We start from the raw sequence: 144,179 nt of genomic DNA, 5'->3' as shown, positions 1-144,179 counted from the left end.
CTTTTGGCGGCAAGACCGGAGGAAATAATGAGAAAAACAAGGAGGAGTCACTGGCCAGTCAGGACAGCCCCTAAGGTGTCCTGAGCTGAAGTGACTCTAACTTTTAGAAATCCTCCATCTTGCAGATGGAGGATTCCCCCAATAGGGATAGGATTGTGACCCCCTCCCCTTGGGAGAAGGCACAAAGAGGGTGTACCCACCCTCAGGGCTAGTAGCCATTGGCTACTAACCCCCCAGACCTAAACACGCCCTTAAATTTAGTATTTAAGGGCTTCCCCGAACCTAAAGATTTAGATTCCTGAAACTACAAGAAGAAGAGGACTGCTGAGCTGAAAGAACCCTGCAGAAGAAGAAAAGAAGACACCAACTGCTTTGGCCCCAGTCCTACCGGCCTGTCTCCTGCCTTCTAAAGAAACCTGCTCCAGCGACGCTTTCCCAAGGACCAGCGACCTCTGAATCCTCAGAGGACTGCCCTGCTTCAAGAAAGACAAGAAACTCCCGAGGACAGCGGCCCTGCTCCAAAAAAGCTGCAACTTTGTTACAGAGGAGCAGATTTAAAGACCCCTGCAATCCCCGCAAGAAGCGTGAGACTTGCAACATTGCACCCGGCGACCCCGACTCGACTGGTGGAGAAACAACGCTACAGGGAGGACCCTCTGGCGACTCCAAGACTGTGAGTAACCAAACTTGTCCCCCCTGAGCCCCTACAGCGACGCCTGCAGAGGGAATCCCGAGGCTCCCCCTGACCGCGACTGCCTGACTCTAAAATCCCGACGGCTGGAAAAGACCCTGCACCCGCAGCCCCCAGCACCTGAAGGAACGGAACTTCAGTGCAGGAGTGACCCCCAGGAGGCCCTCTCCCTTGCCTAGGTGGTGGCTACCCCGAGGAGCCCCCCCCTTGCCTGCCTGCACCGCTGAAGAGACCCCTTGGTCTCCCATTGAAACCTACAGAGAACCCGACGCTTGTTTGCACACTGCACCCGGCCGCCCCCGCGCTGCTGAGGGTGTACTTTCTGTGTGGACTTGTGTCCCCCCCGGTGCCCTACAAAACCCCCCTGGTCTGCCCTCCGAAGACGCGGGTACTTACCTGCTGGCAGACTGGAACCGGGGCACCCCCTTCTCTCCATTGAAGCCTATGTGTTTTGGGCACCTCTTTGACCTCTGCACCTGACCGGCCCTGAGCTGCTGGTGTGGTAACTTTGGGGTTGCTCTGAACCCCCAACGGTGGGCTACCTTGGACCCAAAACTGAACCCTGTAGGTAATTTACTTACCTGCTAAAACTAACAATACTTTACCTCCCCCAGGAACTGTGAAAATTGCACTGTGTCCACTTTTAAAACAGATATTTGTGTTTTATGTGAAAAGTATATATGCTACTGTAATTATTCAAAGTTCCTAAAGTACTTACCTGCAATACCTTTCAAATGAGATATTACATGTAGAATTTGAACCTGTGGTTCTTAAAATAAACTAAGAAAATATATTTTTCTATAACAAAACCTATTGGCTGGATTTGTCTCTGAGTGTGTGTTCCTCATTTATTGCCTGTGTGTATGTACAACAAATGCTTAACACTACTCCTTTGATAAGCCTACTGCTCGACCACACTACCACAAAATAGAGCATTAGTATTATCTCTTTTTGCCACTATCTTACCTCTAAGGGGAACCCTTGGACTCTGTGCATGCTATTCCTTACTTTGAAATAGCACATACAGAGCCAACTTCCTACAATGCTTAAATGTGATTTGCTGTCATGTTGATACTTTTGCTTGCATCATGTTGACTTTGCATTTTTGATTGCCGTCTTTGGTAAATATTACTATGTAAGACCCCTAAATTTGGGGGTGAGCCGGACTCTTTTCTGAGCCCCTGGAGACACTGCTTGTTTCTCTGCCAATTTGTTGAACATTCTGTACTTAGACTGTTTTTCAGATCCTGCTTATTGCTGCACCTATTTATATTCTGAAGATCTTCATGGCAATTGATTTCTGACTTATGTGTGATGTATTAAGACTGCTATATGTTTACCTTTCTTCATTGTACTTTAATGTTTTAATAAACAGAGCCACCTGATGGAGATCTTGCCAACTAGGTTCCAAGCAATTTTTGCGAACATGTTTCTTTGCCAGTCACAAGGTTGCAGTAGGTGGCCCTGGCTTCTTCTGGTGATGGTGTTGCCTTGTCCACCTGATGAAAGACAGATTTCCACATCAGCCAGACCTTTGCAGTAATTCTATACAATGTCATAAAGTATTGATCCAAGTGCTGCCCAAGAAATACACAGGATTCTCATTGCGATAAACTGGGATATTGGTGGAGAGGATGAAACCCTGCTCGAGTAACAACTACAATCCTTGTCAGGGTGAACCACAAAAGTCACCAAATTAACCTCTTCTTAGCCTTCTGGTAGCTTGACACCAGAGCAATCAGTCTTAACTTAGAGGCAATATGTGAAATATTTTTGAAACACTCAATTTGTAACAAAGTGAAAAATCCCACCCAAACTTAGAAACATAAAGTAATTTTTAATAAATAAAATTCTACCAGAACAATAAAAATCCAATCAAAAGAACTGGAGATATGAAACTTCAAAGTTAAATGTAAAAGTAGCACCAAAAAGTGCAACGAGCCAAATTAGGTTATTTGGTCATGCCGGACTGGGACAAAGTGACAAGTTCAAGCTGACCACGGTGGAGTGCAGGTGGTTACACGACCAAGTTTAGCCCACTGGGCCTTGTACCTGGTTGTACTTGGACTAAGATGTGGGGTCCTGCAAAATTTTGTCGATTTGGGTCGGTTCTGATGGGGCTGATGATCAAGGGCTGTGAGGTGCTGCATCAAATTGTGTCTTTCTGTGTTCGCTCTGTAGAGGCTGCTGATCAGGAGCTGCAATGTGCTGGAAAGCGAGGTCCTGTGTCGCACTGCATCAAGTTGCGTCGGTTCTGTGGGAACCCACAGCAGTACCACGAGAAGTACGCTCTGGGAGGCAGCTCGTTGTAATTAGGACTCACTCCAGCACAGGCTAGCAGCAGGGCACAGGCAGGTCTAGTTGATCCTGGGCAGCTAGGCAGATGCCAGGCAGTTCTCTGGAGCTTGCTATGTCCCTATAGTGCAGAGCAGGAGGCCAGCCAGACAGCCGTTGGAGGCACTCTGGAGGTTCTGGGTTCAAGGAACTGGTTAAGTCATCCTTCCTGGGGCAGCAGGGCAGTCCTTCTCATAGCAGGGCAGCATGACACTCCTTCCAGTTGCAGAACAGTCTCCTTTCTGAGTCTTCCACAGGCCCAGAAGTGATCTGAAGAGTTGGCCTGAGGGCCAATATGTATATCTTGCACTAGCCCCCACATCTGGTTCTGGAATGTCCTTCCTTCCCCTGCCCTGACTTCAAGGGGCCTGGGGTGACAATAGTGTGAAATCTTTTGTGAGTGTGCTGAGGCAGCCATTAGAGTGCAACTGTTGTAGGTGACAGCTTTGCACTTCGCATCAGGTCAAGATGGCCCATCCTTCCAACACCAGGTCCCCCTAAACGATGCTGTTTGGGAAGATTACACAAAGGTTACCAGCTACATCTAGTCATGTGACCCAGGACACAGGATGCAGGCACCAAATGTTTTGCACACGAAAATGTCACGTTTCTCAGAATTGTGACTTGAAATCTGACTTTACTATTAGATAGGGTTTTAAATTACAATTAATTTAAGCTCAAACTTGAAATTTCTACCTGCTCCCAATTAAAAGTTGTCACATATTAAATGTAATAGGGTAACTCAATGTTATCCCATGGGAGAGGTAGGCCTGCAGTAGTGGAAAGGAATTCAAGACTTTTTCACTATCAGAATGTGTAAAACTTAAATGTACATATCCATTTTTTTTAAATACACTGTACCCTGCCCTGGGGCTGTTTATGGACTATGCAGGGGTGACTTATTTGTGTAAAAAACAAAGGCTGTGGCCTGGCAAAAGGGCTAGTTTGCCAAGTCCAAATGACAGTGTCAAACTGCCCACAGGCTGCAATGGCAGGCCTGAGACATGGCTAAGAAACTACTTATGTGTATGTCACAATGAGTGTTGCCGACCTCTTAGTACCATTTGATTTAGAGGTCCTGGGTGCATATGGTACCACTTTAATTGGGACTTACAAGCAAATTAAATGTGCCAATCAGGTGTAAGCCAATCAAACCATGTTTAGGGCGAGAGCATAAACACTTTAACATTAGGTAGCAATGGTAAAGTGCACAGAGTTCTAAAGCCAACAAAACAAATTCATCACAACTTGCAGTGTGAAGGCAAAAAGTGAGAGGGGCTACCACCCAAGGGTGTTTCGAGTCTAACACTTATCGTCCTCTCCAACAAAACTTTGTGTTGGGAGAAAACTGTCTCTTTATTTCTGGTGCTTCTAATGCTCATCAACACAGGTTGAAGTGTAACTTTCCACTTTAAAATTGTTGAGGCACATATCTTGGCTAGCTTGAATGTTATTGTCCCATTCATCTTTTCCACCGCTCCTGATGCTTCTGGATTGTAACTGCAGTGGATTTGCAAAGTAGTACATAATATCGTTAGGATCTCATGTTTAAAATGGGTACCTCTGTCTTAATGGAAATTGACATGCCAAATCATGATACAACCGATCATTTAGATTTCTAAATAAGGTCCTTAGTCCCACTGCTAGAGAGATCCCTTTTCTTTTAGTTTCAAGGATCCGTTGCTATCAAATACCAGGCTGAGGTATTTGTACTCACTAGTTTCATTGACCTTGATAGAGTCAAGAAACCAACTAGACTTTCCATTGGTTCTTATGCAGCAGTTAATGATTTTTCTCTTCTTGGCATTTATTGTCAGGCCCTTCATGGTGGAGTATTATTCAGTGGCATTCAGAAGGTGTTGCAGACTGACATTCCTCTGACTGATCAACATCAGATCATCCGCATAGAGAAGATTGAGAGGAGTATGGTGCTGGACTTCGGGCATGGGAGTTGATAGAGGTCAAATCGGGTGGTAGATCAGCCAGGAACAGATTGAAAATTGTAGGGACCAAGACACACTCCTGTTTAAGTCTGCAAGTCATTGGAATGGCCCTGAATAGGTAGGCACCGCTTCCCAGCTTGATTCTGACCCAGGTGTTAGAATACAGATTTTCAATTGCTCTTAGAAGTTTGGTGGGTTTGAGGAGTGAAACAATAGTGACAAGGCCATGTTGTTTGTAGAGGTCCCAGGTTTTTTTGTGAACCCTGTCTGATTGATCAGGATAACTGAGTTGTAGCGGCCCAGTCAAGAAGGCCCATGTGGCCTATGTGGGAGTAGAATGCCCACATAGTATTTTGCCTCATTATCTATGAGGGCAATGAGCCTGTAGTTTTCTGCTTCTGATTTATCAAATCCTTTGAAGATGGGCAATATGAAGAAGCCTTTCCAAGATGCTGGTATCATGGCTCTAGTTAGAGCATGGTTGAACAGTGGGGCCATCTGCTGAGCCCATTTTGTTGGGTTAGTCTTGTAGGTGGCCTGTGGGACTTTGCTTGGACCTGGAGCTTCCTTGGTTCTACCCTTAGTTATCTGTTGGTGTATGGAGCTTTCGTCAATGATGGGTGTTTGAAAATGGCCCTCTCTGAAGGGTCACCCCAAACATTTTGCCTTCTTCTTCCTCTTTTTCTGACCTCATTTTTGTTGGCTTTAGGACACTAGGCACATTAGTACTGCTAACCAGTGCTAAAGTGCATGTGCTCTCTCCCTAACACAGGGTAACATTGGCTCATACCGAACTGGCATATTTAATTTACCTATAATTTCCTAGTAAAGTTCACTATATGTGCCCAGGGCTTATAAATTAAATGTTACTAGTAGTCCTGCAGCACTGATTGTGCCACCCCCATAAGTAGCCCCTTAACTATGACTTGGGCCAGCTACTGCAGGGTCTGTGTGTGCAATTTCACTGCCACTTAGACCTGGCATTTAACACTACACGCCAAGCCTTAAACTACCTTTTTATTACATATAATTCACCCCTAAGGTAGACCCTAGGTATCCCACATGGCAGGGTGCTATATAGGTAAAAGGCAGGGCATGTAATTGTAAGTTTTACATGTCCTGATAGTGAAAAACACCCAAAGTCATTTTTCACAAGTGTGAAGCCTGCTCACCTCATAGGCCAGAATTAGAAATTCCCTAATATACTTTTATTTGGTAATTTCTGATCTGAAAGGAGTGACATTTTCATGTGTGGTATGGTTGGAATGGTAGTGAGAAATCCTGCTTACCTTGTGAAGTTGCATTTAACAGCCATTTTGATTGCCAAATTTGGAGTGACCCCTGAGAAGCATCACCTAAGATTCAGGGACAGTCACAAACTCCACAACCAGGTAGGTTTCATTGATTACTCCAGTAAGGCACTGAATGGCTGGATGTGGGGCAGCAAAGTTAATGATTATGTTGGGCTGTACAATTTAATCATGAGAGAGAGCACCTTCTCAGTATCAGTTTTACAGAGTTGCACCAGGACCTAGTTGACTGTAAGCTGACTGATCCCGGGAAGCTTTCTGAGGAGGTGGACAACTGGGCTATCACCAGAATGTCCAAAAAGGTACCTGGGAGTGACCCCAAAAAGAGTGGTTCAGGTTCCACCCAAGAGAGTGAGGGGGAGGTTACAGGTGACCCAGACAAGTCCCATACAAAGGAGGGAGGGAAGGGTTCCCATGCCCAATCTGAGAAACCGGGTGGTGGTTCTGGTGGGTGATGGACCAGGGCACCCCCATTGCCAAACCTGTTGTTCTGAGTGCTCCCAACTAGGACAGACGCAGGGGGATTCTGTCAGTCCAAAGAAACCACCCACTGGTGGGACCTCTACAGGAGTGGCCAATTTGGCCTTAGGGAGAAGCAGTCCCCAGAGGCAGGTCATAGACCATGCCATAATCTCCCATAGTTGGGAGATGGACTCAGAGGGTGAGCTGGTGATCCCTGAGGGTAGGAGTTGTCACTTCCACCAGGTGGGAGTGAATGGGGTCCCAGTCACTGCTCTGAGCGACATCAGGGCTAGTCATACCATGCTGGTGGAGAGACTAGTTTCCCCAGAGCAGTACGCCAGGTGTGTTGGGTGACTCCAGCCCATGGGGAGGATTTTTTCCACCCTATAGCCCTGTTATACCTGGAGTGGGGTGGGATGGGGAGGTGACCCAGAGGAGGGTCATAGTTAGTACCCAGATGCCCATTGACTGTAATCTGAGGAATATGTTACCCTCGGTGGCAGGAGAGGTGACGCCTAAGGGCACCCTTACAGTTCAGTTGTCTGGAAGTACCACTCCCCAGAGGAGGATCCGGGAGCCCAGATGTAGGGGCAGAGTGAGGGAGGAGACACACCTGCTCCCTGCTCAGTACAGTACAGAACCTTGGTTGGAAGACCAATTGCAGGATACCATCCCCTGAACTGGTGGAAGGTAGAGTGGGAAAAGGGTGCAACGCACCTGTGGCTACTGCCCCCCACCCTGAGAAACTTCAGAGGTCAGTGTCTTGTGTTGGTTGTTGCCCTTATGAAGAGAGTTTTTCCTGGGGTAGGGACAAAAGTCAGACCCAAGGGGTGGACTGAGCCACAATATGTTGTTGGCCATGGCCGAACTATCTGCCTACTGGGAAGAATCTATGAGGGTTAGGTGCTTCACAGATGGGGTTCAGAGATGAGAAGAAGGGTTCCCCATGATTTAGTTCTGTGGCCCCAGAGAGTATAGAAAGTATGAAGTCCATCAATGTATTATTAGTCTACCCTGGCTTTAGGCTGGAGGGGGTTGTATTGAAAAATGGTCATTCCAAACTTTTTTCCTTCTTCCTCCTTTTTTCTGACCTCCTTTTTGTTGGCTTTAGGACTCTGGGCACTTTACCACTGCTAACCAGTGGTAAAGTGCATGTGTTCTCTCCCTAAAAGATGGTAGCATTGCTTCATACTCAATTGTCATATTTAATTACTTATAGGTCCTTAGTAAAGTGAACTATATATGTCCAGGGCATGTAAATTAAATGCTACTAGTGGACCAGCAGTGCTGATTGAGCCACCCACATAAGTTGCCCCTTAGCCATGTCTCAGGCCTACCACTGCAAGGCCTGTGTGTGCAGTTTCACTGCCACATTGACTTGGCATTTAAAACTACATGCAAAGCCTTAAACTCCACTTTTATTACATATTAGTAACCCCTAAGGTATGCCATCGGTAGCCCATAGGGCAGGGTGCTATGTAAGTAAAAGGCAGGACATGTAATTGTAAGTTTTACATGTCCTAGTAGAGAAAAACACACAAAGTCATTTTTCACTATTGTGAAGTCTGCTCCCCTCATAGTCCAGCATTGGACATTCCCTTATATTCTTTTAATTGGTAATTTCTGATCTGAAAGGAGTGACATTTTCATGTTTCGTATGGTTGGAATGGTAGTGAGAAATCCTGCTTGCTGGTGGATTTAACATTACTCTTTTAGAAATGCCACTTTTAGAAAGTAGGCATTTATCTGCACTTCCTCCTTTCTGTGCCTTGCAGCCTGTCTCCAATCCACATCTGGTCTGCGCTGGTTGACAGCTCCCCTTGTGCATTCTACCTAGACAGCCATAAACATAGGACACTCAGCTGCATCTGCATTCATCTGCATACTGATGGGTTTTTCTGGGGAGGAAGGGTACAGGGATTCTCACTTCAAAGGCTAGTGGCCCGACCTCACACAAAGGACTGATAATCCCCCACAGATCTCCTGGCAGACAGGGCTGGGTTGAAAGGGGAACTGATGCACTTCAAAACCACTCTTTTAAGTTTCCTCCACTTGAAAGGCACTTTTGGGTATATATACTAGGTCTGTGACCCACTAAAATTGGGCACTTCTGGACCTTCAACTGGACTCTGTCGGAAGGACTGTTGTGCTGCCGAAAGGACTCATCTGGATTGCTTTTCTGGAAGGACTGCAGGAAGCCTGCTGTTCCCCGACTCTCCTGTAAGGGCTTGGTCTTCCCCAACAAGTGATCTCCAAGTGCTTGGACTGAGCTTGCCTGCTGTTAAGAAGTCTCAGGGTCAACAAAGACTTCACAAGAGAGAGAAAATCCACTGCACCAGAAAACCGATGCAACAACCGCATAATTCGACGCACCGCCCGTCTTGCGGCCGGAAAATCACTGCATTGCCTACCAGATTAATGCAGCATCTGTTTAATCCTCACAGCATGTTTTGGATTTTCAATGCATCATCTCTGGGTGTTAAAATATCCCCGCACCACTATAAGGAGCGAACGCACCCAGAAATCGATGCATCATCTTGCCATGAGGAAAGAATCAATGCATCACCTCCGCCACACCGCAAAAATCAACTCAATTAAGATAGGCCAACACATGCAAAAATCACTTCCTCAGGGCACCAAATGATCTATAAAACAAAAGTAACAGTTAGATTTTTATTAAGTGGAGCTTCTGTATACCTTTATGTTTAAGTGTGATTTTTTCCAATCTTTGGAGTTTTTGTTCAGTCAACCCTTTGAAATTATACTTAATATCAACAATTATTGATTATATATTAAGTGTTTATTAATGCTATGTGTAACTTACTTTTTTGAAATGTAGATATTCACCTATGTGGTTTGATGAATATTTGAGTAATTAACAAGTACTGCTTTTTTACAATAAGAGATTGTTGTTTTCCATCCATTATGTCTTGGTCTTTGTAATTTATAGATGCTTATATTATTGTATATATGAGCTTGGTCACTTGCACTTTTTTTTAAAGATAATTTGGATATATGTTACAGGACCTGATAATTTTTTTTTTATTGTAAAACACATGTTGGTTTATCTTAATGGTGTTACCTTATTACATTTAGTAAGCTGTATCTTCTAAATGGGAACAGGTACCAATTCAAGTGTGGTGTCTTTGAAACTGTAATAAAACATCCTTTCGTATGGTAAAGTCGAATTATAAATTACAATCTTGAAAATTGCATATCTCTGGTTCTTGAAAATACCACTTTTAGAAAGTTTGCATTTTCCTGCCTTAGCAAGTTAGTACCTGCAGCCTGTCTCTGGGTCACATGACTGGGTATAGCAGACAGTTGGGCTTTGTGTATTCCTTCTAGACAGCCACACAGACTAGGGAACCTTGGGGGGCCTGGATAGACATTACTGGCAAGATGAAAGGGCAGAGCAGGGGATGGCCCTTCTTACACTTGAATAGCCTGTGGCCTGCCTCCACACATGGGGCTGCATACTCTCTGTAGTTAGTGTGAACCAGGGCAGGGGAGCCAGGAACCATGTGCCCGTCAAAGGGGAACCTCTGGAAGCTTGTTCCACCTCAAAAGAGACACCTGGTTTAAATATTGAACCTTAGACCCCAACTCTTCAGTATACTTCTTGACCTGTGAAGACTCTGCCAGTAAGAAGGACTGTGATGCTGCTGAAAGGATTGCCACTTTCCTGGACTGTTGTTCTGCTGTACTACTGCCTTGTTGGACTGCTGCCTTGCTGGATTACTGCCCTGCTGCCCTCATGCCTGAATCAGAGGGATTGGACCTGCACCTGAACTCAGGACTCCCAGAATGACTCCAAGAGCTGGTCTTCTGGCTTCCTGTTCAGAGCCAAAGGGACATAACAGGCTTTTAACCACATGAATCAGCACACCGTTCCAGCTAGAGCAAGCTCCTGACCCCAAAGCGGTGCCCCTCACGTCCTGGACCCTTGTGTGGGCTCTGTGGAATTCAATTGAAGCTCTAGGTCTCTTTGTGGCCATGAATGGGCCCACTGGTGCCAAAACCTTGTCACTCGTACCATCCTCCATTGTGACATTCCATCAACTCGACCCTCCGCGCTACAGCATTGACTTCTCATGGAGTGTGCCACTATGAAGCGCCGCCCCAAACATTCACGATGACAATAGGATGCTCGTGCTATAGTGATGCTCATCTGTGATGCCAGACCTGCTCTTCGGGCTATAATGATGACCGTCCAAGATGCTTCCCTGCTCCTTGTGACCCCCTCCACCACAAACATAACTATTTGCACCAGATGGAGAAGGTAACCTTTCAGAAGGACTAATTTTGTCCCTGGATCTGACCCACCCACCATCATGGTCGGGCTGAACTCAAAACGTTCACCCAGTCTAGCACGACCAGATTGCAGTGAGTAGAGCTTTGGGCTTTTTTGAGCTATTTTTCACTTAAATCTTTAAAACTGCATATCTCTGTTTCTACTGATGGCAGGTTTGTAGTTTTGGTCTTGATTTATTTACTAAGTGTTGCTCTGTTTTTCTAAGTTGGTGTGGGATTTTTTTGTGTTGTGTTTTCACTTTAATATCATTTGAAGTCCTGCATAAATACTTTATACATTTCTTCTATGTTACCAGAGGGATGAGCACAGGTTAATTTGGGATTTGCTTGTGCCTCACCCTGACAAGGATTGTTGTTTCTGTTTGAGTAAGGGTTTCACCTTCCCCCCCCACCACCCCAAAAAGTAGCCGAATTTCTCACAAATTATAATCGATTTGCAAATCGTTAGATGGAAAGTTAAATGTTATGCCAACAGCAGGGCTATCCCTGAGGTTAGACAGATTGCCTGCAATTCTAGATGGAAGCAGCCGCTGTGGAGCAGCATAATTTAAAGTTTCACCCCTTTTTATAGGGAACCCATAAAATAGACATGTGTGATTATATTATTCTGTGTACATTATATTAATCAATTGTAGTGAGCTGTTGTTTACCAATGTAGATGAGAGTCACCCGCATGTTTAGTGGAATTAAAATAAATGTATTCATATAAAGGGAATGCATCTTTTCTGAAATGTATTTAGTATATTCAACTATGATAATTGTGCTTGTTTAGCGTCTATTCTGAATCTAATGTTGGCCTAAATCGCAATTAGGTGCACATGTCACATTTCCAAAAATTACATGCTGCAAGTGCCTAGCTTTGCTCTTTCTTGCAGGTGTCTTATCACGTGCCTCTTTAGATTATAATAGGTTATTTTTGCGTTGTATTAAATTATGTGCATTGTTAAATTAGAATAGGGTATATGTGCATTAGGTTAGCAGACTACTGAACTGTTTGATTAGGAATTGGCCTCGGATATGAATATTGAGATGGTGGGAGAGACCTCCAATACCAGGCAGACTAGACTGATGTTACATCTAATTTCGTTGATTGAGAGCTGGGAAACGAGAAGCCTGTTTCCATAGAACACTGTCTTCAGATTGGCTTGTTTGGTGAAACCTGGTAAGAAGAGGCCTTTTAGAATGTTCTTTTAAGCTTTATATGTGTAATATTTAGAACTGCAGGAGAGACCCTGTCCTGACTTCATGAGAGAAGACTTCTTCTCATCTCTGCTGATTTCCCCTGCCCAGTGTCTTGAGTATCATGCTTGACCCCTTATACTTCCCTTTTGAACCTTAAACTTGATTCATCTGATGCTGACACCTTCCTCTTAGAATTTCCCTTGCCACTTTTGATACCACTTGATACCACTTTTGATGCCACTTTTATTTAGAATATGGAAGTTCCTATATGGAACCTGCTTGGTTAATATTTTGCTTGCTTCGTGTTATTCTATTTTTCATTTTCGTCTGACTACATACAAATTCAGATTGCAAGCTAATTTTAACATGCATGCTCTTACCATATGTTTCTTTTAATTTTTCTGACTGATTTAATTTGTAACCTGAACTAAATCGTATTAATAAAACCCTTAAGAATGAACTCCTTCCTCTCTGTAGCTTTTGTGGAGGCACATTGGTTTCACATTATTTGAAATATATTGCCAATGTTAGCTCCTTTCTTACACTTCGAGTCGACAGTCATAGGTTCATATGAATATTGGGGAATTCTCTTTGATGATATTGCCAAAGGATTGAGATTTAAGAAACTCTGCTCCATTTAATGGTAGAGACGAGGATGGTTTGTCACTAAAGTGTATGGAGCTAGAACACTCCAGAAAAAATCTAAAGCATGTTCATGTCCAGTCCATGTCCCAATTCAGAAGATCAGCAGTATTTTGGCAGTTCTGAAGGCAGTTGATGTGACTTAGGAGTATAAGTAGGGTTTTGCGTCACTACTTGTCTATGTCAAGCTTGCAGTGTTGTGTTGATATTGTGTGTTTTGCATTGTAATGATGTATTTGATTTGATTGTCTGATTGCATATGCGCGTAATGATGAGTAGCTCAAGTTGTTATCAGGCTCGTCACAGTCCAATATCCCAAGTCAGATAAGAAGTATATTGTTGTTTAACTTGTCAGCTAAGTTTTGTAGTGTTGGTCTGTGAGGTACATTTGGCTGCATGGGATTTGTAACTGATTGTTGTGAGTGTAATAATAGTGATTGGTATTGGTAGATTCTGTTGCACAGAGAGAAATTGCATGAGTCAAGGTGCCATGCTGCTGGCCGAGATTTCACCTGTGTGTGTGCTGAAGTTGGACAGTGTTATTTCCTGTCATTCCCGGGAATGAGTGGTTACTTTGAAATTCTTTAGTGGAGTAGACAAGAGTTATTTATTATGCTTGCTTTGGTGCTAATATGCTTGTGCGAAGAAATTGTGAAGAAGGGAGAGTACCTTTGAGGTGCTGTAGCCAACATCATCGGGTGCCACACTGGCATTTTGTCTGTTGCTAATATTGGTTGTTGCATCATCAGGTGTTAGCTATGATAGGTTTGTGTAGACTGTGCCACACTGAGAGTAGATACTAGTACTGCTACGTATTACATTGTGATTTGGTAGGAATCGCCGTCTGTTTGACTTCACTGTTTCTGAAGTGTTCGAAGATTATTGCAAAAATGAAATGTTTTAAGGCATAAGGAGATTTGGTGAGAGTTGACATGAGAGTTCCTGTCCAAGTGGGCAAGGAAGCTGCACTGGAAGGTATACAAGGTCATTATATGGCCATAAATGTCAGTCTTCACACATGTATTTGGCTTAAACAATGGAACAAGATTACTGAGGAAACTCCAACCCAGACCAGTGCAATATGAAGTCTTGAATGTTTGAGAGCATGCCACCAATGCAAAGGGTAAGGAAAAAAAACACGAAAGGGTGAAAAAGGCAGTATGCAGTTGGGTTGATGCTAAATGGGATATGGAACAGCAAGTGTGGAGAAGGGATATGATTGAGGGAGCTAAGCTGTATCTGCTAATGACCAATAAAAAACCTGAGAAGAAGAGAGCTCAGGGAGAGAAAGATGAGGAGGTACAGAATATGTCTGATACTTGGAGAACCAGCTGTCTTCTTGACTACCACCTTATAAAATAGTTTAACCTGCTAGAAACGGCGGTGCTGCTGATAGTGGAAATTCTGGTACTGCTCCCATTGACCCAGAAGTAACTCAGACAAGAGGACCTGCCTCGACAGCCCCAGTTGTGACTATTCCAGCACCAACATCTATTATTATGACTGTCTCAGCTACTACTGTTCCAGTTTGACCCATTCCTGGAGTATTGACTCCTGATATAATGAGCAAGACACTGACTGCTCCTACTGTAACTGTCCCGCTAACTGTGGCTTCAATGATTATAGTTTCTTGAGCAGTGGTTGGCCTACCTGCTACTGTTATTACACCCTCACCACAGAATCCATACATAGCAATTTGGAGTCCTAACCAATTTGCAAAGCCTTTAAGACAAGGTAGGGCCCTAGTGTTCACAACCCCAGTTGACCAAGGTGCCATATGGTTCTTGGACTTTAGAGAGATACCTTCATTCTTTGGTAAATTCCCCAGACAGTGGAGAGACTGAGGCTCTCATTACGAGTTTGGCGGTCAGTGGACTGCTGCGGTGAAGATGGCAGTCACACCGCTGTGGGCCTCGCGGTGCAAACTGCCATATTACGAGTACTGGGAAGGCACCTGCAGAACATAGTCAAGTTTCTGTCCGGACCGCCATTGTGGATGGACCTCTGTTGCCGGTGGAAGGCCCCATTGGGCCAGAGGTCACACAGTCTCCACCCACTGTATTACGAGGTTGCACACTGCCAGGACTTCTGGGGAGGTATAACCGCTGTGAAAACTATGGCGCAAACGAACAACATTAAAGGAAGCACCCATCTAGAACACAGGCATATCCATAGGTGCCATGGCACGCATATTGCAAGTCTTTCCACTGCCCCTGCTGGCCATTGACATCCAGGACCAGTGACACCGACATAGACACCAGCTATACATACCCCAGCCTAGCACACACTGGAGGGAAGGATTTAGCGCACACACATACATGCGCAAGGAAAGCCAGGACAAGCTATGTAGCATCCGCACCAACAGTGCTGTTGTAGATAAATATGTTTATAAATATAAAAACTGTAAAGAAAACAACTGTTCATATAATGCCATAAGGGCCAATACATAAGTGTCCAAATGTCCCAGGCACACTGGATATTTGAGGAGTGCCCAACTTGACTCCTGACTGCTTTGTGCAGACCTCCACAGTGCAGGGGCATCAATGAGGCATGCAGGCATCTCAGGGATGGGGGTTGGGGGCTGTATGATAAGGGTTTGGATGGGGGTCCCTCCTCTTGTTTCCAGGCCTCTCCTCCTTGCTGTCCTGCTTTCTGGGGGATGCCTTAGCCTTGCCCCTCTTTCCTGCCTTCTTTGGTGGGACAGCGGTGGAGGCCACAACAGCAGGGGACACAGATGGAGTATTACCAGGCCTGGAGGTGTGAAGGGCAGGGCTGCTTGTCGTAGCAGCACTGCAGACTGCTGTCTGCGCGGCATGGCTTCACCCACAGAAGGACAGGGAGGTGGAAGGCAGGGGTCTGGGAAGGGCAGCAGGGCATTTGGAGGGGACAGGGACTGGACCAGGGGACAGGAACAGGGAAAACTCATGGAGGAATCTTTTTTTCGGGGCAGTGGGTAGGTCATAGTTAAGGCATTTGGGAGTGGAGGGAGAGGGGATGGTTGACATGTGTGGATGTGGTTTGGTTGCTGGTGCATGGGTGTATGACATGTGACATGTGTGTGCTGGGTGTGTGTTGGGTGGATGTGTGTGGGCGTATAGGTGTACTGGGAGGAGGAGTGGAGGAGACACAGGGAAATGGAAGGGGGCTGTGTGAGTGAATGTTGGGGTGGTGTGTGCAGGTAGGGTGGATGTGCGGCACGTGGTAGTGTTGACTGTTGTGCGTGCGGATGTGGTGTATGTGGTGGATGTATGAGGGTCTGCTGTTGTGGTGAGGGTGGCAGTGACGGCACATATGGCTGAACCTGGGTCTGATGAAGTGGTGTCTGCATGTGTGAGTAGCGATGTGACTGTGAAGGTGGTAAGCGGGGGAGCCAGTGTGGGGAGTGGATGTTGTGTGTGCATCTGAATGGTGGGTGTGTGCATGCTGGTGGTGGTGTTTGTGGTGCATGTGATTGTAATTGCACTCTTGGTCTGTTGGAGGGATGCATACTGGTATGAAAGTGTGCTTTGGATGGGAAATGGGAGAGGGATGTGGGAGTGGGAACAAGTAGTTGGATGGGGACGGAAGAAGAAGGAACACTGGCTGCCGTCAAACATGTAGGCAGCTATATCAGGTTCCCCCAACGGGACGATCTGCCTAGTGTGATTGTAGCCTTCATGTGCCACATGTGACCAGGGCTATTGAAGGGACCCACATTGCCCTGGTGCCACCCAGGAGGAGTGAACAGGTGTTCAGGAACCGTAAAAACCTTTACTCAACCAATGTGTAGGTGGTTTGTATCGCAGACCTCCACATCACACAAGTGACTGCCTGGTTCCCAGGTTCAGTGTGTGATGCCTACATTCTGTGGAAAAGCAACATCCCACACCTGATGGCACCACTGCAAAGGGATCGTGCCTGGCTCATTGGTATGTATCATGTCATATGTGTGCCTCTGTATACTGAACACTCCACACCACCTGGCCGGTTTACCATCATTTTTCAATATGCCTATTACCTCTGTGCACACAGGTGACTACAGCAGCTGAAAAACGTTTCAATGAGGCCCATGGAAGGACTCGACGGGTCATTGAATGCAACTTTGGAGTGCTGAAAGCCAGAGCCCAGGGAAGGACTCGACGGGTCATTGAATGCAACTTTGTAGTGCTGAAAGCCAGATTCCAGTGCCTGCACCTTACTGGAGGGGCCCTTCTGTACAGACCTGCAAAAGCGTGCCAGATCATTCTAGTTCTCATATGTGACATCCCATTACTGTATGCTGAGGAGGGTTTAGTTGTGCCAGTGGCTGATGAAGGGGACATGGGGAGTGATGAGGAGGAGGATGACGAGGATGCAGCTGATTCCAGAGCAGAGCTGATACAACAATACTTCCACTGACATACAGGTATGTGTAAAAGCCATGCTATGCAACCAGTAGCATTGTCTGCCGTGTGGACGGCTCCCACCAGGGGTATGTTTCAATGTGGGTTTTGGGTGAACCCATAATTTTAGCTGTGGTGTTGGTATCTGTATTTTGGAACTTGCAAATAATTGCTCCCCCTTCTGGCACTGTCACATACATTGATAGGTCAATGGTCTGCCTGTTACACCTCATTGCTGTCTATTTTGTAATCATGGTAGATAAAGACGTAGGCAGTAAATGTGCTCAAAGGTGTTTATTCTTATTAGACAAGAGCAAGAGCTGATAGGTGTGGTCATGGCGAGTGGGATCATCAGAGAATTTGGCACACCTGTGGGGAGTGGAAGTCCAGTATGATGGCCATGTGAAAACGGAGTTATGACAGAGGACATTCACCAGGGTGTCGCTGTGACACACAAGGGGGTATGGTCTGAAGTGGCTCACTTCCTGGCTGTGGTCTTGGTCTTGGCATCAGTGGAGGCTGGATGTCTGGTTGGACATCCTCACTTGTGTGGGGGCTCCTCAGCTACAGGGGAAGGGGTGCTAGTGTCCTGCGTGTCCTATGGCAGGGCCTCTATTCCACTGGCTGAGGCTGACGTGAAGGGCTCAGATGTGATCTGGCTAATGCTAGTGCCCTGCTGGTGGAAGGTGGGCTGATGCAGTATGATGGTAAATTCCATCTGCACCCCTGCTATGGAGGCAATGGTGGCATTGTTGGTCTGCCACTGCTGCATAGCCTCCTTATGGTTCTCCCTCTGAAGCCTCTGGGTCTCCTTCAGGGTAGTGAGGATCAGAGCCATGGTGTTCTGGGTTTGGTGACATGTACCCAGAACTTGGGTGAGGGGCTCCTGGCCAGTCTGATGTTGTTGCTGCCCCCTCCCTTGGACCAGAGATCACCTCCCACTACCACTGGACCACTGTGCCTGTGCCCCTGACACAGTGTGCCCACTCCCAGTAGCACCACGACCTTCATTGTCTTGGGTAGGTGTCCTTGACTCAGGCCCCTGTAGTGTGGGGCACATCTCTAATTGAATGGTCCCTGAGGCACAGGTTTAGGGTGGAGCAGCTAGCTGAGGTGTTGTAGCCACATGGGAGGGTGAGACGGGGTATCACAGGTTGTGGCTGCAGTGGGTGGACTGGCCAGTCGCCCCAGATGGCCCAGGCAATTCGTTGTCCTCCAGACTTCCACTGGCACCTTCATCCTGGGGAGGGATGTCTGACCCTGCCATCCTCTGCTGGGTGCCAGTAGCAGGGTAAGCTGTGGATGGAAAGGGTGAGAGTTAGTATGCGGATATATCGTTGTAGTGTTATGGTGTGCTGCTTGCAGTGGAAGGATTTGTTACCCAGGGATGGTAATGACATTTTCAGCAATGCAGACACTGCATGGAATATGGGCTTTGGGCCATGCTTTTCATATCATATGTAGTCGTGGGTTTGCTGTTTGACATTGCTGTAATTGCCATAGGTAGTGAGGCAGTGTTGGCTAGCAGATGGGGTGGGCTGTGGGATGATTGTCAATGCAGGTGCTCCACTGTGAGGTGTGACTGTTACTTGGATCTGCGTGAGTAGTGATGGATTGTGGGAGTGGTAGTTGAGATTGTGAAGGTTTAGCTGTATTGTGCGGGGTGGGTGTGTGGATGGTGGGAGAGGGGTGGTGTGGCATGCAGGAAGGTGGGGTGATAGTGTGGGGTACAGTCTTGTGGTTTGTGATAGTGTGGGGAGTGGTGGGTGCTTGGGAGGCATGCAGGACTGGAATGGTTAGTCTCAGGGGTGGTGTTGCCTCCTTACCAGAGTCAATCCCTACAATGATTCCAGTCCGGCCCTCAGGATGCATGATGTCCAAGACCTTCTCCTCCCAGGACGTCAAGTCAAGGGGAGGAGGTGGGGTTCCACTGCCAGTCTTGTTGAGGGCGATGTTGTGCCTGGATGCCATGGAAGAGACCTTTCCCTTGAGGTCGTTCCACCTCTTTCTAATGTCCTCCCTTGTGCGTGGGTAGCTGCCAATTGTGTTCACCCTGTCGACGATCCTCTGCCATAGCTTGGTTTTCGTGACCATAGATGTTTGCTGGACTTGTGCTCCCATCAGTTGTGGGTCTTTATCTGACGATCTTGTCCACCATGACCTGCAACTCATTGTCAATGAAACATGGGTGCTTCTAGTGTGACATGTTGTGGGGGTGCGTGCACCGTGTAAAATAATGCTCAATGTGCAGTGGTTCGTGGGTCATCTATCTATGGGTCGTGGTAGTATTCGTAAGGGTTTGAGAGGGTGAGGGGGCGCGTCTTATGGAGCAGTGAACAGGTGTGTGTAGTGTGTGTATGTGTTTCAGGTGTGGGGTATTCGACCGGTCCAATCTGGTGTTGCCTTCTATTGGCAGTGATTTTCTATACCGCTGCTGTGCGCACCACCAATAGTTTCCTGCCATGCATGTTCCCCTGTGCTGAAATGTGACTCATAATATGGCAGCCGGAATGGTGTCACATGGCGGCCCCGGTGGGCGGACAGTCGCTCTTTCACCATCAGTGGCACTGGCGGTGTTGGATTTCTGGCTGTGTTTCGTTGGCTTGGTGATTGTGACTCGTAATCCGGCGGCCACTGTACCGCCAACACAGGCGGGATGGTGGTGGCATTTTCCATGGTGGTCTTGCCCGAAGACTGCCAAACTCGTAATGAGGGCCTGAGTTTGTCAAAAATGAACCATAGGTCTGGGCCAGTTTGAGACCTTCAGATTTTTCCAGACTGACAGTAGGGTTAGAGGAGCTCATTTGGGGAAGTCTTGACATTAGTCATGTGGACCAGTATCCGGAGAAGAAAACCTTATCTTTTTGAGTGAAGGTGTTCAACCACATTAGACAGTTCCAGATACACACACCTGATACACATACACACACCACTCCCACAAACCCAATACAATATAAAACTCACACCCATATCACCCACAAACCCTTACGACCAGAATTTCTAAAGAAGGCCAGAGTGAAACACCACCATCAACAACCTAGCATCCACAGGCACACAACACCATCACTCACACAACATCCAAGCACCTCACACAACACCCACAAACACATCCCCTCACACATCACAACACACACCACCTCACACATCACCCACACCACCCCATGGGACCGCAAAGACACCCCAGGTTCTCTGAGGAGGAGCTCAGGGTCATGGTGGAGGAAATCATCCGGGTAGAGCCACAGCTATTAGGATCACAGGTGCAGCACACCTCCATAGCTAGGAAGATGGAGCTATGGCACAGAATCGTAGACAGGGTCAACGCAGTGGGACAGCATCCAAGAACACGGGATGACATCAGGAAGAGGTGGAACGACCTACGGGGGAAAGTGCATTCCGTGGTCTCAAGACACCAGATTGCAGTTCAGAGGACTGGTGGCGGACCCCCACCTCCTGCCCCACAACTAACAACATGGGAGGGGCAGGTCTTGGCTATACTGCATCCTAAGGGCCTCGCAGGAGTAGCAGGAGGAATGGACTCTGGTAAGTCAACTCTTTACTACCATATCCCCCACCCTACCTGCATGCTATCACATACCCCCACCCTCACCCTTGAATCACAAAACAATATGGAGTCAGTCTGTGCTTACAAAAATATGTATTCGCTATAACTGAGGAAAATAGAAATGTCCATTGTATTGTCAACATACCTATGTCACACAGCTCTAGTCCATGAGGTAACATAGCAGAGGTCACACAGTGGGACCCACATCTGTGAAGTGGAAAGGCAAAGTGACAGGTCAGGGTCCATACACTGGGTGAAAGTGACAGACATATGATAGGTCTAGCAATTGTATGAGATGTAGGAGGCAGTGATGTCTTCTTACTTGTGTCTCACTGGAAGTATTGCTTGATCACGTTGTTTCTGTTGTCGATATCCTCTTCTTCTGACTCCTCTTCTTCACTGTCCTCAGGCTCCACAGCTGCCATAAGACCTCCTTCTGGACCATCCTCCTGCAGAAAAGGCACCTGTCGTCGCAAAGCCAAATTGTGCAGCATACAGCAGGCCATGATGATCTGGCACACCTTCTTTGGTGAGTAGTACAGAGAACCACCTGTCATATGGAAGCACCAGAACCTGGCCTTCAGGAGGCCAAATGTTCTTTCTATAATCCTCCTAGTTCACCCATGTGCCTCATTGTAGCGTTCCTCTGCCCTTGTCCTGGGATTTCTCACTGGGGCCAATAGCCATGACAGGTTGGGGTACCCAGAGTCACCTGCAAATGTCGAGGGACAACTGTTAGACACACACTAACCCTTAGGGACAACCCCAGACAACTATTCACAGGGTATAGGGTCATTGTCCTCACCTATTAGCCACACACGGTGCCTCTGGAGTTGCCCCATCACATAAGGGATGCTGCTATTCCTCAGAATGTAAGCGTCATGCACTGAGACAGGAAACTTGCCATTCATATGGGAGATGTACTGGTCGGCCAAACAAATCATCTGCACATTCATTGAATGATAGCTCTTCCGGTTTCTGTACACCTGTTCACTCGTGCAGGGGGGTACCAGGCCACATGTGTCCCATCAATGGCACCTATGATGTTGGGGATATGTCCCAGGGCATAGAAGTCACATTTCACTGTAGGCAAATCCTCCACCTGAGGGAAAACTATGTAGCTGCGCATGTGTTTAAGCAGGGCAGACAACACACTGGACAACATGTTTGAGAACATAGGCTGGGACATCCCTGAAGCTATGGCCACTGTAGTCTGAAAAGACCCACTTGCCAGGAAATGGAGTACTGACAGGACCTGCACTAGAGGGGGGATTCCTGTGGGATGGCGGATAGCTCAAATCAGGTCTGGCTCCAACTGGGCACACAGTTCATGGATTGTTGCACAATCAAGTCTGTAGGTGACTATTACATGTCTCTCTTCCATTGTCAATAGGCCCACCAGCGGTCTGTACACCGGAGGATGTCGCCATCTCCTCACCTGCCCCAGCGGACGTGCCCTATGGACGAGAACAGCGAGCACAGAGTCAGCCAACACTGAGGTAGTAAAAAAAGAATATATTGCACACATTTGTCAATCCGCTATGTGCCTGTCTCTGTGTGTATGCAAGGCCTAAATATGTGTGACACATTAAAAAATAATGCCATATGGCCCCCTGAAATGGGGGCTTCCTGACCAGTAATGTGGGACAAGGGGATATGAGGGAACTGCGCTGGCGTTGTACACTGTTGCAGTAGGCGGTCGAAGACCGCGGCGCAATCCTGCATTGGTTAACATTCGGCCCTATGGGTCCCAGGAGCCAATGATGATGTACGCCGGCAGTGACGGTACGCACCGCCGTGGACGTGACTGCCATTTTCACTCTGTTCACTCACTTGATACCTGACCTTCGACAGGAGAGGACCTACACTGCAAGTGCTGCTGTGACCTCAGTCTGGAAGCGACAATGGCTCCTGTGTCTGGGGAAAGGGCCCCTGCCTTCACTTCGGAGGAGTTGGACAAGTTAATGGATGGGGTCCTCCCCCAGTACACGCTACTCTACGGTCCTCCAGACAAACAGGTGAGTACACTGTGAGCATGCTGTACGGGCAATGCCTGTTTGGAGTGGTGTGGATGGAAGATACGGGGGGACTGAGGCCTGCATGAGCGGACGGTGAGTGTATGTGCGTCAGGGCAAGGGTGGGAACGTGGGCCAATGACTGCGACGGTCCGGACGGTTAAAGTTTTTCCTTTTCCACTGTACTATTCCTGTAGGTCAGCGCCCACCAGAAGAAGGCTATTTGGCGTGCCATCGCCAAGGACGCCCGGACCCTGGGGGTCCACCACAGATGGAGCACCCACTGCCGGAAAAGATGGAAGGACATTTGCCGCTGGAGCAAGAAGACGGCGGAGGCCCAGACAGGGATGGCCTCCCAATGTGGGAGGGGTGCCCGTCGCACCATGACCCCCCTGATGTTCCGGATCCTGGCGGTGGCGTATCCGGAGTTGGATGGACGCTTGAGGGCATTACAGCAGCCACAAGGGGGTGAGTACACTCTCATTCAGCTGAATCTACACGCATTAGGAGGTGTCTGGTTGGGGGAGGTGGGCAGTGGGTTCCCCTAGGCCAGGACGAGCTTTGTAGGCAAGGTCCCTTGAGAGGCAGGTCCAGTGGAACCCCAACCCCACTAGTGGTTAGTGCCATCTACACCTAGTCAGGCTCCTGTGACTTCCATGTGTGCAGCAATCGGGCTTAGGCCTTGTACCCCATGGGCATGTGAATAATCTAGGAACAATAAGTGCATGGCGTACTACAGAGGGCTGCTGTGTCTGTAGTGTCCGCCAACGGTAGTGGTGTTGCATGCACTGAAAATTTCTTTCTTCTATCTTTCCCACCCCCTTTTTGTGGTCTCCCTGTTGTTGTGTGTAATAGGCATCCACTACCTCTGTCCTTGGCAGGATGAAGCACTCTGGGCACAAAGCCCCCTCCAGAACCAGTGGAGTATAACATCCACTATCTCAGTCCTTGGCAGGATGAAGCACTCTGGGCACAAAACCCCCTCCAGAACCAGTGGAGACTGTTATCCACTTAAGAGACTGTGGCTTTGCACTCCCCATGATGAAGCAGTGGGCAACCCACTCACTGAAAAGACTGTTGAGACTGTGGCTTTGCACTCCCCAGGATGAAGCAGTGGGCAACCCACCCACTGAAAAGACTTGTGAGACTGTGGCTTTGCACTCCCCAGGATGAAGCAGTGGGCAACCCACCCACTGAAAAGACTTGTCAGACTGTGGCTTTGCACTCCCCAAAATACATCAATGGGTATGGAGCTCCCTCGTGGAGCAGTGGTGTTGTGCGTTCATCAGGCTGAGGTACCCCTCCTCCCGCTCCCCCTGAGGTGTCTGTTTCATTTCGATCTGATGCCCTTGCAGTGCTCTCTCCGTTTCCAGTCAGGTATCTAGTGTGGGCCTCGCCCATGCATTTTGGGCCCAGTGGTCCACGGACAATGATTCGTGCACTATCCGGACTTGTGTAGTCAGTGTACATAATTGTATATGCTGGATTTGGAGTTTTGACTACTGGATTTTCATTGATTACAATCGTTCAAATCATTTCCTTTTGTCCTTGCGTTATTCAATGGGGGGGGTGAAGAGGCGTAAATGTAATGTTGCAGCATGTATTTGTGTGTGGTGTTGTGGGTGAGGGTGGGGGTGTTGCTTGTTGCATGTGTGTGTCACTCTCTTTTCCCTCCCCCTCCCCTGTGTTGTAGTTGCAGTACTCACCGTGGTTGTCGCCGCTGTCGTTAGAGCTCCTGATAGAGGAGCAGGAAGACCATTGCCGGCAGGATCTGCAGTTCTGGCTCCATGGTGTCCTGGTTGCTCCAGGGGTGTGGAAAGATGAGTGATTTTCCCTTCTGTGTACTGTTTCCGCTGTGTTTTTATTCGCGTTGGTTCCGCCCTGGAAAAGGTGGCGCATTGCCGGGTTGTGATAGGGTGGGCGGTACATTGTCTTCCGCCTGTCTGTTGGCGGTTACCACTGCGCTGTTTGTTTGTATCGCAGTGGCAGTCGGAGTGTTAAAGTGGCTGTCTATGTTGGCGGTTTCCGCCGTGGTCGTGATTCAATTTTATTACCGCCGCTTTAACACCGACCGCCTGGGTTGTAATGAGGGCCTATGTTGGTCCAAACTAAGATGGCACAAAAGGGATTTCAGAACGAACCATATGTGGGAAATGTTGGTGAGAGGCAGGTTGTTGGATACGAAGGTGGAGTACAAATGATGCAAGGTGGAAGTGTTGTTCCATAAGGCAGAGATTGTGGTGTTCCAATCTGTGAAAAATGGGGTTGTTGGTTGACTGGAGTATGAGCCCTGGTGAAGCAGCAACTACAATCCCCATCAGGGTGAGCCACACACCAACCATAAATTAGCCTGTGCTCAACCCTCTGGTAGATTGGCACAGAGCAGTCAGGCTTAACTTAGAGATGTGTAAAGAGATGTGCAAAGTATTTTTGCAACAATTCAAACAGTAATAAATTGGAAACATCACACAAAAAGAATTCCAATTTTAAAGATTTTAGTAAAAATAGTGGCAAAAAGCACAAAGCTTCAACTGTGGATTGTGTCAGATTGGGACTAAGGCCCTCATTATGACATTGGCGGTAAATCCCACTTACTGCCACGCTGACTGCCTCCAACTTACTGCCACCGAGGTGGATATCCGTTCACCGTATTATAACACACATACACCAATCTGTCAGTATTCAGCCACATACACAAATCCACCAGCCCAAAGGTCAAGGATAAACTGGAGGTATCAAAACCCACACTGTTACGCCAACAGAACAACGCCCATCACATTATGACCCACGAATCACCACTGTGGACATTGAACGGCGTAAACCATTGGCGGTACATACCACCACGCTCAAAATGGACACCCACAAAGAAAACAACACCACATTAGACAATTCAAACAACACACACCTGACACCCATACACACACCACACCCACACATCAACACCACTATAAAACACACACCCACTTTACCCACAACCCTTTACGACTACAAACCATTGCCACCAGACATCAAAACAACAGACACAACCAGAGCCACACACTATACACACCTATACACCACTCATGCACCCCACATTACACACCCCAACACATTACCCAATACACCCTCACCTACACACCTCACACAACACCCATGGCACCACAAAGACAGCCCTGCTTCACAGAGGAGGAGCTAAGGGTCATGGTGGAAGAAATTGTCAGGGTAGAGCCGCAGCTATTTGGAGCACAGGTGCAGCAGATATCTATAGCAAGGAAGATGGAGCTATAGCAGAGAATCGTGGACAGGGTAAATGCCGTGGGACAGCACCCAAGAACTAGGGATGACATCAGGAAGAAGTAGAAAGATGTACGGGGAAGGTAAGTTCCATTGCAGCAAGACACCAGCTCGCTGTACAGAGGACTGGCGGTGGACCCCCACCTCCTCCCCCACAACTAACAGCATGGGAGGAGCAAGTCTTGGCAAATCTGCATCCTGAGGGCCTGGCCGGAGTAGGAGGAGGACTGGATTCTGGTAAGTCAACTCTCTACTAGTACTACCCCCCATCTGCATCCCATCACATACCCCCACCCTCACTCCCATCACTCCACTCCATCCTGCACATCCAACCATCACATCTCACTCATCCCAGTGCCAAGCCCTGCATGCTTTAACAATGCATGGACACCACTCACAGCCCTGCATGGACACTCATCACTAAAGCATGCACACTATAGAAAACTAACAATCACACCATACACCAACATACTCCAGTGAAATCTGGCAGGGCAAATACAACCAAAGATGGCAAGCCACGGATGCACAATATATCAGACACAGAAACCATAACACATCATTTACATCCCTACAGGTACCCCAGGCAATGTCAGCGGAGAGGAGGTGCAAGCAATATCCAGTCCCCCAACTGAAGAGGCCCACAGTGATGACAGCAACTCTGGTCTTTAGGATCTGGATGACCAACCTGGCCCATCAGGGACCTTTGGACAGCCGGTTACCCAGGCCCAGTCACAGACCACCACAGAGCCTCACTCATCAGGAAACACAACCACAGCAGCCACCCAGAGTACCCATACCTCTGTCCCCAGGACACATCAATCAGTAGTGTGTCCACCTCTACAGGGACCCCAAGCCACACCTCGCCCCCAAGACAATCAGGGACCGGGGGTCAGTGGCAGTGGGCACACAGTTCAGGGTACAGAGGCACAGGCCACCAGAGACACTAGGAGGACTGCTGTGCGCTAGGGGGAGGACAGTCTCAGAGAACCGACTCTGCAGGAGGCACTTGTAGAGATCCTGGGAGCATACCAACATTCCCAGGACAGGATGGGCTAGATCCTGGACAATGTATAGGAGAACAGGTGGCTGCATGAGGGACAGTACCAGGGGATCAGGGAGGACTTGCAGGCCATCAACAACACCCTGATCTCAATAGCAGGGGTGTTGGCAGACATGGTCAATATTATGAGGGAGGCAGTCACAGAACAGCGGGCCCCTGCCACTAGCCAGACATCTGAACAGCCTTCCACCTCCTCTGCCGCTAGTGGCCAGGAGACCCTGCCACAGGACTCATAGGCCACGAGCACCCCTCCCCCTGCAGAAGAAGAACCACCCCTTAAACACTCCCTGCGATCCAGACAGAAGCCAGAGACACTTGCCAAGACCCCCGTCAGGAAATGAGACTCTCCTGATTGTCACCCTTGTGTCCCACTCTGTCAGCCTGTCCACCTTGAACTGCCATTGCTCCCCTTCCTATGTCCCATTAGACAATGCACCTGTGCTACAAACAGACTGGAACAATACCCTTGACTTTCCTCCATCATCACCCCATCCCCTAGCACTTGCCCCTCAATATTTTAGCACTTCAGTAAACACCCTTGCAAAACAAAATGTTTGGAGTATGTCAAATTTTTCAAGCATGTATTCATTTAAACGGGTACAAACATTGCAATTAAACTGTACAGAAAATGAGCATAGATTCCCTGTAGCTGGCTGGAGTTATCACACCAGGAGTATAAATGCGGTCACCAACATCTACAAAATGAATTGCCAGAGGGTACAGTAAGTGGGCACAGATGTGGGAAATAACAGCATGCCAGTGCCACAGAAATTCAAACAAATGTCAGTGAAATGTGAAGTAATACTGTCTTATCTGTGTGTCATTGGAAGTATTGTCTGATCACTGATGTTGTCCTCATCCTCTGCCTCCTCGTCCTCACTGTCCACAGGGTCCACTGCAGCCACACGGGCATTTCCAGCTTCCTCCTCCTGCAGAAAAGGCATATGGCGTCTCAGGGCAAGGTTGTGCAACATGCAGCATACCACTACTATCTGGCAGAGCTTCTTGGGTGAGTAGCACAGGGATCCACCTGTTAGATAGAAGCATCGGAACCTGGCCTTCAGGAGGCCAAAGGTCCTTTCTATTATTCTTCTGGTTCGCCCATGGGCCTCATTATAACGTTCTTATGCCCTTGTCCTGGCATTCCTCACAGGGTTCAGCAGCCATGATAGGTTGGGGTAACCAGAGTCACCTGCAAATATTGAGGTACAACATTTAGCCACACACTATCCCATATGGCCCACACCATACACCAACATATACTGGGTGGGAACCAGAGCTCACCTATTAGCCACACCCTGTGCCTCTGTAGTTGGGCCATCACATTTGGGATGCTGCTATTCCTCAGGACAAAGGCATCATGCACTGACCCAGGATACTTAGCATTGACATGTGAGATGTACTGGTCTGCCAAACAAACCATTTGCACATTCATTGAGTGAAAACTTTTTTGATTTCTGAAGACCTGTTCATTTTACCGGGAGGGGACAAATGTTATATGTGTTCCATCAATCGCCCCAATGATGTTGGGGATATGACCCACTGCATAGAAGTCAGTCTTCACCGTGGGCAAATCCTCCACGTGGGGGAAAACAAGGTAGCTGCACATGTGTTTAATCAGGGCAGCCAAGCATTGACGTGGGAGATGTACTGGTCCGCCAAACACACCATCTGCACATTCATTGAGTGATAACTTTTATGGTTTCTAAAGACCTGTTCATTTTGCCAGGGCGGGTGACAAATGCAATATGTGTTCCATCAATCGCCCCAATGATGTTGGGGATATGTCCCATTGCATAGAACTCGGCCTTCACTGTGGCCAAATCTTCAACGTGGGGAAATACAATGTAGCTGCACGTGTTTAATCAGGGCAGACAATACTCTTGTCAGCACTATTGAGAACATTGTCTGTGACATTCCTGCTGCCAAGCCCACTGTCAATTGGAAAGAACCAGTTGCCAGGAAACGGAACACTGATAGAACTTGCACAAGAGGGGGGATCCCAGTGTGGTGACGGATAGCAGATATCAGGTTAGGCTCCAATTGGGCACACAGCTCTGTGATTGTGGCCCTGTCCAGTCTATAGGTGAGGATAATGTTCCTGTCCTCCATTATTGCCAAGTCCACCAGGGGTCTGTACACGGGGCCTGTCTCCATCTACTATTAATCTGCAGCGGTAGCAATCTATGGGGCAAAAGAGTGAGGAGCCGGTCACAAACTGAACAATGGAGATACAACTGAACTTTGCATGATGGGTGGGGGTCATTTACCTGTGGTTACTGGCATTCAAAACTGATCATTCGGGGAGGGGGCACAAAGTGGTGATGCAGGGTGATGACCCCCCGTCGGATCTGGTGTATTGCTGGTCTTCTTTTTCCAGGATTTTACCAAACATCTCCAGGTTTGTTTTTGTTTGTTAAGATGGTTCACAGTTGCAGTCACACCAGTTACTGTCAGTTTTAAAGATGGCAAATAAGAAATTGCTTTTGTCACTGCAATTCTATGGTACATATTCATTTCGGATTGGGGCTGCTACAGAAGGTAGGCAACTGGGACAATCAGACCGGGCAATAATGGATTTGGGGCATTTGAGGTCTCAGTGCTATAAGTGTTATGTTAGACCTAGTCCTTCAGGTTTATGTTAATTGTACATGCAGTCATTTGTTTTGGGTAATTTTGTGTTTCTTACCTTTTCAGGTTGTGCGGCTAGCCCGGACAGAGCAGTTTGTTCGGTTTGGATAGTGGGGCATTCCTTCGTGCATTGGTCCGAGACGTATTCAGCAGCAAGACATTTTGGTCTGCAATTGGGGTTGGACGGGGCAAGAATAAAGGCTTACTGGGTAGGAAAAAGTGGTATGAGGTGGAGGAAATTGTTATATCTTCTTTCCAAGAAATTAGCCAAGTGGTTTCATCCAGATTTACTAGTGATAAATTTGGGAGAAAATGAGTGGCTTTGTCAGGTGCTGGGCTTTTGAAGGCCATGAAGATGGATCTTTTGAGGATTAAACAGGAGTGGACTGGGACACACATTCTTTGGACTGACCTGGTGCCTAGGCGAGTTTGGGGGGGGGGGGCAAGATCTTTCATTGGGATTGAGAAGCAGCTTAAAAATGTGAACTGGGAAATGAGAGATTTTTGTTACTTGCAAGGCATTTCGGTAGTGCAACACAAGGAGATTGGTTCCAAGGAGGTACAGCTTTTTAGACAGGATGGTGTTTACTAATCCTTTTTAGGTAATTAGCATTATTTGTTGGACCTTAGGATGCGGATTGTAGACCTTTTGGGGGAAAATTTGTGGGACTGAGATTGAGAGTAATTTTTGGTGGGGTAGGAAGCCACCTGGCAGGTTTTCCTTTGTGGTGGGTTTTTTACAGACATGCCTGGGGGGGGGAAGGGCACAGATGCACAAATATGACAGGTCAGGGATTTTGGAGAAGGAACAAATGGAGGAAAAGGCAATGGTAACTACAAAAGGTGGACAGCAGGACAGATGGGTACTGGATTGGTCAGGCCAAGGTGGGATGATAAGGGGGTATTGATGAGGGGGAGGTTCATTAGAGGGTGGGGGTAGGGTTTAGGAAGTTACATGTATTTGTTAGGAGGTTTAGTTTTGTAAGGCTTAATGCCAAGGTTATTGTTTCCAGACCTGTTCTATTAAAGCAGCCTTTTACCCCTAATTGGTGAGTTGTGGTTTGTACACCATTTCGTCTGACTGGGAGTCCTGCACCATCAGTCATTATATACATCGAAGTCATATATTTAGGTGTAGTTTGGAAGTAATGGGATAGTTCTTCCCCTGTTGGCTTGTGAGTTGGGGAAACGTATGAAACATTAGACAGGGATCCCAACAAAATGAATGAAGGATAAATCAATTTAGGAGAGTAGTACAGACTACTGAAGTCTGTGGAGGTGCAGGTGTATTGCTTAATAGGAGGCTACAACCTCCAAACGTGGCCATATTGGGGAAAAGTAGAGAAACCCCAAAGGAATGTTTGAGGGTATTATAAATAAACTTGCAACGTAAAAGAATATATTTCTCAACTGGTCCGTTTACTGTGAGAAGGTATTGTAAATAGTTGTTTGCAGTCCTCGTGTTGTCCTGTTCAAAATATATCAGATTCCAGCTTGTCATTGTTATATGCAAATACAGGATTGCAGACTTTTTGGGTTGAGTTTGTCAAGGGTGACAGATTCTGGAATTCCAAAGGCTTTATGGTGATTAGATATTTTTGTTAGGACAAAGTCTTCTTTTATGGTAAGAGTTTAATCTGCAATACAGGACACAATGCATGCATTTTTTTTCAGCTACATGCAAATATTTTGATTTATAATTGATAATATTCAGCTGGGGGCAGAAGCAGCCTGTTGGAAAATGGGTTATTGATAAGGGCTGGTAAGAACCTACACTTAGCAATAGGCTACTAACCTCCACTTGGGTCCAGTTAGGTCTCAATAAATTAAACCCAGCTCAACCCTTGGTAGCTTGGCAAAGAGCGACAAGGCTTAACTTAGAAGACAATTGTGTAAAGCATTTAAAAATCACAAAACAGTAAATAAGTAAAACACAAAACACCTTAAATATCTAATACCAATTTATTGAAAAAGATTATATGTTTATCTTTAAAATGACACCAAAACGATTAAAATCGGATAAGGGGAACTGGAGATATGAATGTTTAAAGAATTAATGCTTTCTAGTGCATAGAAGCAGCAAACGCTCAAAGGGTTAAAAAAAAAAGGTCACACTGGAAAGGAACAAAGTCCAGAGTTCAGGCCTCTCATGAGGTAACACTGTCACACTTACTTTCAGAAGTGTTTCTTGATTCAGGAAAGTGGTCCACATCACCAGCCAAGGGTTCAGAGCCTCTTGGGGTCTGGGACTACAACTCCCACAATGCACCTCTTCAACTTATGGAGTTGCTCCAAACGTCCCCAAACTTCTGGATCTTCTTCCAGAGGTATTTTTTGGGTCCTTGAAGTGTCCACAACTTGATCCAAGGTTCCAGACGTTCTGAGTTGCTCCTTGGGAGTTGGGACTACAATTCCCAGAATGCACCTGGTCAGAATCCTCAAATGGTCACAGGACGCTGGCATGCTGGGCACTGCTTGCAGGACCTGATGCAGGGGACTCTGGGCAGCTCTTCTGTACCTGTAGCAAACAGGGAGTCCCTCCTTGAACCAGCTGAAGCCAGACAAAGTCCTTCTTGTGGTGAAGCCTAAGTGTGCAGCTGGTGCAGTCCTTCAGAGTGAAGTCCAGATGCAGGTCAGGGGACCAGCAGGCCAGTCCTTCTTCTCCTGTAGTTCTTCCTGGTAGGGATCTGAGGTGTGGGTGCAACTCTGCCATATTTATCCTTGCTCCTGGGTGAAAAACAAGGGGGTCCTGGTTCTCCAATCAGATGCAGAGTCTTTTCCCCTGTGATGACTCCTTCCTGGTAAGTGTGGCAAAAATCAAGCCCAGGGAGCAACGTTCTTCAGAAATCCATCATGGCTGAAACTGATTTTTGGAGGTTACATCTGGCTGAGCCCACCCAGTGGTGTGGCTAAAAATCTTAAACACACCCTTCTCCTGCCCACTCCTAATCTAATCAAGAGGGCACCTAATTGTCTGGGGCTGCAGGGTGTGAGGGAGGTGCTGGGTTGCTAAATCCAACAATTATAAATTGTAGGATTTATTATAACAATTAATTTGATACCAAACGTGAGTAATCTGATACTTAAGGGGACTTTATAAATTAACATAAAGTTTCCCTGTTCAGGCCTATGGAGGCCATTCTCTACAATGAGGGAAAAACTAATTTGGCTGTTTTACCCTACCAGGGCTTATAAAACTATTTTATAAGGTCCCTGTTTGTAGTTACATAGCACCCAGCCCTAGGGGCACATAGAGAACAACTTAAGGATGACTTATATGTACAACTAAGGTAGTTTAACTCTTTGGAAGTACTTTTAATTCCAAAATCGAATTTGCATGTAACTTTAATTTAAAAGCAGCCAGCAAGGCAGGCCTGCCTTTAAACTGACACTGGGCACTTCAGCAGTGCACCTGTGGGTGCACTACCTATGCTAGGGTCCCTACACCTATATGCCCTACCATATACTAGAGACTTATAGGTAGATTGACATAGCCAATTGTAATTAGCCTAATTTGCATACTTATTTCATACAGACACAGGCCCTGGGACTGGTTAACAGTACCCAGGACACCATCAGTCAGGAAAACACCAGCAAAAAGTGAAAAACAGAGGCAAAAAGTTAGGGGATCTCTGCAATCAGGCCTGTTTTCTTACACAGCCCCTAGTCAAAATCAAACCTATGGGCATTGGGAATTGGTATGAGGTGTTGCACAAGCACTCATACCAGGATTTAATTACTGAATTTCTTGATAAACTATACGCAAAATATCATTGTAGGATCTCAGAAGGTGAATGGCACCTTACTTTCGAGAGATAGGCTATAAATCCTTGAGGGCAACGGATTACAAGAGAAAGTCCTGTTTGTCTAGATGGCTTGCATTTTACACTCCTCAAGATCTACATAGGATTTTTTGGTGAGATTCGAATCAATGTTTTTGGTGTAAGCAGCACAGAACGGGCGATTGGGTTCATATTTTTTATGTTTGCCCCAAACTCTTGCGGTTTTGGCAGGGCTTATTCTCAGCCATTAACAAGGATAGTCAGTCCAGGACTATACTGGAGTCCAGCCTAGTGTTATTTGGGGTCTCAGTTGAAAACAGCTAGATATGTAAGCATGGGCAATATTTTATTTCTATGGCATTGGTGGTAGCACAATTGCTTATTTTTCAATATTGGAGAACGCAGTAGGTTCCAACATTCTAGGCCTGGCCTCAAAAATGCTGAGAAACTAATCTTTTGAAGAAACCTATGCGCAATGGGCTGGGAGTGTATTGAGGTCTTTTGTTATTTGGGAGGTATTAGATCCCACTTAAAAACTAACTTAACTAAGGGTCAGTGGGGAGGCTTCTCAAAAATTGATGTTCAGATTGAGAAGTGTGTCTCCAATGTCACTAATGAGACTGATTCTGTAATTTCTGCATTCTATACATGCACCTTCTTTACTGTGGGTCTATGTCCAGCTTTGTACGCTATGTTCTTAGGCTGCTCAGGGTATGCTCAATATTATTTTAATCTCTATAACGTTATCTCTTGGATATAGTCTTTAATGATGCACTTTGACAATTTCAGGTGACTTGTGAAAGAACTGGCTTCTATTCAATTTAAGTTTGTGTATTTTTTTCAAAATGCGCTTTGTCACTTTAAGATTATTACCTTCGGACTATCTGGAATATTTTGATGTGATATTATATTTCACGTTTTTCATAATTTTAATATCCAAAAATACACTTTCTCACTTTAAAACTGCTATCTATTGATTGAGCGAGTCTTTAATGTTATATATTGGTGCTTTATTGTTATATTTGCACAAGTTGAATAGTCGTTGGCTTTAAGTACTCAACACTTTTTTCTATTTGGATATGGGCTGTTGCAATATGAAAGAAAATGTATCTTTGCACAATGCACTGTCACTTTAAGATTATTACTTTTGGACTATCAAGGATTTTTTTGATATTATGTCCTACTGAAATATTTTTCAGTCTGAATAGCTGACAATGCACGGTTACTTAAAAACTGCTATCTCCTGATTAGTGTGAATCCTTGACGTCATGCACTTATGCTTTATTGCAATTTTTGCACAATCTGAATAATAGTGGCCTCTAAGTATGCACATTTTTTCTATTTAGATGTGGGCAGGGGAAAAAATGCTTATTCATATTATTGTGCTAACTAAGATGGTCTGCTTCTGACATCTTTTGTTCTATTTGCCACTGGTAGTCCGCCTAGTCCTTAGTAAGTAAACTTACAAGGGGACGTGTATAGGCCAATATCAATAGCAGTGTTCAGCAATCAGTTTGTCAATCATTTGTCACTGTCAACGTCACCCAAAGGATCCTTAGCTAACCCAGATTAGCATTAGAATGTGGGACTTCATGTGAAAACAATTTAGAACCAAAAATTTTGAAAACGTCTAGCTAGAAGAAAAACTAATAAACAGCGCAGTTGGTACCTAGAAGAAAAGGCACAAAAGTTAATCAGTCACATTGTCATGGCTACCTATCCATGGAATGGATCAGCAACAAAGTCAGAGTTTGTCTTCAGGTAATCAATCGATCAGCAACGCATCATGCTCTCAAGAGCATGAGCCTAATGACAGAATCTCAAACTGCGTCTCTTGACATCATTAATTCTCCCCTCGCATCTAAAGTTTTAGCCCCTTGTCATGACTTTTTATTAGAGTTTTCCAGTCCATCACCCTAATTCCTAATTGGTCAATTAATCACTATATGTGACGCTACCCAATACATTCAATTCTACAAATCTGTTAATTCTAGTATTTCGCCGTTCTCAGTTCATTGATTGGTACACTGTACGATGTCCTCATCATCCGGCTCATCAGGTATCGAAAATGTTGCATCTTTCTCTTCAGTCAGTGTCTCTATTGTTTCAGTCCTGGGAATGTACATCTCGTCTGCTCTACACATAATTGTATAAATTTGATTCCATCATCTCCTGTCTGTCGGAACATTGCAGAAAATTCTAGCTAAGCAGACTTTAACATTGGGTGGTTCAAGGGTAATTTATCATGGTCGCTTTCCTCCAGCATGCTCTAATAATTCAGCTTCTGCATGAGGCCTGGCAAAAACTAGACCACAACTTCGGCTAAGTTAATTCTACAATATAATGCAAAACATAGGTTATACATCTCATTATGGCACATTACTACATTATTATTACACATTTTCATTATTTCACACATTTTTTATCATTTTAGTGCAAATTCGTATAAGTGGCTATCATTCTTCGTGGGCACATTTTCAAACGTGCACATTATTTTCTCTACGATTTATTTCTCTATGAATTTTTTTTGTTAATCAAAAAACATAAACATTCATTAATAATTTCTAATTAGTACATCTGCTTCAATACCGCCCATTTTATACTTGTGTATAACTGCTCAAAAAGAGGCATTGCACATAGCTTATACAGTCCTCTAACCCGCTACTGTGCGGCCAGAGCTGCTTACTTTGGAACTGGGGCACCAGGTGTGAGTAGAGGCGCTCCGATACCTTCTGGTCGACCTATTTAAAACTGTTGAAAAAAAAGCAATGCGGGAGACAAAGAGTTTGGAACGGAGTATGTTTCAAGCAAAAAAGCTAAAATAACAGTATTTTATATTTTGAAAATGTGGAGTCCCCAGATTAATTTAAGAGTTGGCATGCGCCGCACACCTTGCGTTTAGTCGCGCATTGAAGGGAAACAAAACTTGAGACGGTGACTAAGTCGCAGACAGAGTGACGTCATCTTCCAGCGCGCCCAAGACACGCTTCCGCTTTCCTTTTCCCTTCTGCAGGCTGTCAGCTATCAGGCGGCTGCATCCTATCCCGGCACCATGTACTACAAGTTCAGCGGCTTCACACAGTCCCTTATCGGGACCTCAGCGCCTGGAGCCTACAATCCCCAGGTAACGGGAATGGGAGGGAGGCAGGGAACTGGAAATTTACCCCGATTGGAACACCGGCGGATTAGTATTGCCTCTTGACCCTGAAACATACTGCACGAGAGCTGCACAGTTCGACCTTGAGTGAATCTCACGCAGATGTGGAAACTCTCTCTCTGCTCTTCGCTGTGATAGGCTTTCCCTTAAATTGTCTGACTATCAAGCGAATAATTTGACGAATGCACAGCTCTGACCTTACCACGAGGGTTCCGATGAAGGCTGTGGTGAAGGCACACTTCTAACCTTCATAGCGAGGGCTGAGGAGAGCGGCCACCTTTTGCGGTCCTAACGATGACTGGGGAGAGTACACACCTCTGACCTTCATTCTGAGTATTGGTTGTTCACCGGGACTTAAACAAAGCGATTGTATGCCTAGACCTTTCGTCTGGAAGTGCGTTTGTGTCCCTTCTTTATCCTTAAAAATATACGATTTGAGAGTAATTGTTTTTTAAACAAAACCGGTTAATGTTCTGTCGAAATTAATAGATTGCAGGAATATTTTGGAAGCTTACAGAAGGATGTGGCTATTGATTTTTTTTTTTCGGTCATTGGGCGTAAATTGAGGTTTCACTTTTGAAGTGAGGGTTACTTGTGAGTCTCCATCAAATACCTGCAACGACCATTCTCTAGCAGTGGTCTGGAAAATATATACTTCTCTTATAAATTTCGCACTTTACTTTAAAATTAAGTTTTCAGAATCGCGTGTTTGGTTATTTACATTTATATTTTTATTTTAAGGCACTTTAAAATCAAGTACGTTTGTGAATCATGTATTTGACTGTTTAAATTGTATTTTATTTCAGGACCATAAAGTAAAACAAAAAGTTATGCGTGAAAAGCTATGACTAAATAAAATAGAACTGTTTTCAGATCTGATGAAGCAAATATCCTGCATGTAGGACAGACATTTTTAGGCCCTTGGCTGGTTCATTTCCTTCATTGTATAATGCAGTTAAAACTAATTTATAACCCTGCCTCATTTTTTGAGAACTGTTGATAAGAAACTTTACAACCTTTCCTTTTATGTGGGAGTCCTCTGAGTGTGCTGAGGCAGAGTCTTTGTGATGCGTATGTATGGTCGGTGACAACTCCTCCCACTGGCAAAGGTGGCTCAGCCTCACAACACCTAGCCCCTTTGTCTTACTGTCCAGGAGAAATACACAGAGACCAACTGCCAGCTGCTCCTACTCACGTGACTCAGAAAACCAGCTGCAAGCACCAAATGGATAGAACAGTAAAATGCCAACTTTCTAAAGGTGGCTTCAAAATTGTGACATAAAATCCAACTTTACCATTAAAGAGGCATTTAAATTACGTACCTTTGGAGACCAAAACCAACCTTCCTACCTGCTAGCAGCTGGAATTTATTGTTCATTAAATTTAACAAGGTAACCCAATGTTATCCTATGAGAGAGGTAGACCTTGCAGTAGTGAAAAAGGAATTGAAGGGTTTTTCACCACCAGGACTTCTAAAACTTAATGGTACATGCTTCACTTTGAATGTGTGGAACCCTGCCCTCTGGGCTGTGTGGTGCTTACCTTAGTGGTGACTTGATGTAGTAAAGGGAAAGGTTTGGGCCTAGCAAAATAATTATTTTGCCAGGTCGAAAAGAGAGTTTAAAAACTATACACAAGGGACAATAGCAGGGCACATTTGAAAGGCTTCTTAGGTGGGTAGCACAACAAGTACTGCAGGCCTACTAGTAGCATTTCACTTACAGGGCCTGGGTACAGGCAGCACCACTTTATTAGGGACTTACAAGTAAATTGAAATTTGCCAACTGGGTGCAAGCCATTGTTACCATGTTTTAGGAAGAGAGCACACATACTTTTCCACAGGTTAGCAGTGGTAAAGTGAGCAGAGTCTTAAAGCCAGCTAAAACAGGAGGATTGAAAGCAAAGTGTTGGGGAAACCAAGCCAAAGATGTCAGGGCCAACAAAACTTTAAATAAGAAAGTGATCTCAGTGCCAAGGGCGGTGGCCCACTTACTTATCTGGACAGAGGACAAATCTGTAACCTGCACATGCATGTAAGTTATTTCAATTTGATATCTAAAAATAAATAATAAAAAAATAACAATTTCTGTCCTTCCCATCCCTCCTCCTTCTCACTCATTCCAGTCTTTTCCTACTACCACGGATTCCCAAACATCCATCTCAGTTTCACCCCTAATTTTTTAGCTTTGCCACCTGACTCACAAGCACTCCTTAAAAAAACATATTAACTTCCCCTTTCAAATCCATTCCTATCATTCTATCCCTACCCAAACTCACATAAAATCAAGAGCACAAACGTAACACAACTAATGCACAAGGAAAAAAAATAATTCATACTGACCTACGAACTATTAATCTTGGGTTCTGGAGTCGCATGCTACTCGCTGAATAAACGCGTCAGTGCCTTATCAGGGGTAATACACGATATATAAGTACATTCACAGTTTACACCATGGGTTGAGATGCCAGCATATCCCTGATCCAAGGATTGTGGGTTGAAGTGAGTCCACATTTGAGGACTTTGCACCCAGACATGAAGTGAGAGCCCCAACTCTGGCTGAGGTCATTCAATTTCTATGTACTTTGCTTGTAAGCTTATACTCCAACCTTCACATTTTGAGGGTTGATGTGGAGACTGCATACCACATACCTGCAAACTGAAAGCACATAATGAACCATTTTACTAAGGTATGAGGCTTGTGTGGACAACACACTTTAATACTGAGTGTTAACAGGGGCGTGGGATCTTATACAATATCTACTTGTTTAAAGGACAAGTTGCTTCACAGACATATTTGTCCTGTTAAAAAATCCATCTGCCCCTTGTGGTGCTGTTCATTAAGGGGACACATGGCAGAAATTTCATTATATCCATGGTCTGTTAATAGTCTCTCTGGTCATGCCAGGGCTTATAATATATCAAGGCATGAATTCTAGCAAAGTTTTGGTTTTTCCCACTGTTCTGCCAATCTATATAAAGGGGCTGAAAGTAGTGTGTAAGCAGTAGTTCCAGGGTTGGACTGACAAGTTAGCTTGTGCACACCCACATACCTAAATACATGAAGAGTATTTAACAACACCTCTTTAGTCTCCATCCACTCATTAAAAGGTTGGAAATTTATTCTTGACAAGGGCAGGAGTAAAACCTATTACAGAGTGAAAAAAGAGGGTGCAGGGAAAGTGAAGCTACAGCCTCTTGCAGATTTAATGCTTGTATTTTTGCTCTTACCAAAACGGAATTTACAAGCATTTGCTAACAATATGATTTCCAGGCCTACTTTTGTGAAATCTTGAGCATTTGTGAAATTCATAAATCTGCTCCAGTGCAAGGAAATATGCATATTGGTTCACGTTTTGCGACTTTTCCAAATAAATTTATTTTCAGATTGCCCACAATAATTTTACAGATTCTCCATTATTAATCTTTTTTTCTAATATTTTCATGCATCACTACAAATAATGCTTTAGAGAAATGCTGTTTAAAGTTTCCCAGTAGTTTAGCAAAAAGTTTTTTTTTTTTTCTCAAGCTGCAGATTTTTTGTGTACGTTTTAGTTTGAAAGCAACCAATCGCCAATCTTGCATTTGCGCTGCATAAACACTTTTTAGTCTCAAGTTGTCAATTTTTGCAGAAATGTACAAAAGTGTATATTGCAGCCATTCTCAGTAGTACTGCTGAGCTCCTAACTAAGAACTTCCTTAGCTCCCATGCCTGTTAGTAAGGGCTTTGTATTAATTAATCGTATATACAAGCTTGAACAAAAACTATACAACAGGAACAATCTTGTTTCGCTGACCCTAGCAATGGTAACTTTGTGTTCTTGGCCTCAAATTATATGTCCTGGGCTTCGGATGATAGGAAGTCCACACCGTACAATTAAACTAATAAGTGGTCTGAAGTGTCTCACTGCGTGGATATATGGATATCACAGATTTTTTTAAAAAACAAATTTGGGAGCATCTCACCATTTGGCATGGCCTCTGCCCCACGCCCTCCCCCCACCACTTTTATGGCTGGTGTAAATTATGTGCATATCACATATCATGAACTTTAAAGTGGGGTTGATGTTTGTCCCATTAACCAGCATTTTTTCACTTGCACTGTTGATTCACATTGGTACCTATTACTAACAGTAAAGAGCACGTGCAGGCCAGAGTGGTGTTATCTAGCCAACTTTAATAGCAGTTTCTTGGAACAGACATTTATTGCTACTCTGTGCAGTGGTTCATCAACCCTGCGAGGATGAAAGTCTGAGTGGACTTTCCAGGATCAGAATCTGTGTTCAGGCAGTTGAACACAGGTCCCTCTAGTTACTACATTGGTTCTCCGACATACCACAACCCTCAATTGGATTGAACCCCACAGTGTATTAAATAGCCCTAAACTTAGTTCTGCCCTACTCACAGGGCCTAATGTTAACCCAAGGCCCAAGCTTAACCTGCAGCTTGGTCCGTGTAATGGTGGGAAATAACTATACAAATAAAAGTAAAAAAACGTACAGCCTTAGCACCAAGCCAAACCTTTGATCCTGCTTGAGCCATTGTCCAAAGTTAACTCTAAAAGTATATGGAACTTGATCCTCTGGCCCAAAAATTAGTAATCAGAAGCCCCAAACCAAATGCCAAGCTTCATTTTACATTTGTCATTCTGGTTAGAGATGGACGTATTAACCTCAAGTTTTGCCATATCTACTGTGACACCCCGTTGTTGTCAAGTAAATGGGTTATTGTGAATTTCTTTTGACTCTCTTCAAAGTCCAGTTCTACTGTTTGGATTTTTGTCGTTTTGGTGTGATTTTATTTATTAAAATATTCTCTATTTTTTCCAAATTGGTTTGGGATTTTTCTTGATTTGTTTTGTCACTTTAGTGCTGTTTGTATGCTGCATAAATACTTTAAACTTTCCTTCTAAGTTGAGACTGACTGTTTCTATGCCAGACTACAAGATGGTTAATATCTGGTTACTTTAGTGACATTTTGTGGTTCACCCTGACAGCATTGTGATTGTTGCTTGTGTGTGGGGCTTCCGACCTCATCTATCAATAACCTGCTTTATAATAATTACTTTAAAAAAATCATATGGTGATGGGACCAGTAATAAACTCCCAGCAGTCCAGGTAATATTTGGATCCCCCACACATTCTGCTGTTTACAGTCTGAGATGACCCCTGTATTGGTTACCTGTTCGGCAATGATGAGTCATAATTAGAGAAAAAATGGCTAATATGAACTGCTTCCTGGTAAATCCAAAGCATTGTGCTGCCAAACTCAGCAGCGGCTCAGCATCTCATGACAATCTCCAGTAGAGAATACATACCTGAACCTCCAAACCTCTATACTGGCCTTCAGTGGCCCCCTGATTCCCAGTTTATTAATTTTATAAACAATATTAATGATAAAGCTTCACAATATCTAAACAAAATTTACAATTCTACTAACCTGTCAGAAGTTAAGGTCTTCTGGGAAAACAAAAGTCCCCTAGGAAACACCAGAAGAAGCATATCATGCTTCTTATGGAACTTTTCCAGGAAATTTGAGTAATACTGACCAAATGTGCTGTTTCGGAAAGCCCTAAAAATGTACCTGCATTAAGCAGAAATTGCTCTTTTCAACAGTACTTCTAGTTGCCTTTTCTTGTATTTACTGCTTTATAAATCATTTATGATTGATTGCTTGTGGAAGGGACTCCAAGATAAGAATGAGGGAATCGTGCAACCTTACACCAAACCCTTGTGTGTGAGAAATGTTTTTCAACTAAGATGTTGGTTTTGTTGGTGTGCGTGTTTGTGTAGTCAGAGTGGTTGGTGCACCAAAGTGAAAAAGAAGGGGTGTGGGGAGAGGGGGATATTACTACCATCCACTGTACCCATATTGAGGTTACAATGGAAGGTCAATGCTTGATGCTGGGAGGTCGTGATTGTCTATTATTGTGTGTGTGCCAGATGGTCTCAGTGTTGTGACTGTTCATGGTGGAATCCTCGTTCTGGTCCATGTGAACTCATGTTCCCTGGCTTTGAAGAAATTGATTTAGTGATCACGGTAGGGGTTTGTGGGATCTGAGAAAGTGAATGGCAGCAGGGTGAGTAAGGCAACCATGATGTTGGGAAGAGAGGAAGTTGGTTATTTGTCAGGCTATAAGAGATTGGGGAATGCACAGTGTGGGTGTGATGAGCACGATGATCAGGAATTTTAGGCAGTAGGGATTACCACAGCTGATGGTAGACGAGAGACTGGCAAATAGAATGGTTGGGTTGATGAGAAACAATGTGCTGAAAGGATGGTAAGAGTGAAGAGAGCGGTATGATAGGTGAGGATGCAGTGGAAAGCGGTGTTTAGAGTGAATGAAGTTGGTAGACGGCTTAGAAAGATGGGTAAGTGTAGGAAGTTGGCTCTGTATGTACTATTTCAAAGTAAGGAATAGCATGCACAGAGTCCAAGGGTTACGCTTAGAGGTAAGATAGTGGCAAAAAGAGATAATACTAATGCTCTATTTTGTGGTAGTGTGGTCGAGCAGTAGGCTTATCAAAGGAGTAGTGTTAAGCATTTGTTGTACATACACACAGGCAATAAATGAGGAACACCCACTCAGAAACAATTCCAGGCCAGTAGGTTTTTGTATAGAAAAATATATTTTCTTAGTTTATTTTAAGAACCACAGGTTCAAATTCTACATGTAATATCTCATTTGAAAGGTATTGCAGGTAAGTACTTTAGGAACTTTGAATAATCACAATAGCATATATACCTTTTACATAAAACACATTTAGCTGTTTTAAAAGTGGACACAGTGCAATTTTCACAGGTCCTGGGGGAGGTAAAGTAATGTTAGTTCTTGCAGGTAAGTAAACCACCTACGGGGTTCAAATTGGGGTCCAAGGTAGCCCACCGTTGGGGGTTCAGAGCAACCCCAAAGTTACCACACCAGCAGCTCAGGGCCGGTCAGGTGTAGAGGTCAAAGAGGTGCCCAAAACACATAGGCTTCAATGGAGAAGGGGGTGCCCCGGTTCCAGTCTGCCAGCAGGTAAGTACCCGCGTCTTTGGAGGGCAGACCAGGGGGGGGTTTTGTAGGGCACCGGGGGGGACACAAGTCAGCACAAAAAGTACACCCTCAGCAGCGCGGGGGCGGCCGGGTGCAGTGTGCAAACACACGTCGGGTTTCCAATAGCTTTCAGTGGGAGGCCAAGGGGTCTCTTCAGCGGTGCAGGCAGGCAAGGGGGGGGCTCTTCGGGGTAGCCACCACCTGGGAAGGGAGAGGGCCTCCTGGGGGTCACTCCTGCACTGGAGTTCCGATCCTTCAGGTCCTGGGGGCTGCGGGTGCAGGGTCTTTTCCAGGCGTCGGGATTTCAGAGTCAGGCAGTCGCGGTCAGGGGGAGCCTCGGGATTCCCTCTGCAGGCGTCGCTGTGGGGGCTCAGGGGGGACAACTTTGGTTACTCACAGTCTTGGAGTCGCCGGGGGGTCCTCCCTGTAGCGTTGTTTCTTCACCAGTCGAGTCGGAGTCGCCGGGTGCAGGGTTGCAAGTCTCACGCTTCTTGCGGGGATTGCAGGGGTCTTTAAATCTGCTCCTCTGGAAACAAAGTTGCAGTCTTTGTTGAACAGGGCCGCTGTTCTCGGGAGTTTTTTGGTCTTTTGGAAGCAGGGTAGTCCTCTGAGGATTCAGAGGTCGCTGGTCCTGGGGAAAGCATCGCTGGAGCAGTTTTCTTCTGAAGGAGGGAGACAGGCCGGTAGGGCTGGGGCCAAAGCAGTTGGTGTCTTCGTCTTCTCTGCAGGGTTTTTCAGCTCAGCAGTCTTCTTCTTTAAGTTGCAGGAATCAAAATTCTTAGGTTCAGGGGAGCCCTTAAATACTAAATTTAAGGGCGTGTTTAGGTCTGGGGGGTTAGTAGCCAATGGCTACTAGCCTGAGGGTGGGTACACCCTCTTTGTACCTCCTCCCAAGGGGAGGGGGTCACATTCCTATCCCTATTGGGGGAATCCTCCATCTGCAAGATGGAGGATTTCTAAAAGTTAGTCACTTCAGCTCAGGACACCTTAGGGGCTGTCCTGACTGGCCAGTGACTCCTCCTTGTTATTCTCATTATTTCCTCCGGCCTTGCCGCCAAAAGTGGGGCCGTGGCCGGAGGGGGCGGGCAACTCCACTAGCTGGAGTTCCCTGTGGTGCTGGAACAAAGGGGGTGAGCCTTTGAGGCTCACCGCCAGGTGTTACAGCTCCTGCCTGCGGGAGGTGTTAGCATCTCCCCCCAGTGCAGGCTTTGTTACTGGCCACAGAATGACAAAGGCACTCTCCCTATGTGGCCAGCAACATCTCTCGAGTGTGGCAGGCTGCTAAAACCAGTCAGCCTACACAGATAGTTGGTTAAGTTTCAGGGGGCACCTCTAAGGTGCCCTCTGGGGTGTATTTCACAATAAAATGTACACTGGCATCAGTGTGCATTTATTGTGCTGAGAAGTTTGATCCCAAACTTCCCAGTTTTCAGTGTAGCCATTATGGTGCCGTGGAGTTCGTGTTTGACAGACTCCCAGACCATATACTCGTATGGCTACCCTGCACTTACAATGTCTAAGGTTTTGCTTAGACACTCTAGGGGCACAGTGCTCATGCACTGGTGCCCTCACCTATGGTATAGTGCACCCTGCCTTAGGGCTGTAAGGCCTGCTAGAGGGGTGACTTATCTATACTGCATAGGCAGTGTGAGGTTGGCATGGCACCCTGAGGGTAGTGCCATGTCGACTTACTCGTTTTGTCCTCACCAGCACACACAAGCTGGCAAGCAGTGTGTCTGTGCTGAGTGAGGGGTCCCCAGGGTGGCATAAGATATGCTGCAGCCCTTAGAGACCTTCCCTGGCATCAGGGCCGTTGGTACCAGTTACAAGGGACTTACCTGGATGCCAGGGTGTGCCAATTGTGTAAAACAAAAGTACAGGTTAGGGAAAGAACACTGGTGCTGGGGCCTGGTTAGCAGGCCTCAGCACACTTTCAATTCAAAACATAGCATCAGCAAAGGCAAAAAGTCAGGGGGTAACCATGCCAAGGAGGCATTTCCTTACACAACCCCCCCCCCCCCCCCAAACTAAAGAGGATGAGACTAACCTTTCCCAAGAGAGTCTTCATTGTCTAAGTGGAAGAACCTGGAAAGGTCATCTGCATTGGCATGGGCAGTCCCAGGTCTGTGTTCCACTATAAAGTCCATTCCCTGTAGGGAGATGGACCACCTCAACAGTTTTGGATTTTCACCTTTCATTTGCATCAGCCATCTGAGAGGTCTGTGGTCAGTTTGAACTACAAAGTGAGTACCAAAGAGGTATGGTCTCAGCTTCTTCAGGGACCAAACCACAGCAAAGGCCTCCCCCTCAATGGCACTCCAACGCTGCTCCCTGGGGAGTAACCTCCTGCTAATGAAAGCAACAGGCTGGTCAAGGCCATCATCATTTGTTTGGGACAAAACTGCCCCTATCCCATGTTCAGAGGCATCTGTCTGCACAATGAACTGCTTGGTGTAATCTGGAGCTTTTAGAACTGGTGCTGTGCACATAGCTTGTTTCAGGGTGTCAAAGGCCTGTTGGCATTCTACAGTCCAGTTTACCTTCTTGGGCATTTTCTTGGAGGTGAGCTCTGTGAGGGCTGTCACAATGGATCCATATCCCTTCACAAACCTCCTATAGTACCCAGTCAATCCAAAGAATGCTCTGACTTGAGTCTGGGTTTTTGGAGCTGCCCAGTCCAGAATAGTCTGGATCTTAGGCTGGAGTAGCTGAACCTGGCCTCCACCTACAAGGTGTCCCAAGTAAACCACAGTTCCCTGCCCTATCTGGCATTTGGGTGCCTTGATAGAGAGGCCTGCTGATTGCAGAGCCTTCAAAACCTTCTTCAGGTGGACCAGGTGATCCTGCCAGTTGGAGCTAAAGACAGCAATATCATCAAGATAAGCTGCACTTGCTGGCTTGGAGTCCTTTAGGACTTGATTCACCAACCTTTGGAAGGTGGCAGGGGCATTCTTTAAACCAAAGGGCATAACAGTGAACTGATAATGCCCATCAGGTGTGGAGAATGCTGTCTTTTCTTTTGCTCCAGGTGCCATTTTGATTTGCCAGTACCCTGCTGTTAAGTCAAAGGTACTTAAGAATTTGGCAGCACCTAATTTGTCTATCAGTTCATCAGCTCTAGGAATGGGATGGGCATCTGTCTTGGTGACAAAATTAAGTCCTCTGTAGTCCAAACAAAACCTCATCTCTCTCTTTCCATCTCTGGTGTGAGGTTTGGGGACTAAGACCACTGGGCTAGCCCAGGGGCTGTCAGAGTGCTCAATTACTCCCAATTCCAGCATCTTGTGGACTTCCACCTTGATGCTTTCCTTAACTTGGTCAGACTGTCTGAATATTTTGTTTTTGACAGGCATGCTGTCTCCTGTGTCCACATCATGGGTACACAGGTGTGTCTGACCAGGGGTAGGGAAAAGAGCTCCGCAAACTGCTGCAGGACCTTCCTACAGTCAGATTGCTGTTGGCTAGAGAGGGTGTCTGAATAGATCACTCCATCTACTGAGCCATCTTTAGGGTTTGATGAGAGGAGATCAGGGAGAGGTTCCCTCTCCGCTTCCTGGTCCTCATCTGTTACCATCAACAGATTCACATCAGCCCTGTCATGGAAGCGCTTTAGGCGGTTCACATGGATCACCCTCTTGGGGCTCCTGCTAGTGTCTAGGTCCACCAGGTAGGTGACCTGACTCTTTTTCTCTAGCACTGGGTAAGGGCCACTCCATCTGTCCTGAAGTGCTCTGGGAGCCACAGGCTCCAAAACCCAGACTTTCTGCCCTGGTTGAAACTCAACCATTGCAGCCTTTTGGACATACCAAAACGTCTGGAGCTGTTGGCTGGCCTCAAGGTTTTTGCTTGCCTTTTCCATGTACTCTGCTATTCTTGAGCGAAGGCCAAGTACATAGTCCACTATGTCTTGTTTAGGCTCATGAAGAGGTCGCTCCCAGCCTTCTTTAACAAGAGCAAATGGTCCCCTTACAGAGTGGCCAAACAGAAGTTCAAAGGGTGAGAACCCTACTCCCTTCTGAGGCACCTCTCTGTAAGCGAAAAGCAGACATGGCAAGAGGACATCCCATCTCCTTTTGAGTTTTTCTGGGAGCCCCATGATCATGCCCTTTAATGTCTTGTTGAATCTCTCAACAAGGCCATTAGTTTGTGGATGATAGGGTGTAGTGAATGTATAAGTCACGCCACACTCATTCCACATATGTTTCAGGTATGCTGACATGAAGTTGGTACCTCTGTCAGACACCACCTCCTTAGGGAAGCCCACTCTGGTAAAGATACCAATGAGGGCCTTGGCTACTGCAGGGGCAGTAGTCGACCTAAGGGGAATAGCTTCAGGATACCTAGTAGCATGATCCACTACTACTAGGATGTACATATTTCCTGAGGCTGTGGGAGGTTCAAGTGGACCCACTATGTCCACACCCACTCTTTCAAAGGGGACCCCCACCACTGGAAGTGGAATGAGGGGGGGCTTTGGATGTCCACCTGTCTTACCACTGGCTTGACAGGTGGTACAGGAGACACAAAACTCCTTAACTTTCTGGGACATGTTCGGCCAATAGAAGTGGTTGACTAGTCTCTCCCACGTCTTGGTTTGTCCCAAATGCCCAGCAAGGGGAATATCATGGGCTTAGGTCAGAATAAACTCTCTGAACTCCTGAGGCACTACCACTCTCCTAGTGGCACCAGGTTTGGGATCTCTTGCCTCAGTGTACAGGAGTCCATCTTCCCAATAGACCCTATGTGTTCCAGTTTTCTTGCCATTGGACACTTCAGCAGCTTGCTGCCTAAGGCCTTCAAGAGAGGGTCAGGTTTCTTGCCCCTTACACAACTGCTCCCTTGAGGGTCCCCCTGGGCCTAAGAGCTCAACCTGATAAGGTTCCAACTCCATAGGCTCAGTTCCCTCAGAGGGCAGAACTTCTTCCTGAGAAGGGAGGTTCTCTTTTTGTTGTTGTGTTGCAGCCGGTTTCCCAGCTGGCTTCCCTTTCCTCTTGGTAGGCTGGGCCCTTTTTCCAGACTCCAGCTCTACTTTTTCACCCTGAGCCTTGCACTGTGCCCTTGTCTTGACACACACCAGTTCAGGGATACCCAGCATGGCTGCATGGGTTTTCAGTTCTACCTCAGCCCATGCTGAGGACTCCAAGTCATTTCCAAGCAAACAGTCTACTGGGATATTTGAGGAGACCACCACCTGTTTCAGGCCATTGACCCCTCCCCACTCTAAAGTTACCATAGCCATGGGATGTACTTTAGTTTGATTGTCAGCATTGCTAACTTGATAAGTTTGTCCAGTCAGGTATTGACCAGGGGAAACCAGTCTTTCTGTCACCATTGTGACACTGGCACCTGTATCCCTCAGGCCTTCTACACTTGTCCCATTAATTAAGAGCTGCTGCCTGTATTTCTGCATGTTAGGAGGCCAGGCAGCCAGTGTGGCTAAATCCACCCCACCCTCAGACACTAATGTAGCTTCAGTGTGGCACCTGATTTGCTCTGGGCACACTGTTGATCCCACTTGGAGACTAGCCATTCCAGTGTTAGCTGGAGTGGAGTTAGAAGTGGGTGTTTTCTTGGGACAGGCCTTGTCTCCAGTTTGGTGTCCAGGCTGATTACAGCTATGACACCAGGCCTTTTTGGGATCAAAGGTTTTACCCTTGTACCCAAAATTGGTTTGTGAAGAGGCTCTGGGCCCACCCTCCTGTGCAGGTTTTTGGGGGCCTGTAGAAGACTCTTTACTATTTTTGTTTTTGGATGTCTCAACACCTTTCCCCTGGGGAGGCTTTGTGATCCCTTTCTTTTGGTCACCCCCTGTGGAAGTCTTGGTCACCCTAGTCTTGACCCAATGGTCCGCCTTCTTTCCCAATTCTTGGGGAGAAATTGCTCCTAGGTCTACCAGATGCTGATGCAGTTTGTCATTGAAACAATTACTTAACAGATGTTCTTTCACAAATAAAATTGTACAGCCCATCATAATCATTTACACCACTGCCTTGAATCCAAACATTTAGTGTTTTTACTGAGTAGTCTACAAAATCAACCCAGGTCTGGCTCGAGGATTTTTGAACCCCCCTGAATCTAATCCTATACTCCTCAGTGGAGAATCCAAAGCCCTCAATCAGGGTTCCCTTCATGAGGTCATAAGATTCTGCATCTTTTCCAGAGAGTGTGAGGAGTCTATCCCTACACTTTCCAGTGAACATTTCCCAAAGGAGAGCACCCCAGTGAGATCTGTTCACTTTTCTGGTTACACAAGCCCTCTCAAAAGCTGTGAACCATTTGGTGATGTCATCACCATCTTCATATTTAGTCACAATCCCTTTAGGGATTTTTAACATGTCAGGAGAATCTCTGACCCTAGTTATGTTGCTGCCACCATTGATGGGTCCTAGGCCCATCTCTTGTCTTTCCCTTTCTATGGCTAGGATCTGTCTTTCCAAAGCCAATCATTTGGCCATCCTGGCTAACTGGATGTCCTCTTCACTGGGATTATCCTCAGTGATTTCAGAGAGGTTGGTCCCTCCTGTGAGGGAAACAGCATCTCTGACTATTATATTTGGAGGCAGGGCTTGAGAGGCCCTGTTCTCCCTAGTTAGGGCTGGAAGGTGGGAATTTTCCTCCAAGTCACTATCTTCATCCTCTGTGTTGCCATCCTCAGAGGGGTTGGCCTTTTCAAACTCTGCCAAAAGCTCCTGGAGCTGTAGTTTGGAAGGTCTGGGGCCCATTGCTATTTTCTTTATTTTACAGAGTGACCTTAGCTCCCTCATCTTAAGATGGAGGTAAGGGATGATGTAGAGTTCCATCACATTCACATCTGTACTAGACATTATGCTTCTAAAAGTTGGAATACTTTTTAAGAATCTAAAACTAGTTCTAGGTTCTAATTCAAACTTTCACAAAACTTTTAAACTCTAAAAGAAATGCTAACAGGGACTAACACAAGGCCCTAGCAGGACTTTAAAAAAATTAGAAAAATAGTTCAAATTGCAAAAATCAATTTCTAATGACAATTTTTGGAATTTGTCGTGTGATCAGATATTGGCTGAGTAGTCCAGCAAATGCTTAGTCTTGTATCCCACCGCTGCCACCAATGTAGGAAGTTGGCTCTGTATGTGCTATTTCAAAGTAAGGAATAGCATGCACAGAGTCCAAGGGTTCCCCTTAGAGGTAAGATAGTGGCAAAAAGAGATAATACTAATGCTCTATTTTGTGGTAGTGTGGTCGAGCAGTAGGCTTATCAAAGGAGTAGTGTTAAGCATTTGTTGTACATACACACAGGCAATAAATGAGGAACACCCACTCAGAAACAATTCCAGGCCAATAGGTTTTTGTATAGAAAAATATATTTTCTTAGTTTATTTTAAGAACCACAGGTTCAAATTCTACATGTAATATCTCATTTGAAAGGTATTGCAGGTAAGTACTTTAGGAACTTTGAATAATCACAATAGCATATATACCTTTTACATAAAACACATTTAGCTGTTTTAAAAGTGGACACTTGGTGCAATTTTCACAGTTCCTGGGGGAGGTAAAGTAATGTTAGTTCTTGCAGGTAAGAAAACCACCTACGGGGTTCAAATTGGGGTCCAAGGTAGCCCACCGTTGGGGGTTCAGAGCAACCCCAAAGTTACCACACCAGCAGCTCAGGGCCGGTCAGGTGTAGAGGTCAAAGAGGTGCCCAAAACACATAGCCTTCAATGGAGAAGGGGGTGCCCCGGTTCCAGTCTGCCAGCAGGTAAATACCCGCGTCTTCGGAGGGCAGACCAGGGGGGGTTTTGTAGGGCACCGGGGGGGACACAAGTCAGCACAAAAAGTACACCCTCAGCAGCGCGGGGGCGGCCGGGTGCAGTGTGCAAACACGCGTCGGGTTTCCAATAGATTTCAATGGGAGACCAAGGGGTCTCTTCAGCGGTGCAGGCAGGCAAGGGGGGGGGCTCCTCGGGGTAGCCACCACCTGGGAAGGGAGAGGGCCTCCAGGGGGTCACTCCTGCACTGGAGTTCCGATCCTTCAGGTCCTGGGGGCTGCGGGTGCAGGGTCTTTTCCAGGCGTCGGGATTTCAGAGTCAGGCAGTCGCGGTCAGGGGGAGCCTCGGGATTCCCTCTGCAGGCGTCGCTGTGGGGGCTCAGGGGGGACAACTTTGGTTACTCACAGTCTTGGAGTCGCCGGGGGGTCCTCCCTGTAGCGTTGTTTCTTCACCAGTCGAGTCGGCGTCGCCGGGTGCAGGGTTGCAAGTCTCACGCTTCTTGCGGGGATTGCAGGGGTCTTTAAATCTGCTCCTCTGGAAACAAAGTTGCAGTCTTTGTTGAACAGGGCCGCTGTTCTCTGGAGTTTCTTGGTCTTTTGGAAGCAGGGCAGTCCTCTGAGGATTCAGAGGTCTCTGGTCCTGGGGAAAGCGTCGCTGGAGCAGTTTTCTTCTGAAGGAGGGAGACAGGCCGGTAGGGCTGGGGCCAAAGCAGTTGGTGTCTTCGTCTTCTCTGCAGGGTTTTTCAGCTCAGCAGTCCTCTTCTTCTTTAAGTTGCAGGAATCTAAATTCTTAGGTTCAGGGGAGCCCTTAAATACTAAATTTAAGGGCGTGTTTAGGTCTGGGGGGTTAGTAGCCAATGGCTACTAGCCCTGAGGGTGGGTACACCCTCTTTGTGCCTCCTCCCAAGGGGAGGGGGTCACATTCCTATCCCTATTGGGGGAATCCTCCATCTGCAAGATGGAGGATTTCTAAAAGTTAGTCACTTCAGCTCAGGACACCTTAGGGGCTGTCCTGACTGGCCAGTGACTCCTCCTTGTTATTCTCATTATTTCCTCCGGCCTTGCCGCCAAAAGTGGGGCCGTGGCCGGAGGGGGCGGGCAACTCCACTAGCTGGAGTGCCCTGTGGTGCTGGAACAAAGGTGGTGAGCCTTTGAGGCTCACCGCCAGGTGTTACAGCTCCTGCCTGCGGGAGGTGTTAGCATCTCCACCCAGTGCAGGCTTTGTTACTGGCCACAGAATGACAAAGGCACTCTCCCCATGTGGCCAGCAACATGTCTCGAGTGTGGCAGGCTGCTAAAACCAGTCAGCATACACAGATAGTTGGTTAAGTTTCAGGGGGCACCTCTAAGGTGCCCTCTGGGGTGTATTTCACAATAAAATGTACACTGGCATCAGTGTGCATTTATTGTGCTGAGAAGGTTGATACCAAACTTCCCAGTTTTCAGTGTAGCCGTTATGGTGCTGTGGAGTTCGTGTTTGACAGACTCCCAGACCATATACTCTTATGGCTACCCTGCACTTACAATGTCTAAGGTTTTGCTTAGACACTGTAGGGGCACAGTGCTCATGCACTGGTTCCGTCACCTATGGTATAGTGCACCCTGCCTTAGGGCTGTAAGGCCTGCTAGAGGGGTGACTTATCTATACTGCATAGGCAGTGTGAGGTTGGCATTGCACCCTGAGGGGAGTGCCATGTCGACTTACTTGTTTTGTCCTCACCAGCACACACAAGCTGGCAAGCAGTGGGTCTGTGCTGAGTGAGGGGTCCCCAGGGTGGCATAAGATATGCTGCAGCCGTTAGAGACCTTCCCTGGCATCAGGGCCCTTGGTACCAGGGGTACCAGTTACAAGGGACTTACCTGGATGCCAGGGTGTGCCAATTGTGTAAAACAAAAGTACAGGTTAGGGAAAGAACACTGGTGCTGGGGCCTGGTTAGCAGGCCTCAGCACACTTTCAATTCAAAACATAGCATCAGCAAAGGCAAAAAGTCAGGGGTAACCATGCCAAGGAAGCATTTCCTTACAGTAAGCATGCTTGTGGCAGTGTTGTGGGGATGGATCTGTGGTTGAGCTCAGCCAATAGGCAGATGGTGTAGGAGGGGGTGTAGTGGGGGTTAGTTTAGTGCCCGGTGGATCGGGAAGGAGTCCTCCTAGGTAAGACACCCAGAAACCAGGGCTCATACTATAGTAGGGCTTGAATACTAGCAAGTTCCTAATTTTGGCACCTTTCAGCAGATCTACATTCTGAGACTGGAGATCGGGGTAAGCAATAGTTTTAGGGTTGAAATGCCCTTTTGAGTCTGTACAAACCTACTAACTTGTATGTTTTAGGGGTTTTCACCAGCTCTTCTCTAATCTTTTTCCATATTGGAAAAGGTTGGAAATTTAATCCTAACAAGGGCAGAAGTAAAACTTCTTCCAGGATTGGGAATAGAGAGGTTGATAGGAAGGTGAGCTTATAAACACTCAACATATTTTCCCATGAGCAAATCTACACATGCAGATTTGCTCCTGCTAAAATACAGTTCACAAATATTCTTGTGATTTCATAAAATATGTAAATCTGCACTAATTTAATTTATTTCACATGAAGTGTATCGGCACACAAAGTAGTTTTGTTCAGTGCCAGAAATTACTGAGGCAATGTGTGCTTTTTTTAGACCAAAAATATTTTTGCTTTTTACCAGTGTTCGTTACGATGGTGAGGGCTCAGCAGCTCCCATAACTATAACGTTTTACAAAGCCCATGCCAAAATGAGACACACATCGAACAAAACCAAAAGACTGACCACCAGTGTCGGACGTACTGACTTTGCCAATGCTTGTTTATTTTCATGTTTCCCATAATCTTGTTAAGTGGTTTGATGAGACAATTTTCCATTATGAATATTTTTTAGAAATACTAGAATAAATCAAAACATTTTACTGAATGATGCGTCAAAGAAATGGTGCCTAAAATTTCACTGCTTTAGCTAAACATCTTTTTAACCAGTTGCATTATTTGTGAACATTTCACTTTGAAAGCAAATAATCATCAACCTTGCTTTCAATCTTCTGCAGATATTTGCATCCAATCAGAAAGCATTCTCGGAGCATTACTTGTAGCCTCATTGTTAAAATTTGCAAACATGTGTACACATTTATTTTACCTCAACCACTGTCAGTACTGCAGTCCGAGCTTACAACATGTATTTAGAGCACTCACCCTAATAATAAAGGCTTTGCATCAATGAACCATAAGTATTAGCATATGGACACAAATATTACCTCAACTGCAGACATTTCCCTTCCCTGGTCCATAATGTGGTTCAGTAAACTGACAGTCAAAGGGTTTGTGCTGAAGGAAGTTGCTCCTGCTTGTCCCAAGGACAAAATATGCATGAAAACATGTTGTCCTTGACCCGTAACAATATGTCCTGGGTGTCGTGCTACAGGGATTCCACACCCCTGCCCCCTTAAAATTTATTCCTTACACAGCCTAATGTTAAGTTTACATTCAGGTTGTACAAAAACTGGCACTGAGGTCAGAAAAGGTTCTATTGCTGTTATATAGTCTCCTATAATACAAATGACAACGTGACTTTCATAAGGTGCGGAGGACACAGTGCTTAGGTGTGTGCTAAACTTTAAAATATTAAAAAAAGACACCAGCAATCGTTCATGGTTCTTACAGTAAGATGTTCAAATAAACGTGCATAAAACCTAACGGTGTTGCTTTGTCAATTTTCAAAAAACCAAAGGAGATAAATGTAGATGTTTCAAACCCTAGTTAATGAAAGGGTCTCCTCAGGACAAAGTTCTCTAGCCTCAAATCTGCATATGTCAGACTGAAACGAGTTCAGTCATCAGTATGCAAACGATACACACGTGTCTGTATAGTGTGTAATGTATGTTTCCACCACTGACTCACCAATTCATTATGAGATTGTCAGATAGCACTCCCACTGAATATGGCCCATATCCACTGAATTAATCTGCACAATAGATACCTAGAAAAGTGCTTGCAAATTCCATGTGCCATGTGTAGGAAAGTAACATCTTTCCTGGCATGTTACCCACATGTTTCACTGTATATATGTTGTTTTAGTCTAGGTGTCACTGCGACCCTGCCAGGCAGGGTCCCAGTGCTCATAAATATGTGCCCTGTATGTGTTCCCTGTGTGATGCCTAACTGTCTCACTGAGGCTCTGCTAACCAGAACCTCAGTGGTTATGCTCTCTCTGCTTTCCAAATTTGTCACTAACAGGCTAGTGAGTAAAATTTACCAATTCACATTGGCATACTGGTACACCCATATAATTCCCTAGTATATGGTACTGAGGTACCCAGGGTATTGGGGTTCCAGCAGATCCTTATGGGCTGCAGCATTTCTTTTGCCACCCATAAGGAGCTCTGACAATTCTTACACAGGCCTGCCAGTGCAGCCTGAGTGAAATAACATCCATGTTATTTCACAGCCATTTACCACTGCACTTAAGTAACTTATAAGTCACCTATATGTCTAACCTTCACCTGGTGAAGGTTGGGTGCAAAGTTACTTAGTGTGTGGGCACCCTGGCACTAGCCAAGGTGCCCCCACATCGTTCAGGGCAAATTCCCCAGACTTTGTGAGTGCGGGGACACCATTACACATGTGCACTGTACATAGGTCACTACCAATGTACAGCGTCACAATGGTAACTCCGAACATGGCCATGTAACATGTCTAAGATCATGGAATTGTCCCCCCAATGCCATTCTAGCATTAGGGGGACAATTCCATGATCCCCCGGGTCTCTAGCACAGAACCCGGGTACTGGCAAACTGCCTTCCCGGGGTCTCCACTGCAGCTGCTGCCAACCCCTCAGACAGGTTTCTGCCCTCCTGGGGCCCAGGCAGCCCTGGCCCAGGATGGCAGAACAAATGATTTCCTCTGAGAGAGGGTGTAAGACCCTCTCCCTTTCGAAATAGGTGTGAAGGCTGGGGAGGAGTAGCCTCCCCAGCCTCTGGAAATGCTTTGATGGGCACAGATGGTGCCCATCTCTGCATAAGCCAGTCTACACCGGATTCCCCAGCTCTGCTCTGGCGCGAAACATGAACAAAGGAAAGGGGAGTGACCACTCCCCTGACCTGCACCTCCCAGGGGAGGTGCCCAGAGCTCCTCCCGTGTGTCCCAGACCTCTGCCATCTTGGAAACAGAGGTGTCTGTGGCACACTGGACTGCTCTGAGTGGCCAGAGCCAGCAGGTGACGTCAGAGGCTCCTTTGATAGGCTCTTACCTCTCTTGGTAGCCAAACCTCCTTTTCTGGCTATTTAGGGTCTCTGCTTTGGGGAATTCTTCAGATAACGAATGCACGAGCTCACCAGAGTTCCTCTGCATCTCCCTCTTCACCTTCTGCCAAAGGATGGACCACTGACTGCTCAGGACGCCTGCAAAACCGCGACAAAGTAGCAAGACGACTACTAGCAACCTTGTATCGTTTATCCTGCCGGCTTTCTCGACTGTTTCCAGGTGGTGCATGCTCCGGGGGCAGCCTGCCTCCTCTCTGCACCAGGAGCTCTGAAGAAATCTCCTGTGGGTTGACGGAATCTTCCCCCTGCAACCGCAGGCAACAAAAGACTGCCTCACCAGTCCTCTGGGTCCCCTCTCAGCACGAATAGCGTGGTCCCTGGAACTCAGCAACTCTGTCCAAGTGACTCCCACAGTCCAGTGACTCTTCAGTCCAAGTTTGGTGGAGGTAAGTCCTTGCCTCCCCACGCTAGACTGCATTGCTGGGTACCGCGTGATTTGCAGCTGCTCCGGCTCCTATGCACTCTTCCAGGATTTCCTTCGTGCACAGCCAAGCCTGGGTCCCCGACACTCTAACCTACAGTGCACAACCTTCTTAGTTGTCCTCCGGCGTCGTGGGACTCCCTTTTGTGACTTCAGGTGGACTCCGGTTCACTCTTCTTCTAAGTGCCTGTTCAGGTACTTCTGCGGGTGCTGCCTGCTTCTGTGAGGGCTCCCTATGTTGCTGGGCGCCCCTTGTGTCTCCTCATCCAAGTGGCGACATCCTGGTCCCTCCTGGGCCACAGCAGCATCCAAAAACCCTAACCGCGACCCTTGCAGCTAGCAAGGCTTGTTTGCGGTCTTTCTGCGTGGGAACACCTCTGCAAGCTTCTTCACAACGTGGGACATCCATCCTCCAAAGGGGAAGTTCCTAGTTCTCTTCTTTCTTGCAGAACTCCAAGCTTCTTCCAACCGGTGGCAGCTTCCTTGCACCCTCAGCTGGCATTTCCTGGGCTCCTGCCCACTCTCAACACTGTCGTGGCTATTGGACTTAGTCCCCTTGTCTTACAGGTGCTCAGGTCCGGAAATCCACTGTTGTTGCATTGCTGGTGTTTGTTCTTCCTGCAGAAACCCCCTATCACAACTTCTGTGCCCTCTGGGGGTAGTAGGAGCACTTTACACCTACCTTTCAGGGTCTTGGGGTGGGCTATTTTTCTAACCCTCACTGTTTGCTTACAGTCCCAGCGACCCTCTACAAGCTCACATAGGTTTGGGGTCCATTCGTGGTTCGCATTCCACTTCTGGAGTATATGGTTTGTGTTGCCCCCATACCTATGTGCTCCTATTGCAATCTACTGTAACTTTACATTGGTTGCATTCCTTCCTTTTGCTATTACCTGCATAATTTACGTTTGTGTACATATATCTTGTGTATATATCTTATCCTCATACTGAGGGTACTCACTGAGATACTTTTGGCATATTGTCATAAAAATAAAGTAACTTTATTTTTAGTACTTCTGTGTATTGTGTTTTCTTATGATATTGTGCATATGACACCAGTGGTATAGTAGGAGCTTTACATGTCTCCTAGTTCAGCCTAAGCTACTTTGCCATAGCTACCTTCTATCAGCCTAAGCTGCTAGAAACACCTCTTCTACACTAATAAGGGATAACTGGACCTGGCACAAGGTGTAAGTACCTCTGGTACCCACTACAAGCCAGGCCAGCCTCCTACATTGGTTGTGCAGCCGTGGGATAAGTACTTTTAACTACTTACCACTTTGTCATTGTGTACTTTTCATAAGAGAATAATATACAAAACAAGTTCAGTGTATGTACACCTAACCAAAAGGTTTTGCTTTTCTTCTCTCAAACTGTTTACAAAGTTCTGAAAAGTTTCCCTAAACTTCTAAAAAGTTTCTAAAAGTTTGAAAAAAGTTTTTTTCTCTGTTCTTTAAAAAGTTCTGAAACTTTTTCTTTCTTCTCACTGTCTCTAAACCTTCTTCTATCATGTCTGATGTAGAGTCTACTCTTAAAATGGTCAATACTACCTATGACAATTTGAATTACAAGAGCCTAAGGAGTCTCTGCTTAGATAGAGGTTTAGTGATAGGAAAGAACCCCACAAAAGAGTTTCTTTATAACATGCTTATTGTGAATGATGAGTCTCTAGGAGGCACTTCAAATGAGAAGTTAATAGATGGCTCCCATTCTGACTCGGGGGATCTCCTTGAGGGAGGTGGGGAGGGTTCTGTTCCAAATCTGCCCCTTAGCAGGCCACCTAGTAATGCTGGTAGTAATAGGGATTCCCATCATAGTAGGGGTGTCTTTATTCCTGGAGGCCAGGTTATTAGAGTCCAGTCAGTTAGGGACAGATCTCCCTCTGTTGTTGTTTCCAATTTATCTTCTGTGTCCTAGCATTCCCAACTCACCCACCCTGAAGACAATATGTTAGAAAGGGAACTCAAAAAGTTGAGAGTGGAAGAGACCAGACTGAAACTTAAACAGCAACAGCTGGCTCTAGATAGGGAATCCCTAGACCTGGAGAAGGAGAGACAGAGATTGGGGTTAGGACCCCATGGTGGCAGCAGCAGTATTCCTGATAGTAATCCTGTTACAGAGCATGATTCCAGGAATCTGCACAAGATAGTCACCCCTTACAAGGAGGGGGATGACATCAACAAGTGGTTTGCTGCACTTGAGAGGGCCTGTATGGTACAGGGGGTCCCTCAAAGGCAGTGGGCTGCTATATTGTGGCTATCTTTCAATGGAAAGGGTAGAGATAGGCTCCTTACTGTTAGAGAAAGTGATGCTAACAATTTTGCAGTTTTGAAGGATGCACTCTTGGATGGATTTGGCTTAACCACTGAACAATACAGGAGTAAGTTCAGAGACACCAGAAAAGAGTCCTCACAAGACTGGATAGACTTTGTTGACTGTTCAGTGAAGGCCTTGGAAGGGTGGTTACATGGCAGTAAAGTTTCTGACTATGAAAGCCTGTATAATCTTTTTCCTGAGAGAGCATATTTTGAATAACTGTGTGTCTGACTTGTTACACCAATATCTAGTGGACTCAGATCTGACCTCTCCCCAAGAATTGGGAAAGAAGGCAGACAAATGGGTCAGAACAAGAGTGAACAGAAAAGTTCATACAGGGGGTGACAAGGATGACAAGAAGAAGGATGGTAAGTCTTCTGACAAGGGTGGGGACAAAAGTAAAACTGAGTCTTCACCAGGCCCACAAAACTCCTCTGGTGGGGGTGGTGGGTCCAAATCCTATTCAAATCAAGTTAAAAAGCCTTGGTGTTATTTGTGTAAAGTCAAAGGCCATTGGAAAACTGATGCCAGTTGTCCAAAGAAAAACACCAAACCTCCCACTACCACAACCCCTACTGCAAATTCTAGTGTCCCTAATAATAGCAGTGGTGGTGGGAGCAAACCTACTAATAGCCAATCCAAGGGAGTAGCTGGGCTCACTTTTGGTAATTTAGTTGGGGTTGGTCTTATTAAGGAGACCACAGAGGCTGTGTTAGTCTCTGAAGGTGCCATTGATTTGGCCACCTTAGTTGCTTGTCCCCTTAATATGGATAAGTACAAGCAACTTCCCCTAATAAATGGTGTTGAGGTTCAGGCCTACAGGGACACAGGTGCCAGTGTTACCATGGTAATAGAGAAACTGGTACACCCTGAACAACACCTACTTGGTCACCAGTACCAAGTGACAGACGCTCATAACAACACTCTTAGCCACCTCATGGCTGTTGTGAATATCAACTGGGGGGTTACTGGTCCAAAGACAGCTGTGGTTGCCTCAGATTTACCCGTAGACTGTCTACTAGGAAATGATTTAGAGACATCAGCTTGGGCAGAAGTGGAGTTGGAGGCTCATGCAGCAATGCTGGGCATTCCTGGGCATATTTTTGCTTTGACAAGGGCTCAGGCCAAAAAGCAAAAAGGACCGGGTAACCTGGAACCTGAAACAATGGACCAAGTGCTCCCTAAAGCTAGGGTTAGCAAGGGTAAATCCCTACCCACTATCCCTCCCTCTACAGATGATTCTCCTTCTGAGGAAGAAGAATTTCCTCCCTGTGCAGAACCTTCACCAGATGAGCTGGCAGCAGACACTGCTGAGCTTTTGGGTGGAGGGGGCCTGCCAGGGAAGAGCTGAGTGTGGCACAGCAAGCCTGTCCCACATTAGAGGGTCTCAGACAGCAAGCTGTCAAGCAGCAAAATGGGGATGTCAGTGACTCACATAGAGTTTACTGGGAGGACAACCTCTTGTACACAGAGGCAAGGGACCCAAAACCTGGAGCAGCCAGGAGATTGGTCATTCCCCTGCAGTACAGAGAGTTCCTCCTAACTCTGGCACATGACATTCCTTTGGCTGGGCATTTGGGCCAGATCAAAACATGGGAAAGGCTTGTCCCCCTGTTTCACTGGCCTAGGATGTCAGAGGACACAAAAGATTTCTGTAAGTCTTTTGTGACCTGCCAAGCCAGTGGCAAGACTGGTGACACACCAAAGGCTCCCCTTATTCCACTACCTGTGGTTGGGGTCCCCTTTGAAAGGGTAGGGGTTGACATAGTTGGCCCCCTTGACCCTCCTACTGCTTCAGGCAATAGGTTTATCTTGGTGGTTGTGGACCATGCCACAAGATATCCTGAAGCAATTCCTCTAAGGACCACTACAGCTCCTGCAGTGGCAAAAGCTCTCCTGGGAATCTTTTCCAGGGTGGGTTTCCCAGAAGAGGTTGTATCAGACAGGGGTAGCAACTTTATGTCTGCATACTTGAAGGCTATGTGGAAGGAATGTGGTGTAACATACACATTCACCACTCCTTATCATCCACAGGCTAATGGACTGGTAGAGATGTTTAATAAAACTCTCAAAGGAATGATAATGGGACTCCCTGAAAAACACAGGAGGAGATGGGATGTCCTGTTACCTCCTTTCCGGGGTACCTCCTTCTGGGGTACCTCCTTGAAGGGGAGGTACCCCAGAAAGGAGTGGGCTTCAGCCCCTTTGAACTCCTCTACAGGGCAGCCAGCCCCCTCATGCATGGGCAACCATGCAGGGATCACTAGGACCTAAAGCTATAGAAGTGTCCAGAGACCAACGTGCCTCTAATTGTGTGCTGCAGTGTAAGACGTTAAACTACACAGGGTGTCCCATAATACCAACTATATGTGGTTCACATAGGTCCCAGAGTGTGTGTCATTGTGCCTGCCTGCTAGCATGCAGAGCTGTAAATGTCAGATCTGAGAATTCCACGTGCATAGGGTCCCAACATGAGAGCAAAGGGAACAAACCAGCCTGTAGGTTGGAAGGCTCTGTGCTAACAGGACACCTAGCACTGTGCAAATGGTGATTTTTACAGCGATTAATGGCTTCTGTGCTACCCAGTCTGAGAAGGGCCTGCTCGATCCCCACAACATGTGTGTTTACTCCGAATACCCCCTCCACCCACATGCAGTTGTCATGCATCGGTTGGTGCACCTCATGATCTATCTACTCATCAAGAGTCGTCACTACTCCTCTTTGAGAGAAATATCGTACTTTTCAAAGTCACATATATAAAGGTAAGTAACACATAAGATTCCTACACTCATATCTTCAGAGAACCTCCTGCATACTTTGTGTAAAAAAAAAAAAAACAATTGCCGGTGCATGTGTTCGCCACCGTAACAAGGCCGATGTTCGCCAAAGTAACAATCCAGCACTCAAACAATTACACATTAAACTTATGGTGCAGAAATTACCCATCACCCATTTCCAAGGCAAAAGATTCCAATTATTTTCCAAGGTCACCCCTGCTCAAATTCAGCAGGTGTCAACACTTGTAGAGACACATACCAAATGTCTCCAGAGAGGAGCACACACAGCTCGTGTGTATTAAAAAGGTTGTGCATGTGGCACTCATACAGATAGGCTTGTCCCTGGGTTCTAAAAGAACTTCACATACATACAATCATCAGGTGCCACTCACCAAAAAGAGAATTGTCAGGCTATCTCCTAAATTCTTAAGTCGTTACAAAATCAAAAAGTAGGCAACACATGTTAGAACCTTTTGTGAGCTCTGACATAGTTATAACCATGCCTATACACATACTTCAGCGGAACACGCAAAGAGCTCCATCCAACAGCTACGTCTAGCAAATAGTCTTACAGACAGGGAAGACGTGGCAGATACTTACTTATCTCTTGTAGTGTTTGAAAAGCACTAGACCGCTAACTGAGGCTGGCATCTTGAATCCCCAAACATCGTTCATTCCTATACTCGTCGGAGATCAAGTGAACATGTGAACCGTCCAGCTCTTAAATGTTAAAACTAAACAACTGATGTTTACTATCAATTGGAGAGCTCTTCCTATTATCCAGTTATTTATCATTGCTGACCTTTCTGAGAAACATCCTATACCTGAATCTCATTGTCGGCTCGAGCTTCAGTACCCTCCAGTCACGGCCATCAATCATGTCATGTCGTCATTTGTATTTGTACTGTATGAGAATGTATAACGGCAATAGAAACCTTTCCTATATCAGTGCCTGTTTTGAACAACCTAAATGTAAATTTAAAATTAGGATGCGTAAAGAATACATGTATTGAGAGGGACCTCGGATTTACACAATGGGTTTCCATCCTATGCTTTTTAAAAAGAGTCCTCCTGTGGATGCTGTATTTGTATATTATTCTGACCCTGCTGCCCGTGGGCATAGTGGGTTGCCCTGGTGACATTATATTGACAGCCCACTAGTAGCATTTAATTTGCAGGCAGTGCCAATTTACTAGGGACTTGTAAGTAAATTAAATGTCAATTGAGTGTAAGCCAGCTCTACCATCTTTTAAATGGAGAACACAAACACTTTAGCACTGGTGTACCAGTGATGAAGTGCACAGAAACCTTAGACCAACAAAAACGAATTCAGCAAAAAGTGGAAGGCAAAGGCAAATAGTTTGGATTACCTGGTTGAAAGGGCCAAGTCCAACTAGGGGTGTTGTGGGATCAGTGGAGTAAACTGAGACCGGCAGCTGGACCAGAAGAAAAAAAAGAAGGTGGTTGAAGGATGTGCTGTGGTGGTATTTTATGGTGCTGTTTGGTTGTGCATGGTGTGTAATGGAAATGTAGTTATGGTGCAGTGAGCCGTTTTATATGGGTTATTTTTATGGCTCTGAATATTGGATGAGGATGACTTGTATGTTAAAAATGGTTGTGACTGAGGGCTTGGCATGGTTGCATAATTTGTACACTGTGATGAAATTGACCCCTATTTGTGCAGTTTTGCTACTGTTAAATACAATATATGGACTACTTGTTTTTTCTTTGTTATGTATAATGTGGTTGAGTTCAACTGGAATGATGTAATAATACCATGTCATTGTGTGGTGTGTAGTATGTTGGGTTTGCTAGGGTGAGGTGGCACAGCAGTCTGAAAGCCCATAGCAAGGGATGCATGGGCCTGCTCTCACTCTCCTGTATAAATACCCCCTCTTCCTAGAGGGCACAAAGCGAAACAGGTTAGTTGAAGGTATACAGAATGGAGGGAATAGAAAAAAGGAGAAAGCAATGAATCAAGGGTGGATGAAGAAGCAGTTAAGAGAAGGTAAGGATGAAATAGTGAGGGAACAATTGGTGGCTGGAGGAGACTGTTCAAGTGGGCTATAAAAAAAAAAAGGAACCCTACTAGAGGCAACTGATGTGGAGTCAGTGGTTAGTTACCTACTTTGGATCTAGAAATTCTGCGTTTTAATCCCAACTATCTCACTTCTCTGACATTGTGTGATTTTGTGCTCATTTTTTATTAATGTGTTCTTTATTTCAAGTTTAGAAACATTTAGAAACGTACATCACGTGTACTAGGCTTATCTTACTTTTTTGTGAAAAGCATGTGTTAAAAACAATAGACATTTTATGGGTGGAGTAATATTAAATTTGGTGTGTTGATTTCCCCAGGAGAAAGACGCAGGAGTTAGAGTATTTTAATCTGATGCTACTTGTCAGGCTGTTTTAGGAGGGGCTGTTTTTTTTGTGCCCACTGTCATTTTTTATGTTTGTAATTTCACGAAGGAGTGCTGATCGTTGCTTTGTGGGAAAGCATGGGTTTCATAAGGTAGGACTGAGAATTTTTTGTGGTGACATGCAACAATAAAGCCTATGAGCTGGTTGATTCTTCGGGAAACATTAAGTCAAATGCAATAGATCTGTTCTGTTATGAAAAGGTTCAACAGTGGCATTAGGCCTGCATTATTTATTGTGATAAGTATATAATAATGCCAAAAGACCTACTGTTTCGCTTTGTTAAAGCCTGATATTTGGAGTCTTAGTAGGCAATTACTTTTGTGATGTTCACTATCTGGGTAACCGTTATGGTAACAGATTTGCTTTGTGAGAATCCTTGGTATTGCCATTTAGGTGTGGTTGTTTATTGTATTTGTAATTTTGTACATGTATGCCTGGTGGTTGCCTTGCAGAAAAGCTTATACTAAATACAGTAGACCAGTGCTATTTAGACTGACAAGCCAATGATAAAGGCTACAGACCTGGTTGGTTAAAAAGTTGCCAGATGCCTTTTGCCTGTGTTACAAAAAGCTATTGACAAAGGCTGTAGGGTAGCCAGACCTCCCTCCCCAGGGGTGTTGCAGAATGGCATAGAATACAGGTTCTTAATCTTTTGACTTCTGTGGACCCTCACTTAATCATTATTGGAATCCAGAACCCTCTGCATCCAATTGATCTTCATTTGAATCTAGATGCCCCCACAGAGCCACCACTGGAAGCCATTTCAATGACTTCAACCTCAAAACAGTACACAAAAATACAGAGACGAGCATTCATCAAATAAATATACAAAGGACTAAGGCCTTTAATACAGCTTTGGTGGTCTTTTTGTGAGACTGCCGAAGCCACTGCAGCACATTGAAGGACTTTTATGGGCGGGAGTCCAACTCCGAAGAGGCGGTTGCATCGCCAGCACTCTGCCTGCCGTATTACGAGCCATGGTACAGCTTGGCGGAGTCTTGCTGGCGTGGTGGGGCTGGCGGTGCAAAACCGCCAGAACCCATCCCCTCCCGGACAGCCTCCTTGACAGAGAAAGTAAGTGATCATCCAAAAAGGGGGGGGGGGTGGATGCGTGTGTGTGTATGTGTGCAAATGTGGGTGCATGTGTGCAAGTGTGTGTATGCGGAGGGGCGAGTGTGTGAATGCATGTGTTCGTGCAGGGGTGTGAATGTGGATGGGGAGGCGGGGGTGTTTGTGGGTGCATGTGTGTGTGAGTGAACAGGGAGAGTGGGTGAGTATGAATGTGGCGCAGGGGGGAGGAGAGTGAGGGAGAGAGCTGTGAATCTTTGTGGAGGGTGTGTGTATGTGGGAGTGTATGTCAGTGTGAGTGCGGGTGTGGATGTTTGGAGGGCTATGTACAGTTGGGGGGGTGTTTGAAAGTGTGTGGTGGGATGGGGGTTTGTAAGTGTGTGGACGGGTTCATGGAGGTGTGGGAACGTGTGTATGTGTGTATCGGCGACAGGAATGGGGATTTCTGTCGGGTGCGTTACCGCCAGGGTTTTCGTGGCTGAGTGACTGCCATGGAAAGCCTGGTGGTCGGCAGCTTCGTAATGGAGGTGCTCACCGCCTGCCACATCGGTGCGACTGCCCCACAACTTGTGATGTGGCGATCTTGACCGCCGGGTCCGCGTCAGTAAGACCGCCACGCTGCTAGGCTCGTAATGAAGGCCTAAATATTTAATTTACAAACAAATATAAAACAATTTTAATGTAAAGGGTTAGGGCTTTTCTAAATTCAACTGAGCTCATCCATCTTCCATACTATATTCCGTCTGATGCACTTGCACTGCTCCCATAATTCAATCTGAGGACACCAACTTAATTTGTTTCCTCCAATTTCTTTAATTTATGGAATGTTTCAAAATTTTCAGCTTTACATTTTGCTTTCCGGTCACTTTATTATTCTGTTTAATAATATTGAGTTTTCTAAGTAGTTGCAGGCCCCCTTGAAGAGGTGTGTCTCCCCCCCTCCCCCTTCTCTTCCACTGGGACTTAGAACCCCAGGTTAGGAATCACTGGCATTAATATTTTGGCCACCCCTACCTAATATAAACTTGGACCTCTTGAGCCGGGTACCTCCCTCTACTGAAGGAGCTCACTCAGCTTGTTTGCTGGAGCTGTGCCAGGCTGCGCTACTCTCGCAGACATGCCAAGATAGCTGCAACTGACTTTTCAGTGTCATTTTTATCCTTGTGCATTCTGCAAAGCAGTTTGGAACCTAGGTTGTACATTTGTAACCTTTGGCACTAAAACAGAACATAAGGCTACCGCATGTAATTATTGTCCTAGGAAACCGTGATTTTTTTTTTTTTTTTTTTGTCCCCACATACAAGAAGAGAGATGTGCTGCATAGAAACCACACTGTAATATGTTCTGCAGGGAGCCGAAGAGAAGAGAGAACAACAGAAAATATTTGTGCAAATGGTTTTCATCTGACAGTGTAACTCAACATTTATTAACCCCTTTTAGTGACCAACAAAAGAGTTTGAGGGGGGGGGGGTGTTGTTTGGAGAGGGTCAGGGTTGCTTCACTCACGTTTGAAAATGGAGCAGACCCTTCAGGAGCCTACGTGTTTTCATACTGAATCATAAAAATTATGCAAGGTCCGTTGCTTGAATTTTTATGCCAGTCACAAATATTCTATGTAATAGGCCTTGATTTTTCAGCATTAACTCCATGTAACGGAGAGATAATGTTAGCAACATAAAATCCTAGTTTGGATTTAATTTTGAAAGTCAGTGAGTATCACAACCAGGGTTTTGAAATGCTTATTTATTTCATTTTGTCTAAACCGGCAGTTACCTGCTGACCGGGGAAGAGAGCACCACGCATGAGAGTACCAGCCTTCATTAAACATGTTAACTTCATTCAAGAGGAGGCTTTATCTTCACTACACTTTCCCTATCTGCCAGGCTTTCGTGGTAAAAAAAAGTTAATAAATATACATACACGTAGGGAAGCTTGGTTCAGCCCTCGCTCGGCTGTTGATCTGTTTGAATCGTTCACATCTTGTTTCCTCCCATGACAGCTCGTAGCAAGGAGCAATAAGTCGGTCCTCTTTAGCCGTTCACTCTACAGGGAGTGCAGAATTATTAGGCAAGTTGTATTTTTGAGGATTAATTTTATTATTGAACAACAACCATGTTCTCAATGAACCCAAAAAACTCATTAATATCAAAACTGAATATTTTTGGAAGTAGTTTTTAGTTTGTTTTTAGTTTTAGCTATGTTAGGGGGATATCTGTTTGTGCAGGTGACTATCACTGTGCATAATTATTAGGCAACTTAACAAAAAAAAATATATACCCATTTCAATTATTTATCATTACCAGTGAAACCAATATAACATCTCAACATTCACAAATATACATTTCTGACATTCAAAAACATAACAAAAACAAATCAGTGACCAATATAGCCACCTTTCTTTGCAAGGACACTCAAAAGCCTGCCATCCATGGATTCTGTCAGTGTTTTGATCTGTTCACCATCAACATTGCGTGCAGCAGCAACCACAGCCTCCCAGACACTGTTCAGAGAGGTGTACTATTTTCCCTCCTTGTAAATCTCACATTTGATGATGGACCACAGGTTCTCAATGGGGTTCAGATCAGGTGAACAAGGAGGCCATGTCATTAGATTTCCTTCTTTTATACCCTTTCTTGCCAGCCACGCTGTGGAGTACTTGGACGCGTGTGATGGAGCATTGTCCTGCATGAAAATCATGTTTTTCTTGAAGGATGCAGACTTCTTCCTGTACCACTGCTTGAAGAAGGTGTCTTCCAGGAACTGGCAGTAAGACTGGGAGTTGAGCTTGACTCCATCCTCAACCCGAAAAGGCCCCACAAGCTCATCTTTGATGATACCAGCCCAAACCAGTACTCCACCTCCACCTTGCTGGCGTCTGAGTCGGACTGGAGCTCTCTGCCCTTTACCAATCCAGCCACGGGCCCATCCATCTGGCCCATCAAGACTCACTCTCATTTCATCACTCCATAAAACCTTAGAAAAATCAGTCTTGAGCTATTTCTTGGCCCAGTCTTGACGTTTCAGCTTGTGTGTCTTGTTCAGTGGTGGTCGTCTTTCAGCCTTTCTTACCTTGGCCATGTCTCTGAGTATTGCACACCTTGTGCTTTTGGGCACTCCAGTGATGTTGCAGCTCTGAAATATGGCCAAACTGGTGGCAAGTGGCATCGTGGCAGCTGCACGCTTGACTTTTCTCAGTTCATGGGCAGTTATTTTGCGCCTTGGTTTTTCCACACGCTTCTTGCGACCCTGTTGACTATTTTGAATGAAACGCTTGATTGTTCGATGATCACGCTTCAGAAGCTTTGCAATTTTAAGAGTGCTGCATCCCTCTGCAAGATATCTCACTATTTTTGACTTTTCTGAGCCTGTCAAGTCCTTCTTCTGACCCATTTTGCCAAAGGAAAGGAAGTTGCCTAATAATTATGCACACCTGATATAGGGTGTTGATGTCATTAGACCACACCCCTTCTCATTACAGAGATGCACATCACCTAATATGCTTAATTGGTAGTAGGCTTTTGAGCCTATACAGCTTGGAGTAAGACAACATGCATAAAGAGAATGATGTGGTCAAAATACACATTTGCCTAATAATTCTGCACTCCCTGTATTAATCTCTGTGTAATAGTACATTGCTCCATGACATGAGCACATCTGCCTGAAACTGAGTGTTCTTCAATGCCAGAGCTCGTATGCCAGTCAGTTCAGTTTGTCATTCGATACATTTATAGGCCCTTTTTTTCCTTTCTTTTCCTTTCTTTTCTTATATTTTTTTTAAGTGTCCCGCAGCTGCCTAGTCTGTGATACTGGGCCACTCGTTTACTTCTCATTTCATCTGTAGTGCACTGCATCGCGTGTCGCCTCTCCATCTAAACTGCACAGTCATCTTGAAGGTTATTGTCCATACTGTATCACTGTTTTACTATTCAATGATGAATTTAGATATTTAGAGCAGAATGTCAGCCATGACATGCATGATTGGTACAGAAGGTAGTAACAGTACACAATACCATTCCAAGGCCACTCACTGCTATGTTTAATTTTGTACTTATTTTCTGTTGTAAGAACATGCCCGTTACTTTTATGTAGTTGCATGTTTCTTTTTTCTATTTTTATTCTTGATGTGTCTTGGTTCTACTTGTTTAGTTTGTGTTTTAATATGAATGAGTGCTTGAGTGAATGTAAGAATGAATCTACTGATTAATGGTTGCCTGGATGAGTGTAAGAACGAGTCTGGTGTGTGATTAGATGCCTGAGTGCAAGGATAAGTGACAAAGTGCGTCTAAGATGCGGTTTTGAGTACCAAAACTCACCGGCAACTGAAGAGTCACTTTTACTTATAAGCCGGACTTACTGCCATTGTCAATGCTTGTTTTGATATTGTTGGAGACCATCTATTTTCTGCCCTTCAAGTGATTGTCGAGCATGGTGTGTATGGAACTCGAGTGGTTAAGATAATGAAATCCCATTTATTTATGCAAAATAGAAAGCTGTTCACATATTTAGTAGGTGTAAAACAAAGGCTTTATTTTTTTCATGATTGTTTAAATGTATGTCGCTTGTGGCACACTTTGATCCGACAATGAGCACTGGTGCAATTTAACATTATAGTTACTTTGTAACTAAATGGTAGTGACAAACCATAATCATTGATATTCATCTTTATATTTAATACTAATCTGTGGGTTTTCTAAAGTATATCTAAGACAGTTTACTTGTGTGTGCTGCCAGTCAGCATTTTTACCAACTTAACAATTGGCCATACATGAATGATCAGTTTATCCACAGGTGGGTATTTCTTTTAAAAAACAAATGTGTGTTGTGGCTTAGCCTCTATTGTTGTTTTTTGTAGCCATTTAATCTTGTCAATTTTATCCAACAGTATGTTTTATTCTGTCCTTTTTTTAAATGAAAAGACAAGTAACCAACCTTATGAAAGTTGCAGAAACAACATTCAGTTTGTGAATTGGGTTTTTCCAGTTTACCACGTTGTCCAATTTCTATGGTAGCAGAGTTGGGGATCCAATTAGGACATATCTAGAGCTGAAATCAAGTAGAAGCCCCAGGTCAGATTATTTACAGTAAAAAAATAGTCCAGTGTTTGAACCCACTAGTCTGTGAAGATTGCAAATGCTGTTATTATTTGACAAATAATTTTGCTGCCTGGTAACTAAAACACCAGGTTTCCAGAAGGTCAGCACTCTCTTCATAAGTGGTTGTTTGATGGACTGCGGTAGGAGTCACGAAGGCTGCCAGGCTTCACTTTTAATAATGCAACACGTAGAAAAGGACTTACATATGACTGAACCATTCTGTATTTGTGGAATTTATTCTGTCTGCACATTTTCTGCAGTTGCCGCAAAATTCTCTTTGGATGTATATCTAAAGAGGGTAAGCAAGGGGGGGGGGGAAGTTACCCCCTTAATGATAATTCGAAATTGCAAGCTTCTGACCTATGTCTCTGCAAGATAGGCTATGGTAGTGTTTACTGATCATTTTTGGGACTCTGGCAACGTCCTGTCAGAGTAGACTTCTTGGGATCTATGGGCCAGATGATCAAAGCAATTGAGCGATCGCATACGGTCTGATTCAGAGTCGGGCCATTTGCAACAGCTAAAAATCTGTCTGGTATGTTCCAAATTGCGATTCTGTAACCTGTTACCGAATTGCAATTTGGCATTGAGATTTGGTATTGGGAAGGGGCGTGTTTAGGGAGTCCCTTCCTAAAAGCGAAACACAGTGGTATGATAGAATGTTTTGCGACCGAATTGCAGTCACAAAACATTCGAAGGTTACCACCAACTTCAAGTTGGTGGTAACCGATTCACAAACGGGTAGCAGCCCCCAAGGGACCCTGTAAGAGCATTTTTTAAGAGCAGGCAGTGGTCAGACAGACCACTGCCAGCTCATAAAAAATTAAAGGAAAACTTTTAATTTCCCTTTTTTAAACTCATCCCATTTTCCTTTAAGAAAATTGGGCTGCGTTTAAAAAAAAAAAAAGAAAAAAAATGAAGAAAAAAAATGATTGTTTTATTTAAAAGCAATCACAGATATGGTGGTCTGCTGACCCCAGCAAGCCACCATACCTGTGATTATTTTTTTTTGCGATTCCCAGTGGGTCGCAAAGCAAGACCTACCTCATGAATATTCATGGAAGAGGTCTTTTTGCGACCCACTGCGAATCGTAAAAGAAACTCAAACAAGTTTCAAACATTTAGAACTGCGCTTTCCTAATTCTGATTCACATTGAATCGCATTTAGGAAGTCGCAATTACAAACGTATGGCCATCTGGCCTTATTTGTAACCCTAATGCAGTGTTTGAGGCTGAACTGTTTTTGTTTCATATTTCTGTTTCTGAACTAGTATGTAAACGGTCAAGCCTTATTCTCTTATACACAAGTTGACCTGTCCTTAACATTTATGTTTATTGTGAGTTTGGTTCTTGCCCCAGTGCGCTTGTGATTAAGAAATGCATGTTAGCTCTCTTTCTAAAGAGCCTTTCCCTGCCTTTGTCTCTTCTGTCCAGAAATTTTACCTACCTATACCAGTTTTTCCCACTGCATGCTGATTCTAACTATCCTTATTCCTGAGCCTAAAGCTGCCCAGTTTTCAGCCTCATGTTGTGGTGTCAGTTGCGGTTGTTTTCAACCCGTATAACTTTTGCACTACAGCATACTCCATTGCCTTACTTATCTTTCCAACATTCACGTGGCCTTGGCTGGTGTGTTTGGTTCTTTGATGAGGGTAGTGAAGAGTGTACCAAAGGGGTCAAAAAGATTGTAGCAATCCCAGTGTGAGAGGAGCATACCAAGTAAGTAAAGTGACAAGTGATTTAGATTGGCAGGAATGGGGTGGCTTTTGGTCGATTCGAGAATAGCACAGAAAATAGTTTTTTCGAAGAAACTGGCAGTGCTTGGTAAGACCGATGGGGTGAGTAGTGAATTGCATGCAGTGTGACTGGAAACCAGATTGAGTATGTTGCTGTTGTGACAGTGGATGGCAGGTGGGTGGTGGTGAGAAGTTGTGGGAGTTTGTAAATCTTTGTGTATTGGAAAGAGGGTGGACATGTAGGTATAATGGGGTAGAAGCTACAAGGTTGTATGATGGTGGGAGGACAGACAATTTGTAAGATATGAGAGGGGAGGTATTGAGTTACGAGTTGTCAGTATAGTGGAATTATGAGGTGATACCCAGGGAAGGCTGTTGAGATGGAAGCTGTTGTAAAGAATTTGGTTATGGATGCATTTCTGTTGGAGACAAATAGTAGGTCATTGTCAGTATATTTTGGCTTGGTGTTGTGGTGATTTTGTCAGTAGCAGTATTCATTGTAAGGTGCAAGCAAAGTGTGAACTAGTGTGGTGCTGTGTAGTGTGTACACAGGTCTTCCAAACGTTGTAGTTTGTTGTAGTGCTTTGTGTTTAAAAGGTGTGGTTTGGTGTTGGAGAGGACTGAAATGGTATGCTATGATACTGTGTGTTAAGCAGTATGCGGTGTAACATTGTGGTGTAATATGTGATATGGCATTGCCAGGTTTGGTTTTGTGTGAGGGTTTTAGTTGTAGTGTGATTTTATAGATGGGTTACGTTGCATATGTGCTGTATAATCTAGCAATATGTGCATTGTTTTAAAAATATGTCAGCAAAAAATACAACGGTCCATTTGAATGTAAATAATTATTTGGATTTTTATTTTCCCGCCCATAGTTGTAATGGTTTGCTTATATAAATGTTAATTTCGCGAAACGTTGGCCTTTTTCAGTTAATGTCGAACAGCACAAACAGGAAAGCATCGTCTTGAATTAAACTGAATTGCATGACCTCAGCGTGGCTGAACAAGCTGAAAGAGTCATTGGGTGCAAAGGAGGAGAGCTTCGGTGCACTGGGAAGGGGAATCAAGCTTTGATGAAGCCAACTTGTTTAGCCTTCTAAATAGGGCAGATTCAGCCATACAACACCTGTTTAATTAGGGGAAGTACTTAGTACAGGGACATGGATATCCATGCCTCATCCACTTATCCATCAGATGTGCTCTGTGGAGTGACAGGCTCAACCATGCAGCGTCTCTTATCCAGTAGATGTCATCAGTATCGCATATGCCTAACTGCATACAGCACCTCTTCATTCAATTGACTTGGTCACCATTGACAGACCTAACCACCTAGCGCTGTGCATGAACCGGTCCTTCCAAGAGGTAACTTGTTGTACAGAAGTTCTCTCCAGGCAAAGAAAGCAGTCGGGGAAGAGATCTAACCATGCAGCAGAACTTTACAGACGGTGAGCACACTCACAGAAGAGAGGATGAAGATCGCAAAACCCTGTAAACACCCTCTCCTGTGCTGCATGTTGTTTTTCAGTTTAACTCCTGCATGACATGCCAGATGCCCTATCTTTAAGGACTGGTCTTAAGCCAAACCTAAACTAATAATTTTCCTCAGTTAAAGAGTTGGGAGTAATGATTAGTACAGATCTGTGCAGCTGAAGAGATGCTAGAAAGTTAAAGGTCAACTTGAATCCCTTCTCATCAGGAGTCTTGAGACCTATCAGGTGCGTATACTGCCTGATTGCAAGAACATAGTGTGTGCATTGAGCAGTAACTTTGTCGGAGTTGATCTTTGGCACCAAGAGCCAGTCTTGGTGCATGGGGAACAAGATGACGTTTCTGACAGTCTGAATATTTCTTTCTGGGGAACCCAACACAAGTCGATGCCACATTTATTTGGGCAGATGGCAGCGGTTTTACAATTTTCCCAGAACCTTCCCTAGTGCCAGGTGGAAGCAAAGCTACATTACTTGTTCAGTGGGTTATATCATCCTTTTGCAAAATGGTACAGGTTCCTCTAGTGTAGATGGTAAGTGGTGTTGTGGGATATGTATGATTTTTTAATACCACATATTATTAAGTTAGAGTGGATGTGTGTTGAAATGAGTCACCGTAAGAGGTCTGTCATCCTGGAGCCACCTTTAAGCAGTCTCTGGTGTACATGATCTGTACTAGTCATATCTCGCAGAAACATTGGGGCTCTCTGCGTCTTCACTCCAAGTGCAGCAGAGTAAGAAAAGGATCAGCTCCTGGCAGCAGGTGATTCTCTTATACCTTCCTCTCCCCAACAATGCTGCCGTACAGTGAAAAGCAAACTCAACATTCTAATTGCGGGTTCATGACCCAGGGAGGAGTGGTCATCTAATCTGAGTGAATTCCATAAAGTCACTAGACCACCTGATTCGAAAGTCCAATCTAGATCAAGCAGCCAGTCCTCTTATTTTATCAATTCACAGCTTCAGGCGAGGCATAGCCCTTTGAAAAATACCACATCATAGACTAAACCCCTGACACTTTCAAACATGGCTACTTCATAAAATGAAAATATTTACACTAACTTTACTCCTTTTGGCCATTAAAAAGATTAGGTATTGTTCTCCTGCTCTACCCTGATCTGCCTGAGTGAAACGTTGATCAGCTGGCAAGCACTTAAACCTAACACTGTGCAAAGAGATAAAGTAATGCATGCTTTGCTGCACAGCAATTTTTGATTAAAGCTTCCTCATTTGCACTGTACCAAGGCAAATGGTATCCGGAATATAATAATGAAGGTCTTCTTATTCTGTAAATGGTTCATGTAGTGCTCTCAATTCCCTTTGTACTTTTAAACTTGCTCTGTAAGAAGGCTCTTCCTTTAAGAAGATACATAAATATCTGATATCCAACTAATAAAATACTGGCAATCACAAACACCAGCAGGCCATGAGAAAAAACCTTCCTCTCTCCCTGTTGCTGCCTAACTATTCCTGGATCCAGTGATTGGCCCGCCAGAGAGTGTTTTTCACTAAACTGGCTTGAGAAAGGTTTTCGTCTTCATCTCTCATTTGTGCATCTTGGCCAGCTGAGTGCCCAGCAGGGTGGGAGACAATACTCTTTTTAATGAGACATGACAGACTTCAGACTTCTATGATACTGGTTGAGATGTATATTCAAGCTAGAGTATTCTGGTATATTGCTTAACAAGTCTCTAGTTTGGAAAGGAAATGCTGATCCACAAGCCCAGGCTCTAGTAAATTAAATTTAGGTGGAACCAGCAGTTGCTTACCATTTGAAGGTGCCTTCCAAAATGAGAGATGCCTGTTAACACTATTTTAAATTATCTTGTGCTTTACAGTTGGACTCTGAAAAATTACTATTTCTTGTACAAGCAATTAAGTGCAAGAAGTGCCTGGTGGCAGTAATATGAGCTTAGGTAGCTAAATATTTAATTGCTCACATTTTGGTGTTGTGGAGTTACACAAGTTTGCAATAATACAGCTTTAGTTTCACTGCTATGCCTGCCACCATTGCCCTTGCAGGACATCCTGAAAGGGACAACCCCTACAGAGGTCTCATTGAAAGGGTTCAACAACTCCATTGGAATTGACGTTCTGCCGATTTTGGTGATGTGAGGAGCATTTCTGATCTTTCTCAAGATAGACTGGTCCAGGCAGTTAAAGTTTGTTTTGTATTTATTCTACCTTAATCAGTTTTCCAATATCTATTTATGATTGGAATCAGAAGTAAATTGATCCTTTACTGAGCAGCCTCGAGTGGCATTAACTGGTTTGAGAACCAGACAATGCATGTTGGGCAGAACAGCTGCCTTGATTAATCTAATTTTATTTTCCAATTCGGACTGTGTCCTATACCAATCTCAGAACATAAGGTGACTTGTGAAACACACCTCAGCAGGAGGAGTTAAGGCGACAGCAGTCTGTATACCATCTCCAAAATTATGTTTCTAAACATACTGCCCTCTACTTGTGTGCACCCAATCTATGTTATACTAGTTTGTTTTCAAATTCCTATGTTCATTTCTAGGTCCAGTTCGCAAGCGCTTTGACCTGTTGTAAGTATTGTGGGCTTTTAACCACGTCTACCACATGCCCAACACTTTCACTCATTCCTGGGCTTGCATTTCAAAATTCCTTTGTTTTCATTGGTAAATGCTTTGTTTGTTCCCCCTTGGGGTGGTTTTGTTACTGCCTTGCAAACTGCCCCTGTTACATGGATAATTGCATGATTGTCGATACGTTTGACTGCGAGCAAACTTCTTTTCGTTTTTGTTATTGTGTCACTCCTTCACGTTAATGGCAGCCATGGCGCTTTGAATCGGCTCGCTTATGTCAACTGTTTTACTTTTCATTTTTAATTTAAGTGGCAAGTAAAGTCCAGTTAAGAATTTACAACGCTAATAGCTCTAACTCGAGCAAACCCGTGACCCATTGCATTGCAAATGCTTGTTTGGTCTGGCATAATGGGGTAGCCGACAGTGACTTCATGATCACTACAGAGAGAAGGGCTAAAACTCCGTCAACAAATTTGTTACTTGGAGTATTGCATTTAATTGATCAGACTCACACTGAAAAAGAGTCCTGACTGCATTCTGTGCAGAGACTAGAAAGTCTAAGTGCACAATTACCCAGTGATTATTTTTGAAACAAGTTGCTTATTATCATACACCTCTCCAACATACAGAGCATGAACAGAACCTGTTACTGCTTGCCCTAGTCCCGATGAAATCTCAGTGAGTTCTCCATACTCTAAAGCTGCTTGCTTCCCCCAGTCCCTGGCATGGGCGCAACCCCTCAGATAGCAGATGTGGCTGGTCATGCACCCTGACAAGCAGGCTAGACAGATGAAGAGCTAAGCATGAAGGTGAGTAATGTGCCACTGGTTCATGGCGCATGTGAGTCTGTCCGAGTGCAGGCTGTTCCTTTGTGAGTTTAGGATGAGTGGTGTTCCAGGGTGAGTGGTGGTGAGTGTGGTGTATGAGAGGTATGTCTGTGAGTGTAGGGTAAGCGTCATGAATGGTGGCATATGTACCTGAATGAGTGCAGTCTCAGTGATGTGCCCCTGTGGCATTCGGAGTGGTGTACCTGTGTGAGTGAAAGGTAAGTGGTGTACCTGTTGCTGCATATTGTGACTTTGTGAGTGCGGGGTGAATGGCATGCCAGTTTAAGTGAAGGGTGAGCGGCTTGCCTCTTTGAGGGCAGGTGAGTGGTGTTCCCATGTGTCCATGAGTGCAAGGTGCAGCACATTAAAGCCAGACCTATAGGCCTTGTCAATATTTGTTCTTTCTTGTAATGTTCATTGTGAATTGGCTCTGTGTGCTGAGATGCCGTTCAGTAACTGCCGTAAAAGTTACAGCAAAGAAAGCAAACTGTCATGTGATAGAAATAGTTTGATGTCTTTGTGAAAAAGATATCTTGAGCAATTGCAGTATTGACTTCGAAGACGCCTTCTTTATTCAAAGTGGTGTAGGTACCCGCAGACTATAATCTTTAGAATAGCATTCACTGCCCATTAACTGTAGGGGAAGCTACTGAACTTTACTATAGGTAAAAGTATTTTTTTATAAACGTCAACTGATTTTTAAATCTAGATCATATAATTGCATTGAGTATCCCTGGCAAAATTTGACTTTAGGGGAAACAGTGTTGAAATTATGATTTTACTTAAGAATGTTGCCACAGAACTGCCCCAAAATAGGCCCAGCGGATGGCTAACACTTTTGCAAAAATGAGCAATTTCATCAAGCTTGGGAATGTTCACTTAAAAAAACGCAAAGCTCTAGTACAGCGATTCGTAGCCTTTTGACTTCTATGGACCCCATTGAATGATTACTGGAAACAGGGGGACCCCACTGACTCACTATTGAAAGCCGGGGACCCACAACCGAAGCGATTTCTATGATGTGAACTTCAAAACATTTCAATATTTGTGCTTTTGTATGGTGCATACTTGTTTTTGCATTTTTGTGTATTATTATTTTAATTCACAAATATAGAAAAACATTTTTCACAATGTCAGTTCTGCTTCCTAATTGGTACTTACTTCATTAGTTTTAATGTATTCATTTTAATGTTAATGAATTTTGTGGAATGGTCGTGGACTCCCTGAGTAAGCCTCGCAGACCTTCAGGGGTCCTTAAACTTCAGGTTAAGAACAACTGCTCGAATATGGTTGTTGCCTTCTAGAAAATGCTTATTTGTCCTTGATAAAACTTTAGAATTACCTCTTGATCTTTTGGGGAAAATCGTGCTAAGTATTCCAGCTACTGTAACAGACTCCACACTCTGGCTAACTTTGAATGGTGCTATATCCAGTATAATACATTGGATATCATTGAAGAGCATGTAGTGGAACTGCAGCTCTTTTATACAATGTAGAGCTAATCGCTCATGCACCATATCTTGGACCTTATTTTTATAATTGAGCAAACCTTCATTGAATACTTATGCCTGTAATGTATTTATTTAGTGCGTAAGGTTTATGAAAATTAGGAAACATGTTAATTATTTACTTCATTCTTGCATTGCCTAGAGTGTGTCACAGTTCTAGTCCCTTTTCTGTGTGTATCGCCTCCTCGACAATCTTTCTGTGCACCAAAGGTGCAAAGAACTATGGTTAAGGAGGAGGGAAGCTAGCAGAAATATGAACTTACTGTAACAATAACGTGTAATATAGAAGGGTCCTAAATATATTAACTTGATGACTGGGAGTTGGTGCTTCGGTGACTGACAATCCCCTGGACAGAAGCTCCCTGGGTGGGCACTTCTAATTGTAATATATCCCTAAACTATTATAGTCCTTTAATAATGGTTAGAGTTAAAGATTTGTCATGCATTTTTAAATGAATAATTGCTTATTTTTGTCTGCTTTTGTTTCTAGGGTTTTAGGCCTCCTGTTGTCTCTGATGCACCAGCTTTAGTTTTTGGCACACCTGTCAAATATGCCTCTGAATCTGGCTCTGCTTCTGAATTCCTGGGTAAAAACAGAGTTCCTGACCTACAAAGGTTGTTTCAGGTAAGAACAATACATTACTTGTCTTGCACATTGATAAAGTGTGAAGCGTGCAGCAATTCTCCAAAACAAATAGTATTAACTCTGTGTGAAACTTTATGTATCAAATGTATGACTATCAGATTATCATGTATGCCTATGTATGAAGTAATAAAGGTCTATAATAAAAACGAAATAATGAATGAATGTAATGTGACTTTAGACTTCGATTCAACTGTGATCAACATAATTTATTGAGATCATCCGCTTCAGTGTTGTATGTGGAGCCTCGATGCAAGCTAGCTGAAAGCTAATACTGGGTAGCTTTATGAAAAATCTTGTGGTATTTAAAGCAAAATAAGGATTTAGGATTAGATTGAATATATAAAGGCCACAAAGTCTCATTCGTTGATCATCTCCAAAAATGCTCTGTAGACATTCTGGGGGTCATTTCAACCTCGGCGGGCTTTTCACAAGACCGCAGAGGGACCGCCGTGCTGAGGACCAGCCGCTCGGCAAATTTTGACTGCAGGAAGCCCTCCTTTTCCGGACAGAGAGCCGCCAGCAGCCATACTGGCGGTCGGCGGGGAAGTGGAGGTTGCTCCACCTCCATCGCCCCGTCAACAGAACACCGCCCACCAAATCACGTTACATGATTCAGCGTGGCGGTGTTCTGTTGATGGGGTGCTGGCGGCGGAGCAGCCCCCATGGATCCCGTCCCCTCCCGGAGGATCAACGGACCAGGTAAGTTGATCGTCCGTTAGGGGAGGGGGATGGTGGGGGTGTTGTGTGTGTGCATGGGAGGTGTGCGTGTGAGTATGAAGAGGGGGTGTGTGAGTGCGTGTATGCATGCGGGGTGTAGTGTGTTTGGAAATGTGTGCGTGTCTGCCTGTATGTATGTCTGTATGGATGTGTGCGTGTATGTCTGAATGTAGATGTGCGTGTATGACTGTGTGTGTGTCTGTTGGCATGTTTGTGTGTGTGCGGGTATGTGTGTTGGTGGTGTCTGCATGCGTGTTGGGTGTGTGTCTGTGTAGTGATGTCGGGGGTAAGGGTGGGGAGAGGGGTCCTGCCACCTTTGTGGGGATGGGGGGTGTCAGGGAAGGACTCGGGGGTAGGGGGTGGGGGAGACCCCTATCAGTGCCAGGGAAGGGATTCCCTGGCACTGATAGTGCTTACCGCCATGGAATTCATGGCAGTGCCCAACCCCATGAAATCCATGGCGGTTAGCCGGGTCATGATACCGCCGGCAGTCTTGTGACGGCCGCCGGGCTGGAGACCCAAGTCTCCAGCCCAGCGGTCGTCTCCGTCCTGGCGGTCGGTTCGGAGAAGTGGCGGATGACCATGGCAGTAACCGCCATGATCATAATTCCAATTTCTTTACCGCCATCCTGTTGGCGGTAAGACAGCCACTTATCTGCCAACCGCCAGGGTCGTAATGAGGGCCTCTGTGTTCGGTCTAGTCTCAACTGGGTTAATTGTCTACTACAATTTCCTGTTACCTTTATTTCAACAGTTATACCCAGTAAGTACATTCATACAGGCAAAGCTTCATCACATCTGGTGCCCATTGTGCAATATAGCAATTAGTCTTTGAGTTAGTAAAGTGATAAACCATATTCTTTGGTGCTTAATACATTTAGTGGATGTAGTTAGAGATTTAGCTGTGAATGCTAGTAAGAATACATGACCGTCGTATATTGCAATGTTGTAATGTTAGGGCCAACAGTATATGTTGTAAGGAACTCACTGGTATCAATCCTAGTCTTCTAATAGGAGAATCAGAATAATGGCAGATTAGTGTTGATGTACTCTGTACTAAGAGTAGAATTAGCCAACTATATTTTGAATTTCCAGATCTTGACTGGTTGTCTCGCTAAGGAAACAACCCCTCCTTTGTTTATTGTAGCTGTCTTGCAGCACCCCGGCCAGTGTAAAAAAAAAAAAAAAATCCTACTATAAAACAGGAATCCTTATTTTATTCAACCTCTTCCTCCATGTAAACTGTTTTCTTAATACCTTATGTGGTATTACCTGTGACAGAGGACCACAGTAGCTGAAATCGCGTCCTAGTCTTTTTCTCTTATTTAAAAAAAAGTGTTTGACTTTAAATGTCAAATGTGTTAGTGTTCTTCTTTACTAGGGAAATTCCGTCGCTCTGTTGAAGCCTATTAGCCCGGTTTTAACATTATGCTCTTATACACTCATCACTATAATTTACTTGATGAGAGCTAGGTCTGTATGACTCACCTTTGCAGCATTTTGGCTTGTCTTCTCAATGAGCAAGTAACTCAGGCAGAAGGGCCCACTCTGCTTAAACAAATAGTTTTAACATTGTCATATGCAAAGTGCAATCATCAGTACTTATCACATTTCTCTTTTCCATGGCAGCCATATTAGAATTAATGGAACAATATATGTATGAATAGTTCAGCATGGTGGCTTAATCTCTGTTGAAATCTAATCCAGTTTTCTAATGGTGTTGTGATGTCGTATTTATACAAAATAATTTTTAAATCCAGAACGTTTTGTATTACCTGTTTTTCCTGTAGAGTTATAGTGTTTAGTAATATAGATTGTCCCAACTTATAAGGACTGCTAGTATATGGTCTCTGTTGTAGCTCAAAGCACAGGACACAGAGGCAGCATCAACACAGCCTTTCCTATGATTTGAGTGCCTTCTGGCCAAGCCACTAGGCTAAAGCTCGAATCCAAGGTCGAATCTGGACCTGGTGGAACTGGTTTCCATGTTTAGGTACACCAGATAAGGTCATTCCGGGGAATTCATATTGAAAGACAGCTGGTGCGTTTGGCTTCTAAAGAATTCAAGAGGGAAGGGAGATTCTAAACGAGCAGTATTTGGGGACAATCGGGAAATGGGATACCCCTGTATCGGATTACTACTAACCTGATGTAGCACCCACAACCTTGGGAGCGTATTTAATACTAGGCATATACCACGGGCACCCTATCCTGAGGATTCCACTTCAGATGCATCCAAGCACTCACATTTTTTCTGACCTATAAAAAAGAAATCTAATCAACAGGCTGTGGGTGCCATTAATTCAGTTACTTTATAATTAGTAAATCCGATACTCAATGTTAAGATATTGTTTATTAAATATTATTGAGTTACTTTTGCATGTCTCAAATGGATTTTCGGTCCCATTCTGCCTACTTGGAAATTACTCTTACAAGCCATACTGGTGTCTCTAGTTTTGCTCAGTAAGCAAATGGTTTTAACCTTTTGTTTTCGTAAAGTTTCTTATAAATTAATTGTATAGTGGTGGCAGCAAATTGGTAGTGATATTGAATGTTTGTAGTTCTGCCAATGAGAAAAAATGACAGCTGGAATCAATATATTGTGCGTTAAGGGGTGATGTGAGAACAGGATGGATCCATGAAGAGCGGCATCATGAGGAGCCTATGCGTTATGTTTGACAAGCTGTGCCCCATTGAATGGACAAGGACAAATGTGATACATTTGTTTTGACTCACTTAAACCACCACAACTAGACTATATTAAACTTCCATATTGGGATAAGGCACTTACTTCAGAGATATGTATCTATCCAGTATGTTTCGGGGTGTAATACTGGTAAGATAATTCATTTAGGTAATGCACTTGCTGCAGAGATATGTGTGCAAATTCTGGCCATGTTCACAGGGTTGACTCATAACAATATTGCTTAAATTGCTAATGTACCTTATGAAGAGCATAGCGTTTAACATGCGTGTCCCGTATTTTAATTTGTGATAGCTCAGAGGTTTAATGCTTTTGCAGAACTCATGTTCCCTGCAGGTCACAAGTTTAAAAACGTGGTAATCCAGCTCAGCTAGTTATTAACTCACATTTAGCAGCTTCTTGTAAGGTGCTGCGGGTAAATTTGAAACGTTGCAGGTTTTATCTTAATCTTTTTTTTATTGAAAGGTTGATAAACTCTTTTGTTTTGGGTAGTAATAAACATTTGATAGTACTTGCTGTGTTTTATTAGTGTTATACACACAAATAGACATAACTATTTTAGAGTGTGCATCAACCTTTGTTTCATACAGAGCTCATGAATGTCAAGGTAACGCTTTAATATAGTAAAGTGTGAAGTGAGGCACTGAGTTACTTTTTTTCTTTTTCGCATGAACATCTATCGATCTGAGCTCTGCGGAAAGACATTAGATTATAGCTTTGCTTCTTTTGCCCTCCAACTGCCCCTCACCAAAATAAGTCGGAACAAAGGAGTTGCCTATTGCATTTTTAGGTAAGGTGTTTGTTCTACCACAAGGTAAAACAAGCATTTGCAGTGCAATGGGTCTCGCGTTTGCTCGAGTTATAGCCAGTGTTTTAAATGGGAAAAAATAAGTGCAGGTACTCATTAACATATACTAGTAGTGTGGTGGGTGGGGCTAGGGGCGGGGCTAAGAGCAAGACATGGGATACTTTGACTTATATACCAGTTGCAGCACATGCCAAGGCCCATGAGAAATGTGTTTGAATAAACAAAACAAGTTAACTCGTTAAACGAAATGTAAGCGAAACACATTATTTATCTTACTGGCATACATATTTGCTGTAGTTTTGCACAATACTATATATTCTTGAACGTGCACACACAGAAAGAAACAAGCAGACACGCACACACAAAGCATTCCACACAGTCCTCCTTAAAGTGCCCCGATTCTCTCTCTTTCATTCGCCTTTCTCTCACACAAAGACACACACATACCAGCAGGCAAACACACTACATAAGCATACCCTCGTTCAAGAGACTCAGGTGGGATCAAAGCCATTTTAAACTTTCCTCCCATGGCTTTCTTAATTGTCACTGTCAGCGGGGCTGCCTCAATTCCTGTGTTTACACAAAAGCACACAAGTGTGTAAATGTGATTGACAGCACAGGGCCTGAATGGACCCTGTTCTGACAAACACAGCGTGATCGTAAATACCCAGACATTAGGCACATAATCCCCACTGAATAGCTCAGTGCGGGTCAGTTTAGGGCGACAGAAGCACCTTTGCTGTCAGAGGCGGGTTCAACTCTGAGAGCCTAGTGCTCACCAGCACTAGCAGCTAATGAGCCTACCTTTCATGAGTACCGGTACTCTCCTTGGCAGCAGAGAAGTGCCGGTACTCAGAGTGAAAAAAATAAGAAGTGCCGGTACTCAGTACCTGTGTGTACCGACCCATTTAAAGCACTGGTTATAGCTATTGGCATTGTAAATTCCTAACTGGACTTTTCTTGCCACATAAATTGAAAATTAAAAATAAAACAGTTGACATAAGCGAGCCAATTCAAAGCACCACAGCTGCCATGAGCATTAGCGCGAAGTAGAGACACCAAAGGAAAAATAAGTTTGCTCGCAGTCAAAAGTATCAGCAAACAAGCGATTATCCATGTAACAGGGTTGGTTGGTGTCCAAGGCGGTAACATAACCGCTCCAAGGAGGGACAAACGTAAAGCATTTACCAATGATAACAAAGGATTTTTGAAAGGCAAGCCTACGAACGAGTGAAAGTTATGGGCATGAGGTGGGCGTGGCTAAAAGCCCACAATTCTTACAAAAGGTCAAAGCGCTTGTGCACTTGACCTAAAAAGATAGACGAGCCCTCACTCACCACCTGAATGTTGCTGTATACTGATGAGTGGGTGCTGTATTTCTGATGTCTGCAAAGTGCACCAGAACACAGTCAGGCTGATTGGCTGATGCTAGTTGAACCCGGTTCCTACTCTAAAGTAGCTTCTAGAACCAGAATCCTATTCCCATACACTATATTCCCGGTCTGCTTTTTAGTCTGTAGGGCTGTGCGTACTAAATCATTTTTGTAACTGTTCGCTCAGTGGGTAAAACGTATTGTCATTCATAAAGTGATCTTAAAAACTGATTGACGTGCATTCAGTTACTGCTTGATTTAAAAGTGTCACCACTTTGTAAACCATGTTTCATGAAAGTGTGTCTTTACCTCTCTCTAGACGTCTGATGGATTGCCAGTGCATCTAAAGCGTGGAGTTCCAGATCGACTTCTATATCGCACCACTATGGCTTTAACCGTTGGCGGGGCCCTCTACTGCTTGGTAGCACTGTACATGGCCACACAACCAAGAAACAAGAAATGAGTCAAGAACTGAAGTTGATACATCTGGGCTTTGTGACAGATATTTGCACAAAGCTATCTGTATTTATTTGAAAGTGCCACCATTTGCATTGATCTTGTTTTTTGATATGATCTTTATCAGATGTAATTTATCTTCCAGACATAAAGAAATATTTTAACAAGCACATTTATTGGCATTTAGTTTAATTGGTCATGGAGATTGCATTTGTTCAATTGTGTTTATTGTTCTTCATCAGCCTTTACATCTGACAAGACAGTACAGGCATAGGGATTGCTGGTTACTCACTGTTCACGCTGCTGATTTATATTATATGCACCTCATCAATGTTTCTGTGTCAGTAGTGGATTTCAGATACTTATGAGCATATGTTTTTCTCAAGGTGTGTAACTTGTGCCTTAGTCACACCTCTTTATTTACAAAATGTAAATATCCCAATGCATTGTTTACTATAGCCTGTAAACTGGGTAGAGACAGTAGTCTGTATGGTAGGTACACTGTTTGAATTTACCAATAAATGTCTGCCTTCTGCCCTACTTTCTCAGCAGTCCTGAATGCAAATCTCAACAAATCAGTTTGATTGATATCATGTAGTTGGAATCCAGTTCAAAGAGCCTGAAATCCCACTAACCTCAAAGCACCTGAAAACCCACCAACCAAAAGCTATAGGGGTTGTGTCCAAGTCATTGATGTGTTCATAAAGTTTGTGTGTTAACGGGGCCAACAGGTGTATGGTGGTCTGCCTGACATAGCTTAGGGGAGGCCCCTTAGAGTTCAAATTGGTGACAAAGGTACAGTTCATTGGAAGGGGATAGTTGATACTGTCATGTATGTAGTACCCAGACTACGTAATTTGCAAGTTAACTCTTAACATCAGGACTACCGCCTCGTGGTCTTTTGAGGCTACATCGAATAGCAGTCATGTCCTTGGTTAACCTCGCACTAGGCTGGCTGAAGATGTTCATAATGACATAGACCAGAGGTCTTCAAACTGGGGGGTGGGACCCCCTAGTGGGGCCTCGAGTGATCCCAGCGGGGGCCCCAGACTCTGGCCAAAATAAATATTATACAGATAATAGGCTTTTTTTTAAGCAGAAGCAGGTTATTGCAGTTTAAAAAAGGTAACAGTACTTACGTGCAATGTTTAAATAGGTTTAGACATATTTAAACATTTCCATGTTTATAAAATAATTGTGAAAAATTCTAAGGGGGGGCCCAGTGATTTTTATTTTTCAACTGGGGGGGCGCGTCATTAAACAGTTTGGAGACCTCTGACATTAAACTGTACCGAGCTAGTGTTTGCCTTTTTTTTTTTTTTTACGAAGTTGTTGTCACTGGCAAGATGTCGAGCCAACCAGAGAACAGTTTTTTTTTTTATTTAATTTTTTAGCTAACACTTCTTCTGGACTCTTCTGCTTTTACTGAGGACAGGAAAGGGGATGACACAAAATGGAATGTGGATTACATCTGTCAGGCAAGGCCTTCCTTTCGTAGCTGATAATGTGCAGAGGTCATGTGGTAGTTTAGGAGCAGACGAATGGGCACTCTGGTACTGTTGATGAGTATAGGCTGGCTAGCCTGAGAAGCAGTGTATATTTCCCAAAGTCCACCAGAGTCCTGCATGGTCTCTTGAGGCTGAGCTTCAGAGACAAGTACGTAAAGTTTGTCACATCCAGAAAGGGGAGTGAAAACGTCCTGAAGGGGAACCACAGTTATATGTAACGTTCACCTTATTCTAACTACATCATTCACTGCACACTTGGTCAGCCTAGTCACATGCACAACATATATGGCCTACCTAGTTCTATATCACTAAACACAATCCACCACTTTGAAATTATCACTGTCTTGCATAAAAACACTACTACATTGCATTAGCTAAGAAAAAGGATGTGCCTAGTAACCTTAAGCCTATTACCTGACCTTACGTAAGCATTACCCTAGTTTTATGTCTAAACCTTGCCCAGACACTGAGCATAAACCTAAAACTGAGCCTTCCCCGTTCCCCGGACGTTAAACAGAGTTTAGCCTTGCCCCTAAAACTAGTACTATACCTTAAATTAAGGCTAACCCCTACCTTAACCATAAACTTAACATTCCCACTCTTTCACACTTATTCATACCTTTGTACTTGATTCATTCAACGTGGTATTTTCAGCAGTGGTATTCTCCTTATTGGTGAACTTTATGTAGTGACATCTATGTAATGATAAAATCGATTTAGTGAATTCTCTGTGGGATGCACCACCGTGTGTAGCAGAGTACTCACAGGGAGTACCATTTATGGGGGGTTGAATGGAGTTTACAGGGGAGATGATAGTATGTCTTCTCCTTTTCAGAGTCGCATTTAAGAAGGCCTGCAGCCCTGAAATCTGGCCAGCTGCCAATAGACTTCCACAGATCCGTTTGATGAAGCAATAGTGATACCTAAATAGGGGTTTCAGTGTGCATATTGGCCGTACATGCTGGGCAGCAGATTGTTGTGCTCTGGTCGTGAAACATGGAACACTTCCATTTATCTCACAGATTGTCAATTCCACTGTAAGGAAAAGGCAAGGCCAGGCCAGGCCAGGAAAAGTCAATTTGGGCATTGCGACACACCTTTGTTAGCTGTGCAAAGACCTCTACTCCTAAAGTTTACTTGTGTTTGTTGGCAATGCTGTTAAAAAGAGGTTTGGTGTGATGTTGCTCATTGCATTTTTCTTTTAACATGGGTATAAAGCAGCTGAACTTACATTTGTTCTTTTGGGATACAATCAGTGAGGTTAAGCCTTACTAAGATAGTAACAGCCATTGTTTCACACGGCTGGACACATTCAAATGTGCACTTCTTGAAATAATTTTTTTACCTCCACCAGTCCCCCTATGTTTCTGTAGTTAACACCAGTTTCCAAAATTCACTCTATGGATTAGTCTGTGTTCAGTGTGGGGTTGCTGCATTGCACTTCTAGTTCTGACAAGTGGCAGTCTTTTGTCACAATTGTTTACAGAATAATGTTGATGGGGGTATGCAGGCGAGAAGCCACACTCTTAATAAGCTATGATTGAGCTTTTCGAGGGCCCCAGCTGTCTGGCCCACAAATTTGAATGGTTTCGGTGAGGAATCCTGGTGCCTCCTTTGGAAGCTTAATGCAAGCAGTGCGGGCTTCCTCCATGAAAATCAATGTGTTTCTATAGTACTTAATTTATTCATTCCCTGTTATCACCCTTGAAGTGTCTAGTAACTACAAATGGTGGTGAACCATGTTAGGTGACTGTAAACACAGCAAAAGTAATTTTTCAGTAGCACATCAACGTCATTTGTAACATCCCAACAGCCAGCCAATGTGGTGGAGGTGGTGAGCTCTCTGCTTCCCCTTGTTGGCCACCATAGTTCAGATGCGTATGTTTTTATACATCTTGACTTATACTTGGTCTTCCAGTGTCAACCAGTTCTAGCCTCGGCTTCATTAACTGCGGTTTATTTAAGGAGTATTTCAGACTTTTCACCTTCTGACTGAGGGGGCACTGGCAACTGTCACTATGGCAGAGTAATGCTCCTTACCAGCATAATAAGCACATTTTAGTAAGGTCTCAGCACAAGTCTCAATGAAACTCTGCTCGCCCTTGGTAGCTACAGCACAAGCAGCAGGCAAATCCCCAGAGAAATGTGTTGAGGTCAAGCTATTCCAACAATTTTATAGTCCAGTGTAAAAAAAAAAAAAAAAGCTCCCAATCTAATGTAAAAAAAAAAAAAAGAGAGAGAAAAATTTAAGAAGCAAAAAAGGTTACAATTGGATAAGGTAACACAGAGAGATCATTTTTGAAGGCAGAAAGGACCTATAAAAAGTAAAGGCCAATATAAAGTCTCATGTCACAGTTGACCAATACGTAGGTGGAGACCAGCTACACAAGGCAGGCCCAGGTCAAAGTCTTTACCTACAGAGTAGGTTTATGTTATGCAGGGCAAGGTCTCATCATGCTGAAAACCTTGTGTTTGATGCCAAAAGCTCAGTGTGGGACAAAACTGGATTTCATAGCCACCATGGTCACTTTGTAAGTGCAATAGATTTGCCACCTTGCTCCAGTTGAAGGTTTTACCTCTAGACTTAATCACTGTCACTTATCAAAATTGACCAGTGGGGCAAGGCTAGAATCTGCAGCTGGGCATATATTGACAAGGACAGACACCTTCTCTACAAGGTCCTGAATAAAACGGGGTTCATTGTGACAAAAAGTTCCAGGTAGGACAAACCGTTCTACCCCCCCAACCCCCGCTGATAGTGTGGCTTCTCTTGGCAAGCATCAGCACTTTATCCCGTTCCTCTGAATTTGGAAAACAATTGTAAGTCCTACAAACTGCCTGTAAAGTTCCTCCAGGTCACTCCTGCAGCTTCAGGTTCTCAGAGCAGGGTTTACAAACAAACTTGCAAATCTGAAGAAAAAAAAAAATGTCCCTGACACACTGCCCATTTTCTCCCAACGTGTTTTTTTTTTTTTTTTTTTTTTTTTTTTTTTTACTTTAATGTTCTGGACTGGCAGGATTTACCTTGCAGCCCCAAACAAGAAACAATTGTCAACATTCACAGTTTACTTCCACTTGACCCTGACATCTCAATTTACTTCCCAGGCCTGGAACTCCCCTTTTACAACATATAAGTCACCCCTAAGGTAGGCCCTAGCTAGCCTTATGGGGCAGGGTGCTATGCATGTATAAGGGAGGACATGTGCCTGGTTGTGTGGCCTGTCCTGGTAGTGCCAAACAGCCTATTTGGTTTCTCACTGGTGTGAGTGCTGCCTTGCTCATAGGATTGCATTGGAAATGCCCTGCCTTATGTCTAGGGGGTATTGTCTGATCTATGAGGGGTAGTGTAGGCATGTTTGGTATGGCTCTAATGGTAGTGAGATTTTTTATTACCAATATACAAATGCCACTTCTAGAAAGTGAGCATTTCTCTGTGCTTCAGACATGGACTGGAGTCAAGCTGCAAAACAGAGTGACAGCTGGGTATTGTGCATACTTTTTCAGACAGCCTGTACACAGGGTGAATGGAAGTGTCACTGCGGTGCATCTGCATATTGAATGGTCTTCCTGGGCTGAGAGAAGGGGAGACAGGGCACACCTGCATTTATAAAGGCTGTACCCTGGCCTCACACAAAGAGCTTGTTTACCCCAAACTGATGTTTGGAGCCTGTGCTGGAGGAGAGAGGGAACACTCCCAGAACCAGTTGGAACTGGTTAGAACCTCTTATCCCCCTTTTGTGAAAGCTTGTGCAAAACTGAGTATAAGTACAGGGAGTTTTCCCCAGGAAAATGAGACACTTTGAGATATTCTTGAAGAACTGACCTGGAATGCTGCTGGAGGGACTCACCAGGAACTGCCTTTTGACTGCTGCTGTTGTGCTGACCCATGACCTGCTGGGTCACTAGGAGGAACTGCCATTGACTGCAACTCCTTGTGCAGGCCTGCTTGTTGGGCCCTACCGCCCTGTGCTCCCTCTTGCTGTCTCCAGGGACTGAGTGCTGTTCCCCTGCCATGTTATTGCTCAAAGCGCGAGGACAGCGCTCAGTTTGAAGGCTCCTGTGCTGGAGCGTAGAAGGAGACTGCTGGAGTGATCTCTGACCTGGCAGGATCCCAGGGAGGGTCCCTTGCGGGGGTAGGTGTCCTGCCCCCTACCCTCTCTTTTCCATTGTTCTTCGGGATGGCAATTGCCCCCGCAGATTGCAGGATGGGGTGGTGACCCTCAACGGAGGTCTTCAGTCCTGTCAGATGACCTTAGCAGCACAGTAGTGCCATATTCCTTGATGCTGGTACCAGGGAGGTCCTGTCATTTGGGAGTTTGTTCTATGGCATGTGCATTCCTGACTTTCTGCGTTCAGGCATATGTATGTTTCACCTTGTGTGCACTCATAGTAATACCTAGGCATTCCTAATAGTATGTTTTACTATGACGTGCACTCTTATAGTAATGTTTACTTGACTACTGCTTATGTTGAAGGATAACCAGCAACTTATGTGTTGTATGTGACTACTGCTGGCTTTTGCAGAGTAATAGTATTGTGTGATGTTCTGACAACTGCTTCGGTAGCAGGGTATTACGGACATGTTGCGTTTGGTCTGATAATGTTTTGTACAATACAGTTTATTTTTAATGTAACTTGGTGTTGTGTTTCCTTTGTGGTGGGGTTAGCGCATCACGTGTGTTGTGTGTATTGTGCAATCGCTTTACACAATGTCTCTGGGATAAGCCTGACTGCTCGCGCCAAGCTACTTATGGGGTGAGCAGGGGTTATCTTGGGTGTGTAAGGACCTCGCCCTGATTAGAGCGGGTAGGTACTGCCTGGCTTAGCTGCATACCCTAGCCAACCACAAACCCCATTTCTAACAAAAATGTATCTGCTTGATAGGCAAGAATTAGAAAAAGAACTAAGGTGGTATTCTGTGGGTATGCATCCACCATTCAGTAGTGCTCTTTCTAAAGTTCAACAATTTTCCACACTTTTTATTATCTAAACAACCTTGTGGAAAAAATCCTTAAATCTTCAAGCCTGGCTTCCCGTATTATTTTCCATGGTTTTCAGTTACAGGAGGTTTCCCACAATTCGTATTTCAGGCCCATTGCAAATTGTTCACTTTAGATTGGTTCACTGGCGTTCTCCACAGCAGATAACTTTCTCTGTCCTCACACATTTTGCGACCTACCTTACAGATGGGAGTTATGCATGGGCACACAAGAAAAATGTCCGATTGTGTATCAGTCAGTAAAATTCTTACAGAGAGGCATTGGTGCCACAGTGGCTAGCAGGCTTTTCTGATAGATCCTGGTTCTCTTTAGGCCCAATGGTCAGCATGATTCTGGCACAAACTGCCCTGCAGGAAGGTTAAAGTCGAACGTTTCAAGACACAAATGAATTATTTTCTTCAATCCTCTGGTAGGTAGGAATTCTTCATTGAAAGACAGGGATATCGTTTCTTTAGTTCCATTCAGAATATCAACTTTCATTGGTGGGAATTGGGTTTTTAAAGTGGAAAATAGCAAGTTATTGGTGGTGGGCTTCAACTTTTTAGCAGTGTTACAAACTTTCTTTGCTTAGAGCACACTTCATGCACTAAAATTATCTCGGAGTCCTCTGCACCCAAACAAACAAGCTGGCAATTCTCTGTTTTCTGAAGCTCTGCATTGGTCCCTGGACTGCCCACATCAGCCCATTAAGTTCCCAAGGAAATGTTTCCATAGAGCCCAGTCAATTCAGACCTCCTGTAGTGCTTGGACGAGATGATCCCTGTTTTGAGTAGTTGAGTTGTTTCAGAGGTCAACAGACACGTCTAATTTTGCAGTATCCGGGGGCCGTTTCGGTGATTTTAGTATAATTGTTCAAAAGCGCGAAACAAATACTTTTAGAAAGCAGTTGAAACCTGATGTTGTAGGGCCTCTGGAAAACATGCATTTCTTAAAATTACAGGTTACGTTTTAAGGTGGAAGTTGGAAGGGTGCACCAATATTTTCCCTATGAGATTGACAGATGAGCTATTTGAAAAACATCTATGCATTCAAACTGAGCAGAATTGTCTGTGCTCATTTAAGGAGCTGCAACTAGGGCAGCAGTCAAAATATCAAATGGGCAAACCAAAAAATGCGGCAGAGGCGAATAGTTGTAAGAAGATGGGTTTATTTATTAGGTGTTCCTTAAATAATTGATTGTGCAAGTGCCTCTCACACAGTTCACCATAAACCTCAACTATATTTAAGTATATGTCATATCTGTAAATATGTTTGGGTACTTGCAAAATCTGGAAAACAGCAGTTTTAAGAATGTCTTGGTGTAGACTCAAGTGTTATTTGGTCTGCGGTGAAAAAAAAGGTTTTACATGACCTAGAGACCAATAACAATCATATTTTCTAAATGGGCAATTGGCTTTTGTTATGTGCTATAAATGTCGACTGGTTCATAACCAGATGTTCTTCATGGAATGCTTATGAAAATGATCCAATTTAAATCCTTTTCAACTAATATTTTCATAAGATGGCCAGTCTGTTAGAGTTAAGACATTCTGTAAATTGTGCGTTTATATTTTATATCTTATATCTATATAAAATAACTATTCCAAGTTTACAACATATCATATTTATAGTTGATGCAAACGTTTTCTACATATGTGCAACAAGTGTACCCATTTTTTTTTTGTTTTTTTTTTAACGGCCATATCTCTATGTATCAGCACACCAAAAGCTACCATAACTAAATGTTTTGTAAAACGTTTTGCGTTCTAAGAAATACACAGCACAGCATTTTGTTAAACCTTTTATTGATTTATACAAATCTTGGTAACACGCAGGAACAGATTTCTCTGAAGATGTTTTTGTGAACTACTTCTGCTAAGTTATTTCTCTTTTGTGGCTCAATTTACAAGAATCTTAAATTATATTTTGAAAGATTTTTTATTTTTTATTGTAGTATATAGATACAGCAATAAAAATGCACTTATTTTCACATCTTCTGCATTGCTGGCTTTTTTTCTGCTTTTCTGTAAACTGTATGAAGTAAACCACAGTTATGTATAAATGCCCTGTATTTTTAGGGCTCCAGGTGGGTTTAGGTGTTCCAGATCTCATGTCATGAACAAACACATTAGAAACAGAGGGCTTTAGGTCATCCCTGCTCAGTAATTATGTACTGAAAGGGTGCTTCCTCTTTACAGTCTTGCTGGTCTATGATTGAAAATTACTTGTTTCTTGTTAGCTGTGATGAGCACGTTTGCACGAGGAGAACGCCTGTATGCTCTCCTATCACTGAAAGGGCTGTGATTAAAGGATATTTGGTGGCAGGAATGGCAGTGATCTTGGGATATAGAATTGCACCACAGTTGGTAGGTCAGCAAAGCTGGAGCCTATGAGTGATATCACACATGATAGAGAGCAATGATCATCAGTATAGTCTTCCAGGGACCTCCTTTGGATTGTGTTGGCAAGACCCTCATTTAAGATGTCTGTATTTATAACATGGCTCACCAGTGTGTAGGACTCGTGGGTAAACAACGGCCAAAGAATCACTGCAGGGGTGAAGGAGAATAAGCATTGAAGTTTGTGTGAGGAATACACTGTTTACAATTAGCATCTATGCTCTGAAACGTGCCTTGAAGCTAGGCTGCCTGTGTGTGTTTGGTAGGCTACAGGCCTACTGCAGTTCCCCTAGTCCAGAAGAGGGCATTGCCTGTCTCAAAGGTGCTTGACTGGCACTTGTTGGCAAAAATGACCTGTTACGTAGTGATATGATTTCCCTTAGCTACAGTGTCAATCTGAGGTGGCACAACACCTTATCACTTTTAATGGTGGCCACCATAGCGGAATGGAACCCCTTGCAATCAGAATGTTTTTTTTAGTCAGCTATTTACTTTTGTTTCAGTAATGCACCGCCAATCCCACTTTGGTGTACCTGTAGGCTTCCTGGGTCCAGGGGTAGATGTGTATTCCATTGCAAGGCTTGAACTATTCACAAAACTAGTAGTCCTTTCTTCCTTTTGTTAAGACTTACATGCTGTCAAATCAAGTTGGTGCCTAAAAGTAAAAGCAAGTTCTGTGAGGAACCACAAACCTGCCTTTTCTGTACACTGTGATGGAATTCTTGTGTTCCCCAGGCCAGTTATTGTACAAATTAATCCCAAAATGCTTTGTTACCAAATTTTGCAAGTTTGCAGAGCTAGTCATGTCTCATTTTATAGTCTTTTTCACTTATCTCCTTCGAAAGCCAACCTTCTCTGGCCCCTTTAGAATCAAAACACACGAGAAAGGTCTTCAGGTGGCAACTCAAACAGCGGTAAATTTGTAATAGTTTGGCATGTGGAATAGTTTTTCACCCAAGTCCTACCTAAAGTAAAGTACAGAGCAGAAGGTAACAAGGTTCTCTTACTCCAGTTGCAACATTGTTGGTAATGTTGATACCTCAGGGGCTTGGCAGATATGTGACAAATGGTCTGATAGTTATTCTCATCCCTTGAAATCCTGTCACCACATTACCGAATAGAAGATCTCTTCATGGCCAAATCTGAATCAGATTTTCAAGAAAATCACTCTGGTCTTAAAATAGCCCGTGATGAAAGCATAGAATGAGTGCAGAAAGTTGTGCACATTGTAGGTGCATGATTGTAGTTTGACCGGCAGGAAAGGACATGTAAGGTAAACTGAAGTACAATTTCCAAGAATGCGGAAAGATACATGAGTTTTTGTAGGGTGAGATCTGTGTAATGTATAAGGAGCATAGAGTTAAATTTCAGTCCTTGCACTGTGTTGAAATACTTCTCAATGCAATGGGTCTTGGTTAGCTCAGTCACAAGTCAGAAGTGAAATAGAGTAGAAAAGCATAGGAAATTATTAGGTAATGACAGTCCTGCTGGCCGCAATCGTATTACGAGTCCAGTTTAATTGCATGTCTAATAAGCTCAGTGTTCTTCTGTTTCTTGCTCTCGTTCAATTTCTGTTTAACACCACTACACTATCTTCTCATCTGGCTTTCCGCAGGTGAGAAAAGGCAGGGACGGGTGACTCAGCAGGTAATTCTTAGCAAAGTAACAAGACAAGGAACATAACAGGCAGCTCATAGAAAGCTGGTCACAGGACTGTTGGAGGCCATGTGCTGGTAGTGAGCAGAACAAAGAGAGAGACAGGAGACGACCAAGTGAACTGGCAAGCTAGGTTTGATCAAAGTAAAGGATGTGTCGGGTGTCTCGTGGCAACTTAAGAAAAACCCTTGGAAAGTATGCAAGCAGACGTGTCTTCACAGCAGTAGCAGAGCAAACGCATAGTTTGGACCTGGTTTATAGAGTGTTGTACTCCTAAATTGGGCAGATAAGATTCGTAGCGACCTTGACACAAAAAACTACATTCTTTGCATTACTTGATCGGAAAGGACCCCAACTCCGAGTACACACTGTAAATGAATACAAGACTGCAACAGACAGTAGGCCTACTTTGGAGTGGACCAGAAAACCAGAGCGGAAATAACTAGAATACTGGGTAGACAAAGATTAAGAGTGGAACTTAGATAAAACGAAAGAATATTTAGCAGAGACTAAGGGCAGGTACTGAAATCACAAAATGGAATGCAGAAATTAAGAACAGGCTCTATGCAAAAGGCAGTGGGACAAGTAATGCTCTGCTGGAAAATAAAACTAATGCGGGAACTTGTATACAATAACAGAGAAAAGAACCAGACTGAAAGAAGAAAAGAACCTCAGTGAATAAGTAGTCAGAAGCACAACAGGAGGCAGAACACTGCAAAAGCAGCAGCAGGAATCTAGACTCATGTCAGATTCTTAAAGATGGACTCAGCAATGGAGGCAACTGAAACAGAAAGCAGGAGCTCCCAATAACAGCATTTCATATCATCCTCCCTGGGAAAAAAGCCAGTTTTAATCCTTCCTTTCTGTCCAAACAAAGGGGGACTGATGACAACTGGTATGGCCTAGTTGCGGCACAGTGCAGGTGAAAGCATTTAGGGGGTTATTCTAACTTTGGAGGAGGTGTTAATCCGTCCCAAAAGTGACGGAAAAGTGACGGATTTACCACCAGCCGTATTACGAGCCCATTATATCCTATGGAACTCGTAATACGGCTGGTGGTATATCCGTCACTTTTGGGACGGATTAACACTCCTCCAAAGTTAGAATAACCCCCTTAATCGCCTACTCTACCTCTGTAGGAGAGCATGAAGATTTCAGGAAGCAACAAGTGGGCAGAAGCAAACTCTCAAATGGAGCATGCAGTGCATGCTGTTTCAAAACAGGACAGGGAAACATGAGAGTGCACAGGGATATGGGTGAGGTGATAGTCCAAGACTCATTAGATTCATTTAATATCTTCTCTCATGTTCCAGCCTCAGAAGATGTGGAAGTACTACAGTGCAACAGTGGTTGGAAAGCAGTCATTGTAATGAAAACAATGTAGTTATTGTAACATCGGAGTTTCCATAGTAAGAGTGTTTTTTTGTTTTTTGTTTCGTTTAGAAATTTGAAGCTGTTTGATTAATTCTTACGAAACCTTTAAAACATCCACTGAGGTTCTTGGAAAGCTGTGGTGTGATCCGTCAAGCAGGGACAAAGAAAAATGGGGTTCGAGTGTCTCAAAACATTGGTTTTCTATGTTAATTTCCACAGGAACATTCTGTTACAGCTACAGAAAGTCAATACATCCATCGTTGTATGCCAGTACACCTGCTAAGATATGTGCACACAAACAATATCATAAACCAATACAATCCTGACATGCCATCCACCCATCATATGACTAATGCACCCACCTTCATATGTCCAAACTAGCAGCATCACACAACAACATATACGCCATACACACAAACAAAACCAAACATCAGACATCCACACAACCTTTTGTACACCAAGACAAACACATTCATATACCAAACGCACATCATCAAAAGTACACACAGCATTATATGCCAACACACGACCCATAGTATGTCTACAAAACAAACAATTCAGACATATATATCATCATACACTAATGCACCCACTTTCGGGTGCCCTCCGAGCAATTTCATTCAACCCACCATAATATGCTAACATATCCACCTTAATACATGTCCACCCACCATCAACCCCCTTAATGACGTCCATGCTCTTAGGTAGGTCATCAAAAGCAAACAGAACAGATGATGGATGGAATTATGAACAATGCAAACATTCACCCCCAGTCGCAAAGATCTGGGTTTAATCCATTTTTTTTCCCTAATTTGCATATGGCTGGGTCCAAACTGGGGTGGCGTGGTGGGGAAAAAAAACATGGATTTGTGACTGGGGGTGCATGTTTGCATTGTTCAGCATTTCGTCCATCCTCTGTTCTTTTTGCTTCTGTTGCCCTAAGTGGGAAGGGTATGCCTAGACATGGGTCCCGTGCTTACTGCCTCACAGAATTCAAGCTAGCCTGGCTGGTGAAAGGTGATACCCTGAAACCGGTTCCAGGTTGCTTGTTTCCGGTCCAGAGAGGACCTAGCCTGGCAGTCCGGCCGAGAATGTTCCTAAGGGTCGAAACTGGGGTGGCGTGATGGGTAAAAAAAAAACATTAGATTAAACCCAGATCTTTGTGATTAGGGGTGACTGTTTGCATTGTTCAGCATTCCATCCATCATCTGTTCTTTTTGCTTAGGTAGGTCATGGCATGAGGACCGGCCCTCTCCTCACACTATTTAGTTTTTTTACAAATTTAGCTGGTCTGCACTAGAAAGGCTCTTATTTACCGTTTGGCAGATGGCATTCTCCATCATAAACATTCCGGATGGTCAATCCACAGTATTACAAGTGCATCATAACCTACAGCACTTGTAATACGATAGATGGTATAGATATCACATTTTTTTGCAAGCTATCCCATCCACCCAACTTAATAAGGCCAAATATCAATATAACTCCCACCCCAGCATTCAGTATTTGATATATCATACACATGTTCAAAAAAAATGATCATAATATAAAACATCATTAAGTACATCATGCACCTCCACCATCGTGTATAGCTTTATAAGACAAATCCACCAGCTTTCATATGTGTCCACCCAACATCATGTGAAACACATCAACAATCATTCATCTTAAGCTCAACAACAATATATGCCTTCAGAAGCACCATCAACGTGCACACAAAAACAGGTGTATTACCACCAGAGACGTTTTAAGGCATGGGTAAATTGGGTGCTGGTCCAGGGCCCCAGCCTTGCAGGGGCCCCTGATAGAGCCAACTCTGTTCTGTAGAGGGTCTTGCCCTAATGAGCTTGAATAAGTCTTAGACAGATTACTTTACATATAATTTTCCTTTAATTTATTTTTAACGTGGGTGATGTGTGTAAGTTCATTACAGACAATTTGCAGAGAAATTGTGTGTTTACGTTGCGTGCAACATCCATAAAAAGGTTACTTTTAGATCAAAACAAGGCGTCACATAAGAGAAATGGAAGATTGTCACATATTATTTGCAGCAATACTAACGAGCTACCGCTGTGTTACAATTTTGAAAGCGCACATCTCTGTGCCTGAATCTTAGATGTAAACACATTTAGAATGTGGATAATGTTGGTGCACTGACAGTGACCTGGCCAAAGAGATCATGTAAGACCTGAAATTGGATCATAAATTCAAAGCTTTTCCGAACAGATGCCCCCAAAATACATTTGGCCCAGGGCCCCCAAAAACCTAAGACGTCCCTGATGACCACAGATCCTCTGTTATACAAACGCACACCATGTTTGTATGCCCATATTCTAGCAAAATATGTCTATATCCAATATCAAATGGCTACATCTGTATATCCAAAATCAAATGGCTACATAGTCACCAGCCTGTACCCTTTCTCACAACTGTACGTCAACAAACCAGCCTTCTTACATCCGAGCACATAGTATAAAATGCTCAGAACAACTGTAATACAGCAACATACCCAGCAGCATATGCTAAAACAATGACCCAAATACCCCGATAGCACCACTGCTTGCCAATGCTGTACAGTGTCACTGCCAGAAATTAGTCATACAATCATGCATTCTTTTACACACCTACAGACATAATAAATTACTATTTCATATGCATCACATTTCTAGTTTACATAAATTAAAACAGAGGTGACATACTCACACAGTCACAACTGCACACCAACAAAACTAGCATCATACATCCAAATATATAAATATGTATTTCACAATGGCAGTAACCACTGTTTAGTTATGGTTCAGAAACACTTTGCATTGAAAAACATTTTTCATTTACTTACAGCGTATGACCCCATTGGTGCATTTGTATAAAAGTTGGCATATCACTGGATTAGTTAGCTGAAGACCAGCATGCGGATTCACTTGCAGATCCATGCATTGCAAAACAGATTAAATGATGGTGAAAAAAAATAAGTATTTTCCCATTTTATCTTCTATAGGAAACTTTGTTCACACCTTTGACTGATTAACTGAACAGACTTATGACACACTTGGCATGAAAATACAATCTGTGTAATTTTGTTAAGTACGTTTTGAGATATACGTGTGTTTCAAAAGGTTAACACTTATATATAACTGTGCAGTTTACAATCATGATTCAGAAATTCAAGATTACTGTTATTCACGTTTGACTTTTCTATCAAATGTAATTGGCCAATGAGGGTGTGGTTTGTTTTATTTCAACCATATTTAAATTTGCGATTTTCAATTTTATGTGTAGGTTTATTTTGATGTCAATTTTGTTTTATCTAATTTGGATCTGGATTTAAGTTTTTCAGTTTTCTCTGCTACTATCTCTGCAGCCTCATGTGGCCAGTTTTCTCGTTTGTTCAGTCCTCAGGCAGAAGCTAGGACCAAAGGTTCAGCAGCCAGCAACAGAACCTACAGACCCAGAAAAAAGACCACAGCCCCAGCCAAGACCAAGCACCAACGAGCCAAAATGCTCCTTATGCCTTCTAGATATACTTTTTTGCCCCCACAACCGCATGCAAAGTTTTAAAATAGGAATTTCTTTGGCAAGCAAAGAGTAGTGCTGACCTGGACATCTCGCATACTAAGAAGCCATTCACCACTTGTAAGCAATCCACCAAATACAACATGTAAGGCAAATTTGCAACAATTGTAGAATGTGTCTAGAACATAGCCTCGGATCGCTGGACATTGTCCGTCATGAGTTGAACACAGAAGCTCTGTAACATATTTGGCAACAATTAGAGGCTATGCCAGCATGTCCAGACCACGACTTTACTTAATTCAGCAAATTTGTGTTTTGTCGAACAATGGAACACTGCACTTGTTTATGCAACAAAGAAAGACTTGAAACACACAATGAAACATTCACAATTGTAGTCTATAGGGAACCTCTTCAGGCAAACTTCATTTGCTGCGTCAATTTTTTTTTTTTTTAAGTTTTAACTAGAGTTGAACAAATGTTTGACCAACTGCAATGGGTTTGAAAAACTAATTTTCCAAAGACACGCTATTAACTGTGTTTCAGACAGAAATGTTAAATAATTCAATAAATGCAGTACCATGCAATAAGTTATTTCTCTCGCGTTACTGTTGTTGTTATTGTTCAAAACAAGTTAATAATTCACATCTATGTGATATATAAATCCATAACACCATTTCTTCACTTGGTGTGATGCAAACGTCTCTTTTCATGGTGACTTAGAATTCATTTTGAGACCCATTTCCTAAGGCTTGTAAAAAGTATCTCATCTTGTCTCCCTGACCACTACTGAACACGTGCTAATTTAATTATATATATTCACTACTTTAAAGAACATTACTCAAACACTATGTGAAATTCTACAGCATATCCCATTTTGCAAATGTGAACAACCTGAAAAAGTAGGTCCCGCCAACATTAGCATTAATTCATTTATTGAGCTATGTTTATTTTTTTGTTTATTTTTTAAAGTAGAGGATCTCTGGCCCCTTTCTCTTGCAGTGTGGATAATCCCCAGCACCACATAGCCAAACTGGCCATGAAACCACTGGGCATTTCCAGTTCGCTGGAGATGTAGAACTAAGGGCCAGATGTACCAAAGGATTTTACCCATTCTGTGTCTATGGGAAAAAGCTTTCATACATATGGCCCTAATTTATTACCGACCACCAGCTGCCATCTGCCTCTGTCCAGTCCCCTAGAACAACGGTTTTTAGCCTGTGGTCTGCGGACCCTTTGGCGTCCTCAACACCTACTCAGGGGGCCCGCAACTGTTTAGAAATGTATGTAATAATTGCAAATTATTAAAGCATGTATAAATAAAGATGGAAAATGTAAAGTTTTGAAAATTCTTTAAACATGAAGTAATTTGAAAGTGTAGTCTAACATTTATGTTGGTATCATTTGCTTCATTTGTGGGAGCAGCGTAATGATAGCGAACAGAATATAATGTAAGTGATGGGTAGCCTCAGTTGAAGTGCTGACAAAAAGAAAGCAAGCATTACGGAGAAAAAAAGTGATACACTAGTATTTAGCATATTGCTTTGTCTTTTAGAATTAACAAGCATTTGTAAATCCAATAGATCTTACCTTTGTGTGAGCTATTGGCTTTGCCAGTGCCTTTCAGCCATTCTGTGTAACAGCACAGCTACTATTCAGCCTGGATAAAAATTAGAAGTGTAAAGGAGAGTGGAGTAGAGTGAAATGGAGTGGCGTAGAGTAGCGCTGAGTGAGTGGCATAGAGTAGAATAGAGTAGAATGAAGTGCCATACGGTAGAATGGTGTAGAGCAGAGTGAAGTGGCGAGTAGAGTGGCATAGACAGGAGTGGAGTGGCATAGAGTGCGGTGGAGTATAATGGAGTGGCATAGAGTGGAGTGGTGCAGAGCAGTTTGGCGTAGGGTGTAATAGAGTAATGTAAAGTAGAGTGACGTATACTGGAGTGGCACAGACTAGACCTGCATAGAATGCTGTAAAGTGGCAGAGTGAAGTAGCGTAGAGTGGCACTAAGTGGTGTGTAGTGGCAGAGGCTGGCATGTACAGTAGGCATAGAGTGGAGTGGCATACAGTGGTGTTGAGTGGCATAGTGTGAGTGACATGGAGTAAAGTGGAGTGGCGTGAAGTAAAATCGAGTGGCTTAGAGTTGAGTAGAGTAGGGTGGCATGGATTGGAGTGGCGTAGCATAGGGTGGCGTGGCATAGAGCAGAGATGCACAGAGTGGCATAGATTGGAGTGATATATCACAGAGGGCATAAAGTAGAATAGCAGAGGGTAGACTAGTATAATGTGGCATACAGTGGGATGAAGTGACAGAGTGGCGTGAACTGGTGTGTAGTAGAGTCAAGTGTCGTAGAGTGCAATTGAGTAGCATAGAGTGGAGTAGTGTAGATTAGAGTGGCAAAGACTGGAGCAGCATAGAGTACTGTGAAGTGGCATTGTATGGAGTGGCATACAATGGTGTCAGTATGACTGGTATGGAGTGGTGTAGAGTGGAGTAGCATAAATTCGATGTGGAGTGGCATGGAGTGGGGTACAGTAGAATGGTATAGAGATGAGTGGCGTTGACTGGTGTGGCATAGAGTGGTATAGACAAGTGGAGTGGAGTGACGTAGAATAGAGTGGCATTTAGTAGAGTGGTATAGAGTAGATTTGTATTGAGTGGAGTGTCAGAGTAGAGTGACGTAGAGTAGATTGGTATAAATTGGAGTGACAGAATGGAGTGGCTATACTGGAGAGGAGTGGTGTAGAATACAGTGGCATAGAGTGGGGCGGAGTGGTGTAAAAGGGCATAGAGTAGAGTAGGGTGGCATAGAGTGGAGCAGAGTGGCATACAATTCTGTACAGTGGCAATGTGTGTAGTGAGTGATGTAGACTAGAGTGACATAGATTGGAGTAATGTGTAGAGTGGAGTGGCGTAGAATAGAGTGGAGTGGTGTAGAGTGGCACAGAGTAGAGCAGAGTGGAATAGAGTGAAGCAGCGTTGAGTTGAGTAGAGAGGCCTAGAGTAGTACAGTTGTGGGTGTAAGTAATTAAAACATCAATAGAGATGGCAAATAGGGTGAAAGCAGCATAAATAAGAATCAGTATACCTGTGTGAATAGTAGGAAAAAACATTCCATGTCCAAAAATAATACTGAAACGCTTAGTAAACAAAATGTGTTGCAAAAAGACAAGGAAGAATACATGCACTTGGATCATGCTCTAGGGAGGATCTAACACAAGAAAGGAAGGGAAGCCTGCGGAAGCTATGCAATTAAAAGATTGCAAATGAGAGTGACAAGGAAAACAACTAATGGCACGTCTAGCTTGTTAATGTTATGGGCACTAGAATCCTCATGGTTCTGGACGGGCTCGGAACAGGAAGTAATTAATGTGCAGGAGGTGTTAAGGTGTGGTGAACAGAATTTATGATGTAAGGCACAGTTTATGAGTGTATGCTGGGGAATAAAGTCATGTTTGACCGCAGCTCCTGTGTGGTGTAATTCATTGTTGGACCTGGCCCTTTCCACAGGGTCATTCCCCATATGTTTTGCTGCCTCCTTCTAATTTTTCTGACCCTTTTTGGCTGATGTTATGACGCTGGTCACTTTATCACTGCTAATCAGTGCTAAAGTGCATGTGCTCTCCCTTGTAAACCTGGTATAATTGGCTTATACCTGATTGGCACATTTAATTTACCTGTAAGACCCTTGTACAGTGGTATCCCTATTCCCAGGGCTTGTATATTAAATGCTACTAGTGGTCCTGCAACGCTGCTTGCGCCGCCCACTGAAGTAGCTTTTCAAACTTGTCTCAAGACTGCTAGCGCAGGATCTGTGTGTGCAGTTTTCCACCACTGGGACCTGGCATCTAAATCTACTTGCCAGGCTTAGAACTCCCCTTTTACTATATATAAGTCATCCCTAAGGTAGGCCCTAGCTAGCCCTATGGGGAGGGTGCTATGTATGTAGAAGGCAGGACATGTTCCTAGTAGCCTGGCCTGTCCTGGTAGTGGCAATCAGCCTTTTTGGGTTCTCACTGCTGTGAGTGCTGCCTTCTCATAGGATTGCATTGTAAATGCCCTGCCTTATGTCTAGGGGGTATTGTCTAATTTATGAGGAGTAGCGTAGGCATGTTTGGTATGGTTGTAATGGTACTGAGAAATGCTGCTTACCGGTGTAGGTGGATTTTTTATCATTATAGAAATGCCACTTCTAGAAAGTGAGCATTTCTCTGTGCTTAAGACTCTGGTGTTTTGCAGCTTGACTCCAATCCACGTCTGAGCAGAGCGACAGTTGGGCTTTGTGCATACTTTTCAGACAGCCTGTACACAGGGAGGGTGGAGGTGTCACAGAGGTACATCTGCATATTGAATGGTCTTCCTGGGCTGAGAGAAGGGGAGGTGGGGCACACTTGCATCTGTAAAGGCTGTGTCCTGGCCTTACACAAAGGGCTTGTTTACCCCCCAACTAATGTTTGGAGCATGTGCTGGAGGACAGACGGGACACTCCTAGAACCAGTTGTAACTGGTTGAAACTTCCTCTCACCCTCACTGAAAATGCTTTGCAAAACTGAGTATAAGTACAGGGGATTTTTCCCCATTAAAACAGACATTAATGGACTACTGAACTGGACATAGAATACTGCTGGAGAGACTCACAAGGAACCACCTTGGACTGCTGCTGTTGTACTGACCTGTGACCTGCTGGGTCACTAGGGGGAACTGCCACTCTCTGAAACTCTTGTGCTGGCCTATTTGTTGGGCCTTGGAGCCCTGTGCTCCCTCCTTTTCTGTCTCCAGGGGCTGGCTGCTGGGGGCCTGTCCCCTGCATCCACTTGTTTATAAGCACAGGAGCGCTTTGCCATAGATTTCTACGGGTGCAAAACAGAGCGCTTAATTTTCTGAACAAGCACCTTGGGAGCGCTTCCATTTGATGGTGTTGTGGCGCAGCCACTCACCTGAAAACCAGGCTGTCTGCAGGGGCGATGACTTTTCTACCGGCTTCCTAAGGCACCTCTCGGTGCTGCTTATTGCACCAGGAGCCCAGGCAGATGCCCCAAAAGGGAAGGGGATTTGGAAAAAGAGAGAAAGAAACACTGCACTCCTTTTCACAGGGTCCAGCCGGGTGCGGTTCTTCGGGTTATGGAGGACTGTCGGTGGAGCCCCTGGAAGTTGCCTTTCTGTGATGAATTACGGTTTTGGTGAAGCTATGTGCTATTAAAAGACTGTTTCACAACATTCAATAAAGCATGCACTGGTCTCATTAAACACCATTCAAAAGACATGCATGGATCTCATTAAATTTGTCTATTTAGGTTATCACAGCACATTCACCTGGTAATATCAGTAAATTGGCCCTCTCTCTCTTCTCACAGATTAATATATACAAAAGGTGATGAAATCTGAATTTCTAAACAAATTAGGAAGTTCTGCAAGTCTCTTTCATGGATCTGCACTTTCACATTAGGTTTTCTATGGTAAAACTACAACATAAAACGAGTTGCAATACCATAAACAAGAAAACTCACATACAGAGTATTCCTAGCACTGAATTGCATAATCACATAAAACGAATTGCAATACCGAAAGTAAGTAAATTCACTCGTAAAGTAATCCTAGCACTGAATTGTACAATCACTTTTAGTACAAAAAATAAACAAGTGGAAGATAGTGAAGTTCTGTCACAGTTCTCAGTTACAAAATGAAAGTTGGCCCCAGCTCTAAATCTGTTATTCAACCCTCATCAAGGCCCCCACTCATAAATCATGTGCGTATCCTTAGAAGAGCCCTTTCAAAGTCTCAAGAAGACTAATGTGCAATCAATCTCAATTTTCAGCTTTCACCAAGAAACAAAGCGACCATAATAAAATTCTACACAAACAGATTCCAGACAGCATGCTCAATTTAGCTGACAGGACTGTGTTCTTTCCAGAAGATCTCTTCTGAGGCTCTTTGCTGCCAGCCAGAAGGCAGAAGGTGGGGCCTGGAGGGAATTCCAGAGTGCAGAGGGCTTTCCTTGCCAGACAGGTGGAAAGCCAAGCAGAGTCATGTGCACAGCAAGAGTATTTATAACCAGCATGACTCATGCTGTTGAAAACACCTGTTTCCTGGAGACCTTGGGGGCGTGGTGGTTGCCTGGCAACCAATATATAAGTGAACCTGACACATTTAGAAGCAGGAGTACTTGACACAGTCACATGTGTTCAACAAGCATTGGTGAAAACAACTATATAGTGCAACAAGCATTGGTGAAAACAACTATAAAGTGTGGCAAGTATTGGTAACATCAAGTACATAATAAAACATTGGCAATATCTATCCAGAAATGCAGACAGTACAATGACGTTACAAGCAACCCAGTGGTGCTACATGCACATGATTAAAACAATGCTCCGAGGCTGTTGACAAATTAGGCAGAGTTGTTGGGTCCTGACAGGTGGCCATGGCGCTTTGAGCGCACTATTCAGTGTGACCTGAGGGAGCCTCACTGCCGTAATTCGGGTGGGTTAAGAAAATCCAGAGCACATGGAGCATGCTCGTGGGTTAGTACTGCTGTGGCACAGGAGCGCTGGAAGATCTCCCTCAGAGCACCAGCAGGAACTGCTCTTTGCTAAGGCTCACCGCCGCAACCTGGGGAAAAACAAGGTTGCCTGCTGATCGGGCAGGACAAAGGCTCTGCCGGTGGAGTGAGAGGTCGGGTTGGCATTGCTCTAAGGAGGCGCAGGGCTGGTGTACCCACGACGGCAGTAGGAGCTGCCCTTTCAGGCACAGGTTAGCAGCGGCCCCGGGAAGCCCTAGGGAGGATCTGGGTGTGCTGTCTGCTGCAGCCGCTGAGCGTGTTGTGAGCGCGATGGGATAGCTGCCCCAAGTGTGACAGGGAGCTCCCCATTTCCTTTCCGAATGGAGTGTGTAAACTTCTCGCCCCAACGTTGTGGGCTGTGACCCACTGAGTAACCCCCCATATATTGAGGTTGCCCCCATGAGAGCAGTGGGGGCACCCCGTAAGTGCCAGGTGAGTGAGGCCCAGGCCTCGGTTCTTCGTTGGCAGTGGTCGTGGACTGGCATGATGAGGAGGGGAACCTCGACGGATGTACCCTGCCTGCCCAGCCTTCTTGGAAGAGATTTCCATATTATATATATCCAAGTTGACAATACTAGTGACCTGCCATTTAGGGAAGGATGTTCACAATATGTGCAGCCATGATGTTGTTTGGCATTGCTGGTGATATGTGGTGACCATAACGTGAATTCATGATAATCATGTCTTAGCCGTTATGATACTGTGCTCATCCGGACATATGTCTATTGGTGGATGTTTCCCCTAGTGTGCATTCATAAAGTTGCCTAGGCATGCATGATGGCACGGTTGGTGTGACCTGTACATTTCTATAGTGATGATTTCCTGACTACTGCTTATTTTGCAAAATAACAAGTAACCTGAATTATGTGTGACTACTGCTGATTTCTGCAGAGTAACAGTAGTATGTAATGTTCTGACAACTGCTTGGGTAGCAAGGTATTACTGACATGTTATGTTTGGTCTAATGATGTTGTGTACAATACAGATTGTTTTACATAACTTGGTGTTGTGTTCCCTTTGTGGTGTATTTATTGTGTCACTTGTGTTGTGTGTGTTGTACAAATGCTTTACACTTTGCCTCTGGGTTAGGCCTGACTGCTCGTGCCAAGCTACCATGGGGATGAGCAGGGGTTATCTTGGACATGTAACTCCCTTGCCCTGACTAGAGTGGGTGAGTTCTGCCTGGCTTAGGTGCATAACCTAGCCAACCAGAAACCCCATTTCTACATTCATCATACCTCTGACCTGAGGAAGATGCTACAGCTAGCAACGAGTTGGTAATACGTGCTCAAGAAGGTAGACTGCTCTCTCTGAGCGTTTGCAACAATATGGCAAACTGCTTGTGTGTGCCATGTGTGCCCAGAATCGATACAGAGTGGTCTACGACTGGCACATGTGGAGCCAAAGCTCTGCTCCAGCCCATACTCAGTTGCAGAAGAGATCACAAGCCCTGCAGGGGAGCACAATCAAAATGCCTGCGAAAACCGCGGGCGAGGTGGTCGACAGAGACGCTGTGTTGTGCCCAAAATATAGAATGATTATTCAGATGAAGCAAGAAATAATGACCACATCAGCAAGATACAAGAAACAAAGAACTTACTCACCAGCAAGGGCGATTGACATGTACTGTGGCACATATTACAGTAGTGAACTCTGCTTGCAGAAGTTGTCAGGGCACCCTGTGTGGCAAAAGCTGTCTGAACAGCACGTGCTCTCAAGGGTGGTAGAAGGGAGCACGAAATGCAATGCAGCTGTGTTAGACCTCGCATCCTTAGGGTGGTCTTACCCCAAACTTTTTGCCTTTCTCCTCCTATTTTTCTGACCATCTTTTTGTTGGTCTTAGGGCCCTGGGCACTTTACCACTGCTAACCAGTGCTAAAGTGCATATGCTTCTTCCCTAACACATGGTAACATTTGTGTATCCACAACTGGTATATCTAATTTACATGTCCCTTGTAAAGTGGTATACTATATACCCAGGGCCTGTAAAGTGAATGCTGCTAATGGGCCTGCAGCACTGATAGCGCCACCCACTTAAGTAGCCCTGTAAACATCTCAGGCCTGGCACTGCAGAGCCTGTGTACAGTCTCACAGCCAACTTGACTTGGCATTTAAAACCTGTTGTCAAGCCTTTAACTCTCCCTTTTTATTTTACATATATGTCACCCTTAAAGTAGGCCCTGGGTAGCCCATAGGGCAGAGTGCCATGTAAGCAACAGGCAGGACATATAGGCCCTCATTATGTCATTTGCAGTAAATCCCACTTACCGCCACGCTGACTGCTGCCAATTTACCGCCGCCGCAGAGGATATCCATCCACCATATTATGACACACACACACACACTAATCCATCACTATTAAGCCACAGACACATTTCCGCCACACCAGAGGTCAGTGATGAAGTGGCGATATCAAAACCCACACTGTTACGCAACAGAACAACGCCCATCACATTATGACCCACAAATCACAAAAGCAGACATTCAATGGCAGTAAACCACTGGCGGTACATACTGCCACGCTCAAAATACACACACTCAAACAAAACAAAACCACATTGGACAATTCAAACAACACACACCTGACACCCATGCACACACCACACCACTATAAAACACACACCCACATTACCCACAACCCTTTACGACTACAAACCATTGACACGTGACAGACGCCAAGACCAAAGACAAAACCAGAGCCACACACTACCTACACCTATACACCACCCACACACCCCAACACATCACCCTACACACCCTTGCCTACACACCTCACACAACACCCATGGCACCACAAAGACACCCCCGATTAGGAGGAGCTAAGGGTCATGGTGGAGGAAATCATCAGGGTAGAGCCGCAGCTATTTGGAGCACAGGTGCAGCAGATATCGATAGCTAGGAAGATGGAGCTATGGCGCAGAATCGTGGACAGGGTCAACGCCGTGGGACAGCACCAAAGAACTAGGGGTGACATGAGGAAGAGGTGGAACGACCTACGGGGGAAGGTAAGTTCCATTGCAGCAAGGCACCAACTCGATATACAGAGGACTGGCAGTGGACCCCCACCTCCTCCCCCACAACTAACATGTGAGGAGCAAGTCTTGGCAATCATGCATCCTGAGGGCCTGGCCGGAGTAGGAAGAGGACTGGACTCTGGTAAGTAAACTCTCTACTACTACTACCCCCCTACCTGCATGCCATCACATACCCCCACCCTCACTCCCATCACACCACCACTTCCCACAACCCCCACCATCATATCTCACTCATCCCAATGCCAAGCCCTGCATGCCATACCAATGCATGGACACTACTCAACTCAAAGCCCTGCATGGACACCTATCACTGAAGCATGCACACTAGAGAGAATCAGCTATCCCACCACATACCAATGTACACAAGTGAAAGCTGCCAGGGAAAATACAATCCCAGGAGGGCAAGCCACGGATGCACAATATGTCAGACACAGAAATCATAACACATCATTTACATACCCAAAGATACCCTAGCCAATGTCAGCGGAGAGGAGGTGTCAGCAATATCCAGTCCCCCCTCAGAAGAGGCCCACAGTGATGACAGCAACTCTGGTCTTCAGGATCTGGATGACCAACCTGGCCCATCAGGGACCTCTGGACAGCTGGTTACCCAGGCCCAGTCACACCACCACAGAGCCTCCCCATCAGGAAACACCACCACAGCACCCACCCAGAGTACCCATACCTCTGTCTCGAGGACACGTCAATCAGCAGTGTGTCCACCTCTACAGGGACACCAGGGCACACCTCATACCCAAAACAATCAGGGACCAGAGGTCAGTGGCAGTGAGCACATGGTTCAGGGGACAGAGGCACAGGACAACAGGGAAACTGGGAGGAGTGCTGTGCGCCAGGGAGAGGACAGGCCCAGGGAACTGACTCTCCAGGAGGCACTTGCAGAGATCCTGGGAGCATTTCAACATTCCCAGGACACAATGGGCCAGATCCTGGAAAATGTGAAGGAGAACAGGCGGCTGCAGGAGGGACAGTACCAGGGGATCAGGGAGGACTTGCAGGCCATCAACAACACCCTAGTCTCCATAGCAGGGGTGCTGGCAGACATGGCCAATATTATGAGGGACGCAATCTTACAACAGTGGGCCCCTGCCACTAGCCAGACTTTTGAACTGCCTTCCACCTCCGATACCGTTAGTGGAAAGGAGGCCCCGTCACAGGACCACAGGGAGCACTCCTCCCCCTGCAGAATGAGAACCACTCCACAAACGTTCCCTGCGATCCAGACAGAAGCCAGAGACACTTGCCAAGACCCCCGGCAGGAAACAAGACTCTCTTGATTGTCCCCCTTGTGACCCACACAGTCACCCTGTCCACCTTGAACTGCCATTGTTCCCCTTCCTATGTCCCATAGGAAAATGCATCTGTGCTACAAATAGACTAGAACAGTACCCTGGGCTTTCCTCCATCATCACCCCATCTCATTGCATTTGCCCCTCTTTTTATTAGCACTTCAATAAACACCCTTGTAAAAAATAGACGTATGGCGTAAGTCACATCTTTCAAATATGTATTCACTTAACCAGGTTCAAACATTGCAATTCAACTGTACATTAAATGAGCATATGTGAATGACCTGTAGCTGGCTGCAGTGATCACACCAGGAATTATTGTGCGGCACCAACATCTGTAAAATGAATTGCCAAAGGGTACAGTAAGTGGGCATAAAAGTGAAAAATAATTACAATGAAATGTGAGGTAACACTGTCTTACCTGTGTGTCATTTGAAGTATTGTCTGATTACTTCTGCTCTGTTGTCCTCATCCTCATCCTCTGCCTCCTCAGCCTCACTGTCCACAGGTTCCATTGCTGCCACACGGGCATCTCCAGCCTCCCTCATCCTGCAGAAAAGGCACATGGCATCTCAGGGAAAGGTTGTGCAACATGCACCATGCCACTATTATCTAGCAGACCTCTTTGGGTGAGTAGCACAGGGATCCACCTGGAGGCACCTGAACTGGCCTTCAGGAGGCCAAAGGTCTGTTCTATAATTCTTCTGGTTCGCCCATGTGCCTCATTGTAACATGCTTCTGCCCTTGTCCTGGCATTTCTCACAGGGGTCAGAAGCCAAGATAGGTTGGGGTAACCAGAGCCACCTGCAAATGTTGAGGGACAACATTTAGCCACACACTATCCCATATGGGCCACACCATACCCATACACCAACATATACTGGGTGGGGACCAGGGCTCACCTATTAGCCACACCCTGTGCCTCTGTAATTGGCCCATCATATTTGGAATGCTGCTATTCCTCAGTGTAGGAAAGTACCATCTTGCCTGGCATGTTACCCCCATTTTTACTTGTGTGTCGGTTTGTTTTTGCCTGTGTCACTGGGATCCTGCTAGCCAGGACCCCAGTGCTCATAGTTGTGACCTATATGTGTTCCCTGTGTGGTGCCTAACTGTTTCACTGAGGCTCTGCTAACCAGAACCTCATTGTTTATGCTCTCTCTGCTTTTAAAATTGTCACTGCAGGCTAGTGACCATTTACACCAATTCTGATTGGCACACTGGAACACCCTTATAATTCCCTAGTATATGGTACCTAGGTACCCAGAGTATTGGGGTTCCAGGAGATCCCTATGGAGCATTTATTTTGTAACCCATAGGGAGCTCAGTCAATTCTTATACAAGACTGCCACTGCAGCCTGAGTGAAATACCGTCCACGTTATTTCACATCCATTTTACACTGCACTTAAGTAACTTATAAGTCACCTACATGTCTAACCCTCAGTTGGTGAAGGTTAGATGCAAAGTTACTAAGTGTGAGGGCACCCTGGCACTAGCCAAGGTGCCCCCACATTATTCAGGGCAATTTCCCCAAACTTTGTGAGTGCGGGGACACCATTACACGTGCACTACATATAGGTCAATACCTATATGTAGCATCACAATGGTAACTCCGAATATGGCCATGTAACATGTCTAAGATCATGGATTTGTCCCCCCAGGCCAAATCTGGTATTGGGGTGCCAATCCAATGCATGCCCGGGGCTCCAGCATGGACCCCGGGTACTGCCAAACTTGCTCTCGGGGGTTTCCCTGAAGCTACCGCTGCTGCCAACCCTCAGACAGGTTTCTGCCCTCCTGGGGTCTGGGCAGCCCAGTCCCAGGAAGGCAGAACAAAGGATTTCCTCTGAGAGAGGGTGTTACACCCTCTCCCTTTGGAAATAGGTGTTAAGGGCTGGGGAGGAGTAGGCTCCCCCAGCCTCTGGAAATGCTTTGAAGGGCACAGATGGTGCCCTCCTTGCATAAGCCAGTCTACACCAGTTCAGGTATCACCCAGCCCCTGCTCTGGTGCGAAACTGGACAAAGGAAAGGGGAGTGACCACTCCCCTGTCCATCACCACCCCAGGGCTGGTGCCCAGAGCTCCTCCAGTGTGTCCCCGACCTCTGCCATCTTGAATGCAGAGGTCTGAGGCACAATGGAGACCTCTGAGTGGCCCGTGCCAGCTGGTGACGTCAGAGACCCCTCCTGATAGGCTCTTACCTGGTTAGGTAGCCAATCCTCCTCTGAGGGCTATTTAGGGTCTCTCCTGTGGGTTTCTCCTCAGATAATGAATGCAAAAGCTCACCAGAGTTCCTCTACATCTCCCTCTTTGACTTCTGCCAAGGATCGACCGCTGAGTGCTCCAGGACGCCTGCAAAACTGCAACAAAGTAGCAAGAAGACTACCAGCAACATTGTAGCGCCTAATCCTGCCGGCTTTCTCGACTGTTTCCTGGTGGTGCATGCTCTGAGGGCTGTCTGCCTTCACCCTGCACTGGAAGCCAAGAAGAAATCTCCAGTGGGTCAACGGAATCTTCCCCCTGCTAACACAGGCACCAAAATTCTGCATCACCGGTCCTCTTCGTCTCCTCTCATCTTGACGAGCGTGGTCCCTGGAACACAGGAGCTGGATCCAAATTACCACAGCAGTCCAGTGGTCCTTCTGTCCAAATTTGGTGGCGGTAAGTCCTTGCCTTTCCATGCCAGCCAGTAATCCTGTGTACTGCGTGATCTGCAGCTGCTAGGGCTTCTGTGCACTCTTGTGAGGATTCCTTCGTGCACAGCACAGCCCAGGTCGCCACTGAGTTGACCACCGGCTTCGTGGGACCCTCTTTTGTTGTGCTGAGATGTCTGCTCTGCTCAGATTTCTTGAACGCCTGTTCAAGTGCATCTGCGGGTGCTGCCTGCTTCTGCGTGGGCTCTCTCTTTTGCTGAGCACCCCCAATGTCTCCTCCTCCAAGGGGCGACCTCCTGGTCCTTCCTGGGCCCTGGCAGCACCCATCATCTTCAACCTCTACTCTTGCAGCTAGCAATGCTTGTTTGTGGTCTTTTTGCGTAGAAACAACTCTGCACCCTCCAGCACGCTGTGGGACATCTTCTGACCAAAGGAGAAGTTCCTGGCACCTTCCGTTGTTCCAGAATCTTCAGCTTCTTCCACCTGGAGGCAGCCATTTTGCACCTTCATCCGGGGTTTATTGGGCTCTTGGACTTGGTACCCTTCCTTTTCAAGTCCTCAGGTCCAGGAATCCGTCTTCAGTGCCTTGCAGTCAGTTGTTGCCTTTGCAGAATTCCCTATCTCGACTTTACTGTGTTTCTGGGGTAGTAGGGTAATTTTACTCCTAGTTTTCTGGGTCTTGGGTGGGGTATCTTGGACACCCTTAGCGTTTTCTTACACTCCCAGTAACCCACTACAAACTACACTAGGCCTGGGGTCCATTTGTGGTTGGCATTCCACTTTTGGAGTATATGGTTTGTGTTGTACCTAGGCCTATTGCATCCTAGTGTGTTCTACAGTGTTTGCACTACTTTTCTAACTGTTACTTACCTGATTTTGGTTTGTGTGTATATTTTGTGTATATTACTTACCTCCTAAGGGAGTATATCCTCTGAGATAATTTTGGCATATTGTCACTAAAATAAAGTACCTTTATTTTTAGTAACTCTGAGTATTGTGTTTCTTATGATATAGTGCTATATGATATAAGTGGTATAGTAGGAGCTTTGCATGTCTCCTAGTTCAGCCCAAGCTGCTCTGCTATAGCTACCTCTATCAGCCTAAGCTGCTAGAACACTACTAATCTACTAATAAGGGCTAACTGGACCTGGCACACGGTGTAAGTACCATCAGGTACCCACTATAAGCCAGGCCAGCCTCCTACACTCAGGACAAAGGCATCATGCACCGACCAAGGATACTTAGCATTGACGTGGGAGATGTATTGGTCCGCCAAGCACGCCATCTGTACATTCATTGAGTGGAAACTCTTACGATTTCTGAACACCTGTTCATTTTGACGGGGTGGGTGGACAAATGCAATATGTGTTCCATCAATCTCCCCTATTATGTTGGGGATATGTCCCATTGCATAGAACTCCGCCTTCACTGTGGCCAAATCTTCCACCTGTGGAAATACAATGTAGCTTCACTTGTGTTTAATCAGGGCAGACAACACTCTTGCCAGCACTATTGAGAACATTGGCTGTGACATTTCCGCTGCCAAGCCCACTGTCACTTGGAAAGGACCAGTTATCAGGAAATGGAGCACAGATAGAACTTGAGCAAGAGGGGTATCCCAGTGGGGTGACGGATAGCAGATATCAGGTCAGGCTCCAATTGGGCACACAGCTCTGTGATTGTGGCCCTGTCAAGTCTATAGGTGTGTATTATGTGCTTGTCCTCCATTGTTGCCAAGTCCACCTGTACACGGGGGTATGTCTCCATCTCCTATTCATCCACAGTGGTAGCAATCTATGGGGCAAAAGAGAGAGGAGCCGGTCACAAACTGAACAATGGGGCTACAACAGAACATTGCATGCTGTTAACTTGTAATGGGTCAGTGTGAATTGTCCAGTATGTCCAAATTTAAACAGTGATGCAGCAATTATCCATGGCTTGCCCCCCACCCCTGAAATAGCGTCCGCCTGTCCAGTGTGGAGGGACAGGTGGAAGTGAGGTAATTCTGCTGATGTTGTGTGCCATTGTGGAAGGCGGTCGGGAACCGCCGCGCAACTCCTCATTCGTTATAATTGGGCCCTATGGGTTAGAGTGGCCAATGGTGATCTACGCCGGCGGTGACGGTATGCACCACCGTGGACGAGACTGCCATTTTATATCAGATTCCTCACTTGCTACCTGATCTTCAACAGGAGAGGACCTGTGCCTGGAACCTACCATGGCCCGTGTGACTGGGGCAAGGGCCCCTGCCTTTACTTCGGCGGAGTTGGAGAGACTCCAGACTAAGAGGTGAGTACACTGTGGGCACGATTCATGTGGCATGAATGCATGGAGTAGTGTGTGTGAAGGCCTCGTGTAAGGGGGTGGGGGGATGTCCTCTGGATGGCACATTGGTTGTGTGCTGCGCCATGTGCGTGCAAATGGTGATGTAAAGGGGTATGGTGGGCCCTAAGTGTAGCAGGCAGGACTGTCTGACTAATACTATTTTCCTGTTCTCATTTTCTCTGCAGGTCAGCACCCATCAAAAGAAGGGTATATGGCGTGCCATCGCCAAGAACGTGCAGACCCTGGGGGTCTACGGCAGGCGGAGCACCCACTGTCGGAAACGGTGGGAGGACCTGAGATGCTGGGCATGGAAGACGGCGGAGGCGCAGCTGAGAATGGCCTCACAATGAGGAAGGGGTGCCCGTCGAACCCTGACCCCCACTGATGGCCCGCATACTGGCAGGGACCTATCCAGAGCTGGATGGGTGCTTGAGGGCATCACAGAATCCACAAGGGGGTGAGTACAGTGCCCATCATTACTACTAATGCCTGGTGGGGTGGTATCCGGGTGGTGGATGTGTGTCAGTGGGTGCCCCTAGGCCAGGCCTGACATTGCAACGTAGGTGCCCTGGTGGCTAGGGTTCTGAAGGGATAGTCCTGCTATCTAGTTCTTAGGCATCCACTACTGGTCAGGGCTGTGTGGGTCCCAGGTGTGCTGCATTTGCATGTGTGTGCCCCTCCCCATGCATTGGTGACTAGCAGTATCACTGGTAGTGCAATGCATAGTGCGTAGGGCTGTTCCCTGTGTGTGACAGTGCTGTGTACTCCAATGGTGGTTTTTGGTGCAGCCATTGACCAAGTGTATCCTGTGTCTTGTCCCCCCCTTCTAGTTGTGTCTTGTTGTGTCACCCAGTCCTTATGTGCATTAGCATCATCTGGCGGAGGAGCGGAGGGAGCTGCATCACACAGGACCCAGGAGGCAGAGTCCACCGACGGTGAGGGCACCAGTGGGATGGAGGGTGAGGGGAGCACCACAGTGGAGCCTGGAGGGGACAGTTCTGACACAGATACCTCCTCTTATGGGAGCTCCCCGGTGGTGGCGCACCCCTCTGTGACCACCCCAGCTACAGGCACAGCCACCACTCGGTACCAGTACTGCCCTCCCAGCAGCCCCTCAGTGAGTTGCCTGTGCCCGCTCACCCAGGAGGGTGGGCATCTCCTTCGCCCCAGGCACCTCAGGCCCTGCCCCAGTGAGACCTGCTACCCTGAGTGAGGAGGCTATTGACCTCCTGAGATCCACCTCTGTAGGGCAGTCAATCATTGTGAATGCCCTCCAGAGGCTGGCAGTCCAGATGCAACAGACTAATGCACACTGCCTTGGTGGCCCAACAGAGATCGATACAGGCTCTGGCCTCCTCTCTGATGGCAGCAATTGCCCCTGTTTCTATTCTCCCCCCTCCAACTTCCTCTTCCCAATCACATTCTCCTCAAACCCGACATTTCCCAAGCACACAGGCAGACAACCATGCACACAAGACAACACACAAGAGTGGCACAGGCAAACACAAGCACCACACTTCATCCCATAGGTACTCAGATAGACACCATCCAGATGCAGACACACCAACATCCACAATTCCCACTGTCTCCCCCCCTCCTCCACCTCTCTCCCACTTCCGACTACACTCACACCTGCAGACACTACACCATCATCCACTACCAGCATCACCACCACACCTAGCAGAACACACACCTCACTGGCAGATACCGTCATGCTCATGTCCCCTGTGTCCTCTCCCACTGTGTCTGTCCTCCCTTCCTAAGGTACACAAACGCAAGCACTCAGACACCCAACAGCTGTCCACCTCACAACAGCATCCAGCCCATGCACCTGCATCTAAAATCAGCAGACAGACGACTCCCTCTTCCTCCACTCCCAAACCTTCACCCTCTTCCTGCCCCAGTGTCTCTAATAAAATTTCCTATCCACCATTGACATCTTCCCTTCCCGTCCCCCTGTCCTGCACATTTGGCCAGGGTGGAAAGAACCCAGCCAAGCACCTCAGCGACCCAGTCCACAGGCCCAGTCGTCACCACACCCACTTGTGGTGGAAAAGGATCCAGGGCACATGTCCTGTGGGTGAAGGAGCCTGCCCAAGCTGCTGCCAAGAAGGGAAAGGCGCCTGCCCAAGCTGCTGGTAAGAGGTTAAAGGAGCCTGCCCCAGCTGCTGCCAGGAAGACTAAGGAGCCTGCACCAGCTGCCAGGAAGATCAAGGAGCCAGCATCAGCAGGCAGGAAGGGAAGGCGGCCTGGGGTAGGAACTGTGAGGGAACCCACACCACCAACCATGGTTGTGCAGCCGTCAGCAGCTGCACGGGCTAGCCAGGTGCCTCCCCCCCAGCAGCAGCACCACCACCATTGGGCAGCCGTCACTGGCGGATGGTATGTAATCCTGCCTCCATGGGCTGCTGTGCGGCCTGCGCCCTACAAATCCAGTGGGTATGACACCCACCTGAGAGACTGAGACTTTGCACTCCCCAGGATCAAGAGCGCAGGGCACGATGCCCCCTCCAGAACCAGTGGGTAAGACACCCACCTACCCCAGCCTCCACAGGATCAAGAGCACAAGGCACAATGCCCCCTCCAGAACCAGTGGGTAAGACACCCACCTACTCCAGCCTCCCCAGGATCAAGAGCACAGGGCATGATGCCCCCTCCAGAACATGTTGGTAAGACACCCACCTACCCCAGCCTCCACAGGATCACGAGCACAGGACACAATGCCCCCTCAAGAACCAGTGGGTAAGACACCCACCTACCCCAGCCTCCCCAGGATCAAGTCACCCACTTGAGAGACTGTTGCTGTGCACTCCCCAGGACCAAGCACAGGGCATGTTGCCCCCCCTCCAGATCATGTGGGCAAGTCACCCACTTGAGAGACTGTAGCCTTGCACTCCCCAGGACCAGGCACAGGGCATGTTGCCCCCTCCAAACCATGTGGGCAAGTCACACACTTGAGGGACTGTTGCCGTGCACTCCCCAGGACCAAGCACAGGGCATGTTGCCCCCCCCCTCCAGAGCATGTGGGCAACTCACCCACTTGAGAGACTGTGGCCTTGCACTCCGCAAGACCAAGCAGAGGGCATGTTGCCCCCTACAGAGCATGTGGGCAAGTCACACACTTGAGAGACTGTGTCCTTGCTCTCCCCAGGACCAAGCACAGGGTATGTTGCCCCCTCCAGAGCCAGTGGTCTTGTTCCATCTGCTGGCTGAGATGCCCCCATCTCCCATCCCCCTGGGGTGTCTGCCTATTTCCAAACTGATGCCCCTGTAGTGCTCTCTCCGTGTTGAGGCAAGTGCCATGTGTGGCCTTGGAATTTGGCCTGTGGCCATGTGGACAACGTACATTGTGGACTGGGCTGTGTCCCTTTTTATGTACATATGTATATATCTATTATCTTGCCTATGTTATTTATCTTGATGTGTTGCTCTCATTGCATTCACTTTTTCTAAAACGTTTTGTCCTTGCATTATTCATCCGAGGTACAGGGTAAATATGTTTTAGTAATGCAGCTGATTGTGTGTATGGTGTTGGGGCGGTGTTGTGCGTGTGTGTCACTCTCTTTTTCCTCCCTTGTGTGCTAGGTGGCTGTACTCACCGTAATCGTCGTGGGTGTTTGTGGTGGAGCAGCACATAGAAGACCATGGGGAAGACATGGAGCTCGGGCTCCATGGCGGCGTGGTTGTTCCCTGTGTCTCCAATGGTGAGTCCTTTCACTTATGTGTTCTGTTTCCGCCAGACTTTTGATGTCGTTGGTACCGCCCTGGAAAAGGTGGTGGTTTCCTAGGTCATAATATAGTGGACGGAACATTGACTTCCGCCTGGCTGTAGGCAGCTACCACCGTGGTGCCTGTTGTTTCCGCCCTGGTGGTCGGTGTGGTACTTTGTTTGTCTATCGGAGATAACACTGCCATGGTCATCATTTGGTGGTAATTACCAACGGTATTTTGGCGATATTACCGCCACTTTTACACCAACCGCCAGGGTTGTAATGAGGGCCATAGTTTTAAGTTTTCATGTCCTCGTAATGAAAAACTCCCAAAGTAATTTCTCACAGGCCAGCATTGGGAATTTCTTATACTACCTTTAAACTGTAATTCCTGATCTGAGAGGAATAGCTGCATCATGTTTAGTACCATTGAAATGGTAATAATACATTTTCTTTACAGGCAAAGTCAGATTTATTCTTACTATTTTAGAAATGCCACTTTTAGAAAGTAGGCATTTCTCTGCACTCACTGCGCTGTGTGCCCACAGCCTGTCTCCGATACATGTCTGCCTTGGGCTAGGTGAGAGCCACACTTGTTTATTCCCTTCACACACCCACAATATATGATACTCAGCTACATATGCATTCATCTGCATACTGATGGGTCTTTCTGAGGAGGAGGTTGGGAACGGCTCACACTTACACCTCAAAGGGTAGTGACCAGAGTCCACAGAAAGGGGCTGATTACTTCCCACTGTTAGTCTGGTGCCAAAGCTGACCTGAAATGGGGACCAGCGCACTTCACAAAATCCCTTAGTAGTCACGACTTTCTTCAAAGGCACTTTCTAGTTTAAGTACTGGGTCCCTGACTCACTAGAATCAGTATACTTCTGGACTAAAAAAAAACGCTGCTGCAGTAAAGAGTGCTGGGTGCCAGGATGGCCACTCTGCCAGGATTGTTTGCTCGTAGGAACTGTTGCCTTGCTGTGCCACCCTGCTGCCTGCTGATCTCCGCCTGGCAGCCCAAGACCTGTTCTCTAAACCCAGAGTGACGCAGAGCGACTTCTGCTGTCCATTGTCACTTGCTACTTTCAATCACAACCTCAGCGGCTTTGCCAAACATCGCTGCTTGCATCTGAGAACGGCCCAGAGCGGCCCTGCTTTACTTTGCCGCTCACTACTTTCTGTCAACCCGAGCAGCCTTCCCGGATTCACTACTTGCATCTGTGGACCACCCGGAGTGGCCCTGCTTTCCTTTGTCACTTGCTACTTTCAGTCAACCCGAGCGGCTTTGACAAACAGTGCCTTTGGCACCTGTTTACCTCCTGGAGGGGCCCTACTCTCCCTTTGCCGCTTGCTGCTTTCACTCAACCCTTCGATAAACCTTGCTGGTTGCACCTGTGTACGTCCGGAGCAGCCCAGCTTTCCCTTGCCGCTTGCTACTTTCAGTCAACCTGAGCGGTTTGACAAATCTTGATGCTTGCATCTGTGACCCTTCTGGAGTGGCCCGGCTTTCCTTTGCTGCGCACTACTTTCAGTTAACCGGAGTGGCTTTCACAAACTTTGCTGTTTGCATATGTGAACCGTCCGGAGCGGCCCTGCTTCCCTTTACCACTGGCTGCTTTCAGTCATTCTGAGCGGCTTTACCCAACTTTGCCACTTGCATCAGTGAAACTCGGAGCAGCCAGGCTAAGCCTTTGCTGCTCCTCGCTTCAGTCAGCCTGCGCAAGGTATGAAATAATAGATGAACGCTTAAATGGATCTAAATCTATCCATAGAACTTGTTGACTCTCTTACCCATCACACCTTCCACAAGGCAAAATTAAGGGTGGTGGCCCTGCCCTGCTTCTTCCTGGCACTGACAGGCACAGGACGGGCATGCCCTTGTCCTAGGCTTTGCCCAGAATCAGGGCAGTGCTATATATCTAGCATCCATTTTATCCTCAAAGGGCCTGTATCTGAATCTAAGAGGGTCCCCGCATATCAATGAGCAAAATCCTAGTAGGAGTTTTAGGTTTTATCTATCTAGTTGTTATAGAGTATTTTTACTCTCTTAGTGAGGATTAGGAATCATATGTTAGATCCTTATGAAGCGCCACCAGATCCCTGTGACTACATAGGCGGGAAACATGTTGACCATTGGTTCTGTAGTGTAGGGAATACATGCACACAGTCTTTCCATACATAAACCAACACTTAAGGTGTTAGGTATACACATCTTCACTACATAGGCAACCAGACCATTACAATCTGCTGTTTTCCCTTTTTCTGTTTTTAATCTTGACATCGGTGTCAGGTTGTGGTAAGGATTGTCTTTTTTAATCCCATAGTTTTGACTCCCATAGTCAATTTTAGCACACTTGTTCCAGTTCCTCATACATCCGTTCATCTCCAGCAATCTCTTAAAAAAGATCCCCGGCAAAGAGACCTCTAGTAGGGCCCATCAGGTATTGCAGTGCCGGCCTGACAAAGAGCATGGCCCTATGATGAAGCATGTCACCTAATGGTGAGTGAGGGCCATTGTATTTAAAAAGCTAGTACTTGTGGGGACTGAAGACTCCCACCCTAATCGGTAGAGCGGAGCCTTAAATTTTGGAACAGTGCACCTCGGTTTGTAGATTAGGATTATTTTGGGAGTTGGTGCACTGGACCGTATATCTCTCCCCATTTCTTGCCCTTCCTTGCTTTTTGTGATGCACAAGTACTTCACACATTGCCTTCTAAGTTAGGACTGCCTGCTGTGGTTCAAGGTACCATAGGGTGAGCATAGGCTAATTTATATTGTGTCATTGACTTGCCATGACTAGGATTGTGGTCCCTATTTGGACAGTGTGCATATCTCTGCCAACTAGAGATCCAATTTTCTACAAGCTGTGATCCTGAAACCACCCCCACCTTTCAAGACTTCTAAGAAGCAAAACATTGGTGCCAAGTGGGCTGCATGGATTGAAACAGTTGGTGACTTCATAAATGCACTACAGGAAGAAGATGACAAGAAGATCATCAGTTATTTGAAAAACCTGGCAGGCAATTGAGTGAAAGAAATGCTAAAGAAAACATCACAGACTGGTGCAAAATCATACCAAAAGGTAAAAAGAAGCATTAGAGGCCAAATTCAATCCAATGTCAAATGTCAACTATGAAAGGTATATCTTCAACCAAGCGCAACAACAAGTTAAAGAAAAAATGGATGAGTTTGTTGAAAGACTGGATGTATTCATTAAACATTGCAGGTTCTGTGACTTCATCGATGAATGGCTGCCTTTCAAATTCGTTTAGAAGGTGCCTGCTAAACGAAACACACAGTCTAGAGAAAACGTTGATTGCTGCGAAAGTAGAAGAACAAGCAGGACGGCAAGCTGCTGACATGGAAACAGGAACTGCACACCACGAATCAGCACTGACTGTGAAAAGAAAGCACAAACATAAACAAGAGAAACATAGGTCCCCATTTTCAAAGAAAACAACGATATGCTTCTGATGTAGATTTTCATTTCCCCATGAATGTAATTGTCCAGATGCAGGACAAGTTTGCAAAGGTTGTGGGAAGGAGGATCATTTCATAATGGTGTGCGAAACCAAAAAGAACTTAAATGCGTCACAATTGCAAGAGAAAATGGCAGCAAGAAGGTTCCAGAAACACCCCTAAAGCTGAAAAGTTATGACAAGCAGCCACCAGCACAGATCCTCCATGGCCGTGGTCCAGATCCCCTGCGAAACAGAATCAAGTGATATTCTCCAGGTAGGTAACTTCGCTCTTCATCATTCAATCCTGTATACTTTGCTAGATTCAGGAAACTAAAACAGGGAGGACAAGCCTTTCTGATCAGAACAGCCCAGCTGTGGAATTAATAACCTATCTCCCTTTGCTCCTTGGTAAAATTACTACATTTTAGAACGGCGTTAAAAATATGGCTCTTCCTGAAATAATTTTTCTTTTTAGCACCTTCCTAGTTGGAGCTATCAGCTTTTGATTCCGGTGTTATCATAACACCAGGATACCAGTTTGGTGGCAGTGCACTCTACAAATACCTTAAATAAATTAAACCAGGCAAGATCAGTCATCGTCAAACACATCGTACAAAGTTTCTTCATCGTCACTATCGAGTACCAGCGTAGAAGATGGATGTGCACTGATTATATGTACCAAAAAAATGTGTACATGTGGGGTTGGCTACTTGTAATGAACATCACAGTTCAGAGAGATCTCACCAAACAGAGTGACAAATATAATTTGGACACTGTCCCAAAATTATGTTGAAAGTGAACAATTATCCAATAACTTTCATTATAGAGAGTGGTGTCTTGATTAACACACATCAGTAGAAAGGTTTAACAGCCTGTAACCTATACCTCGCCTCACTTCATCAGGTACACATGTGCATACCTGCGCTGCTTCTGAGCCATTGCAAAGTCAAGGGTCATTCCTAGCGACAATGCGACACAAAAAGACATTGGTGCAAGTCACCATTTATGTCTTACAAGGAATTTTGTTGAGTGCCTATTTACTGTGTTTTGCCACTGCTGCTGACATGGGACTGATATCTCTCAACCACAACCCCTGTGCTCAGTCCGAGACTATAAGCCGATTCCTGTTGGTCCATGACCTGGAAAAACCCAAGAAAATGAAAGTACAGCTTCATATAAATGAGATATTCATACTGTTGCTCAGCAACACCACAGAATTGCTTTCCATCCATAAGAAGCTGTAGAGAAAGAGTTGGGAGCCCTCTTATTACATGACATCATTGAACGCACCACATGCTGCACACCATGGGGTTCCCCCATTGTAGTAGGTCAAAAAAAGCACAGTAGTGGAGCGGTCCATGTTTGAATTGGCATTGACATGCACGAAGTGAGCAAAGCCACTGAAATGGAGAGACACCCTGGTCTACACATAGCAGACATAATCATGCAAATGAACAGAGCCAAAGTCTTTTCTCGCCTTGACCTGAATAAAGGATACCATCAACTCCAATTACAGAAGAATTGTAAGGGACATTACTACCTTTTCAACTCATGTTCGTTTGTTTAGATATAAGATACTGAGTTTTGGCATATCTTTAGCTGCTGAGATATTTCGGGCTGTTATTTGCCAAGTAATCGAACCTGTTACACCTGCTTTCAATTACAGTGATGACATACTGGTTTTGGGAGAAAACAAAAAGAGCATGACAATGCCCTTACCCAAGTGTGCCAGCTACTTGCTGATGCAGGTCTTGCTCTGAATGCCAAAAAGTGTGAGTTTCAAAAAACCAAACTCAAGTTTTTTGGGTACATATTCTCTGATAGGTGAATGACTCCAGACCCAGACAAGGTACAAGCACTGTCACCAACCTGCCCTACCTCCCAGATGTTGCCAATCTGCTATCCTTTCTGGTCATGGCTAGTTATTGCTTAAGATACATTAAAAAGTTTGCTACAGTGACTGCCCCTTTGAGAGACTTGACAAAGTGAAATGTACCTTTCCAGTGGTCACCAGAATGCAACCAGAGTTTCAAAGACATTGAACATGTGATTGTGAATACAACAGAAATGGCCTACTGTGACACCAAGTTACTCATTGAAATAACAGTTGATGTGAGCCCGGCAGGGCTAGTGGCAATCCTTGCTCAACACTATGGCCATCCAAATGCTCAGAGACACATCAGGGCCTATGCCAGTCGAAGGCTGTCTGATACAAGAACGGGCTTACTCTCAGCCAGAGAAAGAGAGCCTGGCTGTGGTGTGGATCTGCAAGCACTTTCATGTATTCCTCCATGAAAAATTATTAATCGTTGTCAAGGATCACCAGGCGTTGCTTACAATTTTTGGAAACCTGAAAGGTAAGATGCTCCTTCGCATCAAGAGGTGTGGGTTAAAACTACAAGAATATGACCATGAGAATGTGCAGAAGCTGGGGAAGAATCAAAACCCAGCAGATTACTTTTCATGGGTGCTGCTGCATTTTCACAGTTCAACATTCAAGACAGCTGAAGCATGTCTCACCTTTATTGTGAAATCCAGCACACCAGTGGCTCTATCTGTGCAACAAATCACTGCTGCTGCGAATGCACAGTCATGGAGGAGAAGTACCCGGTCCCTTGCTGATGATGTTGAATTCCAAACGTTCAAAACTGTGCAGGATGAGCTACCAGTCACCCAACAAGGCATAATACTACAAGGCTTGTGAATCATCATATCTGGAAGCCCAGGACAGTGGGTCATCGAGCTGGCCCATGAAGGATACAGTGGTGTTGTAGCTGCCAAGAGAGCATTAAGAGTTCAATGGTGGTTCCCTTGGCTAGATGAGTGAGTCAAAAAGCAGCAGAAGGTGTGCCACATTTGCAACTGTTTGTCCCCTAAGGTGACGTAGTACCCACTGATCTTCCTGCCCCTGTCTGGGAGAGAGTTGCAGTGACTTTTCTGGGCTGCTAGGAAATGGACACCATCTCATGGTAATCATAGACAAATACTCATGTTTTCCTTTGGTGGATGACCTATCTTCGACAACCTATAACAAGGTCATAGAATAGCTTGATGACATATTTGCAACGTGGGGCATCACAGAAATCCCCAAATCTGATAATGGTCTGCCCTTTAACAGCAAAGAGTTCAAAGAATTTCTTGTCTGACTCAACATCAGACACCAAACTACTAAACCCCTCTGGCCCCAAGCCAATTGTGTAACTAAACAATTCATGGGGACCCTCAAGAGGGTCATTCAATGAGCGTCCCTGGAGAGAATCAAGCCCTGTGTTAGGCCCTCTGAGCCTATTGATCAACTCCTCAATCCACAACTGGTGAGAGTGCAGACACCTTGCTATTTGGGAGAGTCATCAGAACAAAATAACCTAAATTGACCCCGGATCGGTCAGTGAATACTGACAAGATTCGTGGCACCAATGCAGCTTGGAAAAAGAAAATGAAAATATATGCAGATTAGCGTCGCCATGCCTAAGGGACAGTTTTTGACAAAGGAGACTGGGTATTGGTTAGGCATAAATGCAGATGGAAAACGGTGATCCATTACAGTTTATGGCATGCAAAGACATATGGTAACAGCACATTGTACTGGGCAATCCATCACTCGGGACAACCCACATTTTAAACACCTACAGCGATACTTGTCGAGTTCTGAAACCATAGGAAGTGACCTCTCCAGCAGTTCCGACTCAAGCGCCAAAGCCTATGTCGCCGTTGCCTGATCAGGTTGGACCTTGATCATCTCGGATCACCCATGCCGGCAAACAAGTGCGAGCACCTCGTCAACTAATTGTGGAAATGTGACTTGGTGATGTCTGACACCTTTTTATTTAACAAAGGAGGAGATGTAGCATATTGATGTTATGAGCACTAGAAGTCTCGTGGTTCTGGGTGGAATCTGAAGAGGAAGTATGTAATGTGCGGAAAGGTGTTAAGGTGTGGTTAATGGAAAGTATGATGTAATACACAGTGTGGTGAGTGTATGCTGAGGAACAAAGTAATGTTCAACTGCAGCTCCAATGTGGTGTAATTCATCTACATGCTCCTGGGCTAGGGAAGACGCTACAGTATGCAGTGGGCAAGATGTAGGCTCACTAAATGGTAATCAATACCTCTGCACTGTGTAGAAGAGAATTAAAAACCAAATTTAGAAACGTTCAAAGCTTGCGATTAAAATTACAATTTTGATATTTCTAGATTTGTTCATGAATGAAATATAATATTTAATGATTGTGCATTGAGTTGGCATATACCCGCTCTGTAGCTTTTTGTATTGTTTTGAGGTTCAAATCATATAAATTGCTTAGGGTCCCTGGGTTCCAGTAATGATTAAGCGGGGGTCAACGGAAGTCAAAATGTTAAGAACGCTGCCCTAGAGTTTACGGAAGCAGGCTGAGTGAAGACTGTGCTTTGCAGTGCGTACTGCAGACAACGGAACCAGTTCTTAACTGAACAGAGTGATGATGCAGAGGGCAGCTCAAGACAGCTAAGAAACTTCTGGAATGGCTTCACTGCATCCTTTGGACCCCATGCAGTCCTGGCTCCTGGGGAGATGAAAGCATTGGAGGCCAGTTTCCGATGGCCCCCCGTCACTCTCCAGCTCACCAAGAACGTTCCTAGCAGGACTGTGCAGTGGAAACAGCCTGAGACTCACAATAGCATTGGTAGGGCTAGCGGCTTGGCAGTGACCACCTCCATCAGTGACCCACCCCTTAACGTCCTCTTAAATATGGCACCCGGCTTCCTCATCTGTCAGTGCGCACATGCGGCCACCCCAAGAGCTCGAGAAAGGATTAAGACAGGATCAAGTCGCTACTGGGGAGCCGGAGATTCTCGGTTCGATGTAAAGCTTTGCAGGTTTGAAAAGCTTTTGCTTCGTACAAAAAATAAGAACTCATATAATTATTTTTTTTTGTATTTCATCAACGGTTGTAACTATTAGGCATTTACATAATTATTATGAGGTTTTTGGGTTGTGTGATTGATTGTTAGTAGTATTGTCTATGTTCATGCTTGGTAGTGTGTTTATGCTGTAGAAACTCTACTGAAAGAAGTCCTTGCTTTCAAATCGAGCAGTTTGCAGATTCTTGTGCCCCTCCTCATCAGTTTGGGGCTCTGGCACTGCTTTCCGGTCATCTCCGTGCAGACTCGAGTATATTCATCCGTCTGAGAGGACACCTCCAGGGGTAGGTATGAAGCCTTCCAGACAACTACTGTCGCCATGACTACCGTTTCAGCTTTTCTCGGGGTGCTTTCTTTCTTTCCGGTGCCTGAAAACAGTTTGTGCCCAATTATCCTGCAGCGCCCCTTAGGAATGCGCTGAGGACCCCCGTACTGGAACCGTTGTCTCCGAATGTCTCTTACAGGAGACTGACAGATTCTGCGTCATATAACGTTTGCTGTAGTGAATATGAACTGGTGGAACAGCCTCCTTCCTGGTGCCTGCAGGACAGTGAAGGCTCCCGGGAAAACTCTGAGCTCACAGGTTTACAGTGTTCAAAGGAGTATTCAGCCCCTGTCTCATCCTTGACAGTGATTTCGTCCGTGTATTTGAAAAGTACACCACTAAATCTAATACGAAGAACATATGTCGATTTTTACAAGGCTTCATTGGCTGTTGGGAGTGAGGTGGTGGTAGTAAGGCTGTGGGCACTGAAGAACTGTATAGATAGTTACATGATCTGCGGAGAGCTGTAGGGGCGGGTGTGGAGAGCTGTGGGGAGGGTCCGTAAATGACGACGGGGAGCTGTGTGGGGCAGCTCTTGATAAAATGTTCTGTTGTACGGATCCTTTGCGGTGTTAAAGACTAGTGGAAAAGGTATACTAATGAATGAGGATGGCTATATTAAACAATTCAGCACAGTTCTAAAGGCCAAAGGAATTGTCATCTGGTGTGCCTTTCACCCTGTAATGAAAAGGGTTTCTCTCCACATAATGAATGATCTTCTCTCAGCCAATCACAAAGCGATGCAATCCGCCCTCTTACTACAGGTGTGAGCTAGGATACATTTTATAAACATTCTCCTTACTCGCAAAGTAAGGCAGATGTGAAGACCTGGGCCCTAACAAGTTAAACACACAGGGGAGTAGGAGACGCTGAATTTCTGGGGGGGGACAGGGACAACCTTGAGGACCTTCCAGTGACCCTATACAAATCGCCCATTGCATGCAAACCATACCCCGGGTAAACTAACACAATTGCATAGTTTTGAAGTGAAATATTGAGAAAGGCATGTATGTAGTCACAGTTTGCAACTATGCTGTATTGTTATTTACATTCACAAAGTAATTGGTCCATTGCAAAAAAAAAAAAAAAAAAAAAAAAATAATACATTTAGGACTCTCGCATTTCCATGCACCAAACGAACAAAGGTGGGACAAAAAAAGGAAGAATAAACTAAACGGTCTTGGTGAGATTCCTAAATCTCAACATGCAATTGGCATAATTAGAAATTATTTTGTTCCTGCTGCAGGTATCTATAATAAAGTTATGAACTTGAATTTGAAAAGCCAAATAATTTCTTGCACCATTCACTGCGGAGGACAAATTGGTTCGCTATTTTCTGTAGGTCAACCAAGTCCAACATCTCTTTACGTATATTGCTTATGGCAACATGATTCAGTCTTTTCTGGGACATAGTTGATCTTACCAAGTATTAAGACGGCGGAGACCACTCAAGCTTCTCTCAGCCTCACAAGGAGATACTGGAATAATTAAAAGAATCTGCAGTAGTTTCTCAACCTGTGAAAAGAAAGCTCTCTCTTGGAAGCATTTTTCTGAGTGTCTGCCAGTTCTGGGACTGAAGAGTATTTGAACATACTACATAATATAGTTAATTGAGCCTTGAGCAGCAAAGGGTAAATTTCCTTGTACTGAGCAATAGAGTCCATGCCACTGCCTGTCAAAAGCACCTGTTCAAGGTTTTCATGTGTTTGGATGCCTTCCTGGTCAAATCGCTGAGTGAGGTATACAGAAACTGTATCCAAAGTTAAAAGTACTGAGGGCGATAGTAGTCCCCCACGATTGCAGGATGAAACATTTCATCATCTATTCTTTTAGGAGTTTGCCACAGTCATGGCAATTCAATGACATTAAGATGGTACTCAGCAGTCATGTGGTTAGTGGAATCGAGCAGACCGTTGAATGACTGTAGGAAAGTACCATCTTGCCTGGCAGGTTACCCCCATTTTTACGTGTATGTATATTTTTGCCTGTGTCACTGGGATCCTGCTAGCCAGGACCCCAGTGCTCATAAAGTGTGCCCTGTATGTGTTCCCTGTGTGCTGCCTAACTGTATCACTGAGGCTCTGCTAATCAGAACCTCAGTGTTTATGCTCTCTCTGCTTTTAAAATTGTCACTGCAGGCTAGTGACTAATTTTACCAATTCTGATTGGCCTACTGCAACACCCTTATAATCCCCTCGTATATGGTACTTAGGTACCCATGGTATTGGGGTTCCAGGAGATCCCAATTGGCTGCAGCATTTCTTTTGCCACCCATAGGGAGCTCTGACAATTCTTACACAGGACTGCCACTGCAGCCTGAGTGAAATAACGTCCATGTTATTTCACAGCCATTTTACACTGCACTTAAGTAACTTATAAGTCACCTATATGTCTAACCCTCACTTAGTGAAGGTTAGGTGCAAAGTTACTAAGTGTGAGGGCAACCTGGCACTAGCCAAGGTGCCCCCACATTGTTCAGGACAATTTCTCCAGACTTTGTGACTGGGGGGACACCATTACACACGTGAACTACATATAGGTCAATACCCAGGAAGGCAGATCAAAGGATTTCCCTTTGGAAATAGGTGTTAAGTGCCTGAGAGGAGTAGCCTCTCCTGGCCTCTGGAAATGCTTTGAAGGGCACAGATGGTTCCCTCCTTGCATAAACCAGTCTGCACCGGTTCAGGGATCCCCCAGCCCCTGCTCTGGAGTGAAACTGGACAAAGGAAAGGGGAGTGACCACTCCCCTGTCCATCACCACCCCAGGGGTGGTGCCCAGAGCTCCTCCAGTGTGTCCCAGACCTCTGCCATCTTGAATGCAGAGGTGTGAGGGCACAATGGAGACCTCTGAGTGGCCAGTGCCCGCAGGTGATGCCAGAGACCCCTCCTGATAGGCTCTTACCTGGTTAGGTAGCCAATCCTCCTCTGAGGGCTATTTAGGGTCTCTCCTGTGGGTTTCTCATGAGATGATGAATGCAAGAGCTCACCAGAGTTCCTCTGCACTTCTCTCCTCGACTTCTGCCAAGGATTGACCGCTGACTGCTCCAGGACGCCTGCAAAACCACAACAAAGTAGGAAGAAGACTACCAGCAACATTGGAGCGCCTAATCCTTCCGGCTTTCTCGACTCTTTCCTGGTGGTGCATGCTCTGAGGGCTGTCTGCCTTCACCCTGCACTGGAAGCCAAGAAGAAATCTCCTGTGGGTCGACGGAATCTTCCCCCTGCCAACGCAGGCACCAAACTTCTGCATCACCAGTCCTCTGGGTACCCTCTCATCTTGATGAGCGTGGTCCCCGGAACACAGGAGCTGGATCCAAGTAACCCCGACAGCCCAGTGGTCCTTCTGTCCAAATTTGGTGGAGGTAAGTCCTTGCCTCCCCACGCCAGGCAGTAATCCTGAGTTGACCTCCGACTTCGTGGGACCCTCTTTTGTTGTGCTGAGACGACCGCCATGCTCAGATTTCTTCAATGCCTGTTCAGGTGCTTCTGTGGGTGCTGCCTGCTTCTGCATGGGCTCTTTATATTGCTGAGCACCCCCTCTGTCTCCTCGTCCAAGGGGCGACCTCCTGGTCCTTCCTGGGACCTGGCAGCACCCAAAACCTTCAACCACGACTCTTGCAGCTAGCAAGGCTTGTTTGCGGTCTTTCTGCGTGGAAACAACTCTGCATCCTACAGCACGCAGTGAGACATCTCCTGACCAAAGGAGAAGTTCCTGGCGCCTTCCGTTGGTGCAGAATCTTTGGCTTCTTCCACCCAGAGACAGCCCTTTTGCACCTTCATCCGGGTTTAGTGGTCTCCTGCCCCCCCCTGGACACTTGTGTGACTCTTGGACTTGGTCCCCTTCCTTTTCAGGTCCTCAGGTCCAGGAATACGTCTTCCGTGCTCTGCAGTCAGTTGTTGCCTTTGCAGAATCCCCTATCTCGACTTTAGTGTGTTTCTGGGGTAGTGGGGTAACTTTACTCCTACTTTTCAGGGTCTTGGGGTGGGGTATCTTGGACACCCTTAGTGTTTTCTTACACTCCCAGCGACCCTCTACACAATACACTAGGCCTAGGGTCCATTCGTGGTTTGCATTCCACTTTTGGAGTATATGGTTTGTGTTGCCCCTAGGCCTATTGTCTCCTGTTGCATTCTGTTGTGTTCTACAGTGTTTGCACTACTTTTCTAAGTGTTTTACGTACCTGATTTCGGTTTGTGTGTATATTTTGTGTATTTTCCTTACCCCCTAAGGGAGTATATTCTCTGAGATACTTTTGGCATATTGTCACTAAAATAAAGTACCTTCATTTTTAGTAACTCTGAGTATTGTGTTTTTTTGTGATATAGTGCTATATGATATAAGTGGTATAGTAGGAGCTTTGCATGTCTTCTAGTTCAGCCTAAGCTGCTCTGCTATAGCTACCTCTATCAGCCAAAGCTGCTAGAACACTACTAATCTACTAATAAGGGATAACTGGACCTGGCACAAGGTGTAAGTACAACAAGGTACCCACTATAAGCCAGACCAGCCTCCTACAACGACTCATCACTACGAAGCTTCAGTATAGCACTTTTTGCTACATTCACAGCAGCCAGTAGCCCAGACATAGTTTGCTGGCGGCCTTGGATGGCAATATTCAAACATTCTGGAAGCTGCAGTACTTGGAGAGCAATCTGAAGACCTAGGACAGTTGTTCTTCTCTGAAAGTGTGCTAGCAAACCACAAGCATGAGCAGACATATCACCACTGGACTTGGATGTTGATAATTGTTCTAGGGTTTCCAGAATAGATTCATAATTATCCATTACTTTTTGTATAGCTTTTACACAGACTGTCCAGAGTATTGGACACAGTGGCTTTATTTTTAACACATTTGTAGGGCCTTCAATGCTGTGCTGGATGAGGTCTGAAAATATTGTACGACGTGTCAAAGATTGTCCAAACAGATTTCCAAGTTCTTGGACATAAAGCAGTGCATCTTCCATTATGGAACATTTATGTGCCGCAGCCTGCATAACCAGATTCGTACAATGTGCTCAATGAACATAAAGAGCATTTTCTGGCAGGTGCAGTTTCACTGGTTGTGCGCTTCCTGCTTGCCAGGTGTTGTCAGGCTGTGTGCTGGCGCCTGCCTATGGTGTCCTCATAAGGCTGCGCTGCCTGCCGGGCCCAGCGCTTCCATTCAGATCCTGTGTGGCCTGCAATTCCCTGTCTGCTGGGCCCTTTGCTGCCTTTTAAGCAGTGACAAGCTCTGTGCTGCTGTCAGCTTGTGAAGTCCTAAGAGGCCTGTGCTGCTGCCTGTTGGGAGCTTTCTATCTAGTCAGGCGGTGTCAGACTCTGGGCCCCCACCTGCCTATGAAGTCCTATGAAGGATTATGGTTGCTGCTAGGTCCTTGTCTGACTTTCAAGTGGCAGTCTCTGTGCTGCCATCTTCCTGTGAACTGTTGTGCTGTCTGACAGGGCAGGCCTTAGTGCTGGTGGTGCCCTGTGCGACAATATTTGTTGGCACCCCCCAATGACCACCTCCGACACTGATTCCCTCACTACCATCCATAACCACTCTCTCTCTCAGATGCATTTCATTGGTTTTATAGCACCACTCATACTGGGAAACATCACTTCGAATGTGGTCAATGCAATGCAATGCATTGACCACGCTGCCACTACCACACATATGGGTCTAGCGTGCTTGCCTTTAGCACACATGCCTTTACCACGCATATGCATGGTTACAGCAGAGAGAGCGGTCTAGCTGTCTGGGTGGAACAGGAAGAAGCAGAAGGCAGAGGAGAGAGAGGAAAGTTGGGCTGGGGCTGGGTTTGGGTAGTTTTTAGGACAGGGTGGGGTAGGTTTTAGGGTTCAGGGTGGGGCAATGGGTCGGGGTCGTTTTTAGGGCAGTTCAGGGTAGGTTTTAGGGTACAGGATAGGGAGATCAGGTAGTTTTTATGACAGGACAGGGTAGGTTTTAGGGTTTCAGGGTGGGGGCGGGGGTAATTTTTAGGACTTGATGGTGTAGGTTTTATGGTACAGGGTGGGGGCGGACCGGTTAGGTTTTAGGGTACAGGATGGGGAGGTCAGGTAGTTTTTAGGACAGGGCAGGCTAGGTTTTAGGGTTCAGGGCAGGAAGTCAAGTAGTTTGTAGGACAGGGCGGGCTAGGATTTAGGGTTCAGGGTGGGGGGGTGAGGTAATTTTTAGGACAGGACGGGGTAGGTTTTAGGATTGAGGGTGGGGGTGTTGGGGTAATTTTTAGAAGAGGGTGGGGTACGTTTTAGGGTACAAGGCGGAGTGGGGGGGTGGCTAGTTTTTAGGACAGGACGGGTTAGGTTTTAGTGTTCAGGGCAGGGGCTGGGGGTCAGGGTAGTTTTTAGGGCAGTGCAGGGTAGGTTTTAGGGTATGGGACGAGGAGATAAGGTAGTTTTTAGGACAGGGCAGGACAGGTTTTAGGATTTAAGGGGCGGGGGTCAGGGTAGTTTTTAGAACAGAGTGGAGTAGGTTTTAGGGTTCAGGGTGGGTGCATGGGGGTAGTTTTTAGAACAGGCAGAGTAGGTTTTGAAAATCAGGACAGGGGCATTGGGGTAGTTTTTAGGACAGGGTGGGGTAGGTTTTAGGGTTCAGGGCAGGGGCGGAGGGGCGGAGGGGTCAGTTTAGTTTTTAGGAAAGTGTGGGGGTAGGTTTTGGGGTTTAGGGTGGAGGCGGAGGTCGGGGTCGTTTTTAGGACAGGGCAGGGTTACTTTTAGGGCTTAGGGCGGGGGCGTTTAGGGCTCAGGGCATGGGGTGGAAAGGGCAGATTTAAGCACTTGGGTGAGGTGGAGTATTAAATCAGTTGTAAGAGGGCAAAGCAGGAAGAATTTACCCTGCATGTTCCTTTACCAAACATGCTTTTACAACAAATTTTGCTGTAAAGGCATGCTTGGTAAAGGCGTGCATGGTAAAGGCATGCGTGGTAAAGACGGAGTCGTTGTTGAGACCGCGTTGTTGTTAATGCATGCGTGATGTACATATGTGTTGTTGCATCACACATCCCTCATACCAGTGTAGGGTGTCAGAGCACTTTACATCACACAGACATTACACAGAGACAATCATCATATGTGTGTAAATCAGTATATAGGAAATGTTACATAAGACAGAGGACTACAAGGTGTAGGAGTCACAGGTCATCCATACTGGTACCTTGTATAGTTTAAGAGCGCCCTGTCTGGAGAAGTGCAAACTCAGAATTTAAAACATAACACCATGGTTTGGGGGCTCTCTTTAATAATAAGAATTGATTTTCACTCAAATAAACCGATTTTGCAACATTGTTAATGAAAAACTGGGGAACAATCATAACGCTCAAATCTATAGCTTGCAGTTTGTATGCAGCTCTTTGATGGCAGTTAAGTGCTCACTGTTCTGTATTATGTTTTAACTTATAAACTGCAAGGGACAAAAGGTTCTCTCTGACAAAAGAAGTAACCCACAGACCTATTCACATTATATGCACTTTGTGATCTGCAAGTAGAAGTTCTTTTCAGCAGGCACATTAACCCTGTGCACTAGTACTACCTTATGATGACTCAAAACTTCCACTAGACAAAACTTCAAACTCTCTCCAGGAAGACCATTAATCACTGGATTGAGATTTTTATTGTTGCCTGAAAACTGTTGGGTACACCCAGCAGGTTCTTTCAAAGCCACTTACAAGCACGGATGTCACCTCAGGGGACAATAATTAGCACTGGGGCAGTCAAGACCCCGGAGACAGGGAGACAGACAGCAACAGAAACGAGGCCCTAACAAACATTTTCAAACAGTGTTCCACCAGCACGCTAAAGCCTGCCCTGCTCTTATCCCACAGTGAATCAACAATACTGTATTTAAAAAAGGAGATGCTCGGCAACACAGCACTTTATTTAAAAAGAAAGGGAGATACTTTATTTAATTTCCCAAACCTCCTCACCTTATTCAAATCTTGCTGCTATCTTCAGAATTCAGTCTAAAGGGCGGAAGGAACGGATTGCAGACAGCAATCAACAAAGGGCCTCTCTCCCTTTGTTCTTAGAATTGGAGACTGCAGGCAACCGTGGCAGTGGCGGCCGGCAGCTTTAGGAGGGAGGGGGGCGGGCGGGAAGCACACACACACTCATTCTTGAACGCACACACACACACACATGCACACACTCTCTCTCTCTCTCTCTCTCTCTCTCTCTCTTACCTTCAGCCTTGGAGGTCCCAGAAGGGTTGGGACTGCTGCCTTCCCTCACAGGGAAGGCAGCAGTCCCAGCCTCGTCACAGAGTGGGATGGGGTCAGTGAGACTGCTGACCCCACCCCACTGTGTGACAAAGTGTCACTGATTGACACTCGCGCTGGGCGCTTCAGGGCTTAAACCTGAAGCACCCAGGTCGAAGTCAATGGGTGACGTTTTCCTCCTCACCCGGGGGAGGGCCTCAATGCACCTTTGCTGAGCCGAGGGGGTCATGCTCATAGGAGCTGTGACCTCCTCAGCCCAACAAAGTTCAGCTCAGGCAGCCAGGAGTCTGCGCAAATCGCGCATGTCTGCTCCTGGCTGCCTGACCTGAAGATGAAGAGTGTCTGTCAGGCTGACCTTTGTTCAGCCTGACAGACACTCTTCATGAGGGGCAAAAGGTGGGTGGGCGTGGCCCCTCCGCCCTAAAGGACGGGCTGCGACTGAGCTGTGGGCTGTGGGCTGTTGGCGGCAAGGTGAGAAAGAATTCCTTGGGTGCTGCAGCACAAGAAAAGGGCAGAGGGCAAGTGGCCTTTGTGACGTCACCCTTATTCTCCGACCATCAGATTAGTCACAGGTAGCTGGAGGCAGGTCACAGGTCAAATGCAAGGTCAGTTTAGGGCGCGCCTTCGCACGCTAATGGCCCTGCAAATCAGAGAAGAGAAGGGGAAATCATTTTGTCCCCTTGTCCCCCCACCCTTGTCCCTCGTGTCCCCCCCACTCCAAAATCTGAGGGGGGATATGCCCCCACACCCCCCACACTTCCTACGCCCATGTAAACACACATATGAAATAGTGGCCTTGGGAATGCTCAGATAGTAGCTTCATACTCCAGTGGAGGCCTTGCAGTCCTATTTTTTCAAAATGTGGTTGGATTAACCTTCTCGATGCTATTCAGGGCCCACTAGTGTCACAGTTTAATAGTTACACTTGTACATCATGACGTGACAGCTCTAATGGGTAACCTATGGCTGTCAAAACAGATGCTCGTCATGAGAGGTCCAAGTGTTTCAATACTCACAAATAAGTACACAGTGCAAGACATAGTAGAGGAGTATTGTTATAGCTTCGTGGCTGTCATAGTCGTGAAATAGCATTGCATGCTTCAGGTTAGTACAGAGGTGCACTTTGAGAGCCTTAAGCAGATCTCATTAGTGGAATATCAGTGTAAGCCTGTATATGACGCTATATGCTGTAAGAGTCCTGCTCTTTCCAGAGAGGTATATATCATACCTCTCCGGAAAGAGCAGAACTCTTACAATACATAGCCTATGATGTATCAGGTGGGCACTGTTTCTACTGTATCACACTTGTATTTGGCTGCTGCACGTTCAATATTTTGTATCTGACACAATTTTCTCCTGTACACATGGCTAGTATCAAAAACACAGGACTACGGCTACTGTAACATAATGAAGTATTTGAATAGTTCCTTAATTCGTCATTAGAACTGTCTGTAAATGTTGTCTTGGTAGACAATGTCATAAAAAATAATGCCATATAAATGCAGAGTTCAGCCTCCATTTTTCAAAAACATTCTTAGACTTGGGAACTTCCCCAGCTCTCCTGGAGAGGCTATGTTCGCTCTCTCAGTTCAGTGAGGGTCTAGTATGACTTTTTTGGCAGGGCTGATATTGGTCCCTGTGAGGCTCTGTCACACTTCCCTGCGACCACATATCGTTACCTCACTAGTCCTCCTCCGCCCATCCCTATCCCACTCCCCATTTTTGAGGGCCTGGTAGCTGCTAAGTGCTATTGGTCCACAGGCTTTCTTTTTAACGCTTGCGAACATATTATTTTGCATTTTCATTTTGCAGTTCTATAATGGACATCAGGCAAGATGCTACCGTAACATTTAAAACAAAGCCAAAATGCCTGCTAGGTCATCGACAAATGTGTCATGCAGACGTCACATGCAGGTTCTTGCATTGCAACACATGCTTAGAAACAGTGGGCACATTGAAAATTAACCCATTCCAAAATGGCGCTTTGTTCCTGCAATTGTGAAAAGTATGAGCGGTATTGAAATTCCCTACTAGTTCTAATAGGAACAGTAGCTCATTTGTTTGGCTTTCACCTATGTTTTTTTATAAGTTAAGGGAATGCCAAATGTGATTATCAGAGCCAATTTACCTTTTTTTACTCAGATTTGAACTAACCGACATATTAAATTGAAGCCCTTATTAGAAATAAATTTAGTAGGATGCTTACGGTGTACTGGTCTTCTTTAAGAATGACAATCTGATGGGCACAATCTGATGAACTGTGAACACTGAAGCTGTGATCAATAGCAGATAGACTGTAAACACTTATATATATATTTGAAGCTGCAAATACACATTTTGTCCTTGGAGCAGATAACCTATTTTCTTTAATGAAAGGACTAGATTGGAAAAACATTTATTTTCTCTGTTAGTCACAAACGATGTAATTTCTCTATACAGATATTGCAGATAAAGGGCACAATTGAGAGACCTTGATAGTGCGGGTTCCTGTGGAAATGCAGAATGTTATATATGTTTTCCATCATCTCAGATTCAATCAATGAATCTCTTCCCTCTGTTTGAATAATGGATGTGCAACCAGGACACACAGACATCTTTCAAAAATATTTGTGCAGCATATTAGCATATGGGAGCTCATGCATTTAACGTGTTATTGGAATTCTCGTTGCCGGGCAGAACCGGTGGCCATAGCTTTCTATCTAAGCAGAGGCACCTGGCGTGGCAGCAAAATTCCAGAGGCTCCAATACCTCCCGTATGTTCCCAGGCCTCTCCGCGCCTGAAAGTTTGATTTTTTTGATAATTACCTTGTCTTTCAATTCTTCAGAATCATGTAGTTCAAACATAATAAATAGGAGTGCATGTAAAGCTGTGTTTGTCATTGGTTGTTTGGGGACTCTCCGCTGGTTGTCTCTTGTATTCCACGAAAGATACATTCACTTGCTCAGAAGGAATGGCTGATATTTTAGTTATTGTTTTTGTGTAGCGCTCAATTCGACCAGGCAGCTGCATCAAAGCTCTTCTGAAGGATGAGGAGGTAGCATTGCAATGGTGATGTGTTTGTGGCTGCAGTGAGCAGAACAATTTGTTTGTCGTTAGCCCAGTGGCCCGACATAACAGATAGGTTTCAGACCTTTCAGAAGCTTATTAAATTCCACTTCAAAGCCGATCTACAGTGGGAGATAGTTTCAGATGGTTCAGTCTTGGAAGCGTTGAGCTGTTTTCCTATAATATTGATGTCTTGCTAACAAACGTTTTGATCTTGGCAGTCACACATAGGCAGTTGGTAGGGGCAGCAATCTGCAGAAGGTCTGGCAGCTGAGTTCTGAATGTGTTGTAGTTTTTTCATACTAGATAGAGATGATCCCTGGTAGAGGCCATTGGTATAATCCAGTTTGGATAGTATGAGATAGATAGTAGCATGCACCTTGTGTGGAAATCCGAGGTGGGGGAAGATGCGTTGCAGAGTCTCCAAGGTGATGAAGGTTGATTGTGCTAATTTGTCCACTTCGGCATTTATTGTTAACTTGGAGTCCATGGTAGTTCCAAGGTTTTTAACTTACTTGGATACTTGAGGAGGTGGTCCTAGATCGTCAGGCCAGGCGCACAGTGGGTCATAATGTTTCCAGTCGCCACATGTGAGTATTTCTGTTTTGGATGCATTTAATTTGAGGTGGCTCCAAGTCATCCACTGATCGATGGCTCTGAGGCCATTGAAGATTTGGGAGTTTTCAATGTCTTTGGGGCATTCCAATTTAAGTAGTATTTGTGTGTCATCTGCATAGTTGTAGCATGGGAGTTGAAAATCATTGATCAATTCTGGTAATGACATCATGTAAATGTTGAAAAGTATAGGTGAGATGATTGATCCTTGTGGGAAGAGAATATATAATATTAGTTCTTTTTTAATGTAGGTTGTAATCCAGTTGAGAGCAGAGAGCAGTCCCTTCTATGCCAGCTTCATGGAGTCTTTGAATTAGGATGTCATGGTCAACAGTATCAAAGACAGCCAAGAGGTCCAAGAGAAGTAGTGCAGAAACTCCATTGTGGTCGACTGTGTTTTTAAAATCATCCCAGATTGTTATGAGTGCCCATTCAGTGCCACTTCCTGGGCAGAATACAGTTGGGTAGTCTGAAAGTATGGAATTGTCTTCAATTAACTGTGACATCTGGGAGAATGCTGCTCTTTCTATCAGTTTGCCCAGAAAAAGGTCCATTTGTGACTGGTCTGTAGTTGTTGGGGTCCTGTGGGTCTAGGTTTGTTTTCTCTAATAAAAGATGTATGCATGGCTTTTTCAGGTCTTTAGGAAAAGGTCATGTAGTTAAAAGGTTATTGATGATTCTTCTCACAGTTGTGGCAGCAGAAGTAGATAAAAGACTGTTTTTGAAGATGTGTGTTGGACCAGGGTCAGAAGGGCAAACTGAAGGCCTACTTGCTTTGACCAAATCCATAAATTCACCTTGTGATATTTGTTTGAAGGAGTGCAGAGGCTGGGTTGGTTTATTTCTGGAGGGGATTTTAGGAAAGGGGCTGTTGCTGATGGTTTTCTTCTGTTTTAAATAGGAGTCGAATGTGTCTGCCTTGGTTGTGTAATCAGTTGCCAGTTTGTTTGTGAAATCTTGAGTAGTGGGATGACTTCCTTCCATGCATTTAGGTTTTCGAAATTAATTGAGAATTTTATAACATTCTTTGGTTGCAGATTCAGCATTTACAATTCTGTCTGAGTAATATTTTTTTTAGCTTTTTTGATTGATGATTTGTATATTATGTTAAGTTTGTGTAGCTGAACATTGTCTTGAAGGTTGTTTGTTTTGAGCCAGGTCCGTTGCAGCCTTCTGATTTGTTGCTTTATCTTTTTAAGTTCTGCGTTTCCCCAAGGTGTTGGTTTTCTTTTGTCCTGTTTAGTTTTTCTAAGTGGTATTAGGATATTGTTAGACTCTTCATCCTTTGCGTGGTCTCCCTTACTTTTTGCCTCTGTTCCCCAGGTTGTTGATGTGTGCTGGACTCTGATTTTGCTGTTTTTGATACTCTGGGCACTTTATCACTGTTAACCAGTGCTAAAGTGCAAGTGCTCCTTTACAAAATGTGTATGTAATTGGCTTATCCATGATTGGCATATTTGGTTTACTAGTAAGTCCCTAGTAAAGTGCACTAGAGGTGCCAGGGGCTGTAAATCAAATGCTACTAGTGGGGCTGCAGCATTGGTTGTGCCACCCACATGAGTAGCTCTGTAATCATGTTTCAGACCTGCCACTGCAGTGTCTGTGTGTGCAGATTTAACTGTAACTTTGACTTGGCAAGTGTACCCACTTGCCAGGCCCAAACCTTCCCTTTTCTTACATGTAAGGCACCCCTAAGGTAGGCCCTAGGTAGCCCCAAGGGCAGGGTGCAGTGTATGGTTAAGGTAGGACATATAGTAATGTGTTTTATATGTCCTGACAGTGAAATTTTGCTAAATTCGTTTTTCACTGTTGCAAGGCCTGTCCCTCTCATAGGTTAACATGGGGGCTACCTTTAAATCTGGTTAAAGTGTAGATTCCCTTTGGGTGCGGATGGACATGTGGAGTTTGGGGTCTTTGAGCTCACAATATAAGAATACATCTTTTAGTAAAGTTGATTTTGAGATTGTGTGTTTTAAAATGCCACTTTTAGAAAGTGAGCATTTTCTTGCTTATACCATTTCTGTGACTCTGCCTGTTTGTGGATTCCCTGTCTGGGTCAGTTTGACAGTTGGGCTGGTTGCACCTCACACTAGACAGTGACACAAAGGGAGCTGGGGTGTAGCCTGCATATCCTGATGAGCCATCTGTGCTAGGAGGGAAGGGAGGAATGGTTACTTACACCTGAAAGGGCTGAGCCTGTCCTCACATAATGCGACCCCCTGATGAGTGTCTGGGGCCTGGCCTGGGCAAGGCAGGATTTCACATTCACAAGAGACTTTACTTTGAAGTAGGCCTACTTCAAAGGAGAAATTGGGTATAAGAAGGGCATCCAAAACCATAGACTTTAGAAAACTTCTGGAAACACGAGGAACCTCTGCCTGGAGAAGAGCTGAATAACTGAGGAAGAAGAGCTGCCATGCATGTGACTGTGCTTTGTGGAGCTACCCTGCAGTTGCTGCTTCTGCCAGAGTAAGAGGGCAAAGACTGGACTTTGTGTGCCTTCCATCTTGTGAAGAAATCTCCAAGGGCTTGATTTAGAGCTTGCCTCCTGTTGTTTGAAGTCTCAGGGACAGCAAAGACTTCTCTCTGCCAGCCCCTGGAGAGACTCCTGCTCTGACAAGGGGTGCCCTATCCAGTCCCTGGGCCCTTGGAAGGAAAGCTGGTGGAAATTCAAGGAAATCGACTTCGGACGACTTCGGACCGCTGCCGCTGCTGAATCCGGTGATGCCGCCTGCAACCGACTCCGTGATCTTCGCTGTAACGCGATGACCTTCGCAGGCCCGCTGCAGCCCCGCTAAAGTCCACAACTCCGTGGAAGTCGCCGCACCACGTCGTGACCGATGCCACTC

General features: G+C 45.2%; 1 protein-coding gene across 1 annotated transcript; it reads left to right on the top strand.

Moving 5' to 3' along the window:
* The first annotated feature begins 36,530 nt into the window (after positions 1-36,530).
* COX7A2L (cytochrome c oxidase subunit 7A2 like) lies at positions 36,531-85,920 on the top strand. Its single transcript, XM_069233981.1, has 3 exons — positions 36,531-36,686; positions 79,535-79,669; positions 85,612-85,920. Exons 1-3 carry the CDS (start codon positions 36,615-36,617, stop codon positions 85,753-85,755), a joined length of 351 nt encoding a protein of 116 aa, XP_069090082.1. The 5' UTR covers positions 36,531-36,614; the 3' UTR covers positions 85,756-85,920.
* The last annotated feature ends 58,259 nt before the right edge of the window (positions 85,921-144,179 follow it).

Source organism: Pleurodeles waltl, chromosome 5 (assembly GCF_031143425.1).
Source record: "Pleurodeles waltl isolate 20211129_DDA chromosome 5, aPleWal1.hap1.20221129, whole genome shotgun sequence".
Taxonomy (NCBI): Eukaryota; Metazoa; Chordata; class Amphibia; order Caudata; family Salamandridae; genus Pleurodeles; species Pleurodeles waltl.
Note: the sequence above shows the minus strand (reverse complement) of the source record. Positions and strands in the feature narration are given on the sequence as shown.

Excerpts from the sequence above, each read along its gene's own strand:
- COX7A2L (XM_069233981.1), top strand. The coding sequence starts at position 36,615 with ATGTACTACAAGTTCAGCGGCTTCACACAGTCCCTTATCGGGACCTCA. Across the intron at positions 36,687-79,534 it reads CTGGAGCCTACAATCCCCAG|GGTTTTAGGCCTCCTGTTGT; the intron begins GTAACGGGAATG and ends TTTTGTTTCTAG. Across the intron at positions 79,670-85,611 it reads ACCTACAAAGGTTGTTTCAG|ACGTCTGATGGATTGCCAGT; the intron begins GTAAGAACAATA and ends ACCTCTCTCTAG.